Source organism: Stegastes partitus, unplaced genomic scaffold (assembly GCF_000690725.1).
Source record: "Stegastes partitus isolate 25-593 unplaced genomic scaffold, Stegastes_partitus-1.0.2 Scaffold321, whole genome shotgun sequence".
NCBI classification, from domain to species: Eukaryota; Metazoa; Chordata; class Actinopteri; family Pomacentridae; genus Stegastes; species Stegastes partitus.
This window is the reverse complement of record NW_007578052.1, coordinates 277438-419019: the sequence shown is the minus strand read 5'-3', so window position 1 is coordinate 419019 and position 141582 is coordinate 277438. Positions and strand designations below refer to the sequence as shown.

Here is a 141582-nt window from a genome sequence, read left to right as displayed (position 1 = left end):
TGTTTCATTTGTGGTTGGTATATAGTTATAGGTGGTAAATTTAGAAACAAGAAGAGAGTCTATCTCAGTACGACTTGTGTGAAGTGACTGCCAAAAAGTTACATCATTTTAAAATGCCTTCTGTCCTGTGCTTTTCGTTTGGTTCACAGTCACCTTAAACCACCCCTGATATCTAATTTTGGAAAAATCCACTTCACGTGTTTGTTCCTGTAGAACAGCCACGTCAGCTATTTATCAGCACCGTCAGCAACTCTTCACCGATGCTGAAGGACATTAATTCAACCTGAGTTAGTGAACAGACAGATTCAGACAGGTGTCTTAGCAGTGAGCCAAGCTGAAACCAAAATACAGAGACAAGATCACAGGACAGGGTCATGTCCATAGTCAGCCTGAGCCTTCATCCACCAAACATCTGTTTCATGTTCGTCTCCCTGTGTGCACGCAAGCATTCGTGCACGTATGAACATCCACATGTGTGCACAGTCATGCAGAGTTGAAAAGGTTGTGTATTGATTTTTCTTCTGGGTACAGCAGAGAGACAGAGGAGATCATGAAGAAGGACATGAGAGCGAACAGTAGAGACAAGAAAAACAATGTGCCCTTGAGTATTTTGAATAGAGGTAAGTGGGCCGAGCTTTGGGAGGGTGTGTGGTGAACCGCGGGCCGGCATTGGTGGAAACATGAGAGGGAGACTTTCCATCTGGGAGAACTCGTGCAGCTCTGACAGAATCACGAGCACACCGTACCAACACAACACTAAATACTTGTCGGAACACAAGAGGCATTGGCAAACAATAAAGCCCTCCTGATAATGTTGGCACACCAGCTGACACATCACACACAAACACACATGCTTGACGTGAATGTAAACAAACGCAGCTCCCAGTCACAACACACACTGTTTCCCCAGCTGAAGCAAATACAGGATCTGACCACGCTGAGACTGTCAGCTACCAAAACTTTCCTGCTAATTTATTCCAGGAAAAAAAAACTCCATCGCTACTTTCTTAGAATATCTGTTGTGCAACTCCATTATAATCTAGGACAGACAGTCAGCAGAAACCAAATGCAAATTTTGGTGCCAAATTCTGACTAATACTCTTAAAACGATTCTCCTCTGCTTGATGACTGGATGCATGCTTGACATATTACTGACAAGAAAGGCGAGGACAAACAGGACTGGTTGTGCAGGCTTGTTTTAAGTTGTCATTTGTGTGTTTTGCAATTCAAACACAGAATCAGACTTTTCTTTGGAGCCAAATGTACCTGAAACAAGACACACTGAGTCTTTAGTACAGAATGTCCCAAACAGATTTAGACAGGTGAAAATATAATAGAAACGTAAGACACAGTGACAAAAGTTTTTGGAGGCTGTCAGGGACACACACATTCAGTACATGGTGTGAATGCTACAGGAATCGTCTGTGGCTCAGATGGTTATCTAATCGAATTTGTGGTGTATCTTTGGTGGGACAAAAGGGGAGGTGTTTCTCTTCCTTGCTCTGGTTTAGGTCAAACAAGGGTTGCTTTCTAAATCCTATAATATTTCTTTTTACCCTCAGTATGTCCTACAGCTGCCTTCACAAAGTGTGTACTGTTTCACGCACAATTGGGACATACTACTTGGTCCTAATAATATGTGACATATCTGTGATTTCCGTGATCATGTGGCTCGCATACTACAAAATCCGACCAGCAGTAGTAGCACACTTGGGCATTTTTGGCATATTAGATTTGATGAACAATTTATTGGGACGTATTAAACTTTTTTGAGCAAACTTCGTAGTTTGGTAATATGGATCTTGAATGCACCCAAGGTCATATGTACAAATCTAATAACAAACATGAGCACCATTATGTCACGGGTGTGCTGACCATGAGGGCCCCAAACAATGAACACTGGCACAAAGAAGAAGTGATTGACTTCCTAAAGCATTTCTAACAAATCTGTCACCTAACAAAACCAGAGAAGATGCATTAAACCGTTTTCCACTGCAGGAACTCAAAGGCCATTCTAAGGCGGTCCTTGTGTTCCAGCTGCAGGAACTTCTCTGTTAAAACCTCTTTTAGAACCATTTTCGGGCCAGAGCTCAACGCTGATTAGATACACTTGGAGAAGACAACATCAGGAAGCATCCGCTCAATTGACTCTTTTCTCCTCTCAGACATGGTCACAAACAGTGTAAATTTGTCAAATGTTGTGATCAATCACTTTCTAAGTTGGGTAAATCGTATTTGAAACAGAAAGGCTGAAAGGACTGAATACGGCACCACATCACGCCTGCACAGAACTCCTGTACTGGAAAGGCACCTAATGACAGCAAGATATGAGAAGCCTGCTTGAAAACACTGCCTCTGTTTTGAGCAAAGCCCAACCACTATAATAATTCAAGAGGAACGAGGGTGGGGGCTCAGTATCACATTAAAAAAGCCCAGATGATATATCTAGTGTCATGTGTCAACACCATGACTAGATTCATAGCATATTAAGTTCTGCTCCATTAATCAGTCAGAATGTGTGTCTTTTTCTGTGTCCTGTTGGTTGTGAGTCTCACCGTGAGGGATGTGAAGGTCAGACAGATTCCTCCAAAGCCATTCAGGGAAAGAGCCAAGAAGATGAGCGCTGACAGATCTGCAGACAAAAAGAAAAACCAAAAGAGGAAATTTAACTCTTTAAAACAGAACCTGGAGGACATTTAGTCCAATATTCAACCAAAGGTCACAAACTGATACAGGAAGCAAGCTGTCACAACCAGTACAAAATAACATTTTGGGATTATTAATTAATCCATCCACTTTTTATTACTGCTTTTACTTCTGTATTTGTAAGTACATTTAAAAAAATTGCCAATGGCAATAAAAACAAGATAAATATTACACCAAAAAAACTGTAAAAATGCAGGATAGGAGGTTTCAGACACTGTCTAATGAACCAGAAAGTATTTTGGCTGAAGCACACTAAGGCTCTTAAAGGTTGAAAAGCAGTTGGAACAAGCTGTAATGAAAAATGAATAAAATATTGTGTTTAAAGGTACCACACAGGCCTTTCCTGGTGTGTGTTTGATGCACACTAAGTGTTGCTGAGTCGGGCTGAAAAGTTGTCACAATATAGCCAAGTGCAATATATCAGGAAACACAGTTGTGCAAAAATGCAAAAATTACCATTCCCACTGAAACTGTGACTCACATGAAACCCGTCCCTGTTGCACTTCTTCAATCGCACCTGCAGCTTTCTCTCAGTCTGTGAGGTTTAAGTTATGTAAGCATTTGGCAGCAAGGACCCAGTGCCCTGTCGAGCAATCTGAAAAGCTGCTTTCATTGCTTTTTGACTGATTAAACAACACTTCTGAGAGCACATGTGGCTTCAGATCACACATGTTTGGGCCTGTGAATTAACATTGATATTCAAAACTCTGCGTTTTGCATTTTTTGGTTGCTTCTCTAAATGCAGCTCTTCGAGGTGATCAGCCTTGTAACCTTCAATCACAACAGCCACCAGTGTCTCCCAGCACTTACATACTTAAATAGCCACGATACTAAGGAATTTTACTGATAGAATATCAGGAAGAATACTCCAGCTTTACTGGTTTCTGTGAGCCTCATGTGACCTTTGCGAGCAGATTAATTGATGTGCAGCACGTGTTCATGTATGTGCTTTTGAACTCACTGTCAGGGTCGTAGGCAGATCCAGCCATCATGACACAAGACAGACCGAAACATGAGCTGCAACAAAAGAATGAGAAATTGGTGACATTCAAATTATGTAGCAAACTATGTTGCCCCCGAGGCATGTGTTCAAAATACCACAGGGTAACTAGCTGCTGGTGACTAACAAGTTCTGAGTGTCGAGTCATACTACGGACACGTCATGCTGTTTAATGCTTTAATACTTAAAAGTACATTTGGTCTGATTCACAAACAGCACTTAAGCTTGTTAATCTACAAAGGATTGAAATCATCTGTGCCCTGACAGCCTGACTGTTTAAACACATGCAGCTCCACATGAATGTTTTTATCAGCTTTCATTGTGTTATCAAAGTGGAGGGCCTGTATATTACATTTCAGAGCTGTTTAAACTGTGAAGAAGAGTGTGTGAAGTGAGTTTATAACCTTTTACTCTGTCTATTCATATGTTGTGAAGATACTACTGGCAGCCAAACTCTACTGCAACAGAATGCCAAATAATTATCCAAGAAAGTACAAATGTGCTTCCACACTCACTGAAAAGGAATGCTACACTACTATACACACAACGTGCACACACAAACTAGTGCCCCACCCACTTTAACTGATTCACACATTTAACTGATTCACACACGAAGAAAACACAAAAGGAGTTGTCGCCCTCCTCCCTCTGGGGGAATGTGATCCGTTCACTTTTCACTTTTACTATAACCTCAGTAGTAGTAGTAGAGGAGCTGATTTTCTTTCCAGATTTGTCACACAAATATAAATGAATGTGCAGCTAATAAAAAAAAGGCCTCAACTGTTTGTGTGTTGCACTGAACAGAATCAAGTTCTCACACATCTTGGACCATTGTCCAACCATTACCTGCCCACCAGCCGAATTGGACGAGGACCAAACTTGTCCATCAGGATACCGAGTGGCAGCGTTGTGGCGCTGAGTAAGAAGGAACCGATGGTGAAGCCCAGATTCAGCATCTCCTCCTGGTCCACGCAGCTGAGCCACTCCTCCTCCTCCCCGTCAGTGGAGTTGCCCAAAGACACAACCACCGAGTCATTCACTGTGGGAACAAGGTGATGATAGAAACATGAATATTCAGAAACTTTGTGAGCTTCTTCTAATTGTAAAGATGGATGTCCAAAGTCATGGGTTCCCGGTCAGGTATTGGGACTCCAACAAAGTGTTGGTTGCACGCTAAATCAGAGGAGTTAATTAAGACAAAGGCCAAGAGAAAAAGCTTTGTTCTGCTTCGTCTCTATTTTAGGGAATCAGTAGATCATCTGCCTGTCAGACCTCAAAACATCTGTTAAGACATCTGCGGCCAGCAAAAACAGACATTACTTTATTTTACAAGCCAAAAAACGTTTTAACTCTCGTGTTTTGTTGACATTGGCTTCTTCGCTATTTGAAGTCTTTTAGCTCCAGATGGTCAGTGTTTCAAAATTTTTTTGCAAAATCAACCTCCACTTTTCCTTTTCTGAAATCTTCTTAACAGTAGGAAAGTACGTGAAGTAAATACACTGTTTGGTATTCTACATCATAACATTGCAAATCAATGTTAGATCTCTGATGTGTACCAACAAAACTTAAACTGAAATTTTTGGTTTGTGCTGCCTATAAAGTGTGTTTTATACAATCTGTGAGTTTCTTTTCAGACACTAGACAGAACCACTGGATCATTTTCTGATGCAGAGTTCAGGAACACGCCATCACTGCAAAACCATCCACATAAAATTGGGGGAAAACCCCCATGATGCATCAAAGTGTCTTCAGGACCCCAAACTGCAGGTTAAGGTTCAATGATGCTGAACACACACCTGAACACAGGTGGGAGTAGAAGCCCTCCCTCTTCAGCATGATGAGCAGGGAGCCCCATCCCAGCAGCACGGCCGAACACAGCAGGTTTTCAATCACCGCCGTCACCGCCATCCACCAGCGCCTCCTGAAGGCCTGGAGGAGTGAGGGCGCCATCGTTGCTGCTCTGTGACGGAGGAGACATGAGGAGGAATGATTAATCACGTAGTCGTCGTTGTGTTTATATTCAATAGACGCTTGCATATACAACTGTAAAACAAATAGCATTTGAAGGATGTGCTAGATGTTTTTTTTTTTACATTTTGCTGAGCAAATGGTTGATCAAGAAAAGTATCACTCAAATGTGAAAACGTCTGTAAATTTCAACAAACAATGTCATTCATTGCTAATTCAAATTGAGCAATTTAAGTCATTAACCAAAAAATCTAAAAAAAATAAATAAAAAAACACTTGTGTATTCAAATTTTTTAAATGTGAGGATTTGTTGGTTTTCTCTCTCATTAAGAATTTCACTTAACATTTATATGTGACATTTGATTACCTAAACAAATAATCAAAAAATCATGTCAGATTATGATCTTAGTTATGACAGAGGATCAAAATTTTGCTATCTGACTGTTAACATCCAATAATATTCATGCAGGTAAACAGCAGCCTTTGTAACCTGCTATTTCTGACCAACTATGCAATTGTTTGCTAGAAATGCTTGATTACTTGATGTACGTGTCGCTGACTGAGAAGAAAATAGTTATTATTTGCAGCCCTTAGCTCATGTTTATTGTCAAAACACATCGTCGTTTGGGTTCACAAAATCTTCTACAAGGTAATGAATTTTAGCAAAGATCACTGGCACATTACTTATTACAGCGTAAAGCAGTTTGCAATGAAGATCTCTTTACACAAAAGTCAATAAGAGAACAGGGCTGCAACTGACAGTTACTTTAGTTATTAATTAATCCACAAGATAATGTCCTGACTAATCTATTAAACCAATATTTAAAGATATTTAAATAGGGGGAGCAAAAAAAAATCCATAAAATGCTTAAACTATTACATGAATTTCAACATTTTTGTTGATCAAGCAATTAATCAAGTAATTACTGCAGCTCTGATACAAAAACACAACCTAAAATATAGAAAAAATGCCAGAAATGCACAAACTGATACAACAAAATTGCTACTGAATGTCAATACCTGCACTCATGATTACAGTTCTGACTCATCTTCGAAGCAGTTTCGACATGAGTTAAAAAGAATCCCACTCGTGATGCATTTGAGTTCAGAGTTTGACACATCGATCCCCTGAATACAGAAAGATCTTATTTCACTTCATTGACTTTTACTGAATAAAACAAATGTGATGTTTCGTGATGTTTACTTCATGTGCAGACTTGATGGAGTCACTGAAGGGAGTAGATGTCTGCCTCAGTTTGCCTAATGAGATCGCATATGGCCAGTCATTGTTTTGTAAATCCTAGCTGGGTACCTGACACCTTCCACTGCATTGTCCTCAGCACTCCACCCAACCGTGCCATCAACAGAGAAACTATTTCACCCTTGATTTTGACCGAGTGAAACAATGCGGAGCACTCAGTTGGTCTGCTTTGTTCTGGAAATAGGGACAGCATCTTAAAAGGCTGGCATTTCCATCATAAATAGTTGGACTGAACGAGCCTGGCAACAACACGCAGGTTAGCTCCGGTTGTATATAATCAGAGCAAAACTAAGCGATGATGTGGCTTTTATGCAAACACACAACAAACAAAAAGCACAGCGACAACCAAGTCAGGTTAGTCACGACCACCTGGAAAGTGCACAAACACACCGGCCAGGTCACTGTAACCTGCGACAGATTGGGTCATGATGAACTGGACAGCATCACACACGTCTGGAACACATCTAGCCAAGACATCCAAATATAACCAGCTATTCCGTTTGGCAGCAAACCAGACGAGAAGTGGAAGCGAACAGAGGCTGCAGAACAGGCCTCGCGCAGGAAGCTCTCTCTGAGCTTCTTTATGAAGGCATCTTTTCAGCATGCGAGCGTCGCACTGGACAAAGAAAGGGGACTCTAATGGGACAGATTTGTCTCTGCGTGTGCCCATGAGTCTGCATATGTGCTCATGAGGCGTGCGTGTAATGCGATTATCCACAGCCCAGTGAACTGGCTTTGTGCTGAAAAGAGAGTAAGAAAAGGGGGATTTCTTTGTAACTGACCCCATGATGAAAACACTGTTTGCACACACACGCACAATCAACTCCCTAACCCTGAACAATGAGGCGACACAGCGCTCATTCATTCAGTCATTTAAATCTACCACCAGCAAAATAACCTTTTAATTCAGTCAACGAGACAGTAACGAGGCTAACTTTTTGGGTGAGCACAATTAGGAGTCTATAAACATCAGAGCTGCGACTATTACTTTAACCATCAAATAATCCTTTCTCAGATAAATTTACAAAATCCTGATCAGAATTTCTCTGTTTTTTTGTTTTGTTTTGTTTTTTTTAATTGAACCAAAGCTATTCAATTTCCTGCCACAGAGGACTAAGAAAGGGTATTATTCAAGTCATCAATCATGCTTCTGTTGCTCCAGTTACTGTCATCATGGAGTTGGGACAATATTACAATGCTGGCAGTTCATCCCTGTCCCAATCCATACTCCATTTCAGACATAGGAGACCTAACATTGCTGGTTTCATCAATCTGTTGATGGCATTTCGTCATTTTGTCATAGGTTACTTTTACATTAATGTTCCCTAAATTTACATTCTGACAAACCCACCACAGCAACAGAGCTACAGCATGATATATGATATATATCATACAGGTGAGATTAGACCCCAAGTGACATATAATGACATCCAAGTTTTCTGACTATAACAAGGCAAACAAGCATCAGCGTGTTCCAGGAAAGATTGAATTCTCATGTTTTTTTGTGTTTAGGGAATTCTTCAAATCATTCGATTCGGTTAGTTTGCAGCTTTTGAAACTTCACTTCCCAGCTCATTGTGAACCACTATATGTAACACCGTCCTACGTCAGTGTGTTAAATCTTATGTGAGTCTATCCGATAATGCGACTGAATGCAGGTCAGACTTGTGCTGTCTAGAAAGTGCCACGTAAATGCCCGACCTAGCGAGATTAGCGCTGCAACTTTGACTGAAAAGGTGACCAGTGCTCATTAAGACACGACACCGACACATTCAGACTAACACAAAGGAGCTCACGTCTGAAAGGGGCTTCTGACTTAAACAGTATATTGCTGTTTGTGACTCTTAGTTTTCTGTTTAATTCAGTGCAACTGAACACACGTTTTAATTCAGTGGATCAGAAAATGTTAGAACTAATTCTGTGGTAACTTATTTTTATCATGTTAGGAGCATATGAAGAGTTCATTTGCAAAAACAAATAACTCCATCTTCACAAACCTTCAGAAAACCCACTTTTCCATCATCTAACAGACGATATCAATCAAACTTAAGTTATCTCTATTTTTGTCATGTCATGTGTGTTCTACTGAATCAAATCCATTCAACTTCAGTTTGATTGATGTTATCTGAAGCAAACAACGAAAAACACGTTTTCTGAAAATCTACAAAATTGGAGTTATCTGTTGTTGCAAATGAACTCTTGATATGTTCCTCTTTGGATACTCTGAAAAGTTGTGGATACTCAGTAAATTTTGTTTAGCAGAAATGACCCTGGGCAAATAAACCCATGTGTCATCCTCGTTCTCATGTACATTTGCACTATGAGTCACTGAATTGAAATTGTTGAAATAGCAAACATGTTGCTGCATGATGCAAGAATTTGTAATAAAAACTGTTTTAATTGTGCAAACCTGACTCCACCTGTGCATTAGAGTAAAAGACAGGTTTGTTTTCTTAAGTAGTCCATGTTAATACAATGCTTAACACAATTTAAACAGAGGAAATAAGAGGCAAATTCTTTGTACAGAGTTTAGCCAAAGCTACTTGAAGCTTCAACACAAATCAAGCTGACATGATGTAAATCCATACTTGCTTGGCTCTTGGGTCAGCATGAACTAAAACGGCAGACACATGTTTTCATTCTAATTTATTGTCAGTAGATACTCTTTTAAACTCTTGTGTAAATTGTGTGCTAAACATGGCAGCTTCTCACTTCATCACTTTAAGCGTTACTAATCCTCTGCAAGCTTCTTCTGACCGCACATTCAAAACAAACACACCTACAGTTAGTTTGTGCCTCTTTTAAAAAAAGTTTTAGCAGCGCCTGTATTGTAGAAGCCAAATAAACGAGTGCACTTGTTGTTTTGTTGATGCTGCAGAACGGAGAGACAGCATACAGGGGGTCCATGAAAAGCCTAAGTATAGAGGCCGCTGTCACATGTGTTGGATTTACAGTGGCGGCCACATCACGAGTGACAACACACACAAAACAAACGCTACACTTCACATGCACGCTGGTTCACAGGAGACAATGTTGTAAATAAAACGGGGAACATATGTCATGAAAACTGCAAGAAAAAGGGCACAAGTGGCTGCTTGGTGTGCGCTCACGTTAAAGGACCACGTGGACTGATGTAAGTCATCCAACACAACTGTCTGGCCTGCTGCCTCAGCCTCCACTGCTGCTTATCACACATTCTTTCTCTAAGTTTCCCGCCTGTTTCTGTGCAGCTTTTTTCTTTCTTTTTTTTTACAGCAGCAATTACTGTGAAACTGTCATTGTGGAGCTCAGGGAGTGCTCTTGTGTTGGGATGCCTGTAGGTCAACACACAACAAAGACTTGCCAACAAGTTAAACATGAAAGCAAGGTCTTCTTTACTGTTGGCAGGCAGTTGCGAGCCGCTGTCATAACACTGTGAAGTGTGTGTGTGTGTGTGTGTGTGTGTGTGTGTGTGTGTGTGTAAGAGAGCAGGTGAAGGCCGCACTGGGAGAGACTCCTTATAAGGAAGCTGTTTCCTGAAATACCTGAGCGCTGAATGATGCAATGTTGCACGAGTCTCCTCACATGGACTCTGTTGGTGCTCACTGTGGAGGAGGCAGCAGCCTGTTGGGTTATTCTAATATAACCATCTTTTCTGCTGCCTCAGTATCAAAATCTGACTTAACTCCTCACGTGTCCCTGCTTCCTTTCAAGTCTCTCTGCTGCTGCTCACATCCATCTCTGCTCTTTTTTCCCCGCGGGGATATTGGCGACCTTGACCGGGAGTGTTTATCAACCTCAGCAGGACACAAAGGAACTCAAGGCAAACTCTTTATCCTCACAAGTTTCCTAGAAAATAAACCGCACGCCCGGGACGCCTCTGTTCCCCCCGAGGAGTCCGAGAAAAAGAAGAGAGAGAAAAAAAAAAACCCGGCAAACCCCTGAAGCTGGTCGGCCGGAGAGCAGCTGCTTCTCCGCGGGCATGACCTCAGCCAGGGTCCGGTTACCGGAGCGAGGCTGGTGAGACGTTCAGCTGCTGTCTGAAAAGTGGAAACTCACATGACCAACTCACATGAACAGCCCCAACAATAAAGAGACCAGTCAGACCTCCAGTTTCCATTGATGGTCTACCTGCTCACTAAGGCTGACATGATTTGTGCTTCATTAAATTTGGTAATCAACTGAGTTTTCATTTTATTTATTTATTTTTTCAGTATTAACAGCTAGCTAGGCTATTGATAACGATAAATTATTATTATTATTATTTCATTTTCAAAATGCTTCCAGTTTCTTAGTGGAAGGGTTTTTGTTTGTACTTCTCTCACATGACAGTAAATGTAATTAATCACACAACACTTCTGATGCTTCACTTCTCTGAGTCAGTTTTTCTTTATTTTTGTTGTTCTGTTCATCCAAACATTAATTAAGAAAGCAATCAGACTGTGTATTCTTATAAATATCCCAAACTGCTTCACTAATGTAAGGTGATGCTACATTTCTGTTTAAACTCATTCAAACTTAAAAACTGACTTTGTTTGGACAACAACAACAATGTCATGGCCATTGTTGTTGTTGTTGTTTTTCTCTGACATTTTAATATTTTATCAATGAAACTGCTAATATTAATCAGGATAAAACTAAAAACTAAAAGTTACAGGTTTAATTGCAAAGATTTTTTTTTTGTTTTGAAGATGTCCACAATGTTTTCACCACATTGCAAGTTCCTCTGAGTGAAACAGGCCTACTATGTATTTAAACGTTGTTTTTACAGCTAAATTTACATTTAAACCAAACCATAAAGTGTTACTATAAAAACGTACTCTACGGGGAGCCAGTGAAGGCAACACATTCTGTCTTTTTTTCCCCTGCTTGGTGACACAAACGCGACCACTGCTGCTGACTAAAGCTGTGATTAAGTTCAAATTAGAGAGCACTAAAACAAACATGTCTAATTGTAGGTAAACTGAGCGCTTAGAGGCGAACAAATGAGCTCCATCGCTGAGTTTACTGAAGCAGCAGTTTACAGCTTAATGAAAGAAAAGACCTGAGTGAAGATACTGTAAAAAGCATGGCAGTCACTAAATGGTCACTTCCGAAACAGCGTCTTTCGGTGTTACTCATTGTGCTTCTCACACTTTCACCCTCCGTGCGCCAACACACTTTGCGCCTTTTTTGGTTCCCATTACGCACACATTGGCGGGTTTAATAACGGAGTTTCCTCGATACCATGTAAAGGAAAGTTGTCTCTGTGTAATGCCACGTGTGAGTATCAGCAGCCGGTTATTCTTGCCTCCGCGTCATGCTGCCATGTGTGTGTTATTACAACAAATACTACACGTATTAACACAAAGTGGACAATTAAGTACAAACTAATTTACTTACTTCAGTTGTGCGTCTTCTCAGAGAGGAAAAAAAAGATGGAAATAAAGGCGTTTCTTACTAAGTAAATGACAAAATGAGGATTTCAAAAAATCAGCTTTCACAGCTGACTGTTGTTTTTCTTAATTTGTAAACAGTGTCAGCCTGAATCCCCAAATTAAAGCTTTTGCTCTCCCTGCTTCCTTTCTTCCTTGTTGAGGATTGGTTTAAGTTCCTATAAGACTTCACGTTTTTCTTTTTTTTTCCCCCTCTCCGATTTCATTACAGACTTCCCCTCTCCTCCTATTTGACTTCTACTTCCCTCCCTCTTTCTACGGTTTACCGCCGTTAAGGGGTGGAGAGAAGTCACCTCCCTGCTGCCTCCATTCACCACCACCCAGGACAAATGTCTTTACTGTACTTACTCAATGCAAATGTCTTCCATGCAGCCTGCAGCTCCCAGAGTGCTTTAAATACAAAATGTGGTTATGTGAATGAAGCTATTCATCACAGATGGAGCAGTAATAGTTCATATAACTGATACACAAACAGACTTTTACTTTGAGAAGTCAGCTCAGTGATGTTTTCTTCAGAAAGAAGGAGACAGGCTGCTGAGATATCTCACAAAAGTTAGTCTTTATTTCAGGTGCAAGTGTGTTTCTATTTGTACCTTAAATGTTTTAACGATTTCTTTTTTCTTTCTTTTTAACGAGTTCCTGTTATTGTAGACTTTCTGCACGGCACAGAACACTGAACACTTATGGTGGCATTTACCTTTGCTAAAGCTTAAAATCTGCACTTGCACCACAGTTATACAACATTGATGGCTCTCTACTGTTACTGACATCGGAAACCATCATCCAGGTAACAACTGTCAGACAAAACGAAGAGCAGACATGGCAACCATGATGTGTTGCGCTTGAGTACATATGTATATATATATATATATATATATATATATATATTTCTACAGTTGAAACCAGAAGTTTAGACATATAACCTTTTTGTTTTTGTTTCTGTTTTTCTCTCTATCTGACATTAAATGTGACTAAACTTTTCCTGTTTTAGGTCAGTTAGGATTACTATGCGTTCAAACTATTTACTTTAGCTTAGTGATGTCATGATGATGCCATGGCTTTGGAAGCTTTTGATAGATTAATTAACAACATCTGAGTTAATCTGAGGCACACCTGTGGATTTATTTTAAGGCACACCTCAAACACACTGCTTCCTTTTGTGACAACATAGGAAAATCTGAAGAAATCAGCCACAATATCAGGAAGGAAATTGTGGACCTCCACAAGTCTGGTTCATCCTTGGGCACAATTTCCAGATGCCTGAAGGTTCCATGTTCATCTGTTCAAACAATTATACACAAGTATATACACTATGGGAATGTCCAGCCATCACACTGCTCAGGAGGCACGATGGGTTCTGTGTCCCAGAGATGAAGTGTTTTGGTGCAAAATGTGCGTATCAACCCCAGAACAAAAGCAAAAGACCTTGAGAAGATGCTGCTGAAGCTAGTAAGAGAGTCTCATTATCCACAGTGAAACCAGTCTTGACTGACATGGGCTGAAAGCCACTCAGAGAGGAAGAAGGCATTACTCCAAAGCAACAGATTTCTTTGGATTTTCCCAAGGAAGCAGTGTGTTTGAGGTGTGTCTGAAAATACCTCCACAGGTGTGCCTCCAGTTAACCAAAATGTAATTAATTAACTTATTAAAAGCTTCCAAAGCCATGACATCATCATCATCTGGTCTTTCCCAAATAGTTTGAAGGCATAGTAATCTTAGTGTAAACTTTTGACTTTGAAGAAAGTAATAAAAAAAATTATCTAAAAAATTCTGTCTGTCATTTTTCTGGCATTTAGCAAATTGAATAATTTTGGTAATCCTAATTGACCTAAAACAGGAAAGAGTCTGATTTAATGTCAGACAGTGGGTGAAAAAAAGGTTTTATTTATTGTTATACAGTGTTTGTAAACTTCTGGTTTCAGCTGTATCTGCTCAAATGCATGGAAATCATCAAGCAAATCATATTTTTGCAATAATAACAACATTTTCATCCATATTTTCATTATAAAGAAAAACAGTAAACTCAAAACTTGAAGTCAAAACCTAAAAGCATCCACTAAAGTTTTCTTTTTGTGTTTGCATTCAGTGTTGCTCTGTCTATATCCTGGAGGAAATGTAGTCCACAGTTACAATAGTTCCTCCTGTAAACCGCTTTTAAAAACTAGCTTTCCCTTTTAGAGAGCTAGTCAGACATATAACTAGCTCATTTGGTGCTTTGAAAGATAATGCTTCAGTCTTAGTATTGATCAAACTAATGTAGTGATGATGAAGGCCCAAAGAGGTCAAAATGTTGTGATCAGTAATTTGTGGACCAGGAGCAGTGCGTGGGATCGTCCTTTCTTGAGACAATTATACCAATTTCTTTTTTCTTCTTGTTTGTCTTATCTTAATGTAAGTGATGATGCTATATGTCTTATTCTTTTACATTGTACATTTTTGGATTCTTAATAATTTTTGTTTTGACTATTATTGTCTTCTTGTTTTTTAGGTAAAACTCTTTGTAACCTTCTTTTAAAAACTGTTATATGACCAAAGTTGATTCTAACCATTGGCAGGAATGCATATTTTGTTACATTGATTCACATGCATATGCACAAAAACAACTAAAATGGGGCTTCATTCATAAAAACATTGCCCCATAGACCACCAGTGGTCAAAAACTCTACAGGATACCTTTAAATGTAAGCTTTTTTTATTTAAAACGATGCATTTATTCTGTGCTTGGGTAGAATGTGAGGCAAATTTTAGATAAGGGAAGTGTACTTCAGCAGATTTTTTTTGTGTATCCCAGTGTGTTGTGAATCTGCATAAACACACAGAAACAGGAAGCTTGTACAGACATGTTTTGTATGACTAAGTGCAGAGAAGGTGTCAAAAAAAAAAGAAAAAAAGGAAAAGTCCTTGCTGGTTGTAGGTGCAGTGTGCTAAAGGTATAACCGTTTTTTTTTTTGTTTTTTTTTAAATGCAGTCTGCAGTTGATAATGAAGACAGTGGTGAGGAAGCAGAAACCACACAGAGGAGTAAGCAGGCAGCAGCTGCTTTGTTATGTTCACGTTATGCTCTGTGAACAAGCTACATGAGCTAATTCAAGGTTATGAAACTTGAGGTTTCAGTGTTAGCAGGTTTGAACATCAAGGTTTAAGTGTCAGACTCAGCACAAATGTTTACAATACATTTCTGTAAAGTGTTTCTAGGCTACTCATCAATTCTTATTGGCATTAAAGCCTATGACAATGTCAGATAGCTTACATCTAGTGCATCACTGGTCATATCAGCTGTTTTGGGCAAATAAACTACAGACCCAAACGATCGCTGTTGGTTGGGGTTGACATCTGATTATTTTACTGATGAAAATCTAGGTCGGAAATCCAGTGGATGACATCTTAAGAAGTCTGAGCATGCAGACTTTATGATTTGTTCGTGCATCAGGAGATCGTACATAGACATCTGTGCAAATGATTGAGGCCTTTGGTAATAAAGCCCTGCATATAGACTGAAATATTTTCTTGAAAATTGAGCTACTTGCAGAGAAGGAAGTGATTTTAAACATACAGCAGCATTAAGCTTAACCCTCCTGTGTGCACTCAACAGTCAGCTTTATTACTTTCTCGCCACTGGCTGCCATACAAAAGCATTAGTCCTTCTTACTCATGACTCTGACAGGGCTCACATCAGAAAAGCAAATCTGTACCCTGCAGGGCTTCACAGGGAAGTGTCCAGTTTTCCATTTCAGATCTATAGCGACATGCTATAGTTCAGTCGCAGCTTTACAGTTGGTCATGAAACATTTGTTCCAGCAGCAGGTGTAAAGCTTGGAAATATGGGCCCCAATTTCTTAATAAAATAATCCCACTGGAATTCGTGTGAGCTCTATCCAGCTGTGTACACCTGGAAATGCCACCTTTAACCCCACCTGCGGCCTGCAGTGTTCGCATGAACATGTCGGTTCACACCGAGTAGTGTTCAAATACACAGCTGAGCAATTATTGTACACAGAATGAACATGATGCAGAAACTTTTTGAAACTCTCAATGCCCAGTTGTGTGGAACTGCCAGAAAGAAATAAAAGGTTAAAATCTAAATGTAATTAAAGACATACCAGCAGTACACGTAAACAATGAAATAAAGCTGGGGAGTGACTTATGTCAGAGGGATAGTTTCTAACTGCATTCATTTTTAAGGTTTGGAACTAATTGCAAATTATACCTTTGACTCATTGTAGAAGTGACATTAACACTTTATACTTTCTGTTGGGTTAGGATTTATCTAACAAGTGCAAACCCGTCCCTTGAAATTCTTTTTGCTGCACAATATTTCATCTCAGTTGTGGCAAAGCAGGTTGCAACTTCTCATATGCAGTTTAGGTTTTCTGGAGACCCACACAGCAGCAAAGTTTTCTTGTACCACCTCAACTTTCACAGACTCTTTGGCTTTTACCCAAATTGCCAAAACAACCCAAATATAAGACTGATGTTACAAATGCAACAGTATGTCTATGTTTTCTGCAGTCTTTGGTTGGAGAGATTGCTCACAACAGTCTTTGAAAGGCCGTTACAGCAATGTTGCATCCTGATTGCATCATATGGTACAGATATTGCTCTCATGATGACACTCTACACTAAACTCTAAATATGAAAACAAACTTCCTTAATCCATCTTTTGGCAGAGTTCAATTACATATCTACATTTATATTTGATTGTTGAACACATCAGTAACTTATCTTTGTATCGTATTATTCTTAGGTCTAGTGGCATAGCAGACATCTTACTATCTTACATGAAATCCATCAGTAAAACATTTTTCCTGTATGGAATCAACCACCTATCTTTGGTTTCATCATACTTTGGAAAGAAAACTTGCAAAGGATGCAAATTTTGCTGAAAAGGCAGTCATCTGGACTCCTGATGAAGAACGCCACCTGCTGGATAGACAGCAATGTTTGCAGTGAGTTCAGGCAACAACTAAAGAGAAGTATTAAAAATATGTTTGTGCACACATTATGCACAGTTTCATGTGGGTCCTCTCTCTGTGAGTCATGTAAGTCAGAGTATGTCAATCCTAACCCACCGTTCTTTTTTATCTTGCACCAATTAAATAAAAAACCTCCTGTCCTCTCATGTTTCAGCCAGACAGACGCTGGTGGATGTTACCTGCTCACTCACTGTCCAACTCTACTGGCCAAAGCAGCACGTTTATTGACATATATTACTATGTGACACATTTGGGTAAACACCAGGAAACAGTCGGTTGCCAAATGTGTTTATGAAACTTCTCTGTGAAGCCACAAGAGGTCAACTTAGTCTTTCTGTACCTCCCATTACAGAGTGACGATGCACTGTTACAATAACAGATGAAAGTGTGTCATGAAAACCACGAACTCACTCATAGTGTGCATGCACAGACATGGAAAACGCCCTTTGATGTTTCTCCACAGATGTCCCAATCCGAGACACTGAATAAATTGCCGTATCACCATGAGCGACGGACAAACTTTAGACAGAGTTAAATGAGGCAATCTGACCTCCATGACTGCCTCTGAATAGAGTGAACTGGAGTGTGCACAACGAATAGCAGAACGGATTAAAATGTTAACATGACTGTTACAGGAATCAAAGGGTGAGAACAAACACTGGAATAAGACCACTAAGACCTTGGAATATAATTGCCTGAATGTGTCAAAGTATTGACAATGGAGAAGGTACAAGCAGGCACATGTTGTGTTTTCTTAGTGTCTTTAGCCCACTGAAATAAAGGCCTTTTACTTTTCAAACCCACTTTGAACACCTGGAGCTGGGATTTAATTTTTTTTTTGCTGTAGAAAACTCACACAAGCACAGGAAGAAAACATGCAAACTCCACACAGAAAGGCTGCAGCCAGTTCGTAGGTTTGAACCCTAAACACCTAAATAAATGCACATTTTAAGACTGCATGTATTTTCATCTGTATTTTCTTTAAGGTTGCAGAATCGGGAGCACCTTGACCCAGTGTTCCTTCAGCCTCATCATTCAGCAAACTGTCTTTCACTATGTTTGCACACTTTACACTCCTACACATCCCTTTATCTAAAATCCAAGACATCCACCTGATATTTACACTTTGAATCAAAGTTTCTGCTTAAAATAATCAAAATTTTGGTGAAATTTGCGTTTTCATTCCCATGTCCCTGTGGTCTATGGGCTGAGTTACAAAATATACATTTGATAAATGAACGAGTAAATAAACAGTGGAAAATTTTGTGGTGCTAATACACAATATGTAGGAAATTGTGATCCCAAAAAGTCCCAGAGTGCAATGAGAATTATAACAGTGTTTACAAAAGAAAACATTTAGTGAGTCAGATTTGTCAATTTCAGAAACACATTTCTTTGTTTGAGCCCACAAAAATGAAAATATGTGTCAGCTCTAACAGGAATAAATTCAGTCTGGGAAACTAAAGAGGGATCAGAACCCCAGATTACAATTCACTCCCTAATTATGATACAAACAGTTTACCCAGTGTGACCAAAACATTGTTTCTCTTGCGTCAGCCAGGACCTCTTGTTCTTTTTTTAACATTCCAGCTGCTATTGTCATCTGGCAGAATTTTTAGACTGAGACCGTGAGAAAAGAAGCTGCTTTGCATAAGGACTTACAGTGAGTTATGGTTGAACGGGCAGTTGAATAACATCCAACAGTGGAGGAAGAGAGTTTTTGTCATGTGTGTCAAAAAAATATGAATATTTGATGTTGGAGAACAGATGTGGATGTAGTCTGAAACCCAGACAGGCAGCTTTATGGTTGTAAAAAGGCAACACAAAGAATGTCACTACTATGTGAAAACAGTCACAATAATGAATTCGACACATCGGAGTCGAAGCTCTACGTCTTTCTTATCACATGCTGACTTTGGCATGGATTTATGAGTTGCATCAGCTTGTTTTAAAACTCTTATTGACCGTTTTGGGGAATCATGCGTGGAGAAACATGTTCCTGATGCAACTTTTCGCTTTGTGTTTCTCTAGCAACTTCCTGGAAAACTCAGAGGACAAAACAAGAAGCCTCCTCTGCAGCACTGAATTCAATTAAATTTCAGATCTGTTTGTCATTTTCTATTGTCAGGCAGCCAAAAAACACCTTCACTGGGAAATTACCAAAACCTCCATAAACTCAAAAAGTAGTTGTCACATTAAGAAATAACTTTTGCAGCCAAACACATAAGAATTGATGCTTCTCGCTGCGTACAGCTGTCTTACTGAGACACCTCCTATGAGCCAGCTCTGAACGCCAGAACTGATTCAACCCCAGAAAAGTTTGTGGTTTGTCAAGATAGGAGTGTTTGTTTCCAACATTTCAGTGAACATCACGAGGGTTTTCACGTGTCTCGGTGGGAAAAGCACAGGTGAAAGAAATTCTGACTCAGTTCCAGGTAGCTGTAACAATGTGACAGTGAGCCGACATGCACAACGGCAACACCCTGGATCAGCATCACCGAAATAGAATGCAGGTGCTCTTAATACTGGTGTTTGGCTGCATTCGCATCAAGACTTTTTTTTTTTTAATCAAGCTAACTTATACTCCTTTCTCCTATCTGTGATCAGGAAATCATTATCTCTCATAATAGAGGATCTTCCAACCCTAAAATACACCTTAAAGAGACCAGCAGTTAGAAGAGAGGAAGCTTCCGCTACAGCTCCAATATGTGGAAACATGAGTTTCCCCATATTTGAGCTAAGACACTAGAAAGAGGCGTGAGAAAGGGGAAAGTAAGACAAGTTAGCATGATGAAGAGCAGCCAGAACATGTGATGGGAAAGATTCTCACACTGGCTGCATGATTACAATGCTGATGGCATGAGGATTAATTGATTGTGTACTGACAATATAATATCAATTCAATTTGGTCAGTGGTCTGATGTGAAGTCTCCATATTTGTAATACGTCTCTATTAATAAGGCCCACATCAGATATATCTAGGTCTACTGTGCATGTTGACTTGCTGTCATACTGCTGTGGTTTACTCCTGTGCTTTTCCTACTATGATACGTCAAAGTGTTGGTCTACTAGCTCAAGAGCTGTGGTAGTTTTCCACTATAGCTGACTAACCACCTGCAAATAATTTTGCTTTTCCAGGTAGGATAAAAAAACAACAGCCTTGATAAAAAGGAGCTAAAGCAACTGAGCTAATCAAGCATCCAGATTTACTCCAAACTACTTTAAAGCTGAAGGAGGTAGAAACCCGGAAAAGGGGAAAAAAAAAAAAAAATACCCAGAATTTTACAGTATACAACCTGCAGCTCTTCCCCGTCCCCTTGAACCATGCTTCAAGCTTAAAGTCAGCCTTCATTTGTGGCTTCATCCAAGATTGAAACTTTCATCCATCCATTATCTATACACCACTTAATCCTCACTAGGGTCGTGGAGGGCTGGAGTCTATCCCAGCTGACTTAAGGCGAAGGCAGGGGACACCCTGGACAGGTCACCAGTCTATCACAGGGCTACACTTAGAGACAGACAACCAAGCACATTCACATTCACACCTACGGACAATTTAGACTCACCAATTAACCTCAACATATTGTTGGACTGTGTGGGAGGAATCCAGAGAACCCGGAGAGAACCCAAGCTACACGGGGAGGACATACAAACTCCACACAGAAAGATCCCGGGTGTCCTCACCGGGATGTAAACCGGCGAACTTCTTGCTGCGAGGCCACCTTGCAGCCCAAGATTGAAACTTGAACTTCCTAAAAGAAATCTAAGCCCAGTGTCATACTTTCTGAGTCTACTGATTTGTCATGATTCACCTGATATTAATTTTGCCACCGCCACAAGTCCATGAGAGTCTGTAAGAGTCTGCGTGATGATTATGGGTAATAGTGTGCATGCTCAGCAGTACCATACAAATACATGAATGTGACCGACTGCACATGTATGAAACAGAATCTTCAAAATGGACTAAAAAATAGTATAAAAGCAACAATTATGCATCCATGGTGTCTGCAGCTAGAGAATAAAATCAAGGCTGAACCCACTGTGCCACCATGTCCGACTCTTCCCATGGACTTTGCTGCTATTTATTCTATCTCATCTGATCAGTTAAAAACCTTGTGATTGGCTAAAATCTCCCTGCCCAGGACTGGATTTGAAAAGGCCTGAAAGTGGAGCCAAGAGAAGGATCAGAAGCCTAGTTTCCTCTCTGAGCACTTGAATTATAATATGAAACAAGAAACCCTATGATGCCAAAAAATACTGCTGATCCTAGCTTTAATAGGATCATTTGCAGGATTTCTGATTAGCTTTATGGGCAGAGAAGTTTAAACCCTGATGGATCCAGATGGACAAACAAAGCAGAAACAACAGGCAACCTATATTATGCTTGACTGTGCATCTGATAATGAATGCACCATTTGTTTTTCTGTCATAAAAAACACAGATTTTATTACAAAGCCCACCGTATGTTTGATGCCAAAAAGTTTTCGCTCTTTGGGATTAGCTACTTTTTGGCAAACTCTAGACAAGCGTTCATTTTTCTCCCAGTCATCTTGACATCCTGCCACAGATCTCATTTTTCTTCAGCTTCTTTTTGATGGTGGTATCACAATCAGTGACTGAAGCCAAGGACAAAAGAAGCCTGCAGACCACTGGATGTTGAAAAAGGAGTTTCTTTTAAACTTCCTGCATGATTTTTATACATTGCTCCTGGAGAGATTTTGGCAGGACGACCACTTCTTGGAAGATTCAACACTGTCCCAGACTTTCTTCGCTTGTAAGGCATGTAGTTGGCCGGGATTCAGTGGAGCCCTGGAGCTTTTGCAATGACCTTTGGAAGCTTTTCCAGACTGACAGGCGTCAACATCGTCCCTGTGGAGATGTTGAGGGATTGCGTTTGATCGTGACGTGATATGGTTCTGAAACCTGTGTGCCGATGGATTTTCTCTCATGGTAAGGGCCAAAGCTTTCCAGATATGCAAACCTCAGGTCTGGTACAAATCAGACGGGATAGCTGCCATTTGTATGAAGGATGTAACAAGCTTGCATACTAACAGTTTAAAACAAAAACAAAAAAAAAGAGGCATCAAAGAATGCAATAGTTTCTCTGACTTCCAATGAGGTGACCAATCATGAGAGAAAAACGGGATAAAGTGTGCATTTAAACGACTACATTGCAATCACCCTGTTTGATGTAAAGAAACAGCAATGAGCCAGTTAGCTTAGCTTAGCATAAAGCTTGAAGGTGAAGCACAACAGTCTGGCTAAAACTCATCAGTGAACATGATGTTTCTTGTTTGTTTGAGCAATTAAAACTGAGGTCTACTAAAAATATTCACTATTTTAAAAGGTAGTATGTGATTATTTCTCAAGTCAACAGAAATTACCCGAATTCTGCTACTGGCTAAGATTGAGTGTAGCATAACAACAGTTCAAACCCTTTACACTTTAGGTTTTCACAGAATAAAGAAACTGATATAACACGGTTATTAGTAAACATGAGGGCTGCTGGTAAACAGATTTCATTACCTGTGGACAAGTGCTATGCTATGCAAACATATGGCCGGCTGCAGCTGTGTATTTAACAGGTAGGTGTGAGGGTAAAGTTATGCAACTCTCTGCCAAAAATAGATAAAGATAAAATAGATAGAGTTTTCCCCAAAATGCGCAAGTGTTCATTTAAATAAAAGACAGCAGCTGACCTCAGTGGTTCAGAAGTAATCTGATCAGTTTTAGCTAGTGGATTGGATAAAATCCTGTAAATATGATGTCCAAATTAAAAAAAAATAAAAATAAAAAAATAAATCTAAAATTAGATTAAAAAAAAAAAAAAAAAAATCTAAAATTAGATTAAATTGTGTAAACCAGTCTTGGTTTTTATGTGGGTAAAACCTTCAGCATGTCTTGTTCAAAACTTTTTAGTAGGATACCTGTGATCCCAAAAAACATATGAACAACAACAACAAAAACAGAGTTATTCAGATCCCAGCAGAAGGATACACTTGGGGTGGATTTCAGGAACAATATATGCTGTAATGAAACTGATCAAACAATACAATAGTGTAGACAAATAAGATAGATAAAATAGACCGTATGAAGTAAGGTACATCCTACATTGTGAAGGCCCTTTAGAGCACTGAGAACCTGGATTTGGTCATTTTAAAAAGTTTGTTTCTGGATCATGGTGACCCAGACCAATGCTTCTTTTGGGAAAACTGGCACAAAAGTATGATGGATTATTTAATCCTGGATGACAAAACATTGGATTTCCAAATCCAGATCATTCTGATGCAGAATAAACTACGTCAACAGCACAGGTTTTGTCTAATGAGTGTAACAATAAATACTCCTCTAGCACCTCAAAAGCTCACAAATGAACACATTGGGCAAATTTATTTAATCAGAACAAAACCAGATAATGTGTAAAAACATGTTTTTTACATGAAGAGTTAAGTTCTGTGACTTTTTTTTTGGGTGCAGTTAGCTGCTGAAGTCCTGGTAGGTCAGTTTTGTTAACTTTAACAGTCAGACTTGCTGTTTCCTCCTAAGCTATGCTAACTGGCTGTTGCTCCAGAGATGAGAGAAGATTGGTCCTATCATCTAACTCCTGGCAGAGAAGCAAAGAAGCGTACTTCCCCAAAATGTTGGATGATTTCTTTAAGTTTATATTTAGCATTCTTGAGATTTTTTTGTGGAACCCACATTATTTATAAAAGCTAAAACTCCTTTTAAGTCAATGTCAGCAGAAAGAATTATCATAGGTGTCATGTTACTGTTGTGAGTGTGTAGCTCCGAGTGTGTGTGGTTCCAATTGACCTGCAGCCCCTTTAAAAGCAGCTCTGTGATGCGGCTGCTGTTTGACATAGTTAGGGAAATTCCATCTTATTAGACCTAATTATCATTCTTCAATCTGTTTCCAGTTAAATAAGGTCCAGACAGCAATCAGTGAACGTACACACACACACACACACACACACACACACTCCAACACACACAGAAATTCAATGTGGTCTTAATTTTCATTAACATGGTGGTGCGCTGGCAGCGGCGAGGGCAAGTCTCACGGCGCTTGAATCATATCTAATCCTGTGATTCCATTAGCAGAACACCATAACACATCGCTCTTCTCAGCTCCAAACAACACACAGGTGGTCAAAGAGCCTCACGGCTGCTGAGAAGCCGTGAACAGTAACGCCTACTGTTCGCCACAGGAGGGCAACACAGGCCTATAAACACTGCATGGTGCTCCCTTTTACAAGAGAAGTCTATTTAACCTCTTTAACTACTGGCCAATCATTTAGGAAACAGTACTGTGGGCTGAAAGAAAACAGTTTCCAGTGGGGTTATTTACCCCCTGGCAAGATCTGGAGCAGGACCTTTCTCCTTAATGTAATCCAGCACTCTCCTCACACACAGAAAACAAAGCAGGGATACATCTTTCAGACACATCTCCTTCGGTTCCAAGCTCTTGTTCCCTCAAGTAACTTGGAGGCTTTTCTACTACCTCTCAGTCCTAAACTGATATAACTCTTTCCTGGTCCAACTTGGAACGGTATTTCCCCATTATTCTTCAGTACACTATCTCTGCCCAGTATCTCATCAGTTGCTTCACTGCAGAGCTTCATACATCTTCCTCGTGTGGGTGCGGCCCTTCGATCCTGCAGCAGACTTAACAAAAAAGAACCTCAAAAGCAGCCAAAGCATGTGTTTTCAGTACATCGCACACATGAACATTGTGTCATATATAGACACAGGAATAGCCAAAGTAACAAAACTTTTTTTGAAGTCAAGCTGATTAAAATTCACTTCCTCTGAGCTATTCTTTTCATCTTAGGTTTGTTTAGGCTTTTCGACTGTATTGCATATTAATTTCCTTTAAGCTGTAATCACAGAAAAGAATAAATTCAGGGTTTTATTTATTTTTCCGGCATGATTGCACCCCCTACGTTACACTTGTGAAGCAAAAGTGAACCTTAGGTCACGATCGGCCTTGGTACCGGCAATTTGATTTGTGTAGGTGGGCGCTGTTTCAAAATATCACAGCCACATGTCATTTCGTTTAGATTGTAATTACGAGCAGCTGAGTGGGAAAAAGGGAAGATATCTTACACTTGGGAAAACGAAATAATAAAAAAAGAAGAAACACTTTCAACAAGGCTGAAAAGCTACAATCTCTGCAGCTATAACTAAATACAATTTTAACACTATTACTGTCAGTTCAGCTGGATTAAGGGGAGCTTTACTGTCCTGTTTGTATGTAGCTGGTTTCTTTGTCATGATTTAAATCACAAGTTAACATACAGAGTGTTAAAGTTGCAGGGATAGCTGGTGCTGCAAATTTTGCATTCACTGGAGCTATGGATGAGATTCAGCTCATCCTAGACGGTGACAATCAGGATAATTTCTGATGACAAACTGGAACCAAGTTAGTTTGGTGATTTTTGTTTCTCAAGTGAAACACAAACTTGATTCTTAAAAGTAAAGAAATCATAAATTGCTAATGGTTCTAAATAAATTCTATGAGTTCAATAAAAAGCCAATCTTAAGTCAGTGAATGATGACCATCCAGAGGCCTGAAGGTTAGACACTGTTTCCTCACTTCAGTCCATAAAGAGACCTCATTCTCTTTTGTAAAATGTGCACAATAGCTTCATTACAGTTACTGCGTCCTTTAAAAGAGAGTAAAAAAAACTGAACTTTCTCTTGACTTTAAACCCTTTTGCATTATGGAGCAAGGCCTGGGAGTTTTAAAGCTGCATTCTGGAGCAAAGAGCCAGACCTGCTGGCAAGTAAGACGCAGCCGACGTCAGATGAGCTCTTTTATAACGAATAAGACTTTGCTCACAATTGAATGAAGATGTGAAAATGGAGTCCAGGTTGAATGTGGCCTGAGTTATACTTTCGGGGGGCATTTAGACCTTCAGGGCATTGTGTGTAGGCTGTGATTACCCTCCCTGCTGTTTCTCCGCACGCTCCAGCTCTGAAGTTCAATGGGCAAAGCATGGCACTAGCCGTGCTGTGGTTAGGGGTTAGACTCCCACTGTGGCTCCTCAAATTGAAACTTTATGTTTGCGCAGTACTGAAAGACCAGTAATAAAAGTATCCTCCAAATTGCTTATGGTGCATTTGTACCATGTGAGGCAAGTAGGTGCCTAAAATGAATTAGCATGCTCATTTTTCTTTCCCCCACATGGACTTTTGCTTTCTGAAAATGACAGCCACCACCGAGGTTGGTGTAAAATCAAACAGATCTCATTGTGCCGTTGAGCCTGTGGGCAAATCAAATGCCTCTGGCTTGAGTTATGACATGAAGCTCTTTAAACTAGAAGTGTGGAGTCAAAGGAACCCTGAGTGTGCATAAAACCAACACGGCATAGCACAGGACAAGCTTATTCGCATAAATATGAGATAATTACACGACAGCATTACAACCGCCGGCGACAGCGCATGATGGATGAGCCGGGGAAAGAAAACATGAAGAAGGCGAGCGGAGAAAGAGACAGGGCTACCGGTGTAATACTAACTCTGGATGGAGGGATGAGACTGAAAGGCACAACAAAAGATGGATTGAAGGATGTGCATGGAAGAGTGGAGGTCTTAGCGTCTCAGGCCTCGAGTATTACCCTCTCCTCTCGCCCTTCTTCTATTTCTGCCTTTTAAGGAACTCCATAACTTCAAGTAGATAATGAGTGCCTTGAAGCAGGCTGAGTAAATCAGACAGAACAACGACGGGAGAGAGAAAAGGTGAGTGTGTGTGTGTGTTGGTTGGATCGAGAGAAGCTCTGGGAGACAGTGGAAGGAAGAAGAAGATTAGAAGTGATAACAAATGCAGTGAGAGAGGAGCCGAGCTGAATGGACGTGTGTGATAAGATCATGCATTAACTTAAAAGCATACTTTAATGAAACTCCACTGGGAGCTTAAGAGAGGGAGATGCAAGGATGGGTTTCTCATAGGTTAGGAAAATACATGTTGTTTTTCAGCTCTTAAATTTTGTGTTCAGCCCTGAAACCCCTTCCCACCGTTCTTTACACTCATCACGCTGCCATATTTACAGTCAGAACAGCCGCAGATGGATTCCCATCTTTCCTCACCCGCTGTTTTCAAAACTTACAGCGGGGAAAAATTGAACGATCTCAAACTTTGGTTTCTCTGCAGGAATGTTGTGACTTTGAAGGAGCCATGAGAGGTAAAAGCAAATTCACCATTTAAGCAGGCTGCAGCTTCATGAATCAGCAGTGTTTGAGTCAGCTTTGAACTTTGACCTTTACTGGAAGTGAATGTGTCAGAATAAAGAAGTCAGTAATGCTTTAAATGAAGTGCTTGTCAGGCTGTCTTTTGATTCTTTAAACCACTGGTTCAGTCAAGTGAAGGGCACCGTCTGGACACAGAAAAACACCAAAAAACAATTGAATGGGAGCAACAGATACAGGCATGTCAGCATAATGTCATACTGTCACCTTTTGTTGCTTCACAAGTGCCTCTGAGGAGATGGGTCTGAACGCTGTGTGCTGTTATGCCCATTTGCACCATTCACCATGTTGAAACATGCGAAATATGCTGAATTACTGGAGATAAATCAACAAGGCAGTATGATGCAGCCAGACGAAGGCTGTGATGGACTGTTTTCTGTCCTGGATTTTCGATACAAGAGTTAAAACATTTGTATTTGGATGCTGTTGATCAGCACCTTTTTGCTTCAACCAAACTGAACCCTTTAAGCTGCACTCATAAACATTTGAAATAAACAACAGCTATGTGCAATGTGCAGTGACGAGGCCCAAGGCAATTATCACTAAACTGCACTGAATTCAGCTCTGCAGAGCTTTTTAGAATTTCTGTTTTTGCACTTTTTAAAGTTCATAACTTTCACTCATGCTACCTTTCGTATACCACCATGTTCTTACACAGCTGGCAGGTGTTTTCTAGTAAGAAAGCTTTGGAAAACCTACTGGACATTGCCTGACCAGCAGGGAACAACAGAGAAAATTAGTGACTTGCTGATGAGCATAGTGGAGCATTAAGCAGCTAAAGAGTCAGATATTTCCCTCAGTAGCTGGGAGAGAGCAAAGCAGAGCTGTGAGGAAAGTGAATACTGGACACTGAGACTCAAAACATGACTCCAGATGAGGAAGAAGAGAGCAAAATCTACTTGTATGGCACGTTTTATACACAAAGGACATTCAAAGTGCTTTACATACTGCATTAACGTGTTTAGAAATAAATAAAAACAGCATAAAAGCATTCAAATTCAAATCAAAAGAATACAAAAAAATAAAACCTAAAAAAGAAAATGGCTAAGCTGGGGAAAATCTAAGCTCCAAAAGAAGCAGATTCCAGCAGTGGGCAGCATAATGGTTAAAGGCCGCTTCACCATGTTTGGTTTGAACTCTGGGCACCACTAGCGGATCAGTCCCTGCAGATCTGAGAGACGTACCCGGCCTCAGAAAACATTTCTCTGATATATTTTGGGCCCTGACCATTGAGAGACTTAAAGAGAATAAGTGGAGCATTAAATTCAACTCTATATTTAACTGGAAAGCAAGAACTGGAGCTCTTCATGGTAGTGGTGTGTTTTAGAACTTCTCTAAAAAGTAATTCAGGCTTCCTTTTCCCACAGCCTAATTGCATGCATGGTTGCAAGATAAAGAAAAGAAAAAAAAAAAGAAAAAAAAAAAAAGGATTTATTTAAACCATTTATTATTTGGATTATTTGACCTAATATTGTTGGTTATTGTGTGAACTTGACATTGTGTGTCAGGTCAAGGCAAACTATGGTTAAAAGTATAGTTTAGAATGAGAACAAGGCGGTTTCTCTGGTGTGGTGGTGGATGAACATTGGTCATTTTTCACAGTGATGCTATAATGGCTCCACTCTGCTGGATGGAGATCCTGATGCAGTGAACTCTCAGTGGATGTTCAGTAATTTCAAACTAAATTCAAGCTGTATTAGTTAATAAAATTGTTTTGTTAACTTAGTGTTTCTTCACCATGAGTTCAAGATTTCAAGTCCTCTCCCCCCACCCCACGTTAGCGTCTTAGCTGTTAACAAATAGCAGCATTAGCAGCAAAAACGACAGTAGAGAAATGAGTTTCTTAAGAATGTTTTACCTTAAAACATGTCAAATTTCCCAAACAAGCAGCTTTAAAGACAGCGTAGCAAGCCAAGACACAATGTGTTTTTTCAGGGAAATACTGTGGTGAGAACCCTGATGTGATGGATATGGTGCAGCTGTGGCTGCAGTTAATGGAGACTTGTTGAATTGTTTTAACTGGGTTTCTTGCTTTAGTGATGGAATTCATTCTCACTACATGAGATACCTGTCTGCAATGCAATGTCCTGCTATGCTGCCTTTCTGCATAATACTGATGATTTCTATAGCCGTGGCATCATAATGACGGTGTTAAGAGGTGGTTTGATTCAGGTAGGAAGCCACTGAAGGCCTAGGAGTAAAATGCACGGCCTGCCACTGTGTTTATGTATGGTAATAAGTATACGACAATTGAAATTATATTTTAAATAATGTAGAAAAAGCTAGTTGGAACAACTGAAAAACTTGCATTTATGCTGCCAATGAATTAATAAGTTCATTCGTTCAACATAATTTCATTAGATGTTGACTGAACAACTAACAAGTGCGAAAAGATGGAAACGGTTATTTTTTCTGTTAAGTCCAATATCTGTTTTTATAGTGCAGCAGCAGCATTTGAGTGGGTTGCAATCATGTAATGCTAATGTTGTTCTGTGTAAGTTAACTGTTTGCTAACATGTTTGTCTAATGAACTTTATGAGGTGAGAATGTGTTGTTGTTCTGCCCCCAAGTGGCCAAAATCATCATCAAGTGACCCGGAAATGCTCCACCTAAGCTTCAACTCAACTTGTTACAAATGAATGCAAACTAATGAGAAAACTTGCACCATATTAAGGGGATTTTCTTGCCAGCTTGTCTGTAACAGTGATTGTCGGCGAGGAAATGACTGTATCTCAGCATCTCTGTGGTTAAGATCAATTTCCTACTTTTCAGTCACCCTTCCTGTTCAAAAATGACAATAGTCGGCTTAATAGAAAACAAATATCACCCAAGCTTCAAATAATAATCTTTTGTGATGTAAGGGAAAAAGAAATCCTACTCTTTAGCCTTATTTAATGGCCTTTTCTCCATTTTAGTGTGTTTCTCTTTATTTTGCTTTCCCATTCGTTCATTTCTGTGTTCCTAAACCACAACAGTTGTGCGAAATCAGTCCCAGCTGTCAGCACTTTGATTTGATTGTAGAATGTGTCAATCAAGCCGGGCCACGTTGCACAAAATCTAATTCTAGTCACTCGTTATTTTAGCTCCCACTGAGCTCTTTGCCGAGGAATTAACTTTGACTGTCACAGAGCTAAGAAACCCAGGGCGAAACTGACCAGCGCATCTGATCTTTGTTCATCCACCAACCAAACCGAACATGAAAGCACCAACTTATTCAAAGCAACTTCTTCTGGATTCCTTTAAGTGTTCTTGCTTCTAGCAGTAAATACTTGCATAGCAGGCTTGCATGGCAGCTGTTAGAATATTGTGAAAATTCAAAAAGTACATTTCAGATTGCCTGCTCTGAGATGAACAGGGAGTCAGCCTGGTTACACACTGTGGGAATCTGGAAATCCTCTGGATATCTGAAGTGATGGCTCTGCACGCTGGGGATGAAGAGTTCAGGTTTCAAACATGGTGTCACAAATGTGGATGTGAATCAAACCACTCATCCATCTGCCTGGCCAGGACTCCGTCTCTTTCTTTAAACTTTTCTTCTTTGCTCATCCTCGTCTGCACCTCCAGGCAGACACAAGCATGCCTTGCTTGAGTTTGTTTTGGTCCAGTCTTGTCTTATAGTGCTCAAATGGTGAAAGACCACAAAGAAAATTAAAGAAAAGCAAACTCAGACAGCGTGACGGAATGAAGAAATAGCATCGTATTACCGTGGGCTTTTTAAGAGAACCGTAAAAAGATATGCCCTGTGTACTTTTCCAGGCCGGGAACAGGAAAATATTTGGTTCTGCCTTTTGAAATGGTGCACGGTGGGAGAACAAAACATGGTCCAGGGGTTTGTGAGAATTTAGTAAAGCAAAAGAGGAAGCTGTGAACAAGTGTCTAAGGAAAATGTGTGTTGTCTCTGTGGTGGTGTGTATAAAACACAGCAGGCTAAAGTTAGTTTAAATAATAAGGCTCACAATTTTCTAAATTTTTGTTTTTGTCTGCAAAACCCATGAAAGCCAACAATGAATTAGTCAGCCTCACACAAGTTTCTGACTCTGTCCAGACACCAGTCCTACGCCTGTAGGTTGTGGAACACCAAGAAAGATTCTCCTGAGCTGAAAAATGATGTCAACGCAAATGTCTTCAAAAACTGCAGTTCCTTGAATGTCCACTTGAGGCTGGCTACAACAAAGTCATTTCCCATTGACCCCCCGTGGTAAAATGAAAAACCTTACAGCGGAAATAAACATGTTTACAGCCTGGTACACAACTGGTTTTGGTCTCAGTAGCTGACTTTCCTGTTTATTAGAACTGTGTGGGGAAAACTTGCCCATTTGAATTGTATAAAGGCTTAAAGTTTTGCATTATTAAGACATAAGGACACGCCATTAGGTCAGAGGACAGTCCATGGATCATCTCACCTGCTCTCACACCTCTTTGGATGTTTTTGGATTAGCCAGGAGTTAGGATTAGTCAGGACACTAAACTGAGCTTCAAAACCACTCATCAAGAAGCCTACGCTGTAAATTATTTCAAGTTCTCTCAGCTTAACTGGATGTAAGTTGACTGATTATTTTGTTCTCATCTTGTGATTTTGAAATGTAAGATTATTTAAGGAAACAAGTTAATTTGGGATATTAATCTCACATAATCCTTGCATATTTTACATTTCTATTTCCTCAATTCAGGGAGTCAGTGCTTTATTTGACATAAACTATCAGTTGAAAGTGTTGAATCAAGTTTATGACTGAGACGACATTTTAATCATTATTATGTAAAGAAACAAACAGGACTTAACACATCTGAAGTGACACCCAGCAATTTTTTTTATTGTAAATAGGTTCTTCAAGCTACAAGAGCTTTTTAACTCTACATGATGGAAAGTCTGCGACATTGAAATTTTCTTATTTAAACATGTGATGTAAACAATTAAACTCTTGGCTGTGAATTATTTCAACATTTTAAGTCAACAGACCTCAAATAAGACAATTAACGTCTAATTAAAGTTCCAAAATTATCCAAAAATATAAACTGGATATTTTAGGGTGGAATAATGTAAGATTTTAAAACAAACAAACAAAAAAAAACCCAACAACTTTGTATTTACATTAAGTTAACAAGAAAAGATTAGTTCATTCCACTAAATTCCTGCTTAATGTTCAACATTATGGGTGACGTCACGGGTAGATTTTATACTTTGATTTTTTAAACAAGCTTAAGTTAATTTAGAAATAAGGCACAGTAGTTTTCAGCAGCTTCCACTCAATCATGAGTAAAGAGTACATTTATTGAGGACTATTTTCACCTATTGATTAATACACCTTTAGTGCTGCGATGAGTAATTAGGGCTACACAATGCAGCAGAAGAATAAGCTGCATCAGGCTTTGACTACTCAGACAATGTTACTACAAGTCCACATTCATAATTCATTTGCAGTTTTTTTTCATGACATTTGATGACATTAAAAATATAGAATATCCCTACAGCTATTTTTAAGATTAAGGCGGCAAGGTTGTGGCATGTAGTTGTTTAGGTTAAGGTCAGGTCAGGTCTCCAGAGCATGAATGTAATGTCTCCTCCAAAGTGACAAAAACAAGTGCGCGACTGAGTGTGTACATGTGAGGGAGTCTGTAGTTCTTCTATAATCTCCTGTCTTTGTGTGTCGCGCAGACAGTTTAAAAGCTTTCTATTTACCTTTCGCACCATTCTCCCATTTTCAGGACAGAGGTGAGTGTGTGTGTGTGTGTGTGAGAGAGAGAGAAAGAGCAAGACAGAGCACTGTGAGTTCTCCTTGTGTGGGTGGACAGCTGGTCCAAAACAGGCGTTTTAGTCTCTAACAAACCGTGACACGTCAAACATGTAACGTAGACCGCGACACAGCAACACGTAAAACGCCTCATTGACTCCCACCCAAAGCCTCGGGGAAAAGAAAAGAGAAAAAAAAAAAAATCTTTTCGCTCAAGCGCTCCAACTGCAGCCATTAATCATAAATGAAATTTTACGAGGGATGGGAGGAATATGATTGTCATAAAATGAGCAAAACAAATGCGCAGAGGGAAGTTCCTGGCTATAGTTGCTGGAATCACCTCAGGATAGCTTGGCTCTGGGAACAAAGGTGCTGAGATATACCCGGTGTTCAGATGCATGTGTTTATTTCGCTGTTTTTTTTTTTGCCATCCCCTTCCTGCCCAGGCCGCTTCCCATTCTGTTTTGCATTTGTTCGACTGTGCTTTTGCCAGGATGCATGTCAGTTATCAGACTTATTAGATGCCATCAGACGTCTCCTATCATCTGTTTGTCATCTGCCTCTGCTTTCTCTTAGTTAGTCTTTCTCTCTGCTTTAAAGTAGCCCTCGCTTGTTTTTTCTTTTCATCACTCTTTCACCACATACAATAGCAGACATTCATTAAATACAAACCTTGAAAAGCAGAGGAGCAGAAGGAAGAAGACTGAGACAAAAAAAAAAGCACAGAAAAAAAGCAAAGCTACATCAAAACACAACGCCTCTCTGAAGCCGATGCACCAGATTTTTAAGATTACTTGCCTACGAGCCTGGCCTCGTGGCCTGGCCTGTTCTACTAAAAGCAGGTCAGGCCGCCATGAACGGCCTCTTTAATTTGTTTCATGTGGGGATTTAAGTGAGATTTAGCAACATCAATGTGAGGTTTTGTAGATTTATTATGTGTTTAGTTATTAGTTGACTCAAAGCTGGACAACTGAAAGCTGAACTCGACTTCGAGGCGATTGAAGACGGAGATCTGTACTCAGTGTAATTAACCCTGACTGTAACCTGCAAAAGTCAGTTGTCAAAAACCGTTAGAATTTGTTATTATAGCATTATATCAGGACACCTCATGCAACACTGTCACTCTCTTACTTAAAATATTGCTGTTAGTATTGAATCTAATGACTCTCTGTAATGTAAAACGGTTGCTTTTACCACTAATCCCACTGAGAATTAATAATCAGTTTGAATAACACTATTAGGTCATTGTTTTGATTCTTCAGGAGATTCAAAGGTTCAGCTCAGTCCTGTTATCAGTCCCTTGGGCAGCAACTCTGAGTGAACAAGCTCACATGCCGCAACAAGAATTCTAACAACTGAATTGGTCCACAGTGTGAAATGTTTAATTTTCTTCAAAAAAAGATTAGAAAATTGTTAAGATGTATTCATGGGGGAGAACTCGTCATCATATCAGCATAGAAAACAACCAATGCTGTATGTTTAGTGTCTACGGGGTGTATTTGAATGTAAACCACGATTGTTTCCTAAACCTATCCGGGTAGTTTTGGTGCCTAAACTCTACCAAGTGTTTTTGTTACATAAATAAAAGCAAACAGTGACTGAAAACAACTGGAGACAATGACTTAAAATTCTAACTAAAAATAAAGTCAGCGGTGAGTGAAAACAACAGAAAGCTGTGACGTTGAACAGTGACTGAAATAAAAGCAAGTAGTGACTGAAAAAAAGTGACATAAAATAGTGACTGAAAACAAAATTAAGCATTGACTAAAAACATCTGAAAACATTGAGAAAAGCAGTGACCAAAAACAAAAGCTATGACTGCAAACAACTGAGAACAGTGGCATAAAACAGTGAGTGAAAATGAAAGCAAACAGTGACTTCAAATCGTGATGTGCAAAAGCGACTGAGAACAAAATTAAGTAATGTCTTTAAACAACTGAAAACAGTGACATAAAACATTACTGAAAACATTAAGCAGCCACTGAAAACAACTGGAAACAGCGACTGAAAACAGTGACTAAAAAAACAAATGAAAACAATGACTAAATAAAAGCTAATTCTGACTGATAATTAAAAATCAAGACATTAAACAGTTACTAAAAATAAATGTAGACAGTGTCTGAAAAAAGCAAGCAGCAACTGAAAACAGCTGGAAACAGCGACATTGGACAGTGACGAAAAAAAGTAAGAAGTGACAACTAAGTGAAAACTAAAGCAAATTGCTAACTGATAATCAAAACGTTAAACAGTGACTAAAAACAACTGAAAACAGTGACTGAGGAAAAAAAGCAAATTGTGACTGTAAGCAGTGATATAAAACATTACTGAAAACAACAATAAGCAGCAACTAAAAACACCTGGAAACACTGACTGGGAAAAAAGGAGAAAGGAATGACTGAAAACAACTGAAAGAAATGAAAAGTGACATAACGTGGTGATTGAAAACAAACCTGCGAATCACATGAAGTGGATGTAGGCCAATAGGAAAAAACAGGCCAACAAAAACCAGAGGCGTCTCACAATTTTATGCATTTAAAAGGTTGTTACACTGTTTTTTTCTGCTCTAGACCAACACAGTTATCACACATTTTGTTGTGAGACAGAGTTATGACATGAGCTCCCTGTACACAACTTGTCAATTATGTAGAAGTGAAGAGAGTCAGCACTACTTTACACAGGTTCTCATCATGTATCAAGTTGCACTTAATTGACTGAACACTGTGATATTAAAATGCATTAGCTAAGCTGATTACACTTTGATTTATGCATCTTTTTCTGTCAGTTTAAGCCCGAAGTCCAGGCTAAAAATACACCAGAAATATGTGAATGAGAACAAATAAGTTGAGAATTTGGCAGCATTAAGGTGAGTGACGAGCTCTGTGTGAAGCCAGCTAAAGTGTTGTCATTAACCTGTTTCCTATTTCTGTAGATTCTTTTTTACAGATGAACCTCTTGACCTTAAAGTACCGACGTGACCAACATTCACCTCATGCACACGTGTGACGTCAGTGTGTTTCACGCTCAGGTAAGACCTTTGTGGGATCTTTACACCCACACAACCGTACATCCACACACACACACACACACACACGCCATTCAACCATCCGATGAATGAACACGCAGCCCCATTTTCTCCCTAATTGCTTTTGAAAACATGTCGAGCCGCTAAACAACACGGGGAGTGACAGCTCCCGGTGTTTTCCTTGGGGACTAAGTCAACAAGCACAGACAGTGACATGAAAGAGCTTACACACCTCTGTGGTTTTGCTCGCTCACACGGACGACCGATTGATTAACTCATAAATCAAACCTGATCCCAAGCCTGGAGCGGGCCCCCACCTCAACCACCTCCACCTCCACCAACCCAAAAAAAAAAAAAAAAAAAAAATACAGTGGTGAGAAGCTGCAGCCCAACCCTGCACCCTCCAGCTAAGTAAGTGGAGGCGGGATGTTCCAGCTCATGGCAGCAACCCAGCAGGAGGGAGAGGCCAGGTGGAGCAGGTAGAGTGGGTGATAGAGAGGAAAAAAAACACAGGGTGGGGTCATGGAAAAACGACAGGTACAGGGATTAGTGTATGTTTTTGTTAGAGACCGGAAGGGATGGAGAAAGAAAAACGCAGAGGGACTTAGGGGGGATATAAATGTGTTAAAAAGACAAAGGACAAGATAGGCCGAATCAAACGCTGTGTAGTGCTGCCAATACTGAGAGAAACAAGGGAAGACAGATACGGAGACAAAGAGGGAGAGAAAGCATAGAGGAATGCAGTAAATCCCTGAGTGACTGAACTATCCTCTGGAGGAAGAAAAGAGGAATTTTTATGTGCTGCAGGTGAGCAGAACAGAGAGGGAGGGAGAGGGAAGAGACGGAGAGAAGAGGAGATAGACAGATGGAAAAAGACGGAGGGAACGCGGGGGTGGCCGAGGGAATTTGAGGGGAAGCGTGAAAGGGTTTGATTGTAGCGGAGAAAAAGGGGACACGTGGGGTGAAAATGAAGGAAAAGTGACACGAAATGACACAAAATGGCTGCTCGCCCAGCACGAGAGGATGGCACATGGATGGACACGGTGAGCAAAAGGCCGAGAGACATATGGAAAAAAGATTGGGAAACAAAAAAAAAAAAAGAGCCATAGCGAGCAAACAGGAGAAAGACAGACAGACGGGGAGGAAGAGGAGGTCCGAGAACAACTCGATTAGCGCATCTGTGTATCTTAAAGGAATACGCCAGGCTTTTGGGAGGTTGGTTGACTTGAATGATGAGATTACGCATCAAAAATCATTGTGTTTACTGCCGTCGCTTCTGATTGGTACATCGTTACCTCAGTAATTCATTTATATTTTGAGGTGTTTTAGAGGAGAACATGGTGTTTGGTGCATTTGGGGCATTCAAACCAAACATAGCTGTTTAACTCCTGTAAGGTATTCTGCAATTGTCACGTTTCCTTTGTGATGTGAGCAGTGGAGAAATCTTCAGTCAACCGTCCTCAGCATCCAGGAAGGAAAAATCAGCACCATTTAAAATGAGCAATAATGTTTTAATTCAACAAGCACAACCGACTACAGGTTTGTGCCGCTGAGTGTATTCAATTTTTGTAAAATACATTTAAAGAAAGTCAGCTTTTGGCATCATAACTGTCTGCACAGATGATATTTCTGAGTTTTCTCCTTCTAGTCACAGTTGGTCTGTGTCCATAGAGGTGCACGACTTTATATTGCAGTGAAAGAATGAGGCGGCAGTGAGGAAGAATTGTGAGAGCAGCAAAAAATAAAAATAAAAAAAGCTCAGAAACTGCTACTTGGAGTTGAGAGGGTGAACAAGCAATAACTTCTGTTTCTTAAAGATGCCATTTTCAACCTTTGTCATGTCAAAGGATTTTGTGTGTGTGTGTAGAAAAGCAAACACATCCAATATTTGTTTTTTTTCATTTTCTTTTTCTTTGGATATATTATTGGCTGCTGCACTGTCTCTACCCAACATCTGCTCATCAAAAAACATTCAGAAATATCTTTCTTCATAAAATATTAATAAAACAACAACGAAAAACATTTGATTGTGAATAACCGTGAAATGTTAACCTTTTGAAGGATTTCTTTCTTTCGTTTATTTAACAAAAAAGGCAGAAATTTATCCGATTTTCACAAATATTTGATTTTTATTTAGTTGGTGAAACTGCTACACTGTAAATACATCTCCAAAATTACATGCAAGTTGTGACAACAAATAGAAAAGAAAGCACTGGTGCTGTCACTGACATATATTAAGCGAGATAGATAGATAGATAGATAGATAGATAGATAGATAGATAGATAGATAGATAGATAGATAGATAGATAGATAGATATCATCTGAAATTAAGTCTGGACATTTTTGGGGGAAATTATGCAATACTATAGTTTTGGGGTTTTTTTTGACATGATTGTTATTTATTCTATATTTTACAGGGGGCTTTTTGTGTGTGTATTTGTTTTTTGTTTGTTTGTTTTTGGCACCCAAGCCACTGGAATAGTTTCCAGGAAACAGAGCTTTTTTTTTCTCTGTACAGATTTTTTCCATTGAAGAGAAGATATTTAACTGTGTGCATTAGAGCAGCAACAAACTCAGGATATAACACTGGACAATACCACAGCAAAGTTCTTCAAAAAAAAAAATGCATCCAGAATCAAACAGTCGACTGCTTAGCTTTGTGGGGATTCAGATCAAAGACACAGGTGGGGGTGTTGTTAAAGGCACCAGCAGACAATGTGAAATACGATCCAGAAAAACCAGTCTGAGCGACAAATTACTGTGTTTACCAGACGCCAGTCAGTAGTAATTGCATCAGTAATTATTTCATCTTTTGTCATGATGATTGTGAGGTAGACAGTAAAAATATGGTGTTCTTCTTAGAAGGTAATCTCCCAGAAAGCGTGCTCTTATTTGAACGAACAAAGACAGCACCTTGTCGGCCTCGAGAGGTTTGGTTGGGTTTGATCTGTTTTGTTTCACTGCAGCCTTGTTTCTTTGCCACAAACACACATCAACAGACGTGATTTACTCAAATCAATGAGAAACAAAGTCAATCTGACCTCTTCCTGTGGTGCACGCAATAAAGATAGCTTGTTATTTGTGCTGTATTAATGAGATGTTTGGACTTTATTTGCAGTTTTATGTATCAAGAGAAACATTTCCTCAGATTTATATGAATGATCCAACCTGAGGAAAGTCTTAAATGCGTTTCAACTTCAGGTCAGTCCAGTGGGGGATCAGGACTTTTAAGACACAATTCTTAAACTTTTTAAAAATTAATTTTAGGGTAATGCACTAGAAGGGAAATGCTTTGAAAATGAGGCCCTAGCTATATTATATACCCATCAGGTTTGAGATTAAACAACCTACCCAATATTTTGTAGGTCCTCTCGTGCTTCGAAAATAGTCTTGAACTGTCGGGGGATGGACATGGGTGTCCTGTAGGTATTAGGATGTTGGCAGCGGATCCTTTGAGTCTTGTGGGTTTTGAAGTGGGGCCTCCATTCATTGGTTCTGGTTACTCTGTGGAGTTTGGAGGCCACGTCAACACATTCAGCTCTTTGTCATGTTCCTCAACCTGTTCCTGAGCATTTTCTACAATGTGACGCGGCACATCGTCCTTCGGAGGAAAGATGCTGTCATCAGGGTTGCCATGGAGATCCCAACAGAGCATTGCACTTAATGATATTCACTTCATCTGTCAGAGGTTGTATTTTGTTGCTGACTGGTGTATATTGAGAGCACAGAGCAAAGCAGAACCTCCTGCTGCCTTGCATATTGAATCATCTGACCTCAAAGAGCAGATAAGGGAGGGAGGAAAATCTGGTGTTTTGTTTTAGCAGTTAAAGGTGGAGTGTAGAGAAGTAGAAGGATCAAAGGAGCCAGGAAAAAGAAGAGAAGAGCTCTTCAAATAAAAGTTCTTCGACATGATGGCCTCCGCTGCATTACATCACAGCCTGTCAATCAGGCCTGTCTGAGAGCGTTTTTCTGTCAGCAGCTGCCTGATAGTAACAAGCCCATAATGTCAATGCCCTGTCACTCAGTATCTGTTCTTATCGAAGGACTTGCCAGCTGAGTCATACTTACAGGGCTCGGCTATCCTGTTACGTATTAGTTACAGCAATTTGTCTCTGCTTCGCTGACAGAGAGAGACAGGCAGAAAGAGAACGAGGGAGACAACACTGAGTGATGGCTGTTAGATAGCTATGCATGACAGGCCTCATTCCAGCGAAGTTCTGACACATAGAGATAATGATTCACACACGTGCTGCGATTGCAAGCCCACACAGGGGCAAACAATACTCACACACACTGATAAACGCACACACATATCGGCCCGACAAAGCTGCCTTTGTTGAGCACTGGCAGCCCCTCAGTTACTGCTTACTGAATGAGGAAAAAAACACACAACACCTCCTGTGTATGTGTATACATACGTGTGATGTTTGTGTCACTGTTAACCCTTTCCAGGATTTAGTCAGAGTCATGAGTGTGCCGACGCAGTCCCTGCTCTGCTAATTCTAGTTTTGAGGCTCATGTGTGCTTGTTTGTCAGCACCCTTGTCCTCATTTGTGTGTTTGTGTTATGTGTGTCGGGGTGGGAGTGTGCAGTTATGTGCAGGTGTGTAGCTCCGAGGTGATGCTCAGGAGATTCTCATTGATCCTTTAATATCTGGCCCGAGGGGAGGAGGGGGAGCCAGAGAGCTGCAGAACACGTGGGAAAAAACTGTAGTCGAGAGCAATAAAGCCAAACAAGGTAGAGAGAGAAAAGATAACAGGTGAGGAAGCGATAAAAGAACACAAGGGACACGCAAAAAAAAAACGATAAGAGGCGGCATTGAAATGCAGACACAACAAGAGACCAGGCCTGTTGGTGGGATTACGAGGGATTGTGTTTGTACCTGCTCATGTAAATCCCTCACTGCCACGGGTCAGAGGGGCGTTTTTTGGCGGAAGAGGAGCTTCGTGAGATAGTGTGATGAGAAAGAAAAGCAAAGTGGGAGGTGGGAAGCGCGACATGAAAGGAAAAAGATCGTAAATTTTCGCCAGGACAGACAAATAAAAACTCTCTCATACCCCGCCTCTCTCGTTCCATTTTTTTTTGCCACGAATGTGAGCCGGCCTTTGTTTTTCAGGAAACGCCCCGACCCCAAACTCCTCTCCCCTTGTGCCAATCACCCGAAACCATCCCTATAAAACTAAAACCATTGCAAACAAAAAAATCCCATATGCATTTCTTTATTCTCCCCTCCCACTGAACTCCCAAATGACCAATAACACCACGCTCTGTACAAAAGCTAGTATTTATTCTCTCTTGAGTTACAGTACAGTATTTTCACACTGGAGAAAAAAATAAATAAACATCTTGTTCAATAAATAGTATAGATATGATCCATAACCTTTAGCCATGTCATCTAAGGCACATTGCAAACACATAACAATAGATTTATTCTGAAATCTGTTAACTTGCCAGGGGTGGAATCTCAATATGTTGAATTTCCATGTTTAGGAATGTGAAGTTACAAAAAAGGACCAGTTCAACATTTTGGCACTGAAATTGGGAAAACTGAGCATTTCCTTAACTTGTTTCACGTTGTTGTCGCTATGTTCTTCATCATCATGTTGACCAATTAAAACTCACTTCATTGTTTTTTTGAGGAGGCACACATTAGTGAGGTGTATCAGCAGAATCTACGCTCATGGCAGCTGTAGCTATGATGCACAACCTTAACACAGAAGCATGAGTGAACAATGAGAGCAGGGAGAAACCGCAAGCTGGCACTGTCCAGAGGTTTAAAAACATCTGCTCACAGCTCACATATTGTGTCTTGTTAAATGTAAAAAATAAAATTAGTGGTTTTAGCGGAATACTATTTCTTAACAACAAAACTTTTAACTGCACAAATGTCAAGCAACATTGCAACATTTTAAAGGGGTTATTAGCTTGATTAATCCTGGAGTCTGCACTGGTTGACGTGACGGCCCACAGTGTGTTGCTCTGACACTTTAGGTTTCATTTGGCTTTAAGAAATTCGATACGCATTACAAATAGAGCTTTACAGGTGTTGCTGGGTGGATTTTGCCACCTTTCATTGTATATGCCACCCTTAGGGTCCATGTTTAATAAATATAAGATTCCTTTTCTTTGTTTTGCCGAAAATATACGAATATATATGCCTATAAAAATAAAAAGTCTCAACATAGCACTTGCTAGAAGATATAAAAACTTGGATGGATTTAAAATTTCTCAGTCTTGATAAAAATAAGATTGTTATGTTTGGTCAGTCAGACCTTTGCAATGACCCTGGTGGTGCCACTCTTGGCCCTTTGGCTTCATACCACTGATTATTTTTGTAAGAAAACTTTGGTGTGATCTTTCAACTTTTACCCAGGGTCTATCTCTATCCCAAGAACTTTGAAAAAGCTATTTATGTCTTCATTCAGTTAGAAAACTACAATTCCTTGTATGTGGGCGTACATCAGTTAACATCTGCAGCTGGTACAAAACATATATGATCATCTTTTGACAGACCGAACATCACATAGTGCCAGTATGAACTTCCCTCCACTGGATACTTGTCTGTTTAAGGAATTATTTTAAGGTGTAATTGTTTGTTTTTGTGTAGAGCACTGAGGTCGACCAACCAGAAGCTCCTGGATGAGATATTCAGGTCTTTACTGTTGCTGCTCATCTCGAGAACAATTTACCGTTTTGTGTAAAAACTGTTAAAAACTTTAAAACCCACCTCTTCTCATTGGCATTTGACTCAAGTAGAGTTTAACAACTTAATCTCTTAATTTGTAGTTTTTTCTTATTATCTGAATGTCTTCTTTTATTCACATTGACCTTTTAGCCATTGAGTTGTATTGTGTTTTATGGCTTGCTGTTTTAATTGTACAGCTTTTTGGTTCAACTCTTGTTCTTTTTAAATATGCTTTTTAAATAAATTTGACTTTGAACTTTGACCTTTACCCTGTATCCACCCTTTATGCTAAGCTAAGCTAACCAACTGCTGGCTCTGTCTTCTTCACATTTACTGTACAAACGTGAGAGTGGTGTCAGCACATTTCCCAAAATGCTGAAACTATTTCTTTGTACACGACTGTGCTTTTTTTTTTTTTTTTTGAAGTGAATGGTATGTTAAGGCACAAGTTACCACAATAAGTGTATGCGTTTGACCACTCTGTCTGGACAGTATGTGTAGCACTGTTGTAGGGTTACTGTAACTGACCAGTCGACTTGGGATTACTCAGCAGTACCCCTCTGCTGGTCATTTCCAGTGCTCATCCCCTGACTCATGCCTCCTCTCAGCTTCCTCTCTTTTTTCTGCGTCTTTCCCTCCCTCCCTCCTCTGTGCCCTCATCCTCCCTCCGGCCATTTTTCCTCGCCCTTTTGTCTTTTGCCCATTCAGAAATTTTCCCTTCTTCCTTCAGAGAAAATGAATGTTTGCTGATTCACGGATCTAGGGGTCGCTGAATCAGTTTTCCCTCAATGGCTGCACTGTCTGTGTCGCTGCCTGTCACTCAGTCTGCCCCCGCCTGGATGTGTGAGTCCAACCACCTACAGTGGTATTTCTGTTGATCTATGAGCCGTGAAGTCCGGTAACTCAGCCCAGTCTGAGCGAGTCTCGCTCAATGAGCTGCTATGTGCATTAGGCGGGTGACAGTGCTGGTAATGTGTTGGCTTTGTGTGTCTTATATTCCATTAGCACTTCTGGTGACCTGCCAAATTGTCCTTCATTCACTTATTCCAGTACGGTATGAATGAATGTGTTAAGCATGAGTGTGTTTATGTGCTTTTGTCTGTTCGATTTCCACCCAGATTTTGTGCAAACAATAGATTTCCGATATACTGCACTTCTGTGTGTCTCAGTGTCCAGTCCTGTCCAAATGTCTCAGCCTCGGAGTCTCTTCTTCAGGCGGTTAAAGTCCTTCGCTGACCGCCACAGCCAGCTCTGCAGTTCTCGCAGTATCCAGAAACCCTCCACCTTCCTGGCGAAATCGTTCATTGCCGGCCGCACGGACAAGAGCGAAGACGAGGAGGTGGAAGGGGAGGAGAAGAGCGGACTCAAGGGAGGCGAGAGAAGGGAAGTGCCCCTTCGTAAAGACAGGGGGACGGGCTGGGGGAGGAGGGTGTGCTCCTCACCTGCTCCAAACTGGTACAGGAGGGAGAGGGTGGACAGAGGAGGTGGGAGGGTGGGGGAGAGGAGGGAGCGAGGAGGCCTGCGCTGCTGGTGATGGACAGTGAAAGAAGAGGAGGTGGCGTCCATTTGCTTCTCCTCCTCCAGCATAAAGCCCCTGAGCTTCTCTGCGATAAATCCATCTTCTTCTCTGAGTGTGTCTGCGTGATGTGAGTTTAGGTTGTAGCTGTACTGGTTGTTGCTGCTGGTTTGTTGTTGATGGAGGCGGGAGATGTCTGTGTCCAGGTACGACACCTCAAACCTGGGTCCCTCCCGCCGCTCCTTCTCCTCTCCGTTTTCACTGATGCTCAACAAACGTCTTCTGCTCCCCCAAGTCTCCACCAATCCCTCTTCATCCATCCCTACTGTCTCTTTTTCAGGTTCCTCCCTCCTCTCTCTTCTCCCTCTTTCTCCCTTCCCCTTCTCCCTCAATCCACCATTCCTTCCTCCAGCTGCAGCTGCCTCTGCTCTCCTCCCCTCTTTCCCTCTCCTTTTATCCATCAGATCCACACTGACACCATCTTCCCTCTCGCCTCTGACCACCTTCGTGCCACTTCTCCTCTGGTTGTTACGGTGACCTGACTCCGTCCTGGTTCCGGCTCTGGATCTGTACAGACTCTGGCTCATGAGCGGAGCTGGTCGGTTGCCTCCCGTCCCCCGCTGCAGCTCTCCAGCGTTAGTTCGCATGTTTGCAGACTGAGGAGGAAGTGCGTAACCGAGGGTGGTCATCAGTGCAGATATGGAGCCCAGCAGTCCATCCAGACCAGTGCAAAAGTGCAGCAGGGAGGTTTTGAGGGAAGGGCAGAGGGTGGAGCTGGCCAACTCCCTGACAGCCGCCAGCAGGACAGAGTAGGCTTTCTGGTTCTGGGCGAGCCGGGCCTGGTTCTCCAGACCGTGCCACAGCTCCAGTCGGGTGGCAGCACTCGGCAAAGTCAGAGCAGTGCTGTTGGGCCGTGGAGGGGAGAAGTCTTTCTCATTGAATGGAGGGCCTAGATAGGTCAGCTGGAGGAGGTAAAAAAAAAAAAAGACAGAAAAGAAAAGAAAAGAAGAAGAAGAAAGCAGGAGAAGGTTTAATTTAAAATGATTGTTTGGGTTTTTACAACTTGGGTCCCTTTTGGGGGACCATCATTCATTATGACATTATGACAAAACAAGCGGAAATCCATGATCAGGTGGGTTGTAAATGAGTCGACAGTTTATTTAAACTATCTGAACCACTTTATTTGAAACTAAACGTGAGAGCTTCTGTCATATCTCTAAAAAAAAAAACCCTAAATACGCAGGAAAACTGGGCACAGAAGCAGAAGCACACACACTAGTATGAGGTTGAACAGGGAAAGCAACCTGTAAACTGTGCTGAGGGACGTTGACTCTGCAGTTTGGCTTCTTTTCTCTTCCAAATTAGTTTCAAAATAGTTTGACTAACCGGAGGGTTTGAATAAAACCTGTCTGATCTGAATTAACCGCTCCTGTTTCTTGTCTTGACAGATTCACATTCCCAGATCTCAGCAAATAGCACAGTGAGTAAGAGAACGCATTGGAAAGATGGCCAAAACAATAAAAGTGAAGCCTACATTAGTCAAGCACAATAAAAATGGTCGTGCCCCTTAAAAATTAATTACAGGAACAAGAAATTCTTGATTGACGATTAACAAAACTGCAAGGTTAACAGCAGGGTAGTGGAATTAGTAAAACGAAGATGTGGAGAGATTTTCTCATTTTACTCTCTGCACGATATGTGAAGTATTTCTCACAATGTCTAAATATATTTTAAAGCTTGCAACAACAGATTTATTAGGCCCCTGGGTGCAAAGAAGCTGCATGCGCTGATGTGTTCAACTTATTAGCAAACACTCACCACTTTTTATTCAATCCAACAGTGATAAATCAACATTTTCAATAATTTTGTGTTGCATTTTTGACCACATGGCAAATACAAGTGCAACATTTACAAGCCTTTGAGCATTGTTTTGGTCTCTAGCAACCCCTGAGAGTAATGCTGCTAAATGCTAAAAAGTATTGATTATAGCCACTTTGAATTGATACCTTTCTATCTGTGTATTTAATTGTGTTTAAGTTCCTTCAGAAGTGAACTACTTTCCACAAAGTGTTCATGTTTATTTTGTGTTTGACCAAAAAGGCATTGAGATTTGTGGAAAACTGCTGCAATAAAAAACATTTGGACACAGACTGTGTTTCGATGATGGTTTTGATAAAATCATTAAGAGACTGCAGAATGAAACAGTTAAATCAAAACAGAATCACAAAACTACTCACGTATACGTCTTTGATTTCCTTGAGCTGATACTCCAGGTATTTGGTCAGCTCATACGTACTTTCTATCGAACTCCTCTCACTGGCCAAGTTGTGGGAAGGATCCACGGCCATCGCCATGGCAACAGCCAATAGCAGGACAAGATGGTGTTGATGGACTGCAGAGAAATTAAAAAATACAAGACTCTGATTACAACCCACACAGACACTGCGAGATGTTTCTTTAATGACACTGACATCTTGGGTGTCCAAGAGTTAATTAACGCACTCTGCAGAGGTATTTGTAGTAATAACAATGAGAAGAAATTTATTTCAGCCTCATTACTGTCTTGGACGTTTTGTGATTATTTGACTTGGATGTTGAGTTTTTTAATGAATTTGATGATTGAGAGCTCAACAGACAAAAATCACCTCCAGCAACAGTTTCCGAGCTTTGCTCCAGTCGCTGCACCGTCACAATGTTTATAGGAATTTTTTACAATTTTCTGGTTTATTTCTTTGTCTCTATGGCGATGGCCTCGGCTGTTTACATATTGCCAGGTCAGAGTCATCTGACACTGCCAATAAAGCTTTTTCCGTTTCCAATCTAATTTTAGAGGTTTCTGGCTGTCGGAGGTTTACTCTGGCTTCAAATAAAACCTCGCTTAATAGCTTCAGACAGTCAGACAAATGGATCCTATGTTCAATGCACCAGTCTGTCAGGCAAACAGCCACTCAAACACACACACACACACCTACACACACACACACACACACACACACACAAACGGTCATTCCTGACTAACCCAAAAAACAAAGACATGTGGCTTTCTTTACAATCACAAACATTAATGTGTTTGTATCAGCTGTATGTTTGCTGTGGACTTCTTGTTTAGGTTTTAGAGTGTTTGTGTAGGTGTTTTACGTTACTGTGTGAGTGTTTGTGAGAATGTTTGTAGCCGTAATTATATATGTGGATTAAATTCACATTGCTGTGAGTGTATACAGTGATTCTGTGTGTGTGTGTGTGTGTGTGTGTGTGTGTGTGTGTGTGTGTGTGAAAGAGAGAGGAGTGTGGCTGTAGCACTGAAAACCTTTTAGTACCCCTGTCTCTGGTTTCAAACAGAGAAAATTGGAGCTGAAAGGTGGTTTTCAACATTAAGGAACTTCATGTACGTCCTCGTCTCTTTGTCCCATGCTTGCTCTCTCTGGACGCTTTCATTTTCACACTTTCTTCCTTTACTCGCCGTCTCTCTCTCTCTCTCTCTCTCTCTCTCTCTCTCTGCACTTCCTCGGCGAAGCACATTAATTTTGTCGCCTCTGCTCTCCGTCATCCTTTTCCATCCTCTCTCTCATCCTCCTGACACACAGACGGTTGGCTGTGATTCATGCTTGTAATTATGGGCGAAACATGCTGCTGTTCAACAGGTGTGAAATGCACGTTGCACAATGCGTACGACCAAGTCGGCCTTTCTCTCGGCTCAGACACACCTCGGCCGCCCTGTTGCTTCAGCCCCTTTGCCCTCTCATATTAGTCATGCGTTGCGTTCCTTTCTCTCTCATCATACCTTTCACCTACGCGCTTTTCCACATTTTCTTATCTCCTGTCTGCCTCAGGTCAAAATAACAGCAGCCGATTAACCCTGATTAGCTCTCCCTCCTTTCTTTCAGTCTGTCTTTCATCTTTCAGGACGGGCCCCACGGGATGAATAAAGGGACTTTAAGTGAATCACTGAAACACCTTGAAGAAGCATTTTCCTCTGACTCAGCCTTTTACATTTGTCCTATTGGAATGCATTACCACACAGGGTTGTGTTTCCAATGAAATCAATGTGCTCTGTGCTATTCAGTACTCAAAAATATTGCTTTATGAATATGTCAGAGGGAAATATGGGATGAGAAATTAAGAAATATATTTATCGTTTGCCATCTGTGGCTCATTGTGAACTAATCAGCAAAGTATTTTTGTCAATAAACTATTTAACTATGTTACAAATTGCAATACTGATATGCTTAGCCCCTTTGAAAACATTAATTAATCAAATGTCTTGATCTTTAGTGACAGATTGAATGACAGCTTGGGAAAGTGGCAGTTTCTAATTAAATCAGGATTAGAAATATTTGTCACAGAAGTGACACGGACCAAGTCTGAGCAAACAGCTCCCTCACTGCTTGGTAAAAAAGAAAAAAGAAAAAGCGTCTCTGTCATTGCCGGTAACTCTTCCACTACCTGTTGATCCCAAATTGTCGGCTACATCAAAGCATCCTCCAAGACTATTTACTACATCAATGTCAGGGCGCCTCCCACACACACACACACACACATGCACTCACACACACCTACACACACACCTACACACACACACACCTCATAATCAGTCAACCAGGACAACCCCCGTCAGCCAGGCGTCCTCCGTTCTCCTCAACCGCAAAAGCCTCATCACCTGTCAGAGGCAATATGCATCTTTCAGAAGCAGCCGAACATTTGGAGCTCATCAAGCCGCTGGCTCCTCCCACTGAACATCCTCCATTAGCATCAAAACACCCTGAAATCAACAAGACATCGTTGATTCTCGGAGTAAACAGCCCTGAAGGGAAAGGACACACAGTGTGTAGAAAGGGTCGCATTCAGAAGGAATAAACAGGTACCAAAAAAAGAAAACAGCCTGTGATGAAAAAGAGAAAAATCTTCTTGGCAAAAATCAACCCAAACTGCTCCAAACTGTTTCCTTTTGTCTGCAGCCACATGCTTGGAGATGATTGCCAGACGTGAAAGGCTCTTGTTGTTTTGATTGAGAACTGACATGTCTAAAAGCAGCCTCTGCTGTGTCTAAAAACAACCACTCTTTTGTACGAGTAAACTGAGATAACTCAAACCGAGAGCCATGTTGTTGTTATATAATATTAGGTTGAGTAACTACACTACAGTCGGCATATAGCCTGACTTCAAGGCGAGCCCCGCAGGCTTGGGGCTGCGTCTGTGTACCTGGCAGTGGAAGCACACTCCGCAGGGCAGGGTTGAAACCAGAACATTCTCCGTGGGAGGATTGCATTACAGCAACACAGGGGTTCCCTGCAACGGCCGACCATGACCTGCCTCTGTGCACTAGTGTGTGTGACTCCACACACACGTACCTATTAGAGTTACACGTATGCACACACCAGAGAGCAGCTTTATTCACAACAGATCGTATTTTTTATCTTCTTCGGTTTGTTCGCCGGTGTAAAGTCAGATGTGGCACTCTGGAGCCAAGTCTGGCTGCCATCTGCAAAACAGAGCTGAACATGAGGTTCTGGCAGCAGAGCTCCTGAGCTCCAAATAGGTCAGAATTAAACACCGCCGCAGGGTCAGGGTTCAGAGTTGAATTTTGGGGCACAAGACTGTGTACAGGGGCAAAAAAGATCCTTGTAACACGTTTGACATTTTACACTCCAGACAGTGTTTTGGTAAACCAGTGACCCAGTGTTTGTGGGTGTTGTACTGCTTCTATCCAAGAGGACTAGTATTTCATCTTTCCCAACATGCACCAACATTTGAGGTTTTAAACAAGCACTTAAACAGAATTTGGTATTGTGGGAAAACCATGTGCAAGTAAATCTCTCCAGTCTGGTCCAGGAAAAACTCGCTCCGGTGCCAAAAAAGGTTGCCCTGCATCACTCTAACCACTTGAAAGAGGTCTTAAACAGAGAGGAAACATAAGTACACAGAAGATGTTGTAAATCAGGCCTAAATTGATGATGTTTATCATTCCTTGCGTGACATTGATTAGGAGTTTTAGACTTAGCTCAGACTTTTATTGAGCACGCATTGTGAGACTTTGACAAGATTTAACCTCAAATGAGCCCGAGCCGTGTTTTCCAGAGCCGAAACGCCACGCTGCACCCTCTTCACACTTCACTTGTATCTATTCACAACACTACTCTGCAACACCAGAGGTCAATATCAGGCAACATTAGGCACCGAAGTAACTGATGCATCCAGTCGCATTTCATGCCGCAGTCTTTATATGTCATGTAGCCGGTGACAGATTTAAATCCTCAGAAGTTCAGTTTGATCCTAATTTAATCTGAAGTCTGTGAAATGTTTTTAATGTATTTTTGTCGACCCAGACCTAATGAAAGAAATCTTTTTAACTTTTTTTTGATAAAGCGTTCATATGCCAGGCCTGCATCTTATTATTCAGAATGAGCAGCAGAGTTGGCAAAACTATTAACATCAGCCTCCAAGTTGTAACTCTAAGACAGAGATAGCTGAAATTTTAGACAGCTGAAATGAACTGCAGAAGTGTCAACAGAACATTTGGGAGAAATTATTGAGATACAACTCTTTCACTGGTGGTTACATCTAAATAAATTCAGATTTTCAACAAAAAATGTTAATTATTTTTTGGAATACGTTTTTTTTTTGGTTTTGTCAACACGCCCGTACAAACATCCAACATCGCAAAAGTAGCAAATTTCGGTTAATTATAGTGAATAAAAGTCACTCAAAAGTCAGAACAGTGTCTGTTCCTGCCCACATTGTGTGAATGCAGCATAAACTCGAGGTTCCCTGTGCTTTCAGTTACATCTCTTAATCTTCTTCAACTGATAGTTGTCAGAAGTTCTGTACTGACACTTTATCCCAGATATCGTATGTGTTCACTGAACTCCACATGCTGCAGCCACTACATGAAAAAAGCTTCACATGCTTTTCGCAGAACGTGCACCCGTCCTCTGCCTCGTCTTACATATTTGTTGTCATCCAGAGACAGAGCTGGAGGCTGACTGTGGCTCTGTTGACAGAAAAAAAAAAATCCCATCGGAGCCAAACTCAAAGGAGCTGTTTGTTTCCTGCATAGTTTTTTGTAATTACTCAGCTGCACTGTACCTGGTGGCAATTTTGCCTTCTGTCATAACGCTTACCTCACACGTAAACACACGGGTGGATGCCGGCGGCAAAGACGTGCATCAGCAGACTGATGACAGGGTTCGAGACAAACACGAAGTGGACAGAGACACACACTGAGGGGGGACCGACAATATCTGGGGTCGGGGTCAGTGTTGTGTGTCTGTGTACAGTTAAAGGCCAGATTTATGTGCAGTCTGTACTCAATCAAGTGTGCATTCCTACACTAACTCAACACACACACACATATGCATCCACAGTGTGCGCTGCGATTGTAGATCCATGCGTGCACAGGCGTTACACTGAGCAAATGCATATAAACAAACTATTGTGTACTCAAGCGCACACACATTACGCGCGCAAACACACACACTTTTCCCATCTCGTCTCCCATGAGCTTCCTTCCTCTGGAGTTTGTTCATACTGGATTTCACATTGATCCTCTTGGCACTGGACACGCTCTGGGGTTGCCAAACAACATCAATGACCCAAAAACAAAGGCAAAAGAAAACACACATTTAAAAAAGTCCAATAAAAATTATGTTTATGCCCAGAAACCCTCTGTGTGACCATTTCTCGCTAGTCGTAAACTCAACATCCGTTCTCGCCTTATTGTCTGTCTCCCTCTTCACCTTATAAGCCAATCTATCCTTGCCTCTCTCTCCCTTTTTTTTTAAATCTGCGGATTCCAGTCTCTTTATGCTTTATCACCATGTTTGGTTTCAATTTCTTTGTCGCTTCATCTGTCCCAGTCTCTCCCTAAATCTCCCTGAAACATCAAACTTCCATTTTAAAGTCTCCTTCCTCTTTATCCCTAATTACCTTTCCCTTCTCTTCCTTTCGCTAATTGGCTCCACTCGTTCCCTCCATCGACATCTTTCATTCCCTCCTTCCCCCTTTTCAGACCGTCAGTTTTTAATTTACCTCTAAAGCTCCTCACCACCACCAACAACCCAGCTACTCCCCATCCTGACCTCGTGGTTTTCACTTAAAAAAACAAATGAAAAAAAAAAAAGAATCTGCTGCTGATTTCAGATTCCCTGCTGTGGCACTGCATGAAGAGCAAACAGGAAGGCAGTAACTGAGTAGTTTACTTAAACACAGTACTGATAATTGAAAGGATTTATCAATTACGAGTTTATCAACAAAAAACTAATCTGCAGCAAAAGTGCAGAATAATCTTTGCTTCTCAGTTTATTCGAATTTAGTGTTTTTCTTTGAGAATAAACAGAATGTATTTGAGTTTTCGACAAAAAAAATGGGGACTTAAAGACATTATTGGGGCTTCAGAAAATCAATTAACAGAATACTACAGGTAGACTTGTTGATAATGGAAACATTTGGTAGCTGCAGCCCTATTCTAACTTTTTTTTTTTTTTTAATATATAAAAAAATTTAAAATGCTTGTTTGAATTTGTTTAAATGTTTTATTTGATTTCCACTTCCTGCTTTAATCCTCCAGTTACTCTTACAGTCAATTCTTAATTTATAAATTGAGTGATTGTTCTAATATATTGTCTTTTAATGACTAAAGTCACACTCGTGTATTACAGTGAACTAGCTTGTGTGTTGTCATTACAGTTTTGTCTATCATATTGTGTGTATGTAAGCTGTTTGACTTTTGTTTTTTGACACTAACACAGGTGGCCAGAGTGATTTCACAAATACACGTAACTTTATAGTGAATTCACATGCAAATATTGTACTTTTCGCCACACTATATATTTAAAGATTCACTACTTACTCTAGTTGAAGCTTTCATTAATGAAAAATTTGTATTTGGAACATATATGATGCATTGTTATGTTGTTTATACACAAATCAACCAAAAAAAACCCTCTGTTAGTTTAGTGAAATTTTGAATGGAGGAGTTCTCCTTTAAAAATATGAACCTTGATCTGAGGGTGAGGAAAGATATTTTGGAGTCTTGAAGGATAGAGACAGAGGGAGAGAGGAGGAGGAGGAGGAGGAGGAAGAGGAAAAGAAGCTGGTGGAGGGGAGAGAGAGAGAGAGAGGGGAGCCGGTGAGGGAGAGTTTTCTGAAGCGAGGGGCCATGTTAATTTGGGAAAAATGTAAACAGCATGTGTAACTGTTCAAAGCGTGACCGACTCATTTTATATCAGTCCCCCCTTCGCTCTCCTCTCTCTTTCCCTCTGGGTGCTGCTAACTTCTGTCAATCTGCACTGCATTAACCCCTCTACCGCCAGTTCCCCTCGTCTCTCTTTCTCTATTTACTTTTATCTGGCTCTTCCTCCCTTCGCTCTCCAGCCCCCCCCTCCTCCTGCACATCCTCTTGACATCCCTATATATATACCGTGAAGAATTGAGGATGGCGCTGAGCGAATCAAAAGATGTGAAAGGTTCACTTTATCCTCTCTTTTCCACATCCCCTGCTTTCTCCTTTCTTTTGTTTCCTCCTCAGCGGTCCAACACACACTAAAGCTTTTATCTGAAACACACCGACACTAATTCAAGCCTCCCAGCAATATCAGGCTTTGTGTGCAACAGCAAATAAAGGAGGTGGACTTTTATTTTCATTCAAATCAAATCATTGTGGAGAAAAACATATCTGTGCATCTACCTGGGGAGATGAATACTGTGTGTCAAAGGTAACATCTGAGTGTATTTATGAGAGGGAGCAGCAGTTTGTTCTGCACGCACATCTCTATTTATTGTCTGAAGTTACACTAAATTTTTGCTGATGGGCTTCATCGTGATGTCGACCACCTAGATGGGACGAGGGCGAGGAAGGGTGGCAGGAGCAGAGGAGGAAGACAAGAAAAAGAGAAGCTGCTCGGGGCATCTTTTCATCACCCGGCCATCCTTCAGTGCCGCCTTTCCCTCCTTCTTTCACCTCCTTTTCCTTCCTTTCATAGACACGAAGCAGCAGCCGCACCAGTCGTCCCAGGAGGAAACTGTGTGTGTGTGTGTGTGTGCGTCCTCTCACACCCTGACTAACGTGAATCATGTACTTTCTCATATCGGTGACAGCTAACTAGACAGGGGCTTTAGCTGCCTCTGACCCCTTCAACCTCTGTCATTTTTTTTCTTACTGTGAACAAACCCCCCTCCACACACCCCATCCCCACCATCTCTCTCTGTCACACACTTTTTTTTCAGTCTTAGTCTCTCTTTGCGCTCTGCTCTGAACACATATAAATCTGAAGAACTACTCTAAAAGCACATTTACATCTGTGCTGATCCAGCTTATTTGCTTTATTCATATTTTTTTTTTGCAATAGTTTCTGTCTTTAAGATTTTTTATAAGCCTTAAAGTTTTAAATAATGAGCCATCAAACTCAAAGTACTACTTTTCTAAAGTAAAAAAAAAGTGATTTAAAGCCACATTTCAGCTAATTTTGTATGTTCAAAAACAAACAAAAAAAAAAAAAAAAAAAAAAGATTTTTTTTGTAGGGCTAAAAAAAAACTGAATTGGATTATTTGCTTTAAGATGCAAATATAAACCCAATGAAACCACATATAAAACTGAATATACTTGATGAAATTAAAAATACACACACACCAATGTTCTGCAGCATCTCTGCATTTCCCCCACAACTTTCAATATTTATCAGCTCGTATTTGCATCATAAATATATACTGACAGAAAAGACAGATAATACTCTCTGAATTAATTGGTATTGTGCACAGAAAAAGCAGGTTATATTTGTTTTTTAAAACTTCTCAAAGTACTGGATTCTTGATCTTACCTCCGCCAAATCTTCTCATTTTCTCCAAATCCTTTTATTCCGTCCAGTGCGCTCACAGAAGTTCATCCACAGGCGGATTTAAGAGCAGAAATAAACCGAGAACTTTTTCTAGATCAGGTCGCTCTCTCTTGTTTTTATGAAGAAAAAAAAAACTGAATTCAATGTGCTCTCCTGAACTCTTGGAGATGGTGTTTCGCTCCTGCGCTGATTAAATGAAAGATGCGGGACGGGATGGAGCTGAAATATTGACGCTGCGCTGACTTGGTGGTCCGTGTGACAGACTGAATGACGGCGGAGGCTTTTTGTACCTCCTCCTCCTCCTCTTTTTCTACCAATTTCTCCCCTTTCCTCCCCCTTTCTTTCTTCCTTCCTCCCCTCCTTCCTTCACCATCCCCGGCTCTTTCCCTTCTTCTTCTTCTTCTTTCGTTATCCTCCTCCTCGGTGCTGGTGATTCACCGGGTTTGACGCATCGCAGCTCGACTTGACAGACTCATGAACCACGAGACTTGTCACAACTCATCTCCGTCTCTCTTCCCCTCGTCATCCTCATCGACGCAAACTGGCTGCGGCCGTTTGATCTTTAATCTTCTTGCCTTTAATAAGGTGAGAGTCCGACTGGATCGGTTCACTGCAGGCCAAGAGGAGCCGCAAGGCAAACCTCAAATCGACCAGGAAACAAGGAATTACATGTTCTCTACCTTTTTCTCTGTATGTGTGTGTATCAGACCAACTTTCTGAGAAAACACTACCTTTTTTTTTTTTTTTTTTTTGCCGCTGACGTTTTCACTTTTCATCCATACATGATTACGCACGACTTTGTTCTCTAAATAAAAAAAATCAACTAGGTTAAGAGCACTTTTCTCTTCTTTACGCACAAAGAAATCTAAAAAAATATATATACACATGTAAATTCAAATTATTAATATTGACACAAAAAATCCAACTTATATATCACGTAAAATGAAACTGATTCAAACAGTGAGGTAGGATTTCATTACAGATACCAAAGTTGCGACACTCTCCCTGTGAACTCTTTCCAATGTTTTTCTATCTGTTTCTTTAGACAGGCATAAGGTGAAGACAAGTGTTTGCCTGCACCACGGCATTTCTTTCTTCCGCCTTCATTCCTCAGGTTTTAGTTTTTATTGACAGTGAGATTACGCTGATCTTCTTCTCTCACCTCTATCTGTCACTCAGCACACCTGCGGCTCCGTGGCGCGCCCGCTTGTGCGCATGTACGAGAGGTTTCAAGGCCAAAGCATCGTTGCTCATCCTCTATTTGTCCTGGATCCAAGTTATATGTGCAAAAAACAGAACTGGGCCTCTTGGTAAAATCCTTCCATAATCGCTCAAATATCCCAAATCCTTTAGGCCGACCGGTTTATATGGTTGAATAAAGTGGCTTGGTTATGCGGACTGACAGTGTATCCTCAAGGCTGGATTAAACTGGGGGCCCAGGACTGCAGGGGCCCCACAAAAGACCCACGGTTACTGTATTTCAACTGGATGTAACAGAAAATATGTTCGCTAAAGCGTTTCACCTGGCATGATAAAGGCCTTTAATTGCTGCTGATCCAAGGCCTATGAAACCCCGTCTTGAATAAGTTTATACTTTTTCAGTTTTGTGTTTATGTTGCATTTTTAAAAAAATATTTGTTTAATCAAATTACTAAACAAATTGTGCACATTTACCCCCGTGGCTCCCTAGCTGGTTAATCTCAGCATTACTTTTAATTGATCCAGGGCCTTCCTCCTCATAATAAATCTGCTCTGTTTTATAAAATTTTAAAATCTAAATAACAACGTGGAGTGGGATTAATGATGTAACATCCACATTAAACTCTCCTTTGTCAACGATTAGAGACATGCTTGCTCCTATTTGTTGCACTCTGTGTTTAAGAATGCTTTTTAGAACAGTTTTGACATTAGTAATAAAAGTACACCTTACCAGTTTCAATGGCTGTGTTGTGCGCCACCCAGTGGTCATCGATGATCACTGCACTCCGCGTTGCTCCGCGCAGACTCAGTAAAAACCCTCCGTTTTTAAACAGGACTTGCTATGAGCGACTTTATATTTCAAATTCTTCACGGACATTTGCTTCTAAACCACTAAAGACTGCGTGTACCTTCCACAGACGGCTTTAATAGTTTTAAAAAAAACCTTCGCCAACCCGGAAGCAAATACAAATCTCCTCTGGTTTTTCCTGTGACGTCGCGCTAGCTCCCGATGCTACACGCGGGAAACAGGCGAAGCTGCTCAACACAGTCATAGTAAGACGTGAAGTTTTCAACTTGTATTTTTTCGTGTATTTAGAATCTAATTTAGGTGTGGTAGTAAGCAACGAGATGATATACGTTGCATACGTGCTTTATTTCGAGCTACATCGTTTGCTAAATTAACTCAAAACATCAGTTGATTTGTTCACGCCGGCCTAGTTCTGGTGGAGCGCTCAATTTAAAGTGCGGCTTGTCTCTACGGGGCGGCGCTGCCGAGCATATCCTCTTTATCTGGCAACCGTGCTACATTGTGCCATAAAAGAAGCGCTCCCTATCCACTTCAAGTTAGCCTAGCTATTGTTAGTTGCGTAGCATGGATGTAGGTTATCTTTTGTGTTGCTGAGCTGTAAGACTCAACTAACAGATTAATGTACAAAGAAAATACCGGTTTAAATGTTCGCTAAACTGTGTTGTCTGGAATTCATTGCCAACAGTCAGTGACGTTAGCTATAAGCTAGCTCGCAACTTTAACCAGCGCTTTTAACTGTGAGTCTGAAATATCGAACCTCAAAAAGAAAAGCTAAAGCTGACATCAAATACGTATAATACTGATTTTGCAACAGGTTTATTGCTCTTTGCGGTCCACTGTTTGAGTCAGTGTGGCTCAGTGACTGCCATGTCTGAACATGTTTTCATCAGCATCAGGCTTGCAGTGAAAATGACCGTTTTAAGGAGAAATGCAAACTTCATGCTCCAAACGGAAAACAGGGCTGAAAACCCACTGATGCTTATCATGCTTGCTTTAAACCGTGTGGATGTCCGCTTGTATCTAATGAAGTTTCGTCTGTCTACCTGTCTGTCTGTCTGTCTGTCTGCAGAGCACCAGTTATCGCCTGTCGCCGAAATGGGAGACACGCTTGAGTTCAACGAAATCTACCAGGAAGTTAAAGGCTCCTGGGTTAGTATCTTCATCATCACCTCTGCTCTCTAAACTGATGTGTAGAAACCTGATTTCCAGATACTTCAACATATTCACTACATTCCACTAAACAAAAATGTAAATACAACATTCAATAGATCCATTCCTTTTAACACAGATTTGGACATCATGAAACTATATTGGGGATTATAACGAGCAGATTGAGACTGGGGTCATAGACCAGAAATGACATGCCAGCAACAAGTCGCACATCCCTGACACAGAGTTAATGAGGTTGTTGATGCTGCCTGTTAAATGCTGTCCCGCTCTTTCTGAACGGCTCTGCAATATTTATCTTGGGGGACTTGATCATGTAATGTCACATTCATAGACACGTTTATCAGAAGCATCATGTGGCAGATTGTCTGTCCTCCCGTATTGTCTGACACAATTTCTGCATGCTAGCTGCCAGCATGCCAATAACTCGATCTTACCCTTCTCTTGTCATCTGTGTCATCGTGTCATTTGAATAAATCTGCATTTTAAGGTGGCCTTTTGCAGTTAATGGTCAAGTTAGTGTCTGTGTACTGGTCACATTATCTGATCATTATTCTTTAAAGCCACACCTGACTTTTGGTGCACAATTGGCTAAAGTGAATTGTTTTTTAGGTAGATAAAAAGGATAGAAACAGAAATGACATTTTTAGCTGCTTCTTTGTGCCACAAAAGAAGACCATTTGCATGCTGGCTTTTTTGTTCTGTATGTTCTTCTATGGAACTAATGTTTTCTTTATGGTTGATCAGGGGTTATGATCCATAATATAGTTGTTGTTTTTATAAAATTATTTAGTCATATAAGGTACGGGACTTAAAGGAGTAGCCTCCTGTGTATTTCCTGAGACATACACAAAGAAATTGATAAGGTGCAAGAATATGATCATTTGATTGTTCTAAAAGTGGGCTATACTTAGGTTCTGTCTACCTTCACTCTCATTTAGTCCAGAATCTTTTTTTTGCTAACCGTAACCGTAAATGTAATAATGTTTACACTAAAACTGGGCTACATTTGTCATAAGTGTATCACTGAGAAGTTGCAAATTCAAATTATTATATCACAATATATTTTAGCTGTGAATATTTACAGTTCTTTGTGTGATATGCAAATTAGGTAATTAAGAAAAGTAAGTAACTTGGAATAATAGTGGCCTACATTTAGCCAGGGATAATTAGGACCATAAGAGAGCTGCAGCATTACATTGAGCATCCCAGCAGAAAAGTGATAATCCAGAACAAGTTGACTGGATTGTGTCTGGATAAAATTAAGTTGTGTCTATCAGCTATGTGACAAAATTGGCACATCAATATCAATTAATCTCCATATTATTTTTTTAGGTAATCATTGGGTTTGAAAAATAAAAATCACATTAGAGAAGTTGGAACCAGTAAATTACTTCTGGAATTTTTAGAATTTGACTTACACAATAATCAGAATGGAATCAGTTGCTTTTTATCAGGTGACTAATTGAATATTGGACTTCTCTTTACAGCTTTACTATTAACAAACTCTGTCATTAACCTTTACTTCCAGCATTTTAACACAGCTTTTTTTCTGCCTGTATTTCTTTCTTTTGTCGCTGCAGAATGACGGGCGGTTGCGTTTCAGCAAGCAGAATGTGGTTTACAAGAGCAGCAAGACGGGGAAGGTGGACAGCATCCCAGCTGGCGAGCTGAACATGGCCCAGTGGAGACGAGTGTGTTTAGGTCACGGCATCAAACTCGGCACCAGCACGGGACACATCTACAAATATGATGGCTTCAGGGACACGGTGAGTTCTGGAGACACATGGCATGCATGCAGGCTCCTCTGTAGATTAATGTGTGTGCAATTAAGCATTGGTTTTACAGTTTTTTGAGGTTCAGACGGCTGATCAGGCTCTTAAGATTCTGTCCTCATTTTTCCGGACTCTAAATCTTTCCTTTCTGTTTCTGGGAAATAATTGTTACCTTATTCAGAGGATAACAAGGCAACAGTGGAATATTTCAGACTGACACACACTGCTGGTTTGCTCAGTGCTGTGTTTATGACGGGGGATGTAACGCAAGCAAAGGGACCACCGATAAACAACTGCCATTCCCTGTCTGACATTTCCACAGGAAAAAACACTACCATCTTGCGAAACTGCCACCGCTTGAGTGTGCATGAGTGTGTGGGTTTCTATCAAAGGTATGTGAATGAGTCGGCTCTTCTCCCCAAAGCTCCTAATGGGATTAATGAGGGAAACCAGCGCTAGCATGTGTGTTCCATAAACAGTGTAATCATCGGCTCATGTGAGTCAGTGTTTATATCAATCCACTGAAACAATTTGGCCCAGAAAACAGACAAGAAAAAAATTTGTGGTCGTGTTTGTTTTTTATCACCGTTTTTTCTTTCCTTTTTCCTGCTGCTCCGAGTGTATGGGGAATGTCAACACGCAAGTACAGTACCGGGATGGAGCAGCGGGTATAACCTGGAGTGCTTGGTTGTCTCCTGGGGTTAATCAGCGTATTTTCTGGGGAGATGGATCCTCTCGTCCTGGAGCACAGGCCGTGATGTCATTGTTTATTATCCCACAGTTAGTGTCGGTAATCGAGAATTGGCTGGAGGTTTAACTGCTGGCGTGCAGAGCAGACACTTTGATTCATTTGTCCCTATGAAGTGTCCTTGAGCAAGACTGTGAATCTCTGTCAGGGTCTGTTATGTAGCTGACCTGTAATTGTCATCAGGAGGTGCAGAGGCATGTACGCCTGTTCTGTTCATGTCACGTACATGTTTAGACTGTAATTAGTGCAAAACATCATTGTTGTCATTACCAGTGTCCTGCTGAACATATGCAGCAGCCCAGTGCGCTTGCATTGTACTGTTGGGGCTGGCTTTTGAGTCTTAGTGCTGTTCAGGCTTCAGGTTTCGAACTGTCAAGTTCCAAAGTCTTGCACTGAATGTAAAGCTGTTAGTCAGGGGACAGAAACTTAACTGACTTTATTAATTGTCATTTAAGGCACAGATCTTGAAAACATATATGACCTAGTTGTGGCATTTTAAACATGAGTATTCAATGTTCTTATAATTTTTAACTGAAAATGTGTTGCAGACAAAAGACAACGCCTTGGGCTGTAGAAAAATGTTAATCAGCATGTTGTATCGTTCAGAGATTTTATAGCCAACACAAGTGCTTTGATTGAGAAAATAATTGTTGGATTAACAGACGATTGTAATTGTATTAGTTGCAGTCGTAATTGAACGCACACTCAGATTGGAATTTCTGTTTAGTTCTCTGTTTGAAACCTCAAATGTTTTAGTTCTAGATGAAGTATGCGTCCAGACTTTGAAGCACCAAAAGTTAAGCTTGGATGTCAGATTTATAGTCTTCCTTGGCCCAATTTAAAACAGTATAATTTTTTTCTATATTCTATTTAGGCAAAGCTCTTGTACAGCTGCCTGTTTTTACACAAGATGTAAAATTTTGTTAATGATGAAAATGGGTTAATAAAAAATATAAAAATCTTTTTAGCACTGAAACTCATGAATGATACTGACACTAGTAAAGACATATTTTTAAATGATACTTAGCCTTTTTGGACAAAAGTATTGATGTGATAAAACCAGTGTTTCTTGTGGATGGAGAGCAGGTTTGAAAATTTTACTAGTCAGTCAGGGTGGTCATGTTGAGTAAGTGTGTGTATCTGTGATGGTGGTTCTTTGTTTATTATGATTAAATGAGCTGCGCAACAACAAATCTGCCAAAACTGTAACGAGGAGTTGGGAACTGCACAAACTCTTGATTTTATGCATTTACACATCTGCTGACACATGGTCTCCTATCTAAACAACGCCTTAATCCTGGTCAACAAACATGTTGATGAACTTGAGTTGAGTGTACACACACACACGCACACGCGCGCACACGCACACACACACACACACACACACACACACACACACACACACACACACTCACACTCACACTCACACACACACTCTGATTCTCTGGGCTCTAATTAGCTATAATAACCTTATAGACAGGCAGATATCCAGGTGCGTAAATTCGGTTTCCCACAGAGTCTCGCTCTGCCCTGCACACACTCGCACACCACAATCACTTCCACATGTGTTGTATTACTGGGACTGTGTGTGTATGTGTGTGCATTTGTGTGATTGACTGTGTGTTTGTCGCTGTGTGTGAGTCCTCTCCAGTTGTAAGTGGGCCTGCAGGATAAATAAACAGGCTGATTGTCAGTGGTGGTGTGGAGGAGGTGGAGGACAGAACAGGCGGATGGATTACATTCACCTCCTGTGTTCCCAGGAGGCCCGGGCGGCCAGGCGTTGTTACAATTGCGTTGTGATTAATTATCCTCCATCCCTCCTCCTTCTTTTTAGGTGGTGTTTTTATAAGCTTTGACCCATGCAGAGCCAGTGCTTTTACTACCTTGCTAACTTTGAGCTTTCCTCTCCTTGTTTGTTTTCATCGCTTCCTCTCCTGTCAACTTCTTTTTCTGCCTTAACTCGTGTCTCCTCACCACTTTTTTTCCCCCACCGTTAGGACTTTGAGAAGATTTCTGAGTTCTTCAAGGCAAACTACAAGTTGGAGCTGACGGAGAAGGACATGTGTGTGAAGGGCTGGAACTGGGGAACAGCCAAGTTCTCAGGTAAAAATACACCAAACTGCAAGAGTAATACTGCCATATTGTGGCTCTAGTATATTTGCATAAATAAGTTATTTTCTGAAAATTACAAGTACAGTGAAAGTTGCAGTCAAGATGATATAATTTGAACATGTATTTTCATTAGCCAAAATGATCTGTCGAAGATCTGTAGGACCTACATGACATTAGACATTTGGCCTGGTTGTATAATAATAGCGGAATGACTTGAAAGAGCTCACTGTTTGCTCTTTCTATCACAGGACCACTGTTATCATTCGACGTCAATGACAGCACAGCGTTCGAGGTCCCGCTGTCCAACGTGTCCCAGTGTGCCACAGGGAAGAACGAAGTCACTCTGGAGTTTCACCAAAATGACGACACAGAGGTCTCGCTCATGGAGGTCCGATTCTACGTCCCACCCAGCCAGGCTGACGAACGACAAGACCCGGTGGAGGTGAGGAAGGATGCTCTGCTTCCATGGTTTCCCCTTCATAAAGCCCTGTCGTTTTTTAAAAATACGTTTATGTGATAGTTCTAAAAGTATGTTTTCCTTCAGGCGTTTGCCCAGAATGTGTTGTCTAAGGCTGATGTGATCCAGGCCACAGGAGACGCTGTGTGTATCTTCAAAGAGCTGCAGTGTCTCACACCCAGAGGAAGGTAGAGGATCGACATTTAAACACAAAAATACAATCACTCAGATAACTCCTTATTTAAGTTATAACACTGATTGAAAACTAACCCTAAAATGACTGATTCATTTATTGAAACATAGATTTTGTGTTACAGGTGAATTTGCTCAAACAATTGCCTTAGTTAGGAAATTAATTAGAAGGCTCTTTTGTTTCTAATTTTCTCTCCTTTAAGATATGATATTCGTATCTACCCGACGTTCCTTCACCTGCACGGTAAGACGTTTGACTACAAGATTCCCTACACCACCGTCCTCCGTCTCTTCCTGCTGCCACACAAGGATCAGAGACAGATGTTCTTTGTGGTAAGTGGACTTTTGTCTCTTCATGTCTCACCTTTGTTTATCTGTGTGTGTGAAGTTAACTCGTCACATTTTTTATTTTCTGTTTGTTGTTTTCACAATGTCCTCATAGATCAGTCTGGATCCTCCCATCAAGCAGGGTCAGACACGTTATCACTTTCTCATTCTGCTCTTCTCCAAAGAAGAGGATATCAACCTCACCCTTAACATGAGCGAGTAAGTATGTGACAATAAAGTCTGCCAGGATTTTTTGGGCTCTGTGGAGCCTATTTATATTTCCAACTGTGCATTTAACACTAACTTTTTAATGTTGTAAAGTTTATGTCCACTAGGGGGAACCAAAGGTTTGGGGGAATAACATCATGTGTTTATGGTTGCATCAGTGACAACTTATGGTCTTTGCATTGCTGCTTACAAATCCCAAAATACTGTTATTTTTAAGGTCTTAAATAATTTTTTTCTTCTATGTGTAACAGGGAGGATGTGGAGCGTCGTTTTGAGGGTAAACTCAGTAAGAACATGTCAGGATCTCTTTATGAAATGGTCAGTAGGGTGATGAAGGCCCTCGTCAACCGCAAGATCACTGTACCTGGAAACTTCCAAGGGTAGGCCTCTCATACACACATTTAAAACAGATTTTTTTTTTTTTTTTTTTGCACAATTAAGAACATCTAATAAAAATTTACGTCACTCTTTGATCTTCCGTCTCTTCTTCCTCAGCCACTCTGGGGCTCAGTGCATCACCTGCTCCTACAAGGCATCTTCAGGCCTCCTCTATCCTCTGGAAAGAGGCTTCATCTACGTCCACAAGCCCCCCGTTCACCTGCGCTTTGAGGAGATTTCCTGTGTCAACTTCGCCAGAGGCACCACCACAACACGTTCATTTGACTTTGAGATTGAAACCAAGCAGGGAAATCAGTATACTTTCAGCAGCATTGAAAGGTGAGGCTGCTGCACTCAGAAACTCTAACAACCAAAGTCAATAAACAGTTTTTCTTACGCACAAGTATCCCAGCGATGAGTCTTAAACTGGTTTTGATCACATTTAGGATGTGATGTTTACGAGGTTCATAGGGGAACCTGGTTATTTATATTCATGTCCATATTATTCTGAGGTCAACTAAGTTTAGAATCAATATAGGCAACTCTTCTGCTCCGTCACATTCCAGACACTTTGTGTAACAGCTTTGGCAGAAGAGGGTGAATCCACTTTGGTTTTTGTCTGCTGGCATTTAACACTTTGCTGATTTGACTTATCACCAGCAATGTAACATAATACCAGCAAGCACTAGAAGTCATCCTCTGCATTAGAGTTGTGAGGCTTTTACTTTCTTTTCATATTGTACTACCTGCTATGAAACTAAAGGTCAGGATGCAGTATGATCAGAAACCCTGGATAAGGTGTTTGCATGCCATGTTCCTTGTATTGTTGTTGTTGTAGTAACATAAAAAAGGCTAGTGGCTTATCGCAGTTTCTGAAGCCTTAAAGATATTTTACTCACTCCAGAAATGATAATAATTGGGATACTACTATGTGACTGTTTGCTATTTTTTAAAACATCTTTAAGAAATGCTGTGCTAGACACCTAGGTTTGAGTACCAACAAGTACTCAGATAACATTAATCACATACTGATGATATTTTGTAAAATTGTGTAAAGAGCATGGACGCATACAGCATAGAGTTTTAGATGTTTTTCTGCTAAACTAAAGTTAGGCTTGTTAGCCATCCTTCGTTCTAGCAGGTGAAGTTACTTATTGTGATATAGATTTTAGATCATATTACAAAGCCATTAACTTGTCTAGTTATTTTAAACCCAAACTAACTAACTCCTGGTTTTCCTCTTAATCCATTTTTAGAGAGGAGTATGGCAAACTGTTTGACTTTGTTAACGCCAAGAAGCTCAACATCAAGAACAGAGGCTTCAAAGAGGTAAAGACATATATTTAAAACATCTTGCAGTTTGTTAAACAGAGATATTGCACAGGTTTTCCACACTTCCATCCCAGATATTGATGTTTGTTGCCCTTCTCCTGTGTGTCTGTCCTTGTGCCTTGTAGAAGAAGGTGGGTATGGTAATGGGCGTCACATGTGGATTAGACACTTGATTTTGTTTGTGTGGAGTGATTTCTGCTTGCATGGCGTGCTGCTGATGTGTGTGCCTGTTATGACGATCGTGTCCAATGATCTTGATTTGATTGATATTACCGAAACAATTGGTGCTGAACCGGATACATCTGAAGTGATTTATGACTAATCATGGAACATCAGGGGGTGAAGGATCGTGTGTGACTGATAACTCTGTGTGGGTTTGTTTGCATCATGCTGACTAATGTGTGGCCTGGGGGGCTTTTGGTGTGCTTTAACACTTGACAACGTTGTCATCATGCCCACTGCCTCACATAGGCAGTGCTGATTGCATTTCCCATTTTGTTCTGTTGACATGTACAAGCTCCTGCCACGTCTGACAACACAGTCAAAGATCAACTCGGTTTTGCTGCTAACAAGGCCGTCTGTTGCTAGGCGATGGGGTCAGCAGAGTAGGTCATGAAAATGAATGGACCTGCTCCCCATTTCCTGTTGTCGTTTTAATAATGGCCTCCTTGACTTGTCCGTCCACTGGCAGACGTTCATACTGATGCATGGTGATGGGAAAAACCTTCTGGTGGGGATAAGATAATCATTTGACTTTGGTCTTTAAGATGACATTACAGCACAGTTAGCCCCGAGCCACAAAGTCCTCTAGTATTGTTCCTGATAAATTGCAGAAGAGGAAGATATTCTGCAGAACTGTAAGCCTCAACGGAAAGCACCAGGAAGTCCTTATTTCTCCAGAAATCCTGTGCTATGTCTGCAAATGATGCTCAGGGTAATCCATAACTGGTGGCTACATCCCTGTTATTCTGTGTTCGATGTGAGGGGGAATGCAACTGTCTACGTCGCAGGCTGACAAACCAAACGTAGTAAGAATGAAAATACATGCGTGTCCATGCTCCACTTTCAAAGTCCATACTTGTCTGCGCACACAGAAGCAAAAAGCATGGATTGGCCCTCAGGACACAGGGAGAATTTCTGAATGAGGTTGGAGATTCATGAAACTGAAATTGTGACAAATTGCCTTAACTACACAGCAAAGTGAAGGAATTAAAGGCCTGAAATGCCTGGAGCCATTAAGACATTTCCAGCAAAAAAGCAGAAATTAGAGGAATGTGAAATAAGTTTTTTTTGTTGTTGTTGTTGTTTTTTTAAATACAGTAATGCTTTTGTGTTGGAGACATGGTTCCAATCTGTCCTGTCCTGAGTAAGGCTTCTGCCCCTTTAAATCAACTTGAAATGTTATAAGCTCACTGCAGAAATGTAATTAACTACAACTATTTTTGATAATCAATAAATCGTTCAAGTCTTCCAGTTGGCAAAAATGCAAAATGCGCTGTATCCAGCTTCTCAAATGTAACAGAATTGACTGATTTCACTATTTTATTTTATTGTAAATTGACATTTTAAGTCTTTATTTTAAGGAAAGTAATAATTGTAATGATGATAATAAGCCCTGAGGGCTAATGTTTGGATTCCACTGTGGGAATGCTGTATTGTGGGTAGAATTGCTTTGTGGGGCTTTTTGTGTTAACCTTGCAGTCTATTTCCAGGGCATGAAGGGTAAAATTGACGAGTACAGCGACTCGGACGATGACCAGCATGATGCCTACCTGGAGAGGATGAAGGCTGAGGGCAAGATCAGAGAGGAGGGCAATGACAGCGACGAATCGGACGGCGGAAGTGGTGAGTAACAGTCTAACTATGACAGAGGAAGCCAGTATATTAAGAAGATCAGCAGGTTTGATTGTGGGCTTTCTTGTCGTCACTCTTCAGATGAGTCTTTCAACCCTGGAGAAGAAGATGATGACATTGCAGAGGAGTAAGTGACCTAAGCTTATATCTTAACCAGATATTTTTCCTCTCTGGCTTGTTTGACTAAGCTAACGTCACCATCCTCATTTCTTCTTCTGTTTCTCTGCCGCCTTCAATCAGGTACGACAGCAATGCTTCAGCAAGTGACAGCAGTGAAGAAGGTGAAGAAAGCGAAGATGAGAGCGCGAAGAAGAAGAAACCCAAAAAGGTCAAAGTGGTGAAAGAGAAAAAAGAAAGGAAGCCACGCAAAGAGGTGAGAGTGAAAATAAGAAATATTTGTGCATAAGGGTTGAAATGAGATGAGATGCAGGCAGAAAATGTTACTTTTTTCAGCCCTTTACCTCACAAACCGATTATATATTAACCCGTATAACTGCATGCATTTACTTACCACCGTCTTCCTCTTTTCTGAGCAGAAGAAGCAGAAGGACAGCGGCGGGCCCAAGAGGCCGATGAGTGCCTACATGCTTTGGCTCAACTCCAGCCGCGAGCGAATCAAGTCAGAGAACCCTGGCATCTCTATCACAGAGATCTCTAAGAAGGCCGGAGAGATGTGGAGACAACTGGGCAAAGACGAGAAGGAGGTAAACAAGAGTGAAGAGAGAGAATTTGCTTTAGTTTTAGTCTTCTGTTCTCAAAACCCTACTCATTAGAAGTGGCTGTTATCAATGTTTTTGTAATCACACTGAATCAAATTGCAGTGATTTAAAAATAAAAAAAGGCCATTTCTAGTGATGAACCAGCAGAATTATCTCCTAAATGTGCTGCACTATACAATAGAGTTTAGATTTTTAGATTATGTGTGAGACACTAGAGCAAACTCTTGAGTATCTTATAACAGATTACATTTTATATTTAGAAGGAATTGATATATATACAGCAGAGTGTGTGTTAAAATGTCTGTGCAATACCTGATCTAAGTAAAAGTCATTTAAAAAAATCACTAAATGATTCTGAAGTTGTATAGAGCATCTCAGCAAACTATAACTGGAATTTGTCCTATTCCAAAGCAGTGTATACCCAGACAAGCAATGATGTGTGTAGGCTTTATTCATATATTTACTGCCGATTTGTTCACCCTGTAACTCTCCTGCTGTCCTTCAGGAGTGGGAAACAAAAGCCGGCGAGGCGAAGAGACAGTATGACAAAGCAAAGAAAGAGTACAAAGAGAGCGGTGGAGGATCGACGTCCAGTTCCAAGAAGTAAGGCTTGCCGCACACAAGCTCGTGTTTTCCTTCATTTCTTAATAAGCCGCTCTTAAATCTGCAACTTTTTTTCCCCCCTCTCTGCCCTTTACCCATTAGAGAGAGTAAAAAATCTGGAGGCAAAAAGGACGACAAGAAGAGGAAGTCTGCCGGAGGAGACAAGGACAGGGAGCGGGGAGGAGGCAACGACAGCTTCAAGAGCAAAGAGTTCATCGAGACCAGCGAGGAGAGCTCATCAGATTCTGACCACAAGAGCAAGTCCAAGAGGAAGAAGGTAAAACCAGTAATGATGAATGTTATCAGACAGACAGACAGACCATAAATGATCAGACAATGGCTCCAGCCGCAGTCATTATTAGATCATTCATGGTTTGTGGTTTTTTTCCTTCTGTTGACCACAAAATTTGGACATCACACAGAGCAGAGATTCTACTGAGCGACGTTTTGAATATAAAGTTGTTTTTTTTAACTGCTATTACTTGACTGAAACTAAACAGCTGGACTATGATGCTTGTCTATGAGGTTCTAAACAGATGTCAGCATTAAATTGGAGACAACAGTAAGATTTCTTGTGGCTGAAAAGCTGCTTGCTTAGGTTATTTTTAAAAATACAAATAAATAGCTGCTCAGTGAGAACGAGGCATTTTCTTCTTAGATCTGTATCATGAGTGAATCTTGAATGAATCGAATTTGCTCATGATAGAAGGAGGAGAGACTTTTATAATAATGTTCGACATGGTGAAGCTGATCTGATGAAGGGACAGCTAGAAGGGAAGGAGAGGACTTGTAACCGAAGCTGCAGACAAAACAAAGGGAAAGCAAGAGCCAAAGAGGGAACGACAAACAGAAACTGAGAGATAATGTGAGTGTGAGACTAACAGAGCACTTTGTATTTCCACTGTATCAGTGTATGCAGCTATAACCACACTGGTATTCAAGTTTATATAAATAGTGCAATGATATATGAAGATGAATGTATGAAAAATATCTAAAGGTGTTTTTACAAAAAGAAACATTTTTGATAATGATCCTTTCAAAAGTGAACCTGTCTGTGCTCGTGCAAAAACTGAAATGGACATAAAATGGCACGACTGTGTTGAAATGTATAGTTTCTGATGTATCTGTAATGAGCTCTCTCTCTCTCTCTCTATATATATATATATATATATATTTATATATATCTGTGGGATCTTGGATAAATGTTGTACATGTTAATTCCAGGTTTTGGCATTTTTGTAGAATATACAAAGAAATTCAACTTTTGTTTTTATTGTTTATAACTGATGGCTTTGTAGCTGTCATACTGCCCAGAAACTACTGTTGAGTTCTCTTGACATGAAACAATAGCTGCTCTGTTTCAGTTGAGGTGCAGGACTTCATATTGCAGTTAAAAAATATCTGAAAGTTGTTAAAAGTTGACAAGAGCAAAAACTCTCAAACTGCTTGAAACCTCAGTTTGATCAGTTGTTCTTTCTGGTTTTCTTTTTTTCAACCAGCAATCAGAAGACGAGGAGGAGGAGGAGGCAGTGTCCACGCCTGCCAGCTCAGAGGAAGACTCTGACTAAACACACACACTTGCCGATCATACACACAAACCAAGGACCAAGCATTTATACTCTCTATGTTGATATCACACTGACAGACAAATCAACAGACTTGAGTTGCATTTTTCTTTTCTACATGTTTAGTTTTAGGAGCTCAAGCACATCTTGTGACTGACTCTGAAAACTCATGTAACACGTGATATTTGGATTTCTACTGGCAGTTCAGTGAAGTGACAGTATGCAGGTGTACCATTTGAATTCTTCAAGGGTTTTCCATCTAATCCATGGGAATGGTCCTTTTAGTTAAATAGCACTGAGGGTTGTAGGACTTATTAGTTGATAAATGTGGGTGGAGCAGATACGAAGCCATTTCGCTCCGTTTGTGTAGAGCATTTTAAAAACCGCAATTGAGTGTTTTTTGTGTTTTGCAATGTCATGTTTTCAGGCTGAAATAAATAAATGAATCATTTTCAGTATATTCTCATTTTGTTGTTTCCTTTTTGTACACCGTGTCTTGTATCAGGCCTCTGTGTGACGTAGAAACCAGTGAAGTCAGTGGAAATAGTTTGAGTCCCAGCTCCTGTCAGTGTGCTGATGTTGTTGTTGTGCTGCAACTGGTGGAAAGTAAGTCAGTAAACCTACTGTCGTAAGTACGAGGTTTGTCAGAAAAAGTTTCAGGACTGGTGTCACAAAGATATATTTCAAATCCAAACTACAAGTTTTCCACACTTCCCCAGCCTTCTCTGCTACACCGCCATGCACTTCTGGAAGGATTCTTCCGGGATCCTCCGCAGCTCCATCATCACAGTCATCTTGATGTTGTCCACGTCTTCAAAACAGGTCCCTATGATGACCCCCTTGAGCTTGGGGAAGAGAAAGCAGTCACACGGGCGAGTAGGGAGGTTGCTCCAGTACGGCGATATTATTCTCAGCCAGGAACTGTGGGATGCTCAGGGCGTTGTGAGCAGGAGTGTTGTCATGGTGAAGCAGCCACCACTTGTCCTGCCACAACTCTCGCCTCTGAACAAAGCTAACGCCACAGGATGTCTTTGTAGACGTGCTGGTTGATCGTCTGAAGAGGAAAACTGGTAGTTTGTTGTTTGGGTTTGTAATATATCTCTTGTGACACCAGTCCTGGAGCTTTTCTGACACAACTCGTATAGTTTACAGGTAGTTGTACTTGAGTATTTCCATTATATAGTATTTTACACTTCCGCTCCATTACATTTTAGAGGTAAACATTGTACTGTCTAGTCCACTACATTTATTTAACAGCTTTAGGTATTGCTAAAATGCAGGTCTTACACATTAGATAAAAGAAATGTGACAGATTAAATTAGTTGTTTCAACCTTTTGTATTCTGGCATCTTAACTTGATGGAGTTGGAGTCACGTTTCCATCAAATAGTGATCGCCCCCTGTATTCCAGGCATATAAAAAGATATGCGTAATTTTTAAAAATTATTTAATCAAGCCAATTTCATTTAGTCATTTCAACTTGAATTTATTTCCAAATCAACTAACACAGAAAATTTAAATACGCACAATCTTAAATTGATGCAGTTACCAACATTATTATTATGTCAACCTAAGCCATTAAAATAATGTGTGCCACTTTAAAAATCAATCTCAGTGAACAAATGCAGTTATTTATCTTGCATTTTTAAATATTTTAGGGGCGAAGAACCATGTCCAGCTGTTACAGTCACATAAACGTAGGGAAAGTTTGGATTGTCAAAACTACATTTTAACAAATAAACTTAATTAAAATGTGTAATGTACACATCCAGTAAAAGAACAGAAAATACACACATATGTATTTAGCCTTATATTTGTTTTATTAAATCAAAATTAAAATCCAAATTATAACATCAAGAATTGGACTGGGTGCGCTAGAGCAGGGGAAGATTTCTACAATTTGACCTCATCCTTGTTAAAAAACAACAACATTTAAAAACACTACTTATGGGAGACAAAATTCCTTGAAGAGGCGTCAGCATTTTTCGTATTTATCCTTTTTTTAACTCATTAAAAATACAAATGACCCTATGGCTTGTTAATCTACCACATTACATTACATGGAAAAAAGAAACCAGCTCTTAGTGTAGTGGTACTGCAGATAGTCTCATAGGATTCCTATACACCGTGGCACATCATGCTCATTTAACCAAGCGAGGCGGTTTGGGCGTGTGTGTTAGATGGCGACGCTGGTGAAAGTTGAAGAGAGTGGTTTCAAACGGGAGGCCGAGGCCTAAGTACAAGGTGGTTTGGAGTGTGGTTTTTAAGAGCCAAACACTACCGGATATGAGGTTTACGTCCACTTAGAAAGAGTTGTCTCTGACGATAAGGTCCTCTTTCTTCCTGCACGTCCTGCTGCAGCGCTGACCAGATGTCCTGAGGATGACCTTTCTAATCACGGACACGCTGAGATGTTCTCGGCTCTGTGTGGCTGTAAATAAAGCTGTGAGTTAAATGCTTGCGAAGACTGTAACTTCTGATTGTTTCAGTTTAGTGACTTTGAATGTTCGTCAGTGAGGTTGTCCACAGCTTCTCCTGTCCATTTGCTCAAGTTTTTTTTTTGTAGACAAGACACTGAATTTATGTGCATCAGGCCATAAATTACCTCCACCCAGACTATAGCTGTGGTTAAAGTGTTCTAGCCTGTTTTATACCCGGGGAATATTCTGGCCTAGTTCAATTTATGGCACATACATTATTGGAGGTTACATAATTCAGTTTTTAAATTTCTTTAACATGTTGGTGACACAATGTTATCTTCTACAATACACAGTTTTAATCCCTCTTGCAAACTAATCAAGTGCAATTCCAAAGAATCATTGGTTCAACAAAATATATGATAAGGAAGCAAAATATCACTGCAGCATGGTTCACTGGCTTTCCAACAAACTGCTTTAGTTTTCTTGACATCGTGATTGACAATAATCTGAAATCTCAAAATCAATAGCGCTCAAGCACAATTTCAAAACTGACAAGATTTGAACGAAATGAGCGGCTGTGGCTCAGGTGGTAGAGCGGTTGTCATCTGATTGGAAGGTTGGCGGTTTGATCCCTTGCCCCTCCACAGTTCAAGTGTCCTTGGGGTGGACACTGAATCTGAAGTTGCTCTCAATGGCAGGCAGCACCTTGTGTGGCAGCTCTGTTGCTATTGGTGTATGAATATATGGGTGAATGAGAAACACATTGTAAAGTGCTTTGAGTGCTGCTAAGGTAGAAAAGCCCTATATACGTGCAGACCATTTACCATTTCAATTAAATCATGATTTACACATTGATTTAATTTTGCCTTAGTTTATTATGGCACTTTGGTGTGGATTTTCCACTTCCAAAATCTATTTATCCTTCAAAATAAAAGCCATTTGTACTGTCACAAGACAAAACAAATATGCACATAAAGACCCATATTTTAAAAAGCTAAATATTCTCAAAGGTAAAGAAACTCGGTTACAAAATACAATACAAAATGGTTCCACTACAAGACATTGTAGAAAGATGTCTGGCAGAACACTTATTGCAAGAGAAGCAACATTATGATGTTTCATGCATGTCTTTACTCAACACACTATTTTGCACATTTAAATCCAGGACAAATGTAACAGTTGGAAATACTGAACCTCAGAAGAAGTGTGCAGTGTGGGCATCGCATGGTCTGATAACTGGAAGAAGACAATATATTCTGTAATTTAACAGTCCAATTTGAGTTGCAAAAATTTGGGTCACTACATTATCTCAATAAACTGTGAATAGATTTTCTGTTTCCCCCCCACTGTAAGTCTATGATTATGTGAAGTAGCAACACAGAGTACAGCATTATATTGCTAACAGCCTTGATGTGAATTACCAATAATATTGCACCTCCGAAAAGTGGTACTCAGAGTCTAAAAGATCTGAAAGGAAATCTTTGGCTGTTCTTTATTGTGCATAAGTCGCAACTTGGAAATCTGCAGATGGGCAAGATTAAGACAAATACTGAAGAAATAGGTGACCAATTATGGATTTTTGCAGTCTTTTAGTGAGACAGATAAGAAAACTGATATCACTCTGCATGTTTAATTCACTTTCATGCCAGGCCAAGAAATAGTCATGTCATTTTTGCACCTCAGTTTTTGCATGGATTTAAGTTGCAGGTCCCACAGCAGCTTTGTCCTTCTCTCTATGTATGTGCTACTTTTTAAAAAAATCTTTTCACAACAGGACACACCACAATTATCTCATATCTCAAGGCAGCAACATACACAAGGATTTTTTTTTAAAATTATTATTATTATTTTTTTGCCAAGTGAATTATGTGTTTTGCAGAAGTTGTTTCCCCCCTTTTTTCTGTGAATTATAATAATAATAATAATAATAATAATACATTTTATTTAATAAGGCGCCTTTCACGGCACTCAAGGTCGCCTTACAATAAAAGCAATACAACATACAATGGAACTCAGAAAAAATACAAATACAAATACAATTTTAAAAAAAACAAAAAAAAAACAAGCAGAGCAATTATCTATTTTAATGCTTGCAAATGTTCCACCAAAACAATTCCAACGTCACAATTTTGAACAAACACTGTCAGCATCCTATTCTCAGCCCTGCTCAAGATGATTATGATTGGTTTAAAGAAACAGACACTCCAGCACTTCTTCTTCTTCAACGGGAGAGTAAGGATTAGGGCGCAGTCAGACCGTTCAACACAACGCTGTGTTTGTACCAAGGAATAGTCTTGGGATACAGAGACTGTGTTCTGACAAATAATAGTATGTTTAAAGGTAATTATTACCTGTGTTTTGGGAATGAAAAATGGATGAGCAAATATTTCTGAAAGTCAAATGAGGACAAACCTAAATCTCACAAGTCTTTCTTAAGAAAAAGATGAAAGCTGTTAGGCAGCGAACACCCTGGATCGATTCTCCCGTCTCCGTGTTATCATATATTCAGATCTGAACTTCCAGTCAAACAATGTGAAGAAAACAACATTTCTTCCCCCTTTCCCCACTGCTAATCTGATTATCACGCTTTTTACTGGCCTTTTCTAAAAACGTACCCAGTGAGAACTATTAACCAGCATGAGGAGGAGAAAATACATCAGTCCAGTTGTAGCTGGTCTGCACTGACTTCCTGTAACGTTTCACATCGATGTTAAGGTTTTCCCTACAAAGCACTTAATAAGGTGGGATCAAGCAAGGTAGTTAGTTCCCTTGTTAACTATTTGCCTTTAAGAACACTGCAGTCATCTGCTGCTGGTTTATTGGAGGATCCCAAAAGAAAATCAAGGATGCAGCCTTTGTCAGTTACGTCCCAAAGTCATGGAACAATAGAGATCTCAGGGAAGCCAGCCTGTTACATTTTATGAAAAGAAAAAATCATAACTTTCTTTTGCACTTCAGCTTTACACTGCTTCACTTTATTACAATGTTATGATATAAATCAATCTTTTATGTTGAGTGGGCTTTATTTTCCATCTCATGTTATGTGTAATTTGTATTCTAATTCCATTTTTGTTTGATGTTATTTTATTACATAAGTGATCACATGTGTGCATGCTGATTCTATGTATATTTTTAATGCAAGCATTCAATTGTAAATCACTTTGGGCTCAGTTTCTTGTATGAAATATGTTATATAAGTAAGGCTAACACTATTATTATTAGAAGTTTCACAGTATCACTGGCCATTAAACAAATGCTTACAGTATGCCGTTGTGATAAACGTTACACTTACACGCAGCCTGAAAGTGTGTGTTCTTGTTTGTGCGGCCTTGTGTGTTTATGCTTGTCTTGTATTAGGTTACCATTAACTGACCACAAACATAATGGACCCACTTAAGAAATGACATACTGTGTAGGCGCATACGTCTACGCACGCACACACGCACACACTTTGTCACTGCATCATTACATTATCTCCCTGATGTGAAAGGCTGTAATGCTGCTGCTCCTCGAGAGTGTATTGAGAACGGCTTGTATTGTATGTCGCAATTATTGCACAGTTGTCGATAATGGCGCAGTTTGTAATTTGTCACAGTACATTTAGACTCAGTGCTCTTATGCTGGGGGGGTCTTTAAGTTCAGAGTCAGATTTCTTATTTCATTGCTGTTGATGTTCAGAAATGTGACCAAATGATGTGTAATGGAGACACATTGGACATTTAGATTTGTCTGAGTGGCCACATTTACAGTTATGACATTTTTAGGAGTTTTTCACAGCCACTTACAAGAAACTGTAAACGGTCCTGATGGTGTCCCAGTGTGAACTGAGTGTAAAATACTCTTTCAGCATTTCAGTATTCAGTTACATAAATGTGTAAAAGATGGCACTTTTTTCATGCGTCAGAATCTATTTAGGAAACACAGTCAGTCTGCAACGGATGAAGCGCTTTCTCATGTCAGATTATCAAAATATGTGTATATATAATAATATGCAGCGACTCATTTGGAAACTTCATCTAAACTATTCTTTTTTTTCTTCCTTTTGTTTCTTTTTAAAATATATATATATATTAAAACAAAACATACTTCTTCTTTTTTTTTTTTTTTTTTTAAATGAGAATCCCTTGAATTTGCATTTTAAGGAATCCAGACAAATGTATGCACTGAGCTGGACATTTCACAGTTTAAAATAAACTTCTGTAACTCTGACAGGACTGCTATACTCCTCTGTAACATTTGGCATCTTTTATTGTAATTTCCTCACATTTGTCAACTTATATACGCTTATCTGAACTTGTTACAGTTTATGTACAGGCCCTTTGAGGGATCGATTTAATTCAGTTCAATTTAGTTGTATTTAAATAATGCCAATTCACAACAGACTGTATGTCGTCTCAAGTCACTCCACATGGTAAGTTCAAGACCTTACAACATTTATACAGAGAACCCAACAAAACCAAAAGCTCCTGTGGATTTTTTCTGGCGACAGTGAAATGGTGAAAATTTTAAAATAAAAATAAATATCCAGCAGAACCAGGCTGCCTCAAATGGTTGGGGTGAGGGTGGGGTTGCGAGGGGTAAAACAAGTGAAGACAGCAGCTGGAGAACAAACAAACAATACATAAGAAAACAATAAAGACTTTGGAAATCGGTGAGGCCGGTGACTGCTGATCAGAAAAGTGTAACTCCAGATCCAGAGAAGACAAAAAACAGACTACAGCAAGAAAAGATGCAAAGTTAGTGGTGTGATGGTGTTTTAACTGTATGGAAGAGTCAAAGAGGAGCGTGGAGGAGAGGTGCTCAACATCACAATGTTAACCGTAAAACCTATACAAAGAACAACCTATTTTGTTTGGATGTTCATCATAAGTAATGAGGTTAAATGTGGCCATTAAGGGGTAACTGATAGCAGAGAGCGCAGGGCCAAACCAAATGGGAGTAATACCCTCTGGTCAGCCGAGTTCCCGGTTCAACTACCAGCCGGTCAGACGTTTGCTTCACATCATTCCTCTGCTCTCTTTCCCCACATTTCCTGTCCTGTTCTGCTCTATCTATCAGTGCAAAATGCTCGAATGTAAGAAAATAAAAAGGCCATTATGACCAATTTGTACACATTTTGAGGAATACGTGATAAAAGAAACAGCTTGATCTCAGATTGAAGACACAAAAAGTCCCTGACTGAAGTAATTTTTAAAAAGTCTCTCTTGTAGTCCAACATTTAGGAGGCCAGTGGAACATTTTGCAAGACTAACAGATAAAAACTGCCTTTTGTCTGTCTCTGGCCCATTCACTGAGCAAAAAATACACCAACAAACAAAGCAGCCCAGTAGATTGGTAACTCTTATTAAACAGCTCAACTTGCTGTGTTTTATGGTGAAAACGGGCAGGTGTGGGGGTTAGATTCCCTCCGAGTCTCTCATTTACACTAAAGCATGAATGAAGTGATGAAAAATATTAGAAACCCACGAAAAGGATGTCAAATATGTGTCTGCAGCAAGTGAAAGTGGATATTGATCGGTGTTTTGGACTAATGATCTATGTGCTTGTGCGTCGTTAGGGTGTTTTCAACTGCAGGCAGAGATGTGGAGAGAAGAGGCATGGGGAGATGGGGATTTGTGGTGGAGAAAGAAAGAGATAGAGGGAGGGGACAGAAGAGACGTTTTCCTCTCACTCATTCGAGTAACGAAAGGGGTGGTCCAGTTTGTATCATAAAAAACAAAGACAGCGAGGGAGAGGAGAGAAACACTGAGCTGAAGTCATCAAATATGCAATGAGGCAGATGAACACGGGACACAACGAAGAAGGACACATTTGAAAATTAGGACCACATTTCTCCTGTTAACTTTCCTGATATTCAAACGTTTTACCATCACACTTGCAAGAAGGCACCTGTTGGGGCAGGAGAACTTTTTTGCACTTTTCTCTCAGACTTAGGAAGCTCCGAGTCACTGCTCCCTGAAACACATCGACAAGCAGCCATGGGCTCCATGGTGTGGGGCTGCATCACTGACTTCTTCACCTACGAGACCACCAAGTCTGTCGTGGTCAAGAGCTGGTCTGTGGGAATCATCAACCGGATTGTACAGCTGCTCATCATCACATATTTTGTCGGGTCAGTAGCCTGGGTTTTGTTTTTGTCTTCATTTTCTTTTCTTTTTTTGCATGATTTGTGTGTAATTGTCATTCTTTCCCTCTTGGTTTGCATGTTTTAGTTTGCATATTATTCACCACCTCTAAAAAAAAATAGCTAAATTTAAAGTGTGATTTCAAACTGGAGGGTAAATCTAGGGACTTACAGAAAGTTTCAGACTCCCAGTGAATTCAGTCCAGACACAAGACTCTTACTTTTAAATGCTTCTCTAACCGAACTCTGTTGAATCTTTTGTGTTGTGCTGCAGCTGGGTCTTCATCTATGAGAAAGCTTATCAGGTGACCGACACCGGCATCGAGTCCTCCGTGATGACCAAAGTAAAAGGTTTTGGTTACCATAACAACCGTGTGATGGATGTGGCCGACTACGTCTCCCCTCCTCAGGTGTGCGACCTCAAATTATGTCTTTTTAACTCCAGCACCAACACAAATATGACCTTTAACCCTTTATGGGGCAAGTGACTATATTTGGTAAATTCCTTGGACGTTCAATTTGTCCACCCTTGAGGTTGAAGAACCATGTGCACTTTGATTTAGTTTTTATTTTAGTGCCAATATCATCACTACCTTACAAAAAACGTCACTAAACAAATGTTCCAGGCACTTTATAAACACTTTGTTACTGGTTTGCATCCACTTTGATTTATTTTTTGAGATTAGTGCCACTAATACCACTACCCCAAGAAAAATGTTACTAAATGAACTTGCCAAGCACTTTATAAATACTTTGTTAGTGGTTGTGTAATTATCATTACCTCAAACTAAATGGATCAGTTTTCTATAAAATGTTCTGCTGTGTTTCAGGGTACAGGTGTTTTCTGCATTATGACCAAACTCATCATCACCGAAAATCAGTTCCAAGGACGATGTCCAGAGGTGATGATGCATTCAAATCCATGTTCTTGCTGTGTTTCACCAGTTATATATCAGCTTCAGTTGCATTTGAAGCACTTTTCCTTGTCGTACTATTGAGCTGCAGTGTTGCCTCACATCATCAGTCAGCATTATTCTGTCACTATGTTTATCCCAAATGTAGCATTTAGAGTCTGCAGACTTGATCTATAACGATAATTTAAAGTAAAACAGAGAAACATAATTTGAATAATTTCACTAAACCAATGAAAGAAACAGTTCACTGTGGTCAGCTTTATCTTTCTGTGTGTTTTTCAGACCGGCAAGAGATTTATTTGTAGCAAAGATGAAGACTGCAAGAAGCATTTCGGTTCCATCCTCTCCAACGGTGAGTCTCATTTATTTAAATATAATTTTCACATCATTATTTACGTTAAGATTACAAAGTTACCTGTACACGTAGAAGCAAAAGTTTTTCCAAGTTCGCCAAGTATTGATAACATTTGCTTCTATTAGCATTTGATGCTTGTGTTTCTGTGGTTACCACATGAATGAATTCAGGAATAAAAGTTGTTATCAGCTGCTAAACAAATGCTAAGGGAATCAAATATGTTTTTTTTACCATGTAACATAATACATTTTAAAGATGTTTGAACCAACTTGCCAAAAAACAAAATATCCCCAAACTTCTTTTGATCAGGCTGACAAAACTGGTTTTAAAGTTAATATTCACAGATTATTGCAACAGAAAGTTATTCACAGACGACTGGGCTGATCTCTGTTAAGAGTGAAGTGTCATTCTTTATACCATCTTACCTTAATTACTAACAAAATTTCACCTACATTTTTAGTTGCAATTAAGAAATGACAATTGTTGAAAATTGTTTTTGTGTTTTCCATACTACAAACAAATGAAAAATACAGTCACTTTATTTTCCTCTTCTGTATTGTTAATGCAGAAGCTCTTTTTCAAATTATGATTACTTTTCTCTTTAGAAATAACAAGAACCACGTCATTTACTGTTTTTTTTTGTTTTGTTTTTTTAATTTGCCTGAGACAGCTGTGGCCAGAGGCAACATGTTTTCAGGTTGTCCATGAATCCAATTCTTGTGAAAACTATATCTCTAAATAGCCTTGAGAGAATTTCTTAATAGTTACCAGAAACATTCATTTGTACCTGAAATTAAACTGAATAGAATTTGGTGGTCAAAGGTCACTATGACTTTACAAAACACATTTTTGAATTCATACTCTCAAGACCTGACAAAATTTCACACAGATGTCAAAGGGGATAAAATAATGTAATTGTGTTTTTTATATTTGTTTAGATACTGAGCTGGTGACACTGATCTTGTGTCCATTTTAAATGTGCACATCCTCTGTGCTTTCTGGTTGAAGATTTATGTGAAGCATTTGCAGCAACATTCATATTTGAAGACTTGCTGCTGTCATGGTTACAAATTTCTTTTAAAACAATGTCCAAATTACAAAATTTATTAGAGCCAGAAACATGAAAACATCCTGAATTGTCAGATTTTTAACTTTCTGAACGTCTTTAAACTACTCCTCTGTTGTTTCATGGGAAAACCAAAAGTTAGTTTAACAATATTTCATTACAGTAGCATTATTCTATAAATCTCATTTTAAAAATTGTAAAACAAACACACACATAAAAATGTTTTCTTTAACCAGATTCTGGTGAGAACAAATCATTTGAGTTCTTTGGTGCAACCGTGAAGCCATTAATGACTCTGACAGTCAATATTCAGGAACTTTTCAGATTAACTGCAGGCTGTGTTTATACAGAGCAGATGGTAGTATGGAAACAAATTCAAAATGTAAATAGCAAATTTGTTGTAACATGTGGAGTCAGCATTGTTTCCAGTATTGGTAACTGTAAATAGTATCTGTAGGCACCTGGAAAAGTGTTGTATCAAAGAAATGTAGCGTTTGTTTGTGCTTTTTCTATGACTTATTGCACAAAAGACAGTTCTGACTTCTCTCTACTTCTGGTCATGGCTGTAACATTTCCATAGAGGTGCAGGACTTTATGTTGTTGTGAAAAAGGGTCCGGCAGTGAGTAAAAGCCACTCTAAACTAATCAAAACCGACTGGGGTTCAGAGAATATTAACTTAAAAATAAGTAGAGTATGAGCTAAAAATATGAAAGTGAGGCTCATCTCTCCTCATTCATGCTTTCTATAAATGATGTAATACATTTAAACTTTTTACTGTTGATTACCTCAGAGATTTACAGTCAGCTGCTATTATGGTTGTCACTGTACTAGCCAAAACATATCTAGATCATTTTAAAAATGATGAATGTCTGACTTGAACTGATCTGAGAATTATGATTCAGCACAATATTTCTCCTCTCTTTCTGTCTCACATACCAGGTGTAATAACTGGTGTCTGCGTTAAAAATGAAAGTGAGTCAAAAGGTTGGTGTGAGATTGAAGGATGGTGTCCAGCTGAGAATGACAGCATCGCTGTGTAAGACTTGTGCTCGTCCAGAAACACAGATAAGCTTATGCATGAGATGACATTTCCTTTATCGAAAGTCTCAACTATCGTCATAACCCTTCCTTCTCTATCCACAGCGAGCCAATGCTGGATGTGAAAAACTTCACCATCTTCATCAAAAACAGTATTCGCTTCCCACTCTTTGACATCACCAGGTGGGTCACATGCAAACACACACATTCACAAAATATAGCAGCTGAAAACGTCACGACAAGTTGTAGTAAAAACTTTGTAAAATATTTCAAAATCATACACTCTGCTTAAAAAAGGTGATAAAAAATGTTTTTTCATAAACACCCAACACAAGGTTTTCTTTACAGAGGGAACTTTCCTTCCTCAATGACGTCCAACGAGATCAAGACCTGCACCTACCATCCAGAGACACACCGCCTCTGCCCCATCTTTCGAGTGGGCGATGTGCTGAACTACACTGGGCAGAATGTGGCTGATCTGTCAGAGAAGGTCTGACCTGTCCTCAGAGTTTCCTCCACTCTTCATCCTAAAAGCTAAAATGTTGCAACAGTGCAGTTTAGTAGTCATGCGAGGAAATGGAATTAGAGTTATTCTACTGTTAAGGATGAACGCAGTTTTAGTTATGGCAGAGAGTTTCACATCTTCTCTGTGTAGATGATACGCTGATTTGCCACAACATCAAACTAGCAATAGTGAAAAACATTGATTATCTTGTTATAATGGCACCCATCAAGGGCAGGTGAACAGTAAGTTCCTGACGTTAATGTGTTCAAAGCAGGACCAAAGGGGGCAGCATAAAGATCTGAGCAACTTTTAGGGCCAAATTGGAATCAGAGCATCTCCAAAATTGTACTTATCAAAAGTGGTCCAAGGAAGTGCAGTTGGTGAAGCAGTGACAACATCTAAAGTTTTCTCATACTTGTGGGTAGTGCAGGTGGACCTGTGTGGTCCTCACAGAAGAGCTACTAAATTGCTAAAAACCTTAACAATAGTAAGGTGTTGAAACATGCAGTGAGTGGCAGCCTGTTGTGCTGAACCGTCCACTGCTGAAAGCACCTTCAATAGGCATGAGAGCATCAGAACTAAACCGTGGAAAAAGATTTTTAATCTTTTACATCAAGGAATGTAGGTGGTCAGCAAGATGCACTATGGGAAGAAATAAACAAGTGGAATCAGTGCGATGCTCTGTGCAGTGTTCTGCTGGAAAACTTTGGGTCCTGACATTAACGTGGATGTTACTTGAACACGTAGCACCTATCTAAGCATTATTGCAGATGATGCACATCCCTTCATGGCAACAGTATTCTCTCATGGCCTCTTTCAGCAGTGTGATGCTCCCTGCAACACTGCAAATGTTGCTCAGGTATAGTTTGAGGAATAGAGTTCAAGGCATTGACTTGGCCTTGATCTCCGTTTAGTCATGCATCCGTGGGATGTGCTCCAGGAACATGTCTGATCTATGGAGCCCCCACCTTGCTACTTCCAGTAATTAAAGGATCTGCTGCTCGTGTCTTGGTCACCTTCAGAGGTCTTGTGGAGTCGAGGCCTCAACAAGTCAGAACACCTACACAATACGAGGTGTTTTAATGTTGTGGCAGACTGTATGTACACAAATATTCATTCATCTCCTTCCTCTCCTCATTTGACACGATGGCTTCATCACACCAATATTTAAAATGGTTAAATTTGGTGCCAAATCTAATCAACTGAAATGAAATCACTGCAATTTTAAGTGCTGGGCTAACTCTGAATACCAGAGGTTCCCCTCATGTTTACCACATAATTAGAGCTTAATATCTCTTTTCCAATCTTTCTCTCACAGGGAGGAGAAATAGGAATAAACATTCAGTGGAAGTGTAACCTGGACACGGACATCGAAAACTGTAAACCCGAGTACACGTTCACACGACTGGATGCTCCGTTTGCCAAGAATGCCGTTTCCAAAGGATACAACTTCAGGTGGTAAAGCTGAATTTTTCTCCAGTTAAAAAAAAAAAATCTCTTTCATGCTTTCATCACTTTATTTTCTTCTATGTTAATACAGATTTGCCAAATATTTCAAGACAGACAACGGGACAGAATTTCGGACTCTTCACAAAGCATATGCAATCCGCTTTGATGTGATGGTCACTGGCAATGTGAGTTGCATTGAATAGTGGCAGCCAAGAAGTTGCATGTGTGTCTGTGTAAATTTAAAATGTATTAAAACCTTTTTTGGGGGGGGAGAGAACACTTTATTGCAATTACTGCAACTCAATTTGCTGAAAAGATGTTTAAGGTGAAAAGGTTAATACTATAAAGTGATTGTAACTGGAGCAAAATGTAATATTATTATTTGCCCACCTTGTTAATTTGGATGCCACTGAAACCCTGTAAAGGTTTGATATTCAGAAATATATGTATTTGGTCAAAGAACATTAAAGACATTTACACAGAGCTTAATATGTGAACGTAGCACAAAGACAGGAAACAAGGGCAAGCAGTTAACCTGTCCCACATAGAATCCTCTGTACAACCAAAATTTGTAAGATTTTTGTACTTGTAGGAATTATTTAAACACATAAAATATGTTAATTAGGGGCTGGTACTGATTTTTAAACTTTGAACATTGCCAGCAAGTATGCATATTTTGCACTGTGAAAATATTATTTTAAAATCTCCATCCCTGACTGTTAATACTTAGCATTGGAATCATCATATTTAAAGGCCCTTTTCACAAAGCAAAGCTGTTGTGAAATGTAAAATATAATCATTATTAAATTTTGTGCCTGATTAGGACTCCATCACTTCCTTTCTTGCTTTTTCCAGGCAGGAAAGTTTAACACGATCCCAACCCTGATCAACTTGGTCGCTGCCTTCACCTCAGTGGGACTGGTATGAATTTAAATCAGGATAAAATGTGTTTTTCATGTCGCTGTCATTGATCTTTATTTCTGTGTTGGCAGGGTACGGTTCTCTGTGATGTTATCTTGCTGAACTTCTTGAAAGGCGCAGATCAGTACAAAGCCAAGAAGTTTGAAGAGGTACTGTGTTTTTTTTTTTATTTTTTTATTTTTTATAATACACAAAAAAAGCAAGCTTTATCTCATATTTTCCTTGTTGTTTTGTCCATCCAGGTGTCAGAGAGGCAGATAGAAGAGTCCCTTGCTCAGAGTCCAGCCAGCCAGCTGTCACTCAAACGAGCCATCAAGAGCTCCTCTGACTCTGGAGCCATTTCTCTCTCCACCTGTGACCAACCTATCTGACTGACCACAACAACAGTATGAAGAAATGGACATCCTTCTCTCTTTCGCGCTCCCTTTATTGCCTTGCAAGAGATCATTAAGTCTGATATGGTTGGATCCTGTAGTCAGTTTTAACTTGGCTAGTTGATAGAAGTGGGTAAAGAAGGACAACACTGCTGCTGTCTTTGCAATTTCAAAACTAACAAGTGAGAATTTAAAAAAAACAATATTGCCTTGTAGTTTTTAACAAAACACTCAAGTGAAGTTCCCCTTAAAGAAAATTGCCAGCTCTTAACTAGTTCAATAAAACATAGTTAAAACAGTATTAATCTCAGAGGGAAACATACAGTAATAAAAAAAAATGTAATTTTATTGTAAGCAGTTTCATTTTACAAGACATGTTACAGCAGCTTGACTACAATAATCTGTAACCTCCTGTTTGTCAGCTGCAAAATAATAAAGCTGAATAAATCCTCCTTCCCCTTTTATTGCTTAAGATTTTTGGAGTATTTCTCTTTGTCATGTCATGTTCATACAATCACAACCGGCCTTTTCTTGACAAATAAAAGTGCTGAAGTCTCTTAATGGTGTACGGGCACAGTTAATACTGATGTGTGTGTGTGTTCTGAGAAAGGGCAGCTGTGGGGTAAATGTGTGTGTGGCTTGAGGTTTACAAATGGGCCATTATTAGTACATTTCTTGGTGATATTGCACAGCAGGAGATGTTACTGACTAATGGACTAATGTGATTCCTGTTTTTAGAACGGATAATCCAAAAGGAAATTATGACTCTCATTTTCTCCGTTTAAATCTCGGCTTTACTCCAAGATTTTCATTTAAGACGTTTGTGTACTTCGCTGTCTTTCTCTTTCGCTCTCTCACACTCGTGCTGCAGATTTTCACATCCTCTCTCTCTCTGCGCCCCCTCCTCATTTCACTGAACTGACCAGGGCACTAATAGATCAGCTAAAGAGCCTCTTAGTGCGTCTGACAGTGATTTATGGGAGAGGATATCCGTGAAGGGAGGCCCCAGAGGAATTGACAGCAGTTAGCCACAAAGTTTCATGTACTAATTTAATAACACAAATGAATATAATGCATGTAATGGAAACGACAGAATATAATACAAAGTGCTATAAAGTACTCTGTCTCTCTGAATGATGGCTTTGGTCACTCTTTGAAGCTGCAGCTCATCTGAAAAAAATAGTTTCCATGAGTTCTCTGCAGACAACTGTATTATGTGTGTCCGTGCATACACTTTGGAAATTGTGAAAAATTTAGCAGATAATGTCAGATGATCCCCGTTTATTAAGGTGACTGGTATAACGAGGTAACTGGAAGATGGTATGTATTTTTTTTTAATATGTTATCTAGCTTTTCATGTAGAGGGAATAATGTAGCCAAAATGTGGGTGCTTTCTCAGCATCCATCTCAAGGATAACAGGATAGAAGGATGATGACTTTAAAAAGGAAGGTATATGTGAAGCTGGTCAGCTTAGTTTAGCAAAAAGACTGGGAGCAGGGGGAAATGGCTAGCCAGGGTTAGTCCAGAGGTAACAAAACGTATATCTATAGTGCACCAACTACACATATCTTATTGCTTTAAGCCTCGTCTTGCGGAGCCAGACGGTTCTGTAGCACTGACACAGCACTGTGTAGAACGGTCTGACTGCACCTCGTTACTATTCTGCCATAGGGTGAAAATGTGTTCAGAGAAATCCTGATCACTTTGGGTGATGCTAAAAACAGGATGAATCACTGGTGTTCACTCAAAATCACGACGTGGGATTTGTTTTTGTGATACATTTGCATACAGGGAGATAAGCACTGCCATTAAAATGGAAAACTCATGGGGGGGTAAAATAGTAGGCCTGCTTTACTGCATGATCCAAATCTTTGGAAAAACTTTACATTTTCTTTTTGGCAGGTTGCTGCTGGGATTTTAAAAATGTTAAGACTTACATAGAGGGAGGGAAGAAAGCCACACACACTGTGCATCTGATGACAAACCTACATCTGTAATCTGCATCCAGTGAATCACACTACCTTCGTACTTTCAAAAACTGAGTTGCAAAAATAAGATGCCTGTATCTTGGCCCCTGGATTACATGAGCAGAGTGGCTTTGGTCTTCTCATCTAACTCACTGACAGAAAACAAATAAGTATATATCTAAAACTGATGACATGTTCCTTTAATATCTGTCTTAACCTCAGTCTCCCATGTTGCTTCAGCTACATAAAATATAACTGCAGCATCAGTAAAAACTTCACAGAGACTGAAAACATTTTCTTCTGTGAGGGATGACTGATGGGAGTTTTAATGATGACAGTTAAAAAAAAAAAAAACAATACTCTGGCGCTCAGATGCTTCTCTCTGACCCCAGCAAGCAAATGGCTGAGGAGAAACTACTGATTGTGTTCGACCACTACTTCAGCGCCAACTCGCATATCTTTCTTCCTCTGGGGTTAATTTTCATGATGGCCGGACAGGGAGCCATTAACAAGAGACAGGATATGGGGGAGTGAGTCTGTGACACAGACAGCACAACAGTTAGTAGTCTGCTGCTGTCCAGTGTGAAACTCAAGGAGGAAGATGCACAATATCTCCGACAACAGCTGGAAGAGATGGTAGAAGAATATCTACTCCAGCAACCAAATCCACTAAACTCTTGTAGTACATGGAGCTGTTGTGTCACAGCAGCGTCTAATCCAGTCTTCAGGCAGAGAGGAGAGGACGGACAAACAAAACAAACAGTTAAATTAAAATGATAGGTGATGCTTAAACATCATAGTCCATTTGAACCTCTGTTGCAGCTGGAAAAGTCTGAGATGCCAGTCAGATCTTTTTCTCCTCAAATATTTGCTGCTCAACAAAGCAGTGTGTGAAGTGGAACGAGGAGTCGTTGAGGAAGCTTGCTCTGTGCAGAAATTACTTGTCTTAGCTTGGTATCAGTTGGTATTTAAGACTAAAAATCATATATTGTAGATGAGATGAAAAAAAATAATCTGAAAATGTCACTCTTTAAAATACTGTCAGCGGAATCTACTTTTGAGACTATCTCGCCTATTTTTATTTGTATTTTTTTTTTGTCATTTAGAATGAGAAAAACAAGTCTGTGATGCTCCTTGTTATGGGTTTACAGTCACTGTCTGTGCTTCCTCCCCGTGTTCTTCCTCTTCAGAGCTCGTATCCAGGCGGGGAGAGCCGGCCGACGGGCTGGAGCCACCTCCTCCATCGCTGCTGGCTCCACGTCACACTCCTGCTCCGTCACAGAGTCTTCCTCTGCTCCCGAATCCTCCTCTGAGTCTGTGGCATCCAGATCCAGGTCCGGAGGCTCTATGGTCACCACCTCCTCTAAAAAGCGAACGCGGCGGTTCTCCTCAACTCGTCTCTGATCCAGAAAGGGATGAATGGAAACGCAGAGATGAGAAGGAAATGAGGAAGAAGGGAGTATTTGATCAAATGTAATATTAGCAAAAGTGCTAAATGTAAGAATTATTTCTTACTCTTAATGTTACAGGCCTGCAATTTGTGTGTGAAAAAAAGTTTCCTTGCTCAAATAATTCAATTTTTGAGCAAAAGTTAAGATCCATACAATTAACACACTGTTTTCAATACATGTGCAATGAAAAGGCAATCAAATGGTAACTTTACCTGTTTAGTTATTGATTACATTGGTCATAAAATTCAAAGGTTATTTTTATTTTTCTAAGGTGATTTTAGAGTTTTTTCACCAACAATAACATATCTTCTGGCTATATTTTGGAACAACAGTGTCAGCAGGATACTTACAAATCAATTATTTTTTTTAGTCCACACAATGACTGTTTTAATTGTGCTTTTATCTTGTAAATATATACTCAAGCCCTGCTGAGAATAAACATTTGACAGACGACATGTTTTCTATTCATACCACAGGGAGGCGCTGTGACACACAATAGCTTACCCTTTTTGTCACAGTCTCCATGGAGGGCTCTAAATCCTGGGATATGGAGTGTTTGAGGACACCCCGGGGCGCAGGAGCAACAGGTTTCGGAAAGGATGGGGAGTTTAGACTGTATAGAGGTATGATGTCATTATGTTGTGACGGCCCTGCTTCATTCATCATGTGGCTGCTGGTTGGGCTCACTGAAGACATGGAGCCTCCTGTAAAATGACAGACAAGACAAAGAACTGAGTTCGCAACTCACCGCCTGGTTCAACTCAAATAACAGAAATATCTGATTGAGATTAAATAAAATAAGAAAATCGTTAATTGTTTCAGAAAGAGGAAATGTGGGTGTTGCAGCAGCAATAAATAAAAACACAATAATTGTGATTATGTATAGTACTGAGCTACTCAGACCTCTGTCTGCCATTTCTCTGTCTCTTGTTTTGTCAGTCTGAAGGCCTTGGCCCTCTTGCCTCTCAGCTGACTGATGCTGTCTCTTCCTGTTGGAGGGAACTCTGCTCTTCGAGGCCGAGTTGTGCAGATTTTCTGCTGGCTGCAAACAGAAACACGTAACAGAATGATCATGAGGTCTTCACATGGATAATATAGTAAAATCACTTTTTAAATATCAAGTGACACAACATGAGATAACTGAAGGGAATATCTCACCTGTGTAAATGATGGAGTTCTAGGTTGCTGAGGTCCGCTCCCTCCAGACTGCATGTCTGATTGGTTATGACCGTCCTCCATTGGTTCTGAATGGTCAGCCTCTCTGTGAGCCCACTGTTGCTGTTGTTGTTGTCGTCCTTCTGAAACGTCCATGCTGACAGGTGAGAAAGCCTCAGGCGATGTTTGTGTCCTGCTGAAGACGGGTGCCGGTGATGATTCTGTATTCCTGAAGCTCCACCGGTTGCTCCCACCTCTGAATTGGTTCAAAAACCCAGGTGACTGGTTACTATCTTGAGGATTTGGTTGGATTTTTGCTTGGCTCAGCGGCTGTTCTGATGGTGTGTGATTTGCAGAGGGGGCTGAAAGGTTGGGGTTTAGGAACTTAGCCCACTCTTGACCCATGACAATCTCCTCCAGTAGGCTGAATGACCCGAGGCCAAAGTCAAAGTCACTTGTAGATCTGAAACGGGAGAAAACATTTTCTAACTCAAGAATTCATTATGTACATGTGATTAGCTTAGCAACAAAAACAAGAGTTAGTATTTACTTATGTCACCCAAAGTCGCAAATCTCAGATTTCAACCCGATGAGGTTAAGAGTAATGAAACTGTAGATTTTTCATATTGTAAACAAATCATATGAAATGACGAAAACCAACAACGTATTGATCACAGTAACTGGTATCATCTATGTGGCTAAAACCTAATGCAGCTTATTCTTGTCTGAATAAACTACACTGGCACACAAATTTACATGTTCCTTCATCATGATAACCATGGACACTTTGACTTAATCCCACATTTACCGGCCATAAATACTCACAAGTCCCACTTCATCGTCCATCGTGTTTCAGATGTCAGTATTTTTTACTCGGCACACAGTGATCCAAGAATGTTAATGCTTTTTTTTTTTTGTCAGTGGTCAGATTTGCGTCGTTTTAACAACTTTCTATTACATTTAGCTACATTGTTGCTGAATCTCTATTTGCTTTGTGCTCTCACACTCCCAGCACATAGTGTTTAGGTACAGATATGCAAATAGTCAATGCTAATGCTGATATTTGCATATAATTTTTCTACCAAATTGCAGACAACATCAGGTCTCTGCTGTATCGGACTTAGTATATTACTATGTCTACTTTTATTGTGATGGCCCACTGACTGGTGCCAGCATAAAATAAAATGCTCTTCAAAAGTACACATTTACTGGGCAAAAAGAGAAAACTACTTCAGTTTACATGTAAAACAAGCCAGATTCATTTTTATTTAACATTTTCAAACAAGACAGATGCTGATAACGCTGATCCTTTTAAAGCTTTTGATATATGTGTGTGAGCTACGTTGTTTTCTTTTTTTTAAATGATGTCGTCATAAGAAATGAGAGGACTTCTGGTGAGAGCTTTGGGTGGACTTGGAAGACTCATGTAAGGTGAAAAAAACAAATAGTTAGTTCTGGTCTTTTAAAATAATTGGTTGTATACATGAAAAGTATTTGTTAACTCCAAAATTGTCAAAGTGTCCTTCACAAGTAATTCTCACAAAATATGTGTGCATATGCATCTGTATGTGATTGATGCCTTTTCCTTGAATGGCATGTAATAAGAATCTTATGGTACATATTTCAAAATGAAAGTGTGATGGCTAATGACAGCTGCTGTCATTGACTGGGGTGTGTTTGGCACATCAGACCAGAGACATTCATCAGAGGTAAAAAAAAAAAAAAGAAAAGAAAAAATGTCAGCCCAAAAACTAATTTCATGCCAAAACTTGGAACCATCTCAAATACCTAACATGTCAGCGAGCTGTGTTGTTTTAGGGATTTGAAACCTCACTGTGAGAGTCTGTGCCATGCTGACTGCAGTTTGGAAATATTTGTACAAACGTCTGGGTTGATTACCTGACATGTGCATCAGTGCTGTCCTCTGTTCTGCTGGGACCACTGCTGTCCATTGAAGAGAGGCTCCTTTCTCCATCCTTATTTGATGTGTTGATGAGATTTTCGGCTGTTGATGCCTGGTTTGGGGATGAAATCTGCAGGATAAACAGGTTGCAGTTTCATTTCAAGGCGTTATTTTCTCTTTAATAAAATTAGAATATTATTCAAAGGTCACTACTCACTTCAGTGCTTTGCCCATTTTCCTGCCCTGCTGTCCCTCCTTCTTCTTTCCCCTTTTTGCCAAAGCTCCCTGGTCTGTCCCTCCATCGCTCCTTAATCTTCTGCGTCCATCTTCTTGTCTTATTCTCAGACGATCTCTGTTTTCTCCTCGAGTCGCTGTTTGTTGTGTTTTGGCTACTTAAGACAGCCTGTGCATCTTGTGTCAAACCTGCAGATCCTCCATTTCCCATATGCACCACTTGATTCTCTTCACTTCCTGAGTCGGTGCGTTTCAAGGACCAGGCGTAGACTCTGGGTGTAAAGCCCTGGTCCGGCTTCTGATTCTGCCCTATGCTTGAGACAGTGTCTGTATTTTGAGGGGTTTGAGCTGTCGTTGCTGAACTGCCAAAACTCACTCTTTCCCCATCAGTCCTCTCAAAGGAAGTGATATCAGCATCCTTAAGTGATTTAGTAGGAAACAGCTGCCCTGTTCCTGTTGGGGTGATCCCAGGCTGTGTGGCCTGTCCCACCCTGTCCTCACCATCAGTGTTGTCTTTCTGGGAGTGGAAGGAAATCAGACCCCTGTCCACTTCACTGCCATGATCTGGTTGCTGTATTTTACCACCTTTGAAGCCAAACTTACTGTCCGCAGCAGAGTTGCCAAACTCTTTTGAGGGGATACCATTAGTACCAAACTTGAAGTCATTGCTCACTTTCTGGAGGTTGGATGCTCCACTTTCAGCAGTTGTGACAGGTGCAGGTGAGTGCAGATGCGCCTGGCCCTCTCTGCCCGGCTGCAGCTTCAGTCTCTGCAGCATGGACTGCACCAAGGCCTGAGGGTCTGTTGGATTATGTGGCTGAGACATCTAGGAGCAAAACTGCAACGTACCAAATCCAGAAGTCACAGAAACAGTTGCGAACACTACAGAACAAAAACAGGGATAGATTCCACACAGTGATGTGACGAGTTGCTCCAAGAAGGGGCTGGAAAGCATGACAGAAGAAATTCCCCGCATGTAAATCATGTCAGCCCTTTTGTCCAAGTTTTGTTAGGAAGACTCCTGCGGTGACTGCCGTCCTCTTTTTGAATGTTCCAGTCTTTCTCCATTGTTCTAAAAGTTTGTCATTGCAATTATAAAGGCAGGTCCTCCTCTTCAAGTTTAACTTTCTATGATAGAAGTTCTCTCCCTGCTTGCACTTATGGATGTTTCACTGTCATGCTGCCTCCACAACTTTATGATCCTCAAAACTCCAGCAGAAATCTCCTTTTCTGTTGTCTTGGCACAAAGAGTCCAACATGTAACAGTTCCTGACTTTCGCCTCCGTGTCCTTTTGAAACTCTCTTTCTCTTTCACCAAATGTTTCGATGCACAAAGGTTGGTCACTCCTCTTCTTCAGCAACCATTTATATCACCGATGTTGGGAGGAGAGACGGTGCACGGCAGCGTTCCTCAGATCTTACGCACTGAAGCAGACAAACGAGAAAGACCAGTGAGGTGAGATAATTGTGCATTGACAGTGACTCTCCCTCCCTCTCTCGCTCTCTCTGCCCATCTTTCTGTTTACCCTCCCTTCCTTCCTATTTCTCTACTCGGCTCACTCGATCACACATGTGCACACAAACCCTCTTTCTTCCCACTGTGCCCCTTAACTGGTAATTACAGGGCGTTTTTTGAGACCAGCTGCTATTTATGTGTCACCAGAATGAAAGAAATAAAAAAAAAATTGTCTGCTATAATCTGTGGAATAACCCTTTCTACATTAACCCTGTGAACTCCATTATCAGTACTGTTCAAGTAAAAATGTTAACAGACCTTTGCTTTTGTTGTAGAAATAGTGTGGCAGTAGTAAATTCCTCGAACATGACAGGGTACTGGAGAAGCTTTTGTTGTTGTTGTTGTTGTTGTTTTTTAAAACATTACATTTTTGTTTTTATTCATATTTGTTTATGGTAGGCACCAGAGTTTTTCAATTTACCACTACTTTTTTAAAAACATACTTTAGATTAAAAAGTGCGATTCAGTGGCTAAAATTAAAGATGAATTATCACAAGGAACATCACATTACTATTAATAATACTTATAATAATAATTTACTAATTGATTGGTTTTGGGATTAACTTTCTGATTTCGGAGTTGGTAATGTTTTGATGCAGATGTTGTATTTCTTCTGGCAGACTGACTACAAAAATCTCATTCTGAATCCTGTCAGACTGTTGGTGAGACTTTACAGGCCGTTACAAATAAAGTTAAGCTTTGTTATTGTTTTAGTCTTACGTCTGTTCAATTTTGGATCATGCTGCAGGGATCTAGAGTTACTGTAGAACAAACATAAAGTGAAACACATGCAGCTATAGTTCTTTGGGTGTGCATAAAAATCTCTGCAAAACTGTCAGTATCTGAGGATATTGGATGAGAACAGTATTAAGTTCAGCAAAAAGGCAATAAATTGCAAATGTAGAGTGGGTTCATTAACTAACAACAGATCCTTAATAAATCTTTTAATGGGAGTGTGTAAATAATTACTCACAGATTAGGGTTCTCGCAAAGGTTAGTGTCTGGTATTTTAAAATGATCAAGAAAAAAATGGTCTAAAGAAATATTCTGCAAAGTAAAACTGAGAACATTCTGTGCAGTTAAGCATGCTTCACATCCCAAGAAATATGTTGGCAATCATTACATACATTACAGGGTTAGGTAAAGGTAAAGCACACTTCGTTACTTGAGTACATGTGTGTAGTTTTTGTTTTAACAATGGGAGGCGCATTAAGTCGGGTGGTCTAAGGGTCCTCTTCCAAAATATTTCGAAACATTATCGACTAAATTGCCTACATTGTGGTGAATCTTTGTGCATCAATCTGTGCCTTCTCTGCTTGCTCCTGAATTGTTGCCACCTGAAGTAGTCTATGGTAATGTTATAGATTTTTTTTTCAAAATAAAAGTGCTTGGGTTCTTGTTTTTACTGTAGAGGGGGTGGAGAAAAAATGTATGTGCATATATTCAGAGCCTGGCCCAGGTCTGTAAAATCTTTCTCCGTTCCTCAGTGTAAAAATAACAGAGTCTTGAGTCTGTCTTTTGGTTTCCGTCTTAGCTCTCCTTATACATGATGTTCATACATTATTGGAGGGTGGAGTGGATATAAATACACATGTTCTAAATATTGAGGGTGATGTATGTCCTGCGTCCTTCTTGAAGTCTACACTTATGCTTGAGGAGGTGCACTCTTCAACACTGTCATGAAGTACTTCAATACAATCAATTTTTTGACACACCACAACATTGACACACCATTAATTCACATTAATACCTTTATATAATAAATTATAATAACTGTTTTTTCTTCAAAAAGCAAAAGATTCCACATTTTTTTAACATCTCATCTTTATATATTGAAAACAGAGCGGGTTAAAACCACGTTAAAACGACAAACATGCAGCAACAGAAGTTGTTGGCAAAAAAAATGTCATTTAGGAGCCCAGTACGCATGCGCATGGTCAAACCCACATCCCTTTCAGGTTCCTCCTCTCTGATTGGTCCACATTGCGGAAGCTGATAATGGCGGCGTAAACAACGTTAAGATATGTGAAAGACACTACTTAGCGAAAACAAAACTTAAAATACAACTAAAAAAAAACGGAGTATGTTTCCGGCAAGGGGGTATATGCTCAGTGTGCTAACTGTTAAAATACCACTGGTCCATCTGCCTAGCTGTTAGTTTTGGCTAACTTTTAGCATAGTTTGCTAACTCAACGGAAAAGTAGTTTTCAGAGATGCACTGTGTCGTGACGGGAGGAAACGTGAAAGGTAGCAAACATTTCCTGCTCATTTCACCATGCCTTTAGCTAAAACACGTTACATTAATCAGCTGTTGTTAGTAACTGTGTTGTGTACATGTGTGTGTATGTGTGTGTACCGTCTAGTGTTGGCCAAAGCGGTCCATTCTCTGTCCAGGATCGGCGATGAGCTGTATGTAGAGCCTCAGGAAGATGGGGTGAGCTACTTTGATACCGTCCTATCTACCAACACTTCCTCCTGCCATGCATAGAGTCTTGTTGCTTCCTGTTGGTGCAGACTTTGCGTGAATGAATGGTGCTGATTTGAGTTTTTTTTCTTCCCTTGTAGCTGGCCCTGCGGTCTGTCAACTCCTCTCGGTCGGCATATGCTTGTTTCCTGTTCGCACCACTCTTCTTTAGCAGGTGCAGACTGTTGTGCGAGTGTATTAACGGAACTGTGATGACTGTTTATGTGTGTGTGAAATAGAGAGAGAGAGAGAGAGAGTAAGTGAGCGCACATCACTGTTTTGTGCGTCATTTCTTGGTGTTTGAAGACAACTCCTCCTTTTGCTTTTGCAGGTACTCCATTCCCAATGGACACACCTTCCGCTGCAAGATGGCAATAAAGGTGTGTGAGAAAGAGATAGTTCTTCATTTACATGTGCTGTAATCATCTATGCCAGTGGTTGTGAAGCTTTTTTCTGACTTACTACTCCAAAGCCCTATCAGAAGTTCCCAAGGACTCCCTCATCAGTGTTTGTCCTTTGATATTCCTACAGTCATCACACAAGACTGTGTTTTGACTTGGTTCACATTCTTTGTTTTTGGCTATCGGTCTGCATTTATGTTACCACTGAAAGAGGCAGTGCTGAATGTCCCAGTTGTTTGTCTATTACTTCTTGTTGCAGATTTTCTTTACCCGTGCTCACTAGTTTTATACACATTGAATCACAGGTTGCCATCTCAGGGTGTTAGAACTGATTTAAGTTTGTGACAACGTGTCCTATGTAGCCGGCATAGTGAAAATGATAGATGATGGAATATTGTGACAGCAAATATACTGAACATCAGCCTCAAATCAACTTGTAATCGTGTTTGTTTTTTCTTCTTAAAAACAAATTTGTGCACATATGTTTTTCACTAAAGCATAATTTGTATATTTTCTGTTAGCTGAGCCACTGCACGATCATTCCAGAAAAAAGCCCTAGCAACTACCTGCCTGTGGTTCAAGTGTAGGATTCAGAGCAGAGACAGATAGATGAAGGAACTTCAGAGTCTCCTTTCTGTGCACAACGTTGAATGCTATCTCTTATGTCATGTTGCAATCAGGAGGTTGTGGTTTTCTGTCTGCAAAACCAATAAGCTTCCTTGTGTTAACAGTTGTACATGGCAGTAACTTCACAAAGTAGGTCCCGAAGTTGTATTTGCACACGTAAAAATTGTTTTTTAAGTTGAAACCAATCATTTCAAAGATAAAAATGAGTCGCATACATGTCTAAAAATGTCCTATTTCATTGCATATTAACATATTCAAGGTCCTTTTATTTTTTTTATATTGAATTTGTCTGTTTCTTATGTTCCTCTGTGTGTCAGAGTGTGCAGGCTGTGTTCAGATCTCTGGCAACCCTGGAGAAGACCGTGGAAAAGTGTCACATCGAGCTGGATGAACAAAAGGACCGGCTCACTTTCACTCTGCACTGCAAACATGGTATTAGTGTTTCACTTCCTTTTCAGTTGATTCCTCAGCCTAAGTGATTTGGGGAAATATATGATTGTAGAGCTTTTTGTGCTAAATTACTTTATAACTTTGTCTTTCTAAAAAAGTTACTGATGAAATATGGGTTTTAGTATTACATGAAACACCATCAAAATATTAGCAGCTCTATATTCTAATGCAGGGATGTTAATTTAAAAGTAAAAATTGCTTTAAACATGTATTAATGCTAGTTTTTGTGTGTCATTGACGATGGAGCAATTATCACAAACATGACTGTGTTAAGTTAAATGAACAAAATAATCATGAAGAAAAAAACAATCTTATAAGAAAGTAGTAGGATCTCTATGGCAACAGTCTGACAGTTATATAGTAAGTAGGTCATTCATGGCTAAGGAGCAGCATCTAAGTACTACACATACTTCACTCATGTTAAATGAAGTAATGATAATTAAAAAGTAAACCCTGGCACAGACGTTCTCCACAATGTATATCCAAAGTTGTAGCTTTTGTGATTTGCTAATTGCATTGTTTTAATTTCCGATTTTGAATTCAAATGAATTAATTTTTAAGTCTTGCCATTCACATTAACAAAAATGGGTCCAACTCATTTATACACATCATTAATTCACTGTAGCTCATTGTGCATTCATTGCATTGTTTTCTATGTGCGTGCGTGTACTCTAAGGGTTTGTGTGTTTGGATTTTTCTCTGCAGGCCTCCTGAAGACACATAACCTGTCTTTCCAGGACAGTGAAAGTTTACAGGCAGTGTTTGATAAAGACAGCTGTGCCAACGTATTCAGAGCCCAGCCCAGGTCTGTGAAATCTAGCTCCATTGTTGATTGTAAAAGTAACAGTGTATTCGCAGTCTGTTTTTGGTTTCCATTTTTGCTGTCGTTATACTTGATGTTCAAACAATGTTAGATTTTGAAGACTGACAAGATTTTAAGAGTACATTTGGTTGAATACATGAATCACTAAAGTTACCAAATACAGTAAAATGTCTTTCAAAGTAGTTGTAACTTCTACATTTGTTTTTTCACTGTTCTCAGGTTGCTGGTCGACACAGTGGTGCACTTCCCTGCGTCTTTGGAAGAAGTGACTGTATCAGTGAGCGATGAACGGATGTGGGTCAGGAACCATGTGGAGGAAGAAGCAGGTGACAAGCCTGTCTAGTTTTCACCCAGGAGTTAATACAACTAATACACACAAGTTTCAGATGATGTGTCAATACAGCAGTAAAACAAAAAATGGAAATTTTCCATAGTAGAAGAAAAAAACAAGATATATGAATGCACATAGCTTGAGTTACTTTAATTATGTTTGCTAATGCCACTGCCCAAATTAGTTACTGTATTTTTAAGGGGCTTTGCATTGCAAAAATACAAAGATAGTCGCTATTGTGTTCATTAATGGCATTGTGAATCATGCAAAAAAAGTGAAGAGGACAGTTATAAAGTCAGTGGGGTCCTTGTGTATAATCTTGACGGTCATTAGTGAATCGAGGCAGCTTTTCTAACTCTGAAAGTTAAAAGCAATAGAATATAATTATATAAAGTTTATTCAAAGACAGAGGTAACATCTCAGTTTTCAAATTTGCTTCCAAACACTTATTTTGCACTTTATTAACTCTTTCTTTTCCTCTCTCTCAGAGCAGTCCAAGGTCATGTTGACAGAGCTGTGTCTGGCTTCAGACGAGTTCGACCATTTTGCCGTCAAAGCTCACAGCAGCATCACCTTTTGTCTGAAGGAATTACGGGTGAGACGAACGTTAAAGGCAGGGAGAGATGACAGAGCAAATTAATGGGCGGATTAGTCAGGAGGGAGAGGGCTGAATAATTGACCACAAAGTGGGAGAGGTGCTTTGGGGACAAGGTGAAAGCAGCTAAACTATGTTGTGGTATGCTGACGGCTTGGATTGATTTACTCATTACAGCAGTTTGCAAAGTTGTTTATTGTCATCTCTCCTTCAGGGTTTGTTAGTGTTTGCAGAGTCCACTGGTCTCCCTGTTTCTATGTACTTTGATGAGCCAGGAAGGTGAGAATACTCCCCCTACAAATAAATAAATTGATCAAGTATTTCAACGCTGCATATTGACATGTACATTTTGTGTTGGTGTGTTTCAGCCCTGTGGTGCTTTCAGTAACAGACAGCGTCCTGGAGGGAAACTTTGTGCTGGCCACACTTTCCGAAGATCCCAACCTTCGTAAAAACAACAGTAAAGGGTAAAAACCGAACACGACAGAGTGAAATTAAATAATAGAAGATAACTTTAACCTTAAATGCCAGATACATTTTTTTTGCCTGTGTAAGAGAGACCAAGATTTCCTGTCTGTCAGTTCAGTATCAGGCAGGAAATCCTCAATATTTAACCTACAATGCCACCTAGTGGGTCAGAGCGTTACTGGACAACTGTAAACTGTTGTTTTGGGGATTTTCTTAAGCCTTGTTTATAATCCCTTGTGAGTACAGACACCTGGGGACACCACAGACACACAGCTGCTTTAATTGATTGATAATTACTGTTTTGCTTTAATTCACAATCTAATAATCACAAGCAACACCATGGGTGACACATCCCATCATGCATTTGAAATATTCACGGTAACATCGGGTGAAGAGGAGCAGTGCAAAAGCAGAGGGAAGATTGTAAATGTCAGAAAATACAGCTCAGCATGAAGCTAGGATGATAGAGGCCAGTGATTCATGTTTTATTTTTACTCCTCATTTGTTTCCTATTTCTCTGTCATTTACACTCCCAACTATCTCCATGTCTCAGAGCACACACACAGCCCCCGCCCCCTCCAGATGACTTCATGAATGACGACATAGACTCCTATCTAATCGCCATGGATACCAGTATTGCGCCAGGTCCCTCGGCTACAGGTCCTTCCACAGCCTCATTAGCTGATTCCACGTGTTCAAAACAGTCTGCTGCTGCCACTCTCAGGACAAAGACACACAGAGAGGAGGAGGAGGAAAACACAGAGGAAGATGAAACAGATGATTCAGAAAGACCACCTAATAAGAAGGTACGGCTTAGTTTTCACAGGAAAAAAGGTGGCATGTCACAAGAGTGTGCCTTCACTTTTTCCTTGCAGTTTTTTTTTTCCCACATGGAGAAAAAACAAGCAGAAAAATGACTTTGTCATTGTGCTGCCATTTATTTACCAAGAAAGGAAACTCTCACAGAAAAAGACATAAACAAGACAAAATCATAAAACAATATTATCGTGCTTCCAGTTCAGTATGTAGACAACTGAGACATCGTCTAGTCTGAGTTTACTATTTAGTCATTAAACATCTCTGTACTGTCTTTGTATGTGTACAGAGTGTTTCCTTAAACCTAATACAGAATACAAAATTTCTCAAATGTTTATTTGTACTGCACCCAGTGCCGAATATTTCTCATCCGTCACTGCTCATGAGCCATCGGGGCTCAGGAATTTTGCAGTTGATCTCGGAACAGATGTGCTAATTGCAAGATCATTTCACTTTGAGAGGTTTGTGACTGAAACAAATGATTGATATAGAAGTCATGGGAGAAGTAAATGTGTCTGCTGTCTCATTGCTAAAAAAAAAAAATCCTCATACTGGCAAATCAGGGTAGTGGCTGGACTACTTGTATCGAGCATTTTAATGAAACATGGTCTTGTAATGTGTTCTCCCACAGTTCCGTTCCCTCTTCTTTGGATCGGTACTTCCCCTGTCCTCTCAGATGAGCACTCAGCCAGTGATGTGCCAGGAGGTGTTGGCCAGTGACAGTGAGGACGAAAGTCAAGTAGAGTAAACGTGGACTGATGGGCGAGAGGAGAGAAATAGACTGAACTGACAGCAGGAGCACTGTTACACCGTGACACCTGGAATACTTGAAACTGAGGACATGGACATCTTGGATGCTAATTTTCATTATTGTTTGCCACCTGGACCTGGTTGATATGCAGAGTTCGTCAGTGCAGAAATGGTGCATTCCACATGATCACTGGATTATAATGTTCATGGTGGACTTGAAAGTCTGGGATAATGTGAAACACTTCTAGTTTATGTTTGTTTGGACTTTGCCCGCTTTGTAATCAAGATGCAGCGTATTAAGTCCCAACAAATAAACAAACTTATTTTTCAAAGTATGTAAAAATCATTTCTTTTTTATTTACATGTCAAAAGGTTCAAGTATGACAAAGATTTAGGATGATGGATCCCTGAGCATCAATTTGAAACGTTGCCAGGACAATGACACATGATCTGAAATCTTGTAAAAAAGAGTTCAAGTGTCAAAAGTAAGCTTCAGCATAAGAATCAGAATATCTAAGAGTCTGTGAGCCAGTCTTTCCAGGACGAGCAACATCTTCGCTACTTTTCTCTTTCTGCACTTGAAAACTTTTCCCCCTTGTCTGCGGTTTCCTCCTCTCTCGCTCCTTCTCCTTCCCCAGCTCCTTCTCTCTCTTCTTTTTCAACCTCTCCTCCTCTTTCTCCTTTCTTTCTTGCTGCCTCCGCCTCCTCCTCCTCTCCCTGGAGCTCAGTTTCTCCTCCGCCGGCTCCTCAACAGTTTTCCCGGTCCCCGTGCCATCACTGAAGTCTTGAATCAAGATTTTCGGCACTTGCATTTTGGGCTTCCCCTTTGCTGTGCTGTTTTTGTGCTGCTCCCCTCTCAGTCTGCGGAAAAGACCAAAACGTTTCGGGGGCTCCGCATGCTGCTGCTCTGTCACCTCTGCAGGAAGTGTCACATCAGGAGCACTTTGTTTTGGGTTCATAGCTCCAGGATTTGATTTCGACTCTTCTGGATGATTAGGGACGACTTGTGATTGGCTACTTTTCTGTGGGCTGGTGAAGAGATCTTCAGAGAGTCTACGCGCCAACCTGGAGCCACGTGAGCTGGATGACTTGCGGACACACAAGTCACCAGAAGACCGGCTGCTGCGACGCCCAGAGGTTTGTACCAGAGGCTCAGACTGCTCTTTCACAGAGTGACAATCTTTGTCTTGGACTTGTGTGTTGTTGTGAGTGACTGATTCATCTGTTGACTCAGTGGAAAGGAAGACTTCGTCCTCTCCTGCTGTGTTTTCTGGGAAATTTTCTGTGCCTTTCTCTTCCTCCACGGGAACCTGGTTTGTTGGTTGTTGGGGTGCTTGCATATTACATACTTGCAATGAACTCTTACCGTCAGACTCAGAGTTTGGATTCAATGCTTCAGTCTCTTCCTTTTCTGCAGATATTACAGAGTCTTCAGTCTCGTCATTCGTCTGAGTGGGCGTTTCCTCTGTATTTGTTTGATCACAGATACATGCATCACTGTCAGCATGTGGGTCAGAGTGTACAGTCAAAACTACTTCTTGTTTTTCCTGCGTAGGCTCAGATGCTATTGCTTCATTTGACTCCTCTGATGGGTCTTTTGCAACTTCAGCTTCAGTCTCTGTTTCATCAGGTGAACCTTCTTTTCCTTGGATGCATTCAGGTGAGTCCAGTATCAATGTGTCTTCTTCTGCGTTAGCCTCTCTGTCTGCATCTATGTGCTGGTCTGATTCCCTTTGTGTTATTTCAGCCTTCAGTTCGTCCTGTGCGGCTGCATTTTCCTCTGCTTTTTCTTGAGTGTGTGCCAGTACGTCAATTTCTGTCGTTTGAGTGTGGAACTCCTCTGTCTTTTGTGATTCTACTAATGACTCAGTGCTGTGGTATTTTTCTTCAAATGTGATTTCTTCTGTCTGTGTGATCACTTCTTCTTGCTCCTGTTGTGTTTCTGTGTCTGTTTGAGGATCTTGGAGTTCAGCAGCTTCGACATCTGTGTGTGTCTCTGAGTCCAGACTTGTCTCAGTCCTTGTCTCTGAGACGTCTGTAACTGTGTCCACCTGCGTTTGTTGCATATTTTCAATTTCTGTGCTCTCATTTAGGTTCACATCAACCTGGGTCATCTGCTTTTCATTTGAATCGACACTTACTTGCATCTCTGCCTCAATGTTTGCATCCGCTTCAGCATCTCTTAGTACCTCAGTGTGGTTGACCTCCACAGCAGCTGTATGGTTATTTTCTGCCACGTGTTTTTCTGCGGCTTCATTTGTGTCTTTAATCTCAATTTCCTGGTTTGTACTTTTGTGACTTTGCTCTTCCAGGACTTGCAACGTGTTCACAGTGTCCACTTTTTCCTCCTGTTCACGGTGAGGTGTTTGTTCTGGGGGCTGGAGAATATTTTCAACAGTCTGATCTTTGGCTGGACATGGATTTGTTTCTTCTGTCTGGTCTGAAAGCATTTCGCTTTCCTCTGTCTCTTTAATTTCGCTGACTTCCTTTTCAGTGGTCCTTGTTTCCACTTTTTCAGTCTCTTCTTTTACTATTACAGTTTCCTCTTCTGCGTTCTCTGTTGGTATGTTTTGGGTTTTGTCCATCTTTTCAGGTTCCTGTAGAAGTTCCTCCTGTTCAGTTTGTCCTGGTGGTTTGGACTCACTCTGTGCTTTGCGTCCCTCTGAAACTAGCTTTTCCTCCTCGTCACAGTGAGATGTTTGTTCTGGGGGCAGGAGAATATTTTCAACAGTCTGATCTTTGACTGGACATGGATTTGTTTCTTCTGTCTGTTCCTCTGTCTCTTTAATTTCGCTGACTTCCTTTTCAGTGGCCCTTGTTTCCACTTTCTCAATCTCTTCTTTTACTATTACAGTTTCCTCTTCTGCGTTCTCTGTTGGTATGTTTTGGGTTTTGTCCATCTCTTTAGGTTCCTGTAGAAGTTCCTTCTGTTCAGTTTGTCCTGATAGTTTAGACTCACTCTGTGCTTTGTGTCCCTCTGAAACTACGTCCTCCTCCTCCTGGACAACCGGCCCCTTCTTAAAATCTTCATCAATCCAACTTTTCAAGTCCTCCTTTCCTGCCATTGAAAGATGCCTCACAAGTCTTTTACCACCTTCCAATTCGTCTGCATTGGCTTTTCCTCCTTTTCTCCACTTCTTGTGAAGGAGTGAAGGAGAAAGTGACAGAGTGGAGGCTGAAAGAGCAGCAGGTACAGACAGGTTTCCCTTTTCTCTCTTTTTCCTCTCCTGCTCTTCTTCGTTCTCCCGAGCTCTCGCATACGCCATCCGGTATCCGTGGCAACGACCTCTGGGGTCAAATGTAGATGATGGTTTGTCTTTCCTCCACTTTTTTAACTCCTTCTCCGTCTGCTTCTCCAGATCTTTGGATGACAGCGGCACCGAACACACCTAAAATGTGGAAAGACACAAATTTTTGTTTTATTGTAATTCGCGGAATTTGTGGTGACAAATTAAAGGAAAATGAATCTCTTAGTAAGATGTTGGTCCACCATTAGCTGTTTCAACTTATTTTGGCGTAGACATTGCAAGTGTTAAGTCCCCCACAAAATGTAAGAAACATCCTTTTCTGAAAGATATTGTTTGAAAAATCTTTTAGGATTATTGAACTTCTAACTGTTATGGTACTGGTTTAATGGACGTAGAGAACGCTGTCTAACATGTTGGTCAGAAGTCTCCACAGGTTTTTTTGTTAAGCTGAAAAAGGTTAGTGCAAATTTTATAATAATTTTTGTTTCCATCAAACGATTCAGTGTCCGCTTGTACACTGACATCCTGCAAGAGACCACTCCCATCAGGACTGAAATGTTTCATAATCGTGTAAAAATGATGATGGAGGATAGTTGATTTGCTTTGTTGCTTTCATCCAAAGCAGAACGTGAACCTGAAATGTGTCCAATCTATAGAGAAATCCTTCTCTTCAGTCATTTATTCCAGCTTTCATAACATGCTTCTTTAAAATCCCAGCTTTACTTTTGGCAGCCATCTTTTCACTGTCAAACCATGTTTTTGAAACGTTTTGGTTTTGAGTCCTCAACTTTTCATGCTAGATGTGCTCATGTTTAGACACTTTAGTCTACTTTCTCAATAGCAGCAGAAGTGAAAGCTGTTTGTCTTGAACTACCTGCTGACTTGTAAATCAGATAGTCACACACCAGTCACATTTGTCAGTCTTACTTCTGCTATGAAGGTGTCGTCTTCCTCTTGGACCTCCTCCCTGACACCCCTCAGCTTCTCCAGTGTTTCCATCTGCCCCTGACAGAGCTTCCTCTGCTCGGCCCGACCCAGAACCCGACGCACCAGTACCACTGCCACCTGGAGCAGAACCCGCACCCCTGCACAGCACAGAAGAGGAGGGTTTAGGATGGAGGAGGAAGGAGAGAGGGGAAGGAGCTGTTGAAAATGTTTCTGCAAACCAGGTAGAAATGATAATTCCATGCCAGTCCTAACATTCTTTACACTACATGGCCAAGTGTATATAAACAGAAACCTGAAGCATGTAGAAATCTAAACATTGTGCTGAGATTTGATGAATATTTCATTCCAAAACCGTGGACATTAGGATGCTGCCAGAACAACTTCAGAATCCGGATGGGTGGAGGTCAGGTCACATTCTTACTCACTAAACTCTGAAAACTATTTTCTTATGGACATGGGTTTGTGCACAGGCTGTCTGGCTAACAGAAGAGGACTTTACATAAACCATTGCCACAATGTTGAAAGCACATTATTCTCTAAAATATCAATACATGCTCTATGCATTCTTTATCACAACTTAAGGGCCCCAGAATGAAAACATTTGAACATGTCATATAGTGTCTGTAAATACTATGTCAAACCTGTTCTTTTTAATGTTAAAAATTGCAGAATGGCAAACTGTTTATTTATTAATCTTTTGAAAGGCATGAACCATAAAACACAAGATGTGAATTTGACATGTGAAGCAAACAAGCAACATGATCTCATTTTGTTCAAGTCATAGGAATTTCTTTAGTCGTTCTCTCAAACACAGTTATCCTGTACATATCATCGTTGTATCTTCAGTTTTAAGGAAACATTGGCTGGCATGCTAAGAAGACATCCTACCATAGCAGAAGAAAAGGTCCCAGACCCGGAGAAGTGTGTTGAATGGCAGGTGACGCGTGAACAGACACATCAGCCAGTCGGTAGCAAACATGAGGGGCTCCACTCCGTGGTGCTGCAGATGTTTGTGCGCAGCTGGACACGCCTTTTTCAAAACCCAGGTCAACATGGCAGCGTCAAACAGGACCCCTTCCTGCACAACACACCACTGCAGGCTCAGACAGACAGCCACTCTGCATAATATGTAATTGCTGTGATTTATCATTCCCTCAGTGAATCTCTGGGTGTTTGCCATATTGGGTTTAGTTGAAGGGAACAAAAATCAGCCTTTAATTTCACTTTACTGGTCATGTAAATTATCCTTGTGTGAAAGAACAGCATCAGGTACATGTGTAGGAATGTGCATGTACTTACCAGCAGAGGGCTGTAATATCCAGGCAGGTACTGCTCACTGATCTGAACCAGACACCAGAAGGCCTCCTGCCAGGGTTACATAAGGTGAACATTAGGTGCCATGATTGCTCGATCTATCTATCTATCTATCCATCTATCCATCTATCTATGTCTCTGAACCAGGTGGCAGGCCACGCAGCAGAATGCAAAAACAAAAACTGTATTTGATAGATGAAATGGAAGATTTCTCTTATTTCATTTCTCCACTGACATACATGGAATATTTTTAGGATGAATGTGCAGAAGGGTAAACAAAGGTGTTATTGTTTGCTACCTCAGCAGGCATGTTCATGAGCAGCACTGCAGCCACCGGCCCCTGTGCCTGACAGTAACCCTCCTCCGGTTGGTACTGAGTGTAGGCTTTCAACACATCGAACAAACAACGCTGCCTGCACACACAGCCACACACCACAATTACTAGTCACGCAAAGCTGAAGTTTAAATCTCACGATGATCTGAAATGAAGAATTAACTTTGATTGGAGGTGAATTTACAATAAAACTGAGCGAATATGTTTAATTCTGCATCATAAATCAAAGAAACAAGGAATGAAAAGATATAGTGGTACCAGCGGAGGCAAACTAAAGAAACTGACAGCTGTGTAGCTGTCAGCTTCTCAACAGAAACAAACAGACGAAGCCTTGCCTACCCGTGTCCATCCTTTGAGAGAAACATCTCGTGGAAAGGAAACTGTCTGTCCAGGTCTCTCTCGATCACATCCACCCAACTCTGCAGACCCGGCTTCAAGTTCAGAGACTAACACACAGACGTTGACACATTTGCATTTTAAATAACATCAACCAGTAATTCATTTTCAACACTGTGTTAATCAATCAGTTGAAAAGTGGTAATTTAATCTAATACTGCATCCTTTGAAACCAGGCTGCTGAATAATTATTTGAAAGCCACAGTGAGAGTTTAGTGTTCTTGCCTCATAGAGTTTTCCATTCTGTTTCATCTTCTCAGTGGCTCCACAAAGCAGAGGCCAGCACTTTGCTCTGACTGATGCAGGGATTCCTTTCTGACACTGCACTTTGACCTGAGGGAGAACAGACACCCAGGATCAGCTCAGAGAGTCATGAACGAATGATTACAGCCACGTGTTACTGTACTTGTATTGTCATTATGAATGCTAACAATCTCACAGCAGATTTATCATAGTAGGAAAAACACAGGTGTTTCTACTATCACTAACATTCAAATGTGCCGGTAAACCATGGCAATGTGACAGTATTAAAACCCTGAACTAATGGATCTCAGCCATCATCAGTTGTATTATTAGCTGTGCTTGTCCTGTAGTTTTGTGTCAAAATGTTTGATTTCTGTTACAATTTTAGTGACTTTAGGTGTCTAAGATGGGACACACCTTACTGCTCTTCTTCAACAAAATGCGATCCCATTGTCCAATAAGGCTTAGCCACTTTGTCTCCCTGTGTCTGACCAGTTCAGGAGATGGACCCACACTCCTGACACAACACAGCACACAAAACACCAGGTGAGCACTTTCAACATGAAGACAGCCACGACACAATTATTAAGACCTGAAAAAAAAAAACTTCATTTCATTGGAGACCTTTAAGCCAGTGTGCAGTGTTGCTGCAGGCACTTTTGTGTGTTGTCATGATAGAAACACAGCGCTCCGAAAAACAACACAGGAAACAGGAAAACCACACGTTAGCAGTCTGATGTCTCCATGGCAACAGGTCAGGATGTTATCAATGGGGGAAAGAGTGAAGATGGCAGGTAGCGGTTTGTTCAGCCAGTCTGATCATGAATTGGTTCTGCTTCCTCTGCAATCCAATGCCAGGATTGTTGTTTCAGTGCTTATTAAATGTCATGTAAAGATGTAGTCAACTGATTCGGAGAAAGTTCGCCAATCACATCTGACAGGGAAATTGCTCAGTATTTTCCATGCACACTACCTCAGTGGTAGTTTACGCCCTTTCTGTTAGAGATTCGTCAGCTTTTAACAGCCTATTTGTATCGTTTCCACTCTGAGGAGGCCCTTTGTGGCTGAAACTGACATTTTAACCAAAGTTTATGACAAAGTAAAGATTTAAACATGTCACCTCTAGTTGTTCTGCCCACAAGTGCCTGAAGAAGATTTTCATAGGTGTGGTCATCTTTTTTGTCTTTGGCTTTTTGAAATGTTTCCAAAATGGCACAACTTCAAATTGACCCTCAGTCATGCAGCTTGGAGCCACCAGCCTTCTCATTTAGCTTAACTTGTGTTTGATTCAGCCATTGCAACTTCAGATTTTGAACTGCTTTCTGTGCAAACAAGGCATTTCCTCTTGTTGGACGGTGCACTTTGATGTGGGAGCTACAGTTTACCATTAAAACCTGTTTACTAATTGTTTTCTGACTGCATTTTATTTATTTTATTTTATGTTATTAATCAGAATTATTAACGGCAGCTTCATGCCCAACACTTGTGTCTGGAATCCAGATGCTGATCTTCTCTCTTAAAAGTTTTGAAATAAAATACACAAGATATGAGGTCTCTTCACAACTTCCTGGCTTTGCCATGGAAGAAAACAACATTATTGTTTCATGTTACACTATATGCTCATCTGAGAAACTTTCAGTTCCCCTGGTTCATTGGATGGTTTTTCAGTTCTCAGGACATCGGCTTTATAATGATCAATAATTAAAGCGACAGTAAAAGAAAACTGTTTCCATGGTAACACAAAGTAATAGTGTTAAATCAATTGATTAGAGTGATGGGAGCATATGCACAGGTTAAATATTTGATTTTTTTTTGCAAAGCAAGCAGGGGTCCTTGTTTATTATATGGTTGATTCATAAAATCAGCTGGCATTGTGGATAAAGTAACGGCATCTGTAAAAAAAAATTGCCAAAATGACATTTATCAGAGCCAGACTGTCAAAACAGAAAGAATCGACAGACTTCCAGCTTTGGCTCAGTCCATGAACATATCATTTGTAGCTTGTAGTTCCAAATCTAAGCATAGCATTGTGATGTTTTAACAAAACCATTTTATTCTACAAGTCTCATTAAAAAAAACAAAAAACAAAAACATCTACTCTAACCAGATCCTGTGAAAACATGAAAATTTGGTGCTCCTTAGCCCAACCGTGAAGCCATTAGTGACACAGCTCCAACCAACAGTCGTGACAAATAGTCTGAGTTTTCAGATAAACTGCAGGCTGTGTTTGCACAAAACACAAAGTAAAAATATAAGCAGTAAAATATCCCCAGTATGTGGAAGTATTGGTAACATTGGTCAAATCATGTACATGTTGATTCCAGGTTTTCTCAGTTTTTATATTTCATATCAAATACATTAAACTTGAGGGTTTTTCTTTTCTTTTTTGAATGATTTATGGCATCATAACTGCATCATGCTGCGTAGAAGACATGTCTGATTTCTCTCTACTTCTAGCCATGGTTGTGTTGCTTCCATAGACATGGAGGACTTTAAATTGCAGTAAAAAAAATTAGTCCACAGCGAGTACACATGTAACAGGAGCTAGATAAATAAATAAATAAAGAAAGAAAGAAAGAAAGAAAGAAAGAAAGAAAGAAAGAAAGAAAGAAATGTCGAGAACCTGCTTGTGGTTCAGACATCAGGTGAAAAACATACCAATCAGAGATATTTAAATATAACACCAAATATTTTTCAACTACGAGATTTTGCATTAGCTCTTAGTGAACTCTTGTCAGTCTTTAGTAAAATAGTTTTGGTATTGGACCAATATTTTAAGGCTTACAGTGTATCAAATCTTTACACTTTCTGAACTTTATGGTGTCAACAACCTCAGATAAGCATGTCAATAAAACTGTCCCCTTGAAAAAAGAATGAAAGACAGACAGACAGACAGACAGACACAGTGTACCATGTTTTCATGATACTGCCAGCCTCAGTGAAAACAGTGACTGATGTGGAGGTGCTCACCCAGCTGTGGATCCATTGGTCAGAATGAAGCCAAACCGGTCTGTCTCCGGTTCCAGACTGACCTCTGACCCTGCATCTGAGCCAGAGCTGTCCTCCTCACTGAGGGTCCTCTGGGTTGGACTTGTCGGACTCAACATCTTGCTGAGAGAGATGAGGAGGCTCTCATCATCCAGTACGAATATATGAGGCCGATGTGGCTGTCTGTCAGAGATGTGTACAACATCAAATGTCAGAAACATTCAGCTACACCTGAACCCCATACAGTTGTTCTGCTGTCCCGCATTTTAAAAGAACACGTTTCAACACCTCTGGCTCAGCTTTTACCACTCGTGTGATGTCAGCTTCCTATAATTCAATCATAAACAAACCTGCAGTTGTTAAAGCTGTTAAAATAAGCCTTTAAAGGTGATTACCTTTTACAGTTCCGTCATATTTGCTCAGTCGGTTGGTGAAGTGTGAGATCTTCTAGCAATGGAAGAGGAAGACAAACTTCCTCCCTCTCTCTTGTTCATTTGCTCTCTCACTTGTTCACACCCTCTTTCTCACTCTGCCTTCATCTCTCATTGTTACAAATGCATGATATCATCACACTTAAATCAACTTCCCTCTGACCTGCTATGTGGACTTTTTTTTTTTTTGCAGTAAAACTCTTTTTTTTTTTTTTTTCGTCTTTTTTCTTTTATGGAAGTGATAGTTGATTGCTCAAATGTGTATGATTCATGAAACACGGGTAGGGAATATGTAATGTGTACTTTAATGCCCTTTAAAGTGCTTCCTCTTATCTGGAAAAAGTATTTATGCTGCTTTTGAATAGTGTAGGAAATGCTGCAATTCTACAAACCCAAACGTACTGCTCTGCCATTTCCTAGCTGATAACAAAAGCGGAATTCACGAGGTGCTCTTGAATGCAGCATAAATTCAACTGCGCAGTTCAGGGACCCTTCATCATCTAACACTTGTGGAAGCGGTGAGTCCGGTTAAATATTATTATAAAGACGAACGCATAACGGTTGAAGATTAATTTAGGCTTCATGAAAACGGACCACGTTGAGTTTACTTTTGCTGTTACTTATATTTCGCCAAAAATAATGCTAATTTAACTAGCTATTATGACTGTGAAGCCGGTTAGCGACGTATTAGCAAATCATGAGGAGTCACATTTGGGTAATACTCACATGTGTCGTCTGAATAAATTAAGAAGATAACTAAAGTTACGTTTTAAGAAAGATGCGGTGAGTTTAACATTTATGACGCGTTTATTTTATTGTTAAGGATGCGTGTGTTGTATGTAGGAGCCGGAGAATGCACCATCTGTCCTAAAACATTACTCAAGTACCCTCAAAATTGCGGATAAATCGCTCTCGTGACCAGTATTTTAACATATTAACGCCAAGACAGTCACGCGAGATACATTTTTTAGTACTTGATTCCACTTGGCAGGAAAAGTCCACAAATATTTGACGCGATAAGGACAGGTATTTCAGCTATTCAACTTTGCCATTTAAAGGGGGAAAAAAATCATGAGTGCAACTCCAGAAATACAACTAACGGTTATTTTTTTTCGATAAATTCCTGTTTTTCCCCGCTGTCCCGACGCCCCGTGAATGCAGCAAATCGCCAACGTAAAAGCTGGATTTGGGGCGACAGATTACGGGACGGTGGCGCTCAGCTGGCATCTTGTTTTCAGAGTACAGCTTTTGTAGGTTGCAACTGTGGAGGTTTCTTTCAGTCGAGCCCTCTGTGTGCGTTTCAATTCTTGTCTCGTGTATTTCAGCCATCCTCTTTGCCCAGATGTCTGCTGCTCTGAGTCTTCGTCTTCTCCACTGCTACTCAAAGCAAGGTACTGAAGCAGGTCTCAAACACAGTAACAGCCACAATGAACAGGAATGTATTTGTGTGTGTTTATATCTATGACAAATAGTCAACCACAGAGTTAATTCACTCCCAAATCAGTCATGGCTTTAAAGCACAATGATCAGATAATGTGGCCAGCACACAGACACTTTCACTGCTGCCTTAAAATGCTGCTTCAATCAAATGACAAGATGCCACAGATGACAAGAGGAAAAAAAGAGAACTGGATGCTGGCATGTAAGTTAGGGTTATAGTTAGACACTTGAATGTCCACAGCTCCACTATATGTCCTCTAAGAAATTGCTTCAATCAGCACCATGTGACAAACAATCTGCCACATGATGCTCTGGATGAATGTCTCCAAAAACCTCATCCTGTCTCCCAAAAATGTCCACAAACTTAACAGTCTTTCAAGAGGGCAAGAGGGAAACATTTTTCGCATACCAGCATTTTTCGCAAACAGCCTCATTTATTCTATACATCACAGATGTGTCACTCATTACTGTCTTGTTATTCTGCTAAATATGTTTTCCAACATTGTACGTACTTGGTTGTTTCACGGTGTCCATTCTGTTACAGAGATGTTGCGTGTTGAAACCACACTTGCTTAATCCCTTGTGTTCAAAGAATAACTAGAATTCAGTAAAATATTCCGTGCTGCGGTTATGTTTTTGTTCAGTGTATATGCACAAAATGAGGCCTGTTCACGTCACTTTTTGTATCACCTCTCCAGGCACATTTGGATGTGGCCCTGGTGTCATGCGCTCATTCAGTGTCACTGTGCCGAGAGAGGGCTACAGTAAGTACTGCTGTACACCAAAGCTTCCTCTATTATGGCACTTTCAGTGGAGTAAGCACATGCGATAGATTCTTATCTAACCACCCAACCCTCTCTCCCTTTATTCTGCTGGTAGAGTATGTAAATGCTCAGGAGTTGCCCACAGACTTGAAATCCATCACTGACCGGGCTGCCACAACCCTCCTATGGACTGAGCTCTTCAGAGGTAACATATAAAGTTGTTTCTGTGCAGTATGAGTTAAAACATAAGCCTGTTGGTGTTCTATATAATTTTTTATTATGAGCAAATCTCACAAGAAAGACCCACCATTAATCTAAATGACTAACGTTTCCTGTGTAGCCAAGGCCTGATAAAGCCCATTCCTCCTGTGTCACAAATCTACAATAACTATTTAACACAAATAGCTGAGTCACGTCATTGCACTGGGTGACATGATCCTTTATTACAATGAACACAGTCACCATAGTCTGAGTCATACTCCAGCTGTTTGCAGTGAAAAGTCACCAGCATACCGAACACATACTCATTTGCAGTTGATTTTACTTTATTCAACTTTATTGGAGGATGGACATGAATTCACATAAAGTACAGAATATCAATAGCTGATACAGTCTGAGACTTATAGTGTTCACATTACAGTCTTTGATGTAAAGAGACAGGATGCAGGAATCCATGTGACCATTTGACAGCACATTACCTCCAAGCCAGTTGCTCCTCAATTTAAAGAAATACAAATAAAATAGAAAAGACCACATGAAATGTATGATTTGCTCAGTTTACAAGTTCCTAATAATTACGTAAGTACTACTTATTCCAGTTTGCTAAAGGCAAGGTCAATTCCCAGCAGTTTTACGATATTATACTGCTTTTAAAAAAAATAAACTATATATTCATGACCTATTTTCAAAGATTCATGGACTGGTGCATGAGGCTGGGTTGAAAAATATTGATTGATGTTCGTACATATTGTTTGTTTTGTTCTTTTTGTGATATTTCTTCACAGTAAATGAAAAATTTATTCTACCACCACCGTTCACTATGACCAGCAGTCATCACTCTCTTTGATTCTTTCCTTCTTGCAGGTTTGGCGATGACGATGAGTTATCTGTTCCGCGAACCAGCCACCATCAACTATCCGTTTGAGAAGGGGCCTCTGTCGCCTCGTTTCCGTGGAGAGCACGCCCTCCGCCGCTACCCCAACGGAGAGGAGCGCTGCATCGCCTGTAAGCTGTGTGAGGCCATCTGCCCAGCTCAGGTAAACACAAACACACGCTTAACTCCTGCTGTAAAGACGTTTTCACTGATAGAGCTGTATTGTCTGACAAGATGGCTTAAACAATGTATAGAACGCTTATTACTGCTGGGTTCTATTTTTCAGAATAAAGCAAAGACTTTCTCTGTGTTTATTTTAGACAGCAATGAAAAGGGGGGAAATACAGTACAAATAAAAACATGTCTTCCTCAAGTTTATTGCACTTTTTTTCTCAGCAGTAGACACAACGCATGTGGCATGCTTCAAGTCAGCAGGGCACTAATTTCAAGGAGTGTCCATCAGTGTCCTCTTTTTAAAATATTTGTTGTTGTTTTTTAGTTTAATATTGGTTACAAAACAAACAACAGTAAGCATCTGTCACATATATTTTTCTGTTGTTTATACTGCATCCCCTGTGTCTCATTTCTTATGTCTGTCGTATATGTACAAACCACATGCTGTGCTTTTTCTGATGCAGGCTTGGATTTTATATTAAGCAACATAGACTCAGATTTGGTTGTCCAGACCAGATAAAATACATTTTATTTTGTCTAAATCAAACTGATTTTATCTAGTCTGGAGAATTCCTGCAGCGAATGTCCTGCTTGTCTCTCACATACACACACCACAAAATCCATTTTTATGCACAACGGTCAAGAAAAATAACTTAAAATTAAATGGAAAAACAAATGCTGCTAATACTTGAAGGCTACCTACTATGACCCTAAATTCCTATCTGAACTTCTGGTTTTATTTCTTCCCTTTCCTGCCTTTGTTGGACTCAGGCCATCACCATTGAGGCGGAGACTCGAGCTGATGGCAGCAGGAGAACAACACGCTACGACATCGACATGACCAAGTGCATCTACTGTGGTTTCTGCCAGGAAGCTTGTCCTGTTGATGCCATTGTTGAGGTAAGAAAAAAAGCTTCAAACAAGGTGCTGGTAGGATCATTTAAGAGCATCTTTTCCACTTTTTACCCACCAAAGCAACGTACCATTTAAAACATGTTTACCTTTAGATATGATGGTACAACCAAACCCTGTTGGTCTGAAACATACTTAAGCCTGAGCTAAAATGGGAACTTGAATTCAGTGAGATGCAAGATTTATTTATTGTACCATTGCTATATATTGATTCATGCATTTTTGATTATTCTAGTCTAACACTGCTTGGGTTCTTTTGAGAAACCCCTCGTCATGATTGTTTTCCATTTGTCACAAGAACTAAAGGCGTATCAGATGCACAGTTAAATTTAGATTGTAAAAATATAGGTTGATCGTGCAGACTGTTCACCTAAAAGTCATGTCTTGCCTTCAGAAAATATATGTTTAATGCTATCAAACAAGGCATCATACACTCAACCCACCATCAAAACAATGTGTTTACATTTAGACCTGCTGACATTTAATATCTTCTCGCTCCTTCAATCCCTCCCACAGGGTCCAAACTTTGAGTTCTCCACAGAGACCCATGAGGAGCTGCTGTACAACAAGGAAAAGCTGCTCAACAACGGAGACCGATGGGAGGCTGAGATAGCGGCCAACATACAGGCAGACTACCTGTACAGATAGACTGACTGTTGTGTCTGTGCACTCCCTGTGAGGATATGTCACATGTTGAATCTTATCCTCCCTATATGCAATAAAGAGATTACTTATAGCTTTACAAATATTTCAGTGAGTTATAAATGAGCAATGAAGCCTTGCAGCCTCAAAAACGCACAAATTATACTGTCTTGTGTTACAAAGATGGTCGATATTGCACTTTTTGGTGTTGACTTTATAATCTGTAATCCCTGCAGCCCAATGTGCAGCCTGCTAGACTATTTCTGTAGCACCTTAAAGCACGTTTTACCTAATTTACCAGCTAGAACATTTGTGAAACAGAATATTAAAGTCATGTTTATTCTGAGATGATTTAAGATACTGAAATAAATCATATTTCCAGACTGTTTATGTGTCTCTGAGTCTAGCTTTAAAGTAGAAAGATTTGCTGCCTTTTTACTGTTTAATATCACAGTAAGTATCCCCAGCTTGATGGTCTGTAGGAAAAAAACAAGACTTTAATTCAATTTAATTGCTTATCTCTGTCTCTTAGAGTGGTGAAGCGGAGTAAATGTACTGTACTTAAGTACAGATTTGACATACTTAGTTATTTCTATGTATTGTTACTTCTACTTATGCTTATTTTGGGGACAAACATTGTACTTCGTATTCTGCTTCATTTATTTTAAATGTTTTTCGTAATTAGTTAATTTGCAGATTTAGATTAATAATATAATTAACATATACTTTCGAATGAAAATCAACTCATGAATCATGCTACATTATTCTAGATTAAACTACCCACCAGTGTATAAGGCAAATAAAATTAGCTTCAGCTTCAACATTCAAGTGATATACAATTTAATGAATAATTATAACCCCAATATATATATATAATATGTGTGTGTGTGTGTGTGTTTTAATTTAGGTACTTGAAGAATATTTTGACAATATACTTTTGTAAAATCGTAGTAGTAGTAGTAGTAGTAGTAGTCGAAGTAGTAGTAGTAGTAGTAGTATAGTATTACTTTTGTAATACTATATCATACTTTTGTTTATCCGAATCAATTTTATTACCAGATTACGTTTTCACATACAAGGTATCTGACTCAGTGTTTTAGCACATGATCGTGAACACTGACAACTAGAACATTTAAAGGATGAGAAATTTTAAAAATAAAAAGTGTTGCAAGTTAAATAAACTACAGTGTAAGTGTTACAAGACAAAAACCAAGTGTAACAAATCTATTATTTTAATAGGACTGAAAATACGTCGTGTTATTTAAGTGAGGCAGCTGTACATATATAATTTTTATTTTTTTTTACACTGTAAAAGTATTTCTCTCTCTCTCTTTTTTTTTTTAACAAAAAGAACCCTTTTTTCTTTTTTTTTCTCCCGCCACAGGTCTGCTGTGCTGATTAGATAAAAACAACGGTTTGGGATACTGAGCACTTGTGACAATCATTTTCTACTACTATACAATCAGGAAAATGTAATTGTATTAATCAGTAATATAAATCATGTTTATAATGTGCCAGTTAACGTCACAAGTCAGTTAATTAGGCTGCAGACTTCAAACGTTTTTAAAAAAAAATCTGTATAAAACATGCAATCTACAGTTTGGATGATACCTCTAGTACAGGGTAAACCACGGCCGATTTCGCCACATTTTTTTATGGATGCGTCTTTTTTTTAGATTAACAGAGTATATTTATGTGGAGGCTGAATGCTGAATCATGGTCTCTGAGCACCGAGGTTCATGCTCTGAAGGCAGATGCGTTTTTGCCGCTGCGGTGATCACATGATAAGGGCGGAAACTGACTCATAGTCCACGCTGAATCTCCCGCGAACGCAGCCATTTACTCTTTTCTCTCTTCGCAGTGACACCGGTGAGTCCCTATATTTCTTTCTCACTGCGGGCCTGCTAAATTTCAAGTTTGGACTTCCTGGGAAAGTCTGTTAAAACAACCGGCAACTTAAATGTACGCCTCGGATTTGCGTGGTCCCTTATGTGTAGCCATGTGAGGGACGAGCAACTAGGTTAGGCCATTGATTTTCGTGTGCTAACGTAGCCGTTAGCTCGCTGGGAAGAATGGCTTCCATGCTGTTGCGAGCTAACAGGTTAGCATCGCCGCTCTCCCTCATTTCACTGCTTTGTTCTTCAGAGCCGCTCGTGTTTCTGTAATTACGTGTGTCCACTAATATAGCGAAAACTAATCTTGAATGCAAAATGTTGGCTTCGTGTGTGGGGTTTGGTTTTTGGTGAAGTTAGCCATCAACTGCAACGTGGAACATATTAGACGGTCTTCCAGTCCGATTGTTCCAGTCGAACAAGAAAAAGTGCGGTCGCGCGTCGTATGGCGCACTCAGACTAACGGCAGTAGCTTGTTAGCTAGCCAGCTAGCAGCTGCTGGTGTGGAATTGCGAGGCTCTGATGCGGGCTCGTTAAAATTAAATGTGCGACGTTTTGTTATTTTTGCTTGACACCGTGTGATTTGAACATATTCAGACATTACGACAACGGTGAACGTTACACGTCGGAACGTTAGCTCGGATGGAACATGCTAGAAGTCGTTATCGGTAGCTAACAGACCATTTAGCCGTAAAGTAAACCGCTCTAAGCGTCAAAACAAATTGTGGCCGGTTATCCATATTTATTCTTTTCAAAACGTCAGATCAGGTATTTGCCAACAGCGCTAGTTTACTGACGACTACTTGACTCGGTGGACAGGAGGACGACTGAAAACGTGCTAACTAACCATCCCGCCTTGTTGTGTTTAACTCAGATAAGTCGCAACCACGGCGGACTCAATGGCACAGTGTGTTCCGGTGGCGGTGTTTAAGGTAAGTGCTCACTCTGTAGCATCACTTTCGTGTTAATTGACTGCATTTTAAGAGAAAATAATGGCCCTTGTGGTAGTTGCTGTGCTAACTGTGCTATCGGTCGGTGTGGTGAACCAGTATTAACCAGTCTGAACTAACTGTGGTCTCCTGCTTACAGCTGGTGTTAGTAGGAGATGGAGGCACCGGAAAAACGACTTTCGTCAAGCGGCACATCACGGGAGAGTTTGAGAAGAAATATGTGGGTCAGTACTCATCCAAGAAGAAGTGAATGACACCCAAGTATTTTACAGATAATTAGCTGAAGAGCTGTAACTTATCTCAGCTGTGATGCAAAGTCATTGGCAGTAGATGTTGGATCAGTATGGAGGGCCAGATGAAGTACTTAGTGGGCCCTGACCCAAATCGGGAGCAGTCGGCCTTTGCTGAATGCTAAAGTAGTTTTGGGGAAATTTAGACTACATATTTACTTGTCAAGTGTTAAATATCCCACTTATCCTTTCATCTTGGTCCACATCAGTATGAAAACAGTCTCAGCGATGAATGGATCACCGTTTCCACCATTGTTGTTCTCATACATCTTGTCTTTGTAATTTCAGCCACTCTCGGAGTAGAGGTGCACCCACTGATGTTCCACACCAACAGAGGAGCCATCAAGTATAATGTGTGGGACACAGCTGGTCAGGAGAAGTTTGGAGGCCTGAGAGATGGCTACTACATTCAAGGTACTCATCACATCCTTGGCATGCTACTTTAGGTATCAGAGCCTTCCCGGCCGGTATACATTTAAATCCATCCCTTCTCTCCTACACTGAATAGTCATGTGTTAAAACTTTCCTCCTCCCTCAACAGCTCAGTGTGCTATCATCATGTTTGACGTCACCTCTCGAGTCACCTATAAGAACGTGCCCAACTGGCATCGTGATCTGGTCCGTGTGTGTGAGAACATTCCCATCGTCCTCTGCGGCAACAAGGTGGACATCAAAGACAGGAAAGTCAAAGCCAAGAGCATTGTGTTTCACCGTAAGAAGAACCTGCAGGTAATAAGTGCTCACAAACGTCAGCATGTGTTCCTTATCATGAACGCATGTCACTTGTCAATTGTAGGACGTGCTGGTTAGGAGTGAACTGTAGTTTTTAACTATTGTGAACTGCTCTGTCCCCAGTACTACGACATTTCTGCCAAGAGTAACTACAACTTTGAGAAGCCTTTCCTGTGGTTAGCAAGGAAGTTGATTGGTGATCCCAACCTGGAGTTTGTGGCAATGCCTGCCCTCGCTCCCCCAGAGGTCCAGATGGACCCCTCTCTTGCCGCTAAGTATGAGGAAGAGCTTCAAGTAAGTATAACCGGACAAACTCAAATCTGGCATCTTCTTTGACTGAACTAAGTGTACATAGATAAAGGTCTGTGTTAACACCAGTTTACATTGGGGGAATCTAAAAATTATATTTGCCTTCAACTCTCCAGGTTGCATCACAAACAGCACTCCCAGATGAAGAAGATGACCTCTAACATGTTCCCTGGATTTCCCCTCTCACCCCAACTGTGGACAGGAAGTTATTGGAGTTTTGCCCCCTTTACTGTAAAATCCCTTTTCAGATTTTTTTATTTTTGAATTTTTTTGTTTGTTTTAAAACTAAGAAAAAAACTTGGTGGAAAAGTTGTGGTTCTAATTTCACTGTATAAGACACACCCACCCTAGTGTTGTCGTCGGCATGGCAACGTGCTACTCTTCATCGTCGAGCACCCTCCACTGCACTTACCCAGCTCACATAATGCTGTTGTATGGTGTACTGGAAACACTAAGGGGAGTAAACTTTGAATAAAAACATTCTCAATATACCATGTCTGTGTTTTGCTGTAATTTGTCTTAATGGCAGCATCCTTACAGTCACAGGGATGCTTTTGTAGCTGAAAATAGTTCCAATATGCCTCTTCATGTAGGGAATTTTCACTAGTCATAGTAGAAAAAACACAATTGTAGACAGCATAATTATGTTCAACTACCTCAGTAGGTATAGCGATGTGATAGTGGGTGACATGCACAATCCAGGGCCCCGAAATTGAAGAGGCTACATAGAATTCATAGATTGTGTTTTATTTTTTCACACATGTACTTTTCCTCAAGCCTGTCATTCAGTAGTCCTTGATGTGCAAAATTGCATCCAATGAGTCCAGTACAATTAGATAAAGTGACACTGAAGTGTAAAGAAAGGGGAAAAAATATTGTAATGGCGACTCAACACAAACCGATTCTAGCCTCCTCCATTGTGTTGTTGCCACGTCTAATATTTAGAAACCTGTGCAAATTGGAGCTGGATTTTTTTCCCCCTCTGATTTTGGTTAACACTACTACAGAAAATGATTGTATTATGCATCCATTGTGTTCAGAAATGTTAAAGCAGAAACGATATCCTTTTATTTTGCCTCTAAGATTAACAACTTGGCAAAGCAGGTGACTTCTGAGGCGTTATTTTTACATTTAAAAACCCCTTTCAGACTTTCAAAGATGCAAATACTCAACTTTGAGGAGAGTGACAGACATGGCTTTTCCATAAAGCTCAATGACCTGGCTAAAACTACAACTATGCCTCCTCTTCAGTAAACAATGTATGAACAGACGACAAATTACAAAAGTTGATTGCATACAACTTGTCACTTTCATTGCTAAAAGGCTGTTCTGAGTGTTTGCATCATGCAGACTTCAAGTTTCCACATCACGCTTGTGTAAGCTGCCTGCTGGAGGAGACTTGGCTTCCACACAAGCTCATGTTCATGCTTGCAGGTAGGTGTCTTTAAAACACACTTTAGGCCAGCTCAGAGAAAGTGCAACTGACTTCTACTGTGAGTCATTGAAGATGAAATATACAAGAGGGAGAAAAAACCAGTTTGAGTCAAAACGGACTAAAGAAATACTAAATAATAAATCCAATTACTGTTACCATAAAGTACTAGACAGAACACGTGGGAACTGGGAGTATTACTCAGATATAGCAGTGTCTGATGTTCTTCTGTTTGAAATACAGCTGCTGTGTGACACTGTTCTACATGGAAACCTAAGTGAGACATGGTGCTGTGATAAGACTAGGCTTTAACGGGCATTTCCATGAATAGTCGACGCTTTTCTTATAACCTGATTCTGACTCCCTGCTCGCCACCAGGTGTCGCTCCTGTCCTATAATTCGGAGCGCCGTGCACGCGCCACTCTGCATTACGTAATAGTTTTGCTCTGCACATTCATTGTGACGTCGGCCTGCAGCCGGTTACTACGCGGATCTGAGCGCTCCATCATTCATCCTCCATATTGCGCCACACATTCACAATCATCTCATTTTCAAACATCTAGACCTGCAGCTTTGAAACAGTCAAACACAACCACCCTATAATTATACAAAGGGACCACAAAAAAGGAAAGGGACGTCAAGATCTAGTAACATGAAGAAAAAAAACATTAAAAAAAAAAAAAATCTGCTTTACTGAGCATATAAAATGATTACAGTTTACATCAAGTGAGGTTGAGTGTGTTTTAATAAATATCTGTGACTGAAACCCAGCAATAAGCTAGCCATTCATTCATTTATTAAGGCTGTTTAAATCCACCACCCTGCAGGTCATATGAGGTAAAAAATCAGCATCAATGTTGCACCACAGTATGAAGATATTATAACAGAACACAACAATACATGGTTTCTATACAAACATGTACAAAATGCACAACTTTATGAAAACAGGAGGTTTCTCTCCCCTGACTGGTTTTACAGCAATAACACCATTTTATTTAATGTACATATAGAAATTAGTGATGCACGATATTAAAATTTCTGGCCGATACGATATCCGATATAAAAATTTCTGATATCGCTAATAACCGATATTACGGATGTCGATATTCAATTTTTGTTTACACTGTCATATGAGTATAAGTAAGCACTGTGAGAATGTGAAAACTATTCAAAAGAAGCCCATTCCAAATAAAACACATAGTCTTCTTTATTAACAAAAGTAAAACATATTTAAACATATTTTAACATATTTTATGTTCAAGTCCAGGACCATTTAAGTAAACACATCTGTAAAATAGCAGCAATATCAAATGTGGAGACGAAGGCGGTAATGTTAGACAATCATTGGTTTTTCACATCGACTAATGTGACAATCAATACACCTTGCTTTTGCATATAGGAAAGTGTATACAACAAATAAAGCTCTATTGACTAAGTAAGCATAACTCACAAAGTGTATGATGACTGTCTATTAAAAAACAAATCAACATGGCTCAGAGAAGTTTTATTTTGAATTTTTAATGTTTCACTACTTTCTGGGATAAAGATGAATATTTTCAACATACATAAATAGAAATGTTGGTCATTCTGGTTAACCTACAGACACTGAGACAACAGTGGGGAGAAATCGCTTCATCATCTGCTGTTTCCAAGATCAAGAAGGAATTCTCAATCTTGATCCCAAATTGCTCTCAGACATGGATAAAATCCTTATCTGTTGAAAGAGATGTTGTGATATGACTGAAGCTTCTCACTAAGTGGACTTTGAGATGACTTGTTTTGTCAACTTGCTTTACTTGTGTATTTGTATACTTAATTTTATATTGTCTTTATGTAGTTTGGTTTAATTTGCACTTTATGAGGAACTTAAATAAATTGGCTCCGGTTCAATAAAGCTAAACAGTTAAAGAAGTCATAAAGGGAAGACAATGGATGTAATAAAAACATAACATAATCTCCTCTGGCAAGTTAATATTCAATGTCAAGTATCAAATTAATGGAGAAGAGCTGTGAATTCTTTGTTTTGAGCTCTGAAGTAGTGAATTATGTAAGTTAGTTTGAAGCATTTCCTCTGACATGCTGGTTACCTGCTGGTTTCCTTATTTAGGCTTATGATCTTGGGTGTTGCCATACTAATGTGCTGTGGCATGTCTGTGCCTCATATAGATACCATGATGATGTTGGCAGGACAATTTGACCGACAGGTTTTCATGACATGTTTATACCAAAGACATGTGCCACAAAATGAGCTCCAAAAGACTGAAACATGCTCCTGCTTATAGGCAAACCTGTGGGCATATATTATAGATATAGACATTGGGTGCTTCTTTATTAACTGTATGCTTTAAAACATCCCACTTATGTATTTAAAAATGTTAGTAGTGTTTGTGTTTTGGCTCTAGGAATGGTGGTGTTGCTCTTTCAATGCACTGCTTTGATCCAGTAGATTGTAGTCTCAGTAGTAGACTGAGATGATATCGTTAATCCAGAGACAGAATCCTACTGATTTTCATGACTTTTGCTCCAGTGTAGCTTCAAGTTTGACATTTTAGGCTTTTAGTCAAATGTTTTGACAACTTTTGGATGTTTTACTTAGAGATTTAGTACATGTATCCATGGTGCCAAGAGACTAAATCCTCATGGCTTTGGTGATCTCTTGACATTTATTTTAGCTGGCGGCACCAGCAGGTCAAAATTTTCACTTATCCTAAAATATCTCCACATCTACTTAATGGATTGCCTTAAAATGACTTTAGTGACTTTTCTTTTATTGCCACTATAAGGTTGACGTTTGTGATTCTGAGAAAAAAAAAACCATTTCAACAACTATTTGAAATGCTGCTGGGGCATTAGTTTCCAGCACTCATGTTCCCCTCAGGATGAACTCCAATCACTTGATCCTTTGACGTGACTGGTGTCACTGGGTCAAAATAACAACATTTTAATTTGTCCAGTGCTTTGGTTTGGGTTTGATTTATGACCAAAGCATGTCAGCATTGTTATTGTGAACATGTTAACCTGCTGAATTTGCCTGCATTTTCTTCTCTGTTTCAAAGCTTTACTGGAGTTGAATCAACCAACAAGGCTGCTTGGTGTTTATTTCCACACAATGCTGTTAAAATATGGAAGATCTGTGTACAAGTTGTTCAAGGAGCCTCTACGAACTATAGTTACCTATAACACACTCTATAGACTCCTATACGCATCTCCCATGCAGTGTTTGGTGTCTTTGCAGAAGCAGAATTTCTGCGTCTGCCCTGCTTAACCAGACACCATAACATCATATGTGTACAGTGCAGCAAATAAACACTTACCTTGACCTATATTTAGAAAATATAATACAAGACAGAAAATTCTTTTGTGTGCAGAAGAACTGCCAAAATACCACGGTCTCTGTAAAAGGAGATTTATGAGCTTTTGTTTGTCATATGCTCATACAGTATGTGTCTATTCCACAAGGCCGCGCAAGAACAAAAAGACATTATAAAAAACATTCTAAAATAACAGAAAATTAAAAAAAAAAAAAAAAAGCCATAACGACATAAATGATGGAAGTAGAGATTGTGAAAGTAAAGTACAGTATACATTATACAAGAGCTGTAGTTGTGTGTTGTGTATGTGTCTGTGTGTTGTTATGAATGGGAGCGTGGGTGGGCAATCGTCTATACATATTTACATTGACTAGATGCTTATTACATAAGGACAAAGCATATTGAATATATATCAAATTATTTCATATTCATTCTTTTTCTTCTTTTTTTCTCTCTCTCTGAAAAGCCATGCTCTTTTTTTTTTCTTTTATTCAGCATGATGGGAGGCTCCAGATGTTGGTATTCCGACAACACCTGAATGCATCATCCGTGCAGGTGGCTCAGGGCGTGGCTTCATCCCGGCTGACAGAGACCGGCCTGCGCATGCGTGAGCCAGAAAAGTGCGTTTTAGTATGATTACTGGTGGCCAGCGGAGAGACAGATTATACGGCTCTACACAACTGTTGTTTTAATCCCCTGGGCGAGGAGATTTAGCAGGAAAAAACACTGGCTTTAAACCCAGCAGCCATATTGTATGGAAAAACGACGGAAAGACTCCAGTTTTCAGAAAAAGTCGACTTCTCAGACACCTCTGTCAGGACTTTTGGGGAGTTTAATTTTCTCTCTTACTGGCGGTGGGTTGCTGCTGCACAGCTAGCTCGCCAGCTGGCTGGGAGAAAAAGAGATTGGGACTAGTTTTTCCAGCCATTTCACACAATATTGTGGTTATTTCTTTGGCTTAGAAGTGTGAAACTGAACGGCTGAAAAAATGAAGGACCGATTGGAGCAACTTAAAGCGGTAAGTAGGGTGCAGGAAATGCTGAGTGTCTCTTTTTCCTCTTCAGTGTTGTCTCTGTGTGTGTGTGTGTGCACTTTAAGAGACATTTAAATAACTTTAATTTAATAGGAATATTTGTATTGCTATTTCCACTTTCACTCAAGTGCTGACCATAAATAAATGACATAACAGTGTATTACTTTGAACCAATATTGTACTCTGTGATGACATAACTCATCGGATGGATATAGTAACACTGCAGCTGGGATTGTGATTTGAAATGGGGGCTGTTGTGTATAAGTGATTCCTAATTCATTTTTATACAGCTATGTTGTATCTTGTGTCTGATAAATACTGAGATATAATGTGAACTGTTAAATAATTATTTGCTGAATTGTCCTATCCATATAGTTGGTGCTCTAAATGTTGTATATGATGTGGACAAATTCAGTTTAATTCACTCAGCAATTGCTTTGGGGAGTCCCAGCTGAAAATGACAACTGGTTAATCATTCTGTTTTCACTTTTATTGATTAGCTGATGCCCCTTGAGGCTGAAGTTGTTCAATCGACAGAAAATTAATCTGGTGATCGATCAGTTACTTAAGATGCTGACAAGATAGTGTTAACGTTCTCTGGTGTGTTAAGAACTTACATCTACTTTCTCTATTTATGTTTAATTTCACTGTTGAAATAAAAATATTTAGTCTTTCACAGGAAGAAGAAAAGCAGGTTGAAGATGTCACCTTGGATTTAGGGATATTTGAAATTTTACAGGCGATGAATTACAATTTAAAAAAAAAAAAGGACTAATCATGAATGAAAATATATGTAATTTGGCCATGCTAGTTGCCATTACTGTTAAAAACATTAAAATATAGTACATATAATGTAGATTCTGTCAAATGGACACATGATGTTCAGCTAAGGTGGACTCAACCCAAATCTTATACCTCTTGTATTTAGCCATCACAGGGGATTACTGAGTGGAATTAGTAGCAGCGCAAACACCCACTTTATTCAAATTTCCTCAGTTCAGAATCGAGTAAACGACAGTAAGTACGCTGGCGGTCCTCGGGGGATGACGCCTTGATCCTCTTGTAACCCAAGATGGGATGTGTTGCTATAGCTACCTGAAACTGCTGGACAAATATTTGCAGTGTTTGAAATTGCTGAACTACGGTATCTTCCCCCCCTCCAGGCGTCTGCATCTCACACAGCTGACTTCATTTCAGTGAAAGGAAGTACACATTGCAAGGGAAGTAGGCCAGTCATTTGTTGGGAAGCTGACACTACACACTGTATGTTGTACTTTATATCGCTGTAACGATGTGTAACTGTTCTTTAGCAATGCTCGCCTACATTCTAACTACTTTCCCCGCCGTTCCTTTATCTTCCTGCCTTATCCACACTCACCTTCTGCCTTTATTTTCCTCCTTGAGTTTCCTTTTTAATGTTTAACTTGCTGGCAGTAACCTAGGCTGTGTATGTGTCTGTGTAGGCATATGTTCAGTTTGCTCATGCCACCAGCGCATGGTCATGTCACCTGATACGCTGTAGACTGGGGGAGTTTTGAAAAATATCAAGAGCACAAGTTGACAACCTTGCTTTTGAAATTAATGTCAACTCACTTCTGAGCCTTGTTATTGGAGGTTGATGTTAACTTAAGAAAGTGTTCTGTTGTTTGCCTCTTTTGTTCCAATTCCCACAGAGTATTTTCAGATGTACTTTCAGCCACAGCCGCATCCCTTTCAGTTCTGTGTGCTTAGTGTTTCCCATCCACGTAGTAAAGACCGGGTGGGTTACTGCTCTTGCTCTGCTTCCCCACCTGGCTCAGATGTCAGCGCAATGAATGGCAAAATTGTAACAGCACTAGCATGGTTTCCTCTGTGGCATATGGAGTTTTTAAATCCCTTGTCCGATTTCAGCTTTGCACTAACACAAGTTCTGATGGTGTATATTGGCTTCTGTCACCGCGCTGGTGTAAATCTGACCCTGCGTCCCCATCCTGCTGCTGTAATAGCTTGCAGCTCATTTTCTAAAGCATCCCGTGGGAGATTTTCGTGTTTAGGACTGCAACTAACAATTAATTCTATTGTTGATTCATTCTTTGGTCTGTCAAAAGTAAAAAAAAAACCCAAACTGTGTAGCATTCAGGATCACAGTGGTCAAAGATAATGTGTTCAGATGGTTTGTTTTGCCCAACACAGCCGTCCAAAGATGTTCAGTTACTGGTATTACAAAGAAGCAACAAATCATTATAAATGAGTGGCTGAAACCCTGGGAAGTTTTCATTTTTGCTTGAAGAGAAACTATTAATTGTTTATCAAGGCAACTGCTGTGTACGTACTTTGATTGGCTAGTTGATTAATCTACTTGTGTGCACGTTATGGCGTCTTTGTCGTCTCAATTTAGTCTTTGTCAGCCCTCCTCTCTCTCAGCTGTCCTTCATTGTGTCAGAGTGTGTTAGGTTTCTTCATTTATGATACTGAGAGACAAAGTCTAAAAGTTTATTACCTCCTAGTTTCTTAAAGATGATGGCGTCATGAGAACAATAAATGAGAGAGCGGGTTTAATATGAGCCACGATAGCAGCTGAACTAACTGCATTGTGTACACATGGTTTTGTATGAGATGATGAGTCACACAGGTTGCTTTTTGTGGCTCATTCTGTGTGGTTGAACGTGTAAACCGATATGTTTATTTGATTTTTTTTCAGAGTCATTCCTGATAGGATTATTAGTGATGAATTCTCGTGACTTGACGTGTAACCAATCAGATAGTGAGATGTTGTTGGAGACCTCAGAGTGGTGACTAAAGACAGAGAGAGTCAAAGTAGCACATTTTAAAGATTTAGTTTATTAGGAATCAGTTTTTAAAAAACATGATACCAATCATTGGAAAAACGATAAATATCTGATCCAAGCTGATAATTGGTTGACCCATAATGGTCTGTATAAATACTCCGTATGCACTTTTCTAGTAAATAGCATAGATGACATGTGTGTTTCCCTTGGAGCTTTATTTTTATTTGATCTTTTTTAACTTTTTACTGTTACACACCTTTGATCGAATGTTCCAGTAAGATCAGAATAACTTACAATTCAGGCTCCAATGTTAACAGAGCTTGCCAGCTTGATGACTAGTTTTGTGGATCACAGTGTTTTCTTCAGAGTAAAACCTCTGTGCAGTCATTGCCTTAGTGAGGTGAATTACGCAACACGACATATGGTGCTTTGTATGCAGAATAAGCATAATTAAGTGTTTTGCATAAAAGGAACAAGCCAGCGTCCGAACTAACATGCGCATCATTCATGTGCGGCGTGTGTGCTGTTTTCTAATCTTGATGTCCAGTGTGTGTTTAAGATTTTGATGATTGCACAATCTTCAGTATGAGATTATAGCATTTATGTTGTTTGTGGTTTAACAGGAGAGAGAATTTATTTGCTGCTGCATGGTTCATTCTGTCAGGCAGCACTTTGGCTCACAGAACCATTAAACCCACAATGTGTGTTTTCTGTTTTAAAAAAAAAATACCAATGAAGAAAGAAGACAGTGGGTAATGTTAGTCTTGTTCTGCTCTACACACGTCTCTAAAATGTTGAGATATCTCACACTGCTCTTTCAAAACCACAACCAATTATGAAGCATTGCGCAACTTCCAGCCTTCATGACATGGCCTGAAACATTATGAGGTTATCGTTTTACGAATAAACAGTTTGATCCAAGAAGTCTTCTGACAGTAATAGATGTGCTCAAGTTGAATCATGAGATGAGCAAGTGGATTTAACGAGGAATGTTGTAAAAGTTTTCTTGATGACTTGGATAAAGTCAGTGTCTCTGACCGTTCCTGTCAGCATCAAGCTGTTTTTACACAGAAGTGAGCGCCTGTGTGTGTGGCCTTTGGCTGTTTGGTTTGTTGCACACATCAGCCCCTTTCCTCTTGTTCTTGCTGAATGAGAGACACTGGAAGGAAGTGTTCGCTTGTGCTTATCTCACTACTGCAGAAATGCTGCGTGAGAGAGCATAAAGTGTGAGCGTTTGATGAATAACCCTCCAAGAGATTCAAAAACAAGCATTGTGTCAGCGTGTGTCCAGGTACTCTGTGTTCACAAATGTTGTTAGTTCCAGCAGCCTGAACCAAATAGTCCAGGCTACATTTGCAATTCAAATTTTAGACAAGGGTAGAAGGTGAAAGAGAATTTAAAACTCAGCATTTAGATGAATGCAGTAAATGTTAGTGCCCAGTGGGGCGTTTTAATTATTCATGAATACGCTGATTGTTTTCTTAGTTAATCATTTTGTCTTTTAAAATGTGAAACTATCAAAAAACTATGTGTGAACTGAAAAGTTTACTATCAAATATGACAAAGAAAAGAAGAAAATGCTAAGATTAGAAGTTCAAATCATTAAATGTTTGACAATTTTGGCTGAAAAGTGATGACACAGTTAGTTGATTAGCAAAATAGATACTGATTAATTTTCTGTCAACTGCTTTATTTATCAACCGGCTGTTGTAGCTTTTGCTCCTGGCTTCCTTTTAAAATCGTTGCATCGTGCCTTGTCAAACTCAACAACAAACTGACCAACAGTGTAGCTACTGAGCTGATTCAGTGTAAAACAACTGTAATATTTATGGAGCTTACTAGTTTAGAGATTGAGGCTGAGCCAGTTGGTATGAGAGAGCCGGGAAGTCCACAGCTGTGACGCCTAACATTTTCCATGCCTTGACTTTGACCCAGGTGCACACCTGACTTTCACACCTGAAGAGTCCAGACTTCAGACTCGGTCACACTTCACAAACACAAGCTGCTAAATGTGAGGAGCTTATCAGCTGGCAAAACTCATCAGGAATTAAAACCTATTTGACTTTAAAAGCAGAAGTAATAAAAAAGGCAGGACACGACTGGAACCTGCTGTCAGTTTTCCACTCATTGTTCCACTTTTATTCTCCACGTCACATTTCGGCCTTATTGAATGTTTGCTCGGTGCCCTAGTTGTGGTTTCTAACGTCAGTTTTAAAGTGAGCTGAGAGCAGGCTGGGTTCCTGGAGCCCGGCCCTGGTCCTTCCATGTAAATATTCAGCGGCAGTGCAGAGTTCTTTGTGGCCTAGTGTTTGCTGACTATCCCTTGTGACATATTAATGACTTGAGCAGAGTGAAGCTTTCTGATAAAATGTATTGGGTGTTGGCCAATCAGTGTCAGAGCAGGACTTCTGGTTGATGTGTCATGCTGAGCTGCTAACAACACAGCATGTTCTGTTAGTATGAGCCTTCTTGTTTTAGATGGTGTTTAGTGCCATTTCCAACTGGACAAGAAACACATTGTTGGACATGACAATTAAAAGGTGTTTCACAGAATATTGGCACAAAATCTCAGTTTAATGCCATGAGTTAAAATGTCAGTGTTAGCCTGTAAAAACTGTAAGATAAAGAAAGGAATGGCAACAGTTTTTGATATGAGTCCTCAGTATTTTAGCAATGCAGACTGAAAGTAGCATGTTATAAAGTGTCTTTAACTATTTAATTTTTGAACATATATTTGCTGAAGGTTATTGTACGGCTGTTTAGTGTTGAGACAAAACTGAAAGGACATTTTTGGGAATTACCGTTGTTTGTTTTGGTTTTTTTGAAGAGAGTCAGATGACAAGCTCGATCTCTCTCTCAGGTCTGTAAGGTAAATATGACACTACTACCAGCAGCCAGTTTGTATAGCTTTGGGCAGAGTGTAGATGTATTAGGAAACAGCAAGGTTTGCCTCCTAAGTAATAAAATGTGGCTACCAGTGCCTCGAAAGCTCTCTCGTTATCACATTATACCTTCTTTTTATAATCCATGCAAAGACCAAAGTGTAAAAACAACTGGCTTGGTTTTATTGGTGGTTGTACATCCGACTATTTATTGACAGTGACCAGCAACTTCCCTCGTATGACTGAATTCCAGGAAATGATCCACATACATTTGAGAAGGTTAGCTCATTTGGGTAAATATCAAAACATTTATGTGGAAAAACATGTTCTTGTATCTAAAAATAGATTGTTTTGGTATTAAATTTTAGTTGATACATGTAAAATAGATCTCTTTATATTTATGTATTGCATTTTAAGCAATGACAAGACATTTAGAACAAAGAACAATAAAAGACTTGAAGACAAATGTGATTTAAAAAGAGTGCAGCATTTAGGAATAGGAAGTCAAATAGAAGATAAATAAGGGGTGGATGTACTTTGCCATACAGGAACACAGAGCCGTCTGATTTTCTGTTTTCACTCTGGTGGACCTTTAATCCTGAGGTGTCGCTGACATGCTTTATACTTTGAGCTTTAGAGAAACACGTAATACCCTTCACACGTTCTCTCTGGCCAGCTAAATCTACCAGTGCTACCCTGACACTTATTTTGTATTCTGTTAGACGTGTGATCAAGATGACGACGAGGTGGAGATCGCTGTGGACAACGCAGCCTTCATGGACGAGTTCTTCTCTCAGGTAAATGTCACCATCAGTGTATTAGTGTGTCGAGGCTCTGCTTCTTACACTGCTTTGTTTTTTTTAAGGACCTACATAGATACATGTTCTTTGACTTTGTTGTTTGCGCACATTTGAGATTTGTGTCTGTGTGTTTCAGATTGAGGACATCAGGAACAGTATCGATAAAATCGACGAGAACGTGGCTGAAGTCAAAAAGCTTTACTCGGTCATCCTGTCTGCTCCCACATCAGATCAGAGTAAGACACTTGACCGCCACCACCAGCCCTGTTTTCTGTTCTGCAAATTTACTCATTTGATGCCACTCTTTTGCGAGCACATTAAGGATGTTGTCTCTGCAGATACTCAGCCATTGGATAAGGGGAAAAAAGAAAAAAAAAAAAATCCTGTTTCTTTTTACTGATGTTTTCTGTTCTTCATTTAATGATATTTTAAGAAGAGAAACTCCATGTAACCACAGATGAAGCAACCATTTCTCATAAAATATATTTTAAAAATGCTTTTTATCATCTTGTATCATCTTTAAAGACAGGGGGTTGGGGCTGTACAATTATTTGAATGTTAATTATGATCACATTTTTGGCTTCCCACAGCTAAAACAAGATGATAGACTGCAATATTGACAGCTATAGAAAAATGAACATTTAGAAAACAGTCTGTGTTGTTAAAATCTTTTTTTTTTTTAAAAAAAAACTATCTTGGTAAATCTGATGCTAGAATGCCTTGTTTCGCTCTTTTCGTAGTCTCACACTTAAAGTGAGTTGCTGCACTGCAGTGACTACTTTTTGGAGGCAAGAGGCTTCTCTGTGCACAGCTGCCGAGCTAGCATCTACGATAGCCTGCATGTGAGGCGTTAACGGAACATCCGTAAATTGTAGAGTCTATGGATAAGCAGATGTTCAGCAAGTCGGGCGTATTGGATGCAATTTCATATAGATTTTGCCCCCAGGAGATGCACTGAGTTGAGAAGAGAAGAACCTATTTTTAAGTCTTATTTTGATGCCAAGCTTTGTACATTAGCAGAATTGTAGCACCACATGGAAGTGAAAGCAATGTCGTTTGTATAATTGTGAAGGTGCGATAAAAATATTTTGCCCCCAAAATCAATGAATAATTCCGATTAATCAAAATCATTAGCATTATTGCTATAATCATGCAGCCCAAATAGAGGTCATTCCCTTTAAAATAAACATGTCCCTTCTGTCCTAGAAACACAGGATGACTTGGAGGCAATCACCAATGACATAAAGAAGATGGCCAACAATGCAAGAAACAAACTCAAGAGTGAGTCTGCTTCCCATTACAACACACAGTGTCGTCCAGAATCATTTTCATGTTTATCGGCTTAAATCATAAATGTTTGTGAAGGATTAAAGAATGATGTGATTTATAATGATTTTAAGCTGAATTTTAAATCAGTAGCTTGTTTTACTTTGCAGCCATCGAGAGGAATCTGGAATCAGAGGAGCAGGAGAGGGTGTCGGCTGACATGCGGATACGTAAATCACAGGTAAATTACTTACATAAGACGTTTCAGGTGGCCTTTAGATGAAGCTTTTTTGTGAGCTTTATTGACATGACCATTGTTGAGCTAAAGAATAGGAGAAGAAAAGAAAAATGAAGTGTAAAAAATGGCAGAGAGCGCTTTTAAAACATAGCTGCCATAGCATCTTTGTGACATTCATCAAAGATGTCATTGTCTTTAAGTTTGTGCCTCAATTACATAGAAATTTGCCTACAAATTGTCTGTACATTCAAGAAGGTTTTTTTGTGCACTTGTGTGCTTATTCGCTGTTCTCCTGTTGTCTCCCAGCATGCAGTGCTGTCCAGGAAGTTTGTGGAGGTAATGACAAAGTATAATGAAGCTCAGGTGGACTTTCGGGAGAGGAGTAAAGGACGGATTCAGAGACAGCTAGAGATCAGTGAGTGACACCAACATACACAACAACAAAGACAATGTGACGGTCCCATGGTCTTCTTTATCATTAACCCTTTCCTTTCCAGCTGGAAAAGCTACAACGGATGACGAACTGGAGGAGATGCTGGAGAGTGGAAATGCGGCTGTGTTTACTGCAGGGGTAAGAGTGCTCACCCTAACGTCAACTTTGCCTCGACTCTGCTCACAGTGTGGTTGAACTGTGAAAGCTGTTAGTAGCTCAGTGAAACCTAAAAATGCCTTGTTAGAGATAATTTGTAGTGCTTGTGATTTGGTCTGATAGAGTCAAGGTCAGATTGGTTACTTGGAACTAACAGACAGCTCTTAAAAAACACGAAGGAAGGAAGGAACATTTTTTGACTTTCACTGAATATATAAGGATGTGTTATATTTTGATGCAACCAGTGGGGATGGGGTGCAAGAATAGCAAATGCTTTGTTTTTGGCTGCATTGAGCATCTAATAAAATGAGTGCAAAGTGCATTTTAACTCGTGAGCAAGCTTCTCTGTGCCCACACTGATAAAAAGATGTTTGTTTCCAGCACAACTAGGGAAGAATTTCTTGCACAAGGACACATGACTCTACTTGATATTTTTAGAACTGTCATTTAGAACAGTCATTTATCACTCTTTACAGTTCCAGTGCCTCATGTTGACCACACTAACTGCAACCAGTAGAGATTAGAGGTGATTCACCTGCAAATCTTCATGTGGACGCTGTGGCTGAGACATCATGATGACACCGTTGTGTTTTCCTATCTGTGGTTGTGTTTTTCCTGCGAGGTAACAGTCAGCCTCTCCTCTCTGCAGATTGTGGACTCTGGGATCTCGAAACAAGCCCTGAGTGAGATTGAATCCAGACACAAAGACATTGTCCGTCTGGAAAGCAGCATCAAGGAGCTGCATGATATGTTTGTAGACATCGCCATGCTGGTGGAGAGCCAGGTACACTCCTGTACATCCACCTGCCCTTTATTTAGTTCCAGTCCATTCATTCATTCATTCATTCTTTGAATTCATCCATAAAACTTTTCCATGGCCTTGAGTTCATTCCTGCCTGCATCGAGCTCATTTTCTCCACGTTATTTTTCTTCCTGTCTCTGTGGTGGTGTAACTTTCATTCTGCATCTGTTTGCTCTTTTCCAGCTCCATGTCTTTCTCTCTTTATTCGCTTCTGCCACTGCCACCTCCATCCCATCACCCAACATTAGTGGAACCATCTTGTATGCATTTATTAAGATGTAAAAATTAAACCTCATAGTTCACATCAGAACCGACTCCACACTAGTGACAGTACACATTGTGATACACTGTATGTACATACATACATACGTATAACCACATATTTCTTGCTGCTTGCACCATGCTTTCTGAGGGAAATGCTTGTTTGAGGTAAGGGCTGTTGTCTTGCACACTCTTGTTTGTTCTCTTAATAACTTTAATTTCTACTTTTGAGTTGGAAGAGATTTGTTCCACTAAACATTGTGAATTAACATAAATATGAATAATTATATGAAATTTACTCTAGAAATGAAAACTAAATTAATAAATAGTTAATACTGAAGCTGGCCTAAGATCCTCCATGGAGGTCCTGACAGTATAATCAATAGAAATTTTAAAGTATTGCCCAATGAACTAATATTCGATCTGCAACTAGTGTAACTCCTGTATGTATTTAAACTAATCTGCTGTGCTTTGTTTTCCTCGTTAACTTGCTTTGTGTCTTACTGACTGTTGTATGTTTTTCAGGGTGACATAGTAGACAACATAGAGCAGAATGTATCCAATTCAGTGGACCACATAATACAAGCTAAGGAAGAGACCAAAAAAGCTGTAAGGTACCAGACCAAAGCACGCAAGGTAATGTCGATTTGCCACTTATCACACCGAATCTCGATGTGACATCTTCCTGTCTTTTTCTGCTTATTTTCTGTTGCACTTTTCACTGTTAGTCACATTGAAACTACACAGTGTGCTTTTAGGTCACCTCCCTCGCACACATCGCTGTTCATACGCAACTGTAGCAGCCTGCGTGCCTCGCTTTTTGTTTCTTTCTCTGTTATTTTTCTCATTTCGTTTCGCTGCGTTTTGTCACCTGACGCTGTCCACGTCAGGGCGGAATGATCGACAGGATTGAGAGCAACATGGACCAGTCAGTGGGCTTCGTGGAACGAGCCGTAGCAGACACTAAGAAAGCCGCAAAGTTTCAGCAAGAGGCTCGCCGTGTGAGTGAACGTAGTCCAAAGCAAACGTCCGGTTTCCCAAAAGCAGCAAAAATAGTTTTACCTTTTTGTTTGGCATATTCAAATTCTCACAAAGATGCAAGAGATACATAATACATAGTCTTAACTGGACATCACAGGATAAAGACAGATTAAAATTCAAGTTCACAAGCCTGACTGCAAATTACAGTATAATTATAGAATCTGTGTTATTCAAGTGACCCTGAGCTGATATGAGCATGTTCCAATGATGTCCTCTGCTTCCTCCTTTCTTCAGAGTTGAGCAGAAACTAATGGTTATAGCTGAAATTACTCAGTCAGGCTGTGTTTTAAAACTTTTGCATTTTATTTATAGGTCTGTGCTGCACAGCAGGGGAACTAAGCACAGCGCTCAACAAAAAAAAAAGGTTCCCAGTACAAATGTTTGTTGTAACAGAATTGGACGTATCTTGGTCAGTCAAATACATGCAAGTCCACATTCGTAGTAGATTACACTGTAGTGTAAATGTAATTTTTAAGTTAAATATATAAATATAAAGGTGGAAATGATTGCATTTCCTATTTAAAGAAAGAATGCTTTTGGGAAACCGACTTGACAACGTGAAGACCGTCCCCGCCATCAAGACCCTGACCTTCACCTCGATCCTGACCTGTGGTGACTTGTCGTGATCCCCAACTCTCCTGCCTGCTCCTCCACCAAGCCTCCACCCTGTGACCCACCAGAATGAAGACCCCCTCCTACCTACTCAGACACATACACAAACTCACTGAAAGCACCCACTCTCTTTTCTCTCTGTCCTTTCTCTTCAGCTGTAACTTGAACGTTGTCTTTATATACATCTGGCCGATGGCTACGGCTTTAGCATTTTGTTTGTGCTTCAAGATATTATCTGCTGGCTTCTTGCTGTATGTGGAAAAACTTTTTGTTGACACGAAATCATAAAGTCAACATAGTTGTAATGAGAGGAAACTGGTTTATCAGACTTGAGCAAGACTGATGTGCAGAGTTTGTGTGGTTTCCAAGCTGCAAAGATAATCCACGATATCTGAGACAGCCATTGTTGTCCTATACGTCTTACCTGGTGCAAAATATTCTGTATATTGTACCATGTTCCTGGTGTTGTTTTCCACTCTGATCGGAGCTGATGGTACTGTGTGTATTTGGTTGTTCCCAACAGAAAATGGTGATAATAGCGGTGGTTGTGGCGATCTTGCTGGCCATACTAGCTCTCATTATTGGGCTCTCAGTGGGATTGAAGTGAAGCTGATGAACTATTACAGTATAAGGAGAGCTAAGGGTGAGTAACTTCGGAGCAAATACCTGCTGTAGCACCACAATGGGTGTGGGTATGAGACATGCTTCGGAAAAGAGTTTGCACTTCCCTTCAGGCTGAGTGTGTGTGTTTTCTTTCTATCCAGGGAGCTTACTTGAGGTGTGTTTGTGTGTATTTGAAGTTCTTGGGTGTGTGTGTGTGCGTGTTGTTTTTTCTGCAACACTTGCCTCCAGTTACTGCTGAAAAAGCAAAGCCATGCTGGTGGTGAGTTAGTCGCTCCCTGTTCCAGCTGGTGTTCAGTCTGTGGGCTCTTTTCAGTGCTCCTGCACTGCCTCATTAACACTATTCTCCCTTTGTATCTCCCTCTCTGTAGAAGATGATGATTATTGGTGGAGTCTGTGCTGTGGTTGTTGTCATCCTCCTCATCGTCATCCTCACACATACAGCATAGAATGACTGTGTATTCATCATCCTCTGCATCCTGTTCTCCATCAGCTGGCCCAAAGAAAACACCGATACCAATCACTCCATATGGATTTTATTATATTAAACCTGCAGATGTGCAACCCATTCATTGAAAAAAAAAAAACAACAAAAAAAACGCTGAGATCTGGTGTTACATTTGACCTCTTGAAAGAAGAAGAAGGAGGTCTGTTTGACTCCCTCAGGTTTGGACGTTTTGAGGATGCTCTGCTGCAAATGAGGAACTAAAGCTGACATTAGGTACAATACCTGTATCTCTGTGGAGGCAAAAAGGGAACTGAAAAACCATAACGCCACGTAACGTTTCTTTGTTCAACATTTCATGCCAAAGAATCAGTCTGGAAGTGTTTGTCATCTGTGATTTTAACTCCTGGGGAAGTCGGACACTTGTCGAAGCACATTACCTCCCTAATCATTAAACCTCGCAATTATGAGCCTTGACACAGTTTATGATTGAAAAGTTTGCCACTGAATGTTCACTGCTCTGAGATTTTGTTGGTTTTGGGGAGTTTGAGCACTTTTACATGTCAGAATACATAATGAAACTCAAATTTCTGTAATTACCATGTAAATAATAGAATTACTATTGGTGCATCGTTGACATCGAGCCCTGAATGTGGCTCGGATCTTTAGCTTGAAGAGGACTGGTGTGCACTCTCCTATGATTCTTCAAGTTAATTATTCAGTCATAATTTAGTTTTTTTTTTTTTTTTTCATTTTAAAATGTGAAGGATGGTGCTTATGGGAATACATTTCATGAACTCGCAAAGAAAAGACAGGCAAGTGGGACAAATACATGGCTTGCTTGCAGAATTATGTAAACGCTACAGCATATGGGAGAAATACCTGGAAAAACATTTACATTGTTTAAAATACTGTAAAAACACAATGTTGTAATGTCAAAGGGTTTGTAGCGAGGCCGGTAGCAACACTAGTGGCATGTTCCCATAAGTGCCTGAATAGTCTTCGTATTTATTCTACTTTTTGACGATGTGTTGCCTGTGAAGACACATAAATGGACACTTTAACCTGCAGTACGGTCTGCCTGGCTGGTGGCTCTTTACTGTTAACTGGCTTGTTTTAGATCTCATAATATTCACATACAACACAGTTGTAAGTTTATTAGGCACAGCCCTGCAATACATCCTGCGATCATGAAGGGATAATGTTCAGTTTTCGATAAAATGGCTGTGGTGATAAGTTGGCGACGCAATGCTTGTTTGGCGATCTACGTTGTTTGTAATATTTAGTTTGCTCTCACTAGTATTCATGTGATGAATTAGAACTGTATAGCAGTATACAACTTTAACAGCCCAACAAAATATAACCTCCAATAATATCAATAATTATTAATATCATTTATAGAAATAATAATATTAAAATATTAAGTTGTTAATATCGAGAATAGTTTCAACAAAAACTGAGCATAATATTCTAAGAATGCTCATTGTTATTATTATTATGAATAATGTACATCAAAAACTGTAGATTGTTTTTTTTTTTTTATCCATATTTTTAGAAAGCACAGTGCTGAAAATAATTGTGATACCTTTGTCTATTCCAACCAGAGTGTGATATATGGTTTTATATAAATGTACACATATGTTATCAGTAAATAAAAACAGGCAGATGAAGGCGGGATTTATTGCAGGGCTGTTGCATTAAACTGCATTAGTCTTAGCAGAGTGCACCTAATCGTAGCTAAATGGCTAAGTTCAGTTGTGGTTGGTCACCATCATTTCATCAGGCCGTTCTTTCCTGGTAGAGGGAATGTGTCACATGGACGGTTTACAGTGGGAAGGGTTTCACCGTGGCTTTAACGTGGTAATTAAAGCAGGTGATTGCAGCTGTGTATGTGAGGATTAGATTAAAGAGACTATTTGAACCCATCATTAATCGACTGAGGGATTTGTAATGTGACATCTTGGTATCTTTTAGACCAGAGTCTGAATGTTTCCTTTAAGTCTGGTTGTGCAGGGGCCACTTCTAAGTAAGAGGCCCCCAGCAGGGCCGAGTTTGAGCCACCAACACAAGCTGCAATAAGAGAAAACTAAAGCTGTTGTACACTGTTTTAAGTTAAGTGCCAATGATTTTACGAGAAATTAAAGATTTTATGTTTTTTATTGACTGCTGCTTGCTCACTGTTTCTTTCCTGTCTGTCCTGCTGTTGTTTCTGAGTAGCAGAAAGTAAATATGTAACTACATTTTCACACTTTTGGACGACTGCATGGTGCGGAGGAGCTGTGGGAACGTGTTTTATGGAATGGTAGGTAGCAGCTGCTGTCAGCTGATGCAGCACGTAACCATCGTGTTGCAAAGTACAGCTTTTACAGACACAAATGTACAAGAGGAGGTAAGTTGTTTCACCTTTTTCTCTCTTTACACACACACAGACACACACACACACACC

The 141582-nt window shown here is 40.1% G+C and overlaps 10 protein-coding genes across 13 annotated transcripts in view; 6 read left to right on the top strand and 4 right to left on the bottom strand.

Annotated features, from left to right (window-relative positions):
- slc43a1a (solute carrier family 43 member 1a) overlaps window positions 1–12489 on the bottom strand; it is a 27715-nt gene extending 15226 nt beyond the window's left edge. Inside the window, exons 1-5 of the mRNA XM_008283629.1 lie at window positions 12297–12489; window positions 5503–5666; window positions 4553–4745; window positions 3668–3723; window positions 2556–2632 (exon numbers count right to left, since the gene is read on the bottom strand). Coding sequence (XP_008281851.1) covers window positions 2556–2632; window positions 3668–3723; window positions 4553–4745; window positions 5503–5656 — 480 coding nt within the window. The 5' untranslated portion in view covers window positions 5657–5666; window positions 12297–12489. The remainder of the gene's footprint in view (window positions 1–2555; window positions 2633–3667; window positions 3724–4552; window positions 4746–5502; window positions 5667–12296) is intronic.
- A 29097-nt stretch (window positions 12490–41586) lies between these two features.
- On the bottom strand, window positions 41587–55571 carry clcf1 (cardiotrophin-like cytokine factor 1). Its single transcript, XM_008283646.1, has 3 exons — window positions 55335–55571; window positions 46760–46914; window positions 41587–45484 (listed from the first exon to the last, which is right to left on the bottom strand). The coding sequence occupies exons 1-3, from the start codon at window positions 55351–55353 to the stop codon at window positions 44198–44200; spliced, it is 1461 nt and encodes a 486-aa protein (XP_008281868.1). The 5' UTR covers window positions 55354–55571; the 3' UTR covers window positions 41587–44197.
- Window positions 55572–57528: 1957 nt separating this feature from the next.
- Window positions 57529–71277, top strand: ssrp1a (structure specific recognition protein 1a). 2 transcript variants are annotated; one of them, XM_008283627.1, is made up of 19 exons: window positions 57529–57605; window positions 58430–58509; window positions 60111–60296; window positions 63048–63153; window positions 63411–63604; window positions 63707–63807; window positions 64015–64144; window positions 64254–64357; window positions 64618–64746; window positions 64862–65083; window positions 66001–66073; window positions 66202–66207; window positions 67789–67921; window positions 68012–68057; window positions 68171–68303; window positions 68467–68634; window positions 69155–69252; window positions 69355–69529; window positions 70752–71277. In XM_008283627.1, the coding sequence occupies exons 2-19, from the start codon at window positions 58456–58458 to the stop codon at window positions 70818–70820; spliced, it is 2127 nt and encodes a 708-aa protein (XP_008281849.1). In that variant the 5' UTR covers window positions 57529–57605; window positions 58430–58455; the 3' UTR covers window positions 70821–71277. The 2 variants fall into 2 exon arrangements, with proteins under 2 accessions (XP_008281849.1, XP_008281850.1); XM_008283628.1 differs by lacking the exon at window positions 66202–66207.
- Window positions 71278–79214: 7937 nt separating this feature from the next.
- On the top strand, window positions 79215–88305 carry p2rx3a (purinergic receptor P2X, ligand-gated ion channel, 3a). The gene is made up of 12 exons (XM_008283621.1): window positions 79215–79348; window positions 79635–79770; window positions 80191–80262; window positions 80557–80626; window positions 82636–82732; window positions 82840–82917; window positions 83083–83224; window positions 84558–84694; window positions 84780–84873; window positions 85544–85609; window positions 85681–85758; window positions 85852–88305. Exons 1-12 carry the CDS (start codon window positions 79215–79217, stop codon window positions 85978–85980), a joined length of 1233 nt encoding a protein of 410 aa, XP_008281843.1. The 3' UTR covers window positions 85981–88305.
- Window positions 86314–96765, bottom strand: LOC103358597 (dentin sialophosphoprotein). The gene is made up of 7 exons (XM_008283623.1): window positions 96567–96765; window positions 92678–94119; window positions 92457–92590; window positions 90561–91020; window positions 90306–90444; window positions 89907–90106; window positions 86314–89351 (listed from the first exon to the last, which is right to left on the bottom strand). Exons 2-7 carry the CDS (start codon window positions 93518–93520, stop codon window positions 89103–89105), a joined length of 2025 nt encoding a protein of 674 aa, XP_008281845.1. The 5' UTR covers window positions 93521–94119; window positions 96567–96765; the 3' UTR covers window positions 86314–89102.
- Window positions 96219–102270, top strand: rad9a (RAD9 checkpoint clamp component A). 2 transcript variants are annotated; one of them, XM_008283624.1, is made up of 12 exons: window positions 96219–96457; window positions 96574–96644; window positions 96776–96849; window positions 97006–97054; window positions 98020–98134; window positions 98858–98957; window positions 99195–99301; window positions 99795–99901; window positions 100116–100180; window positions 100270–100368; window positions 100923–101175; window positions 101817–102270. In XM_008283624.1, the coding sequence occupies exons 1-12, from the start codon at window positions 96424–96426 to the stop codon at window positions 101931–101933; spliced, it is 1191 nt and encodes a 396-aa protein (XP_008281846.1). In that variant the 5' UTR covers window positions 96219–96423; the 3' UTR covers window positions 101934–102270. The 2 variants fall into 2 exon arrangements, with proteins under 2 accessions (XP_008281846.1, XP_008281847.1); XM_008283625.1 differs by lacking the exons at window positions 96219–96457; window positions 96776–96849 and having other exon boundaries at window positions 96597–96644.
- A 2-nt stretch (window positions 102271–102272) lies between these two features.
- tbc1d10c (TBC1 domain family, member 10C) lies at window positions 102273–111881 on the bottom strand. The gene is made up of 10 exons (XM_008283626.1): window positions 111802–111881; window positions 111389–111589; window positions 108836–108935; window positions 108401–108508; window positions 108119–108225; window positions 107744–107858; window positions 107431–107496; window positions 107020–107209; window positions 106111–106268; window positions 102273–105324 (listed from the first exon to the last, which is right to left on the bottom strand). Exons 2-10 carry the CDS (start codon window positions 111523–111525, stop codon window positions 102415–102417), a joined length of 3891 nt encoding a protein of 1296 aa, XP_008281848.1. The 5' UTR covers window positions 111526–111589; window positions 111802–111881; the 3' UTR covers window positions 102273–102414.
- A 372-nt stretch (window positions 111882–112253) lies between these two features.
- Window positions 112254–117250, top strand: ndufs8b (NADH:ubiquinone oxidoreductase core subunit S8b). The gene is made up of 7 exons (XM_008283620.1): window positions 112254–112355; window positions 113163–113228; window positions 113976–114041; window positions 114157–114246; window positions 115125–115297; window positions 116080–116208; window positions 116737–117250. The coding sequence occupies exons 2-7, from the start codon at window positions 113180–113182 to the stop codon at window positions 116866–116868; spliced, it is 639 nt and encodes a 212-aa protein (XP_008281842.1). The 5' UTR covers window positions 112254–112355; window positions 113163–113179; the 3' UTR covers window positions 116869–117250.
- Window positions 117251–118647: 1397 nt separating this feature from the next.
- ran (RAN, member RAS oncogene family) lies at window positions 118648–121529 on the top strand. Its single transcript, XM_008283619.1, has 7 exons — window positions 118648–118731; window positions 119629–119686; window positions 119844–119928; window positions 120283–120408; window positions 120536–120723; window positions 120850–121020; window positions 121152–121529. Exons 2-7 carry the CDS (start codon window positions 119654–119656, stop codon window positions 121194–121196), a joined length of 648 nt encoding a protein of 215 aa, XP_008281841.1. The 5' UTR covers window positions 118648–118731; window positions 119629–119653; the 3' UTR covers window positions 121197–121529.
- A 4884-nt stretch (window positions 121530–126413) lies between these two features.
- stx3b (syntaxin 3b) lies at window positions 126414–140206 on the top strand. 2 transcript variants are annotated; one of them, XM_008283617.1, is made up of 11 exons: window positions 126414–126796; window positions 133184–133258; window positions 133398–133497; window positions 134468–134542; window positions 134698–134768; window positions 135072–135180; window positions 135263–135336; window positions 136004–136138; window positions 136943–137053; window positions 138594–138713; window positions 139063–140206. In XM_008283617.1, the coding sequence occupies exons 1-10, from the start codon at window positions 126767–126769 to the stop codon at window positions 138675–138677; spliced, it is 864 nt and encodes a 287-aa protein (XP_008281839.1). In that variant the 5' UTR covers window positions 126414–126766; the 3' UTR covers window positions 138678–138713; window positions 139063–140206. The 2 variants fall into 2 exon arrangements, with proteins under 2 accessions (XP_008281839.1, XP_008281840.1); XM_008283618.1 differs by lacking the exons at window positions 138594–138713; window positions 139063–140206 and having other exon boundaries at window positions 136340–137028.
- Window positions 140207–141582: the final 1376 nt, after the last annotated feature.

Bases quoted from the DNA above. Each gene is read 5' to 3' on its own strand.
- ran (XM_008283619.1), top strand. From the start codon at position 119,654: ATGGCACAGTGTGTTCCGGTGGCGGTGTTTAAG. The intron at 119,687-119,843 runs GTAAGTGCTCAC...TCCTGCTTACAG, and splicing joins TTCCGGTGGCGGTGTTTAAG to CTGGTGTTAGTAGGAGATGG. The intron at 119,929-120,282 runs GTCAGTACTCAT...TTGTAATTTCAG, and splicing joins GTTTGAGAAGAAATATGTGG to CCACTCTCGGAGTAGAGGTG.
- ndufs8b (XM_008283620.1), top strand. From the start codon at position 113,180: ATGTCTGCTGCTCTGAGTCTTCGTCTTCTCCACTGCTACTCAAAGCAA. The intron at 114,042-114,156 runs GTAAGTACTGCT...TTCTGCTGGTAG, and splicing joins TGTGCCGAGAGAGGGCTACA to AGTATGTAAATGCTCAGGAG. The intron at 115,298-116,079 runs GTAAACACAAAC...TGTTGGACTCAG, and splicing joins AGGCCATCTGCCCAGCTCAG to GCCATCACCATTGAGGCGGA.
- tbc1d10c (XM_008283626.1), bottom strand. From the start codon at position 111,525: ATGTTGAGTCCGACAAGTCCAACCCAGAGGACCCTCAGTGAGGAGGAC. The intron at 108,509-108,835 runs GTGTGTCCCATC...GTTCTCCCTCAG, and splicing joins TGTTGAAGAAGAGCAGTAAG to GTCAAAGTGCAGTGTCAGAA. The intron at 107,859-108,118 runs GTAGGCAAGGCT...CTGTGTGTGCAG, and splicing joins CTCTCAAAGGATGGACACGG to GCAGCGTTGTTTGTTCGATG.
- clcf1 (XM_008283646.1), bottom strand. The intron at 45,485-46,759 runs GTGAGTAGTTTT...TACCTCCTCCAG, and splicing joins AGGAAATCAAAGACGTATAC to CTGACCTATCTAGGCCCTCC.
- LOC103358597 (XM_008283623.1), bottom strand. From the start codon at position 93,520: ATGTCTCAGCCACATAATCCAACAGACCCTCAGGCCTTGGTGCAGTCC. The intron at 90,445-90,560 runs GTGAGATATTCC...TTCTGTTTGCAG, and splicing joins GAACTCCATCATTTACACAG to CCAGCAGAAAATCTGCACAA. The intron at 90,107-90,305 runs GTCTGAGTAGCT...GTCATTTTACAG, and splicing joins CAGAGAAATGGCAGACAGAG to GAGGCTCCATGTCTTCAGTG.
- ssrp1a (XM_008283627.1), top strand. From the start codon at position 58,456: ATGGGAGACACGCTTGAGTTCAACGAAATCTACCAGGAAGTTAAAGGC. The intron at 65,084-66,000 runs GTGAGGCTGCTG...ATCCATTTTTAG, and splicing joins ACTTTCAGCAGCATTGAAAG to AGAGGAGTATGGCAAACTGT. The intron at 68,304-68,466 runs GTGAGAGTGAAA...TTTTCTGAGCAG, and splicing joins AAAGGAAGCCACGCAAAGAG to AAGAAGCAGAAGGACAGCGG.
- rad9a (XM_008283624.1), top strand. From the start codon at position 96,424: ATGCACTGTGTCGTGACGGGAGGAAACGTGAAAG. The intron at 100,181-100,269 runs GTGAGAATACTC...GGTGTGTTTCAG, and splicing joins TACTTTGATGAGCCAGGAAG to CCCTGTGGTGCTTTCAGTAA. The intron at 101,176-101,816 runs GTACGGCTTAGT...GTTCTCCCACAG, and splicing joins AAAGACCACCTAATAAGAAG to TTCCGTTCCCTCTTCTTTGG.
- stx3b (XM_008283617.1), top strand. From the start codon at position 126,767: ATGAAGGACCGATTGGAGCAACTTAAAGCG. The intron at 126,797-133,183 runs GTAAGTAGGGTG...GTATTCTGTTAG, and splicing joins GATTGGAGCAACTTAAAGCG to ACGTGTGATCAAGATGACGA. The intron at 134,769-135,071 runs GTAAATTACTTA...GTTGTCTCCCAG, and splicing joins TGCGGATACGTAAATCACAG to CATGCAGTGCTGTCCAGGAA.
- p2rx3a (XM_008283621.1), top strand. From the start codon at position 79,215: ATGGGCTCCATGGTGTGGGGCTGCATCACTGACTTCTTCACCTACGAG. The intron at 80,627-82,635 runs GTGAGTCTCATT...CTCACATACCAG, and splicing joins CGGTTCCATCCTCTCCAACG to GTGTAATAACTGGTGTCTGC. The intron at 84,874-85,543 runs GTGAGTTGCATT...TGCTTTTTCCAG, and splicing joins ATGTGATGGTCACTGGCAAT to GCAGGAAAGTTTAACACGAT.